We start from the raw sequence: 117,263 nt of genomic DNA, 5'->3' as shown, positions 1-117,263 counted from the left end.
GCATACACACTAACCCTAACTGCACATCCTTATACTCTAACCACACTGAAGTTTTTAACTGTCCCTCAGTCATAAGCTCTGTCATTCTATTATGTTAATTTGTTATACTTACCAGGTAGCATGAGCATTTTAAAGCAAGATGTCTGTAATCTAACGATAAAACTAATGGTGAAAATTCCTAAGGAAATTTGGAAAGGTCAGAATTTTAAGGCCATCCTTCCAATTACACTGATGACCTCCTTAAAGTATTAGCTCAGTGGCCCTCCTCCCCTAGGCCTGGGCCCCCTGCAGCCTCAGGAACACCCATCACTGTTTTGAAACTTAGCAAGCAATACACTTTGGCACTGCCTTCGTTGACTGAAGCAGACAGCTCCCACCACAGACTTGCCCTCAGAAGATTTCAGGGAAGCCAGCCCTTTGAGGACAGTCTTCTTACATGCTTTCTTCAGAGCCTGTAGCTCCCAACACTTCCTTTCCACTGGTTTTATCTTTTTTTTTTTTTTTTTTGGACGTGCTGTGCCACATGAGGAATCTTAGTTCCCCCAACTAGGGATTGAACCCGCACCCCCTGCACTGGGAGCACGGAGTCTTGACCACTGGACCGCCAGGGAAGTCCCCCCTTTCCACTGGTTTTAAACCTAACATTCTCGGTAAGAGGAACCTAGGGGGTCCAAACCCAGACAAATGCCTTTCCTAAGCCTCCCTATGGGTCTCTACTAGTCAGCTCCAGTACTGTCATTAGCCCTGTCCTACACCTCAGAGTTGGCTTGGCAGAGCCTTGTTGGGGAGTAGGATAGCAATGCCATATCCTCATGACAGGTGCACAAGCAAGTGGCAGAAGACCAAGGTCTTAGCACAGTTAGCTTTGGGGCATGGTGGGTGGGTCTCTAAACTCTTGGTAAAGTGGAAGAATGGGGAACAGTATGCCTATTCCCAAATCCTTCAAATAAGCTCTTGTTATCAGGGAGATTCTTGGATAACTTTGGCTCCAATCATCAACCAGAATATTTCCCTGTAAAGGCCTGAACATTATAAAATTAAAATATGATGAAATCTTTGTCCTAGGAATTTTCAAATAGATACAAGACATGACCTCAATATCTTAAACTGCCTTCAAATCTCCTAAATATTTTCCCCTTGGAAAAGTCTACTCAAGGGTCTCTCTAAAATATTCTCCAACCCTGTGATCTTAAGGGTTGATAAAGGGACAATTTGGTTCACCCAATAATCAGATTAAGAAAGGTATCCTAACTCTGAGGCAGGAGAGCAGGTATTTTGAACTGAGGTAATCTGGGGACTAAAACATGTAGCCACACTCTTGTCTCAAGATGGAGAAGAGAGCAGAGGTTCAGAGAAAGGGTCCAGTCTTAGGACCCAAGCTTGTAAGGTGGAAACTGGCATCTATGGGAGGTGCCAGCTTCCAAGCCAGTGATTATACTGACAGGCCGTGTCTTAGATATGCCCTTTAACATGAGACAGAAACAGGCACTCATTTTTCTTCTATGGGGCAATTAGAGCCCCTAGAGAAGCGGGCACAGCTGGGGAAAACGCACACGAGGAGGCAAAACCCGCCAGTGTGACTGACTTGAACACATCCAGCGAGCTCACGCCCACCCACCCCGTCCTCCTCTGCGCGGCCCCGCCTCCTACGCAGCCGCTTCCGGCCCAGAGTGGAGGGCGGGCTGCACGCTCCCGTTGCGCCTGCGCGGGAAGTGGGGAGGGGGGGGTCGGGTTGTCAGCGCGCCGGTGCAGTGCGGCAGTTACAGGGCGGCTGCTGTGGGACTAACCTCACTTCTCTTAGTGTTGGCCCTGGAGAAGGAACGATGGTGCTGGATCTGGATTTGTTTCGGGTGGATAAAGGAGGGGACCCAGCCCTCATCCGAGAGTCGCAGGAGAAGCGCTTCAAGGACCCGGGACTGGTGGACCAGCTGGTGAAGGCAGACAGCGAGTGGCGACGATGTAAGTACCGGGACGCGCGGAGTATCCCCGGATGCCAACCGCAACTTCGTTTTTTGGACCTAGTTACCGCTCCTGAGGCTCCACCCTTCATAAGACCCCCTCCTAGGTTGCGGTGGCTCCGAAGCTGTCCCTGTCCACCCGGGGGGCCGGACCGACCCACTTTTCTCCTCCGCCCGGGCCCTGCGACCTCCCTTCCTGGGTAGCTGGGTGCGGGTCGCTGCTTCTGAGTCTGGGAAAGGAGCATGGCGCGTTCGCATCAAGAGCTGTCAAACCTTCCAGCCGCAAGGATAGCCGGAAGAAAGCCAGGGGGGAGGTTTGGGGGGTTTCCCCTTTCCAGCACTTATCTTTGGTCGCCTCCTGTCTTCTTCTCATCTTCAGCAAGGCCAGAGTGGTCTCCCTTTATCTTGATAGAATCAAAGGTTCCAACCTGACTGAGTCACATCTGCAGCACAGTAGGTTCACTCCGTCCATATTGGAACCATTTTGGGACTGTGGAGACCGCTCCTGGCTAAAAACAGTGATCCCAGAGCTTTTGGGAAGGCCATCCCCCTGAACTGTGGGCAAACTTTTAAGAACCGAGAACAGTCTTACGTAGTAGCTCAGACATGGGCAGAGGGGTGCGGTGAAGCAAGAAAAATCTTGTAATTATTGAGGCTGTTTAAAGTTTTCCGGTGAAGACATTGGCAGAGTTGGGCTAGATCCTGGAACTGGACCGGGCACCTTTCATGAGGCTAAATAAAACCATAGAACCCTCTGCCTATCAATCTCTGCCTAGGCTAGCTGGAGTAGTCACTAACTGGCCGGATGCTGTCAAACACGTGATTTTTTGTCTGATGCAATAGGTCTGCCACCCGCAGAGAGACAGGTTTATGACAGTGCACTGCATAGGCATTCGCTGTCCAAAAGCGTGGATTTCTATTAGGAAAGTTGATTTTCCTAAATATATAAGTATCACCCGTGTAGGGAGAGAGTCGAAGGAAGGGTTGGTAACATGAAGGTATTGGGTACCAGGAGAATATTTGCTTAGCTCAGGTTGTTTGCTGATTCTGCACATCACAGTCAAGCCCAGTGCGGTGGTGATCCCACCACCTGAATCTGAATCTGAAGTTTTGAGTTGCAATGGAATTAAATTAAATCGGAGTGAAAAAACTAGACTGGACACTGTTTTACTGAGTCAGAAGTCAGAAGTATCAGATTTTTGTTTCTCTCCAGCCATTGCCCAGCTGCTAAATGACTTTGAATGTGTTACCTAGTCTCTTGGGTATAATGTACACCTCAGTGGGAAGTTCTGTCTTTTACCTGAGGAGTGGATATGTGCTGAGGGGATGAATTCTTCAGGGACAAGGTTGTGTTTTATTCATCTGTGTGTCAGTACCCAGGGTATACATATAGATACAGGGTATACATATACACATGTGTACATATAATCCCAATACCTAGCACTGCACCTGGTCCTTGTTAAGGGCTTGACAAAGGTTTGTTGAAGTCATGAATATCTTCTGTGTTCAGGGCACTGTGCTCTTCCATATGAAAAGCAGTTGATGTAGTTTATTTTCAACATATTTATTGATTTGATTCTTTTCTACTTGACATCCCTAACCAGTATTCTCTTTGCAGCTAAGGGGAGTTAATGATTTTTCCCATTGCTGCCTGCTGAAGGTGGACATTGACAGATTTTGTTTCAAGATGCTTTTACATCTGAACCTCTGATCAGCGTTTAGGGTTCTTCTATCCTTAGCTGCAACCCAGAGCCACATTAAGAAATCAGACCATGTTCCCTGAATGAGGACACAGCAAGCTTCAAAAGGCCCTCCATTACAACTATACCCATGTGTCTGTCTGTAGACCTTCAAGGTTTAGGGCTCTGTGTAGAACACAGGAATCTGATATGACTTGGAGTCAGAGCACCACATCAGAGTTTACCACAGCTCTTGTAACCTCAAGGATTCGAACTGTGATTTCTTCTTTTAATTCAGAGTAATATAATGAGGACACATTTGGGCATATAATAAGCATTTGTCTCGACTACTTCCAAAGTCAGTAGATTTCCATGTATCTTGAAATCTGCCACTAACTACAGGAATTATCAGTTGAAGTTGTTACTTCCTCTTAACCCTATTGCACACGCCTTAAACCAGGCCCTTATCATTGGAAAAACTTTCTAAGTGCTTCCTTTGACCCCAGTCTCAGCTAGTCCAGGGCCACACCTAGGACATATGATCCATATACTATCATATATTTCTGCTGTGGCATTTATATTATTTTTATATACAGCCTTTTAAAATTTATTGAGATGTAATGTATTCAGTAAGTTCAGTAAAGTGCACAAATCTTAATGTGCAGCTTGATGAATTTTACAAAGCCATACACCCATGTGACCACCATTCAGATCAAGATCTAAGACATTTGCAGTTCTCCGGGGAGGCTCCCTCATGCCCCTTCACTGTCACTTCCCTCCTCCAAAGAAACAGTATTTTGTCCTCTATCACCATAAATGACTTTTGCCTGATTTTGAACTTCATATAAACGGACTTATATAGTATATAATTTTGCATGTGACTTATTTGTCTCAAAATTATGTCTGTAAGATTATTCCATGTTATTATGTGTAGCAGTGGTTGGTTCTTTTTCATTGCTGTGTAGTACTCCATATGTGTAAACATAACCAATTTTATTGATGGACTTTGAGATTGTTACCACTTTAAGGGTACTATGAATAATGTGCTAGGAACATTGTGTCTTCTGGTGGACGTAAGCACTCATTTCTTTTGGGTATGTACCTAAGGGTGGAATTGCTAGGTCACAGAGTAGGCACATGTTTAGGTTTAGTAGATATTACCTAATAGTTTTCCAAAGTGGTTGTAATAATTGATGCTCCCATCAGTAATATATAAGAGCTCCATTTGCTCTACAACCTTGCCCTTGATATTGGCAGTCCTTTTAATTTTAGCCACTTATTCACACTGATTCCAGAGATGGAGAACAGATTAGTGGTTGCCAAGGGTTAGATGGGGCAGGGGAAAGGTAATGGACTACAGAGGGATGATAGCAAAAGGAATCTCTGTGGAGATGGAACAGTTCCATATCTTGAGTATAGCAGTGGTTACACAGATCTGCACATGAGATATCACACAGAACTACAGGCACACGCAAATGAGTACATGTAAAACCACTCATCTGTTCTCCATCTCTGGAATCAGTGTGAATAAGTGAATGAGAAAGTAGTTATATAGTTTGTGCTGAAGTTTAGTTTAAATTTAAAGTTTGGCAAAACTTCAAAGAATAGCCATGTCTAGGCGCTGTCTCCTCTCTAGTCATCATTTTACCTGTCCAAAGCTTAATTTTTACCATATTGTTGCTAAAGCTTAGATTCAGGAGGTCCAACTTTTGCAAATCAAGGTTAGACTGATGAATCACAATACCAAGATGTTAATTTGGGCCGGAATACCTATGCAGGCTGGTGAGAGCACTGTCTTCCCCCAGAGGAACCACAGTGTGAGAAATTGAATTCTTCTCAAGGCTGCCAGATGAGCGTTGTATCAAAGCAAAGGAAATAACATTAACCATTTCTAGCATAGAGAAGTAGCAACCAAGTTCATGGGAATAGAAACTTGACTGACTGCCTTTTTTTAGATCCTGGTGCATACCACATAGTTTCTTTAAGTGAATTTTAAGATAGTTGAACAGGTTATAGTTATATGAGTATTTTCCAGTTTTCTCAGATGTGTTACTCTGTCTACAGTGGTATCGTCCAGGTTATGATACTTTTTAATTTCAGCCCCAGAATGGCCTTTTCATTGTCACCAAATGCTGGGGAATTACACAACTTTGTGAGGCAGATCCTTTAGCTCTGCCTGTATTTTGGCCTTGGGCTGAGATCAGTCCTAAGGAGCCAAGATTAGGAATGAGGTATCTTAATTATGTGCCTATCTTTGGTATATTGGGTTCTTTATTCTTCAGGCAGATTTCAGGCAGACAACTTGAACAAGCTGAAGAACCTATGCAGCAAGACAATTGGAGAGAAAATGAAGGTAAGAGAATGGACTAATACCCTTGAGAGCTTGAGCAGAGGTATTTAATCTTATTCTTAGTTAATTCATAATTTCTAACGTAGTGTTTAATTCCATGAGCTACTGGATTTCTTACCAGAGGGGGAAAGTTATTTTAAAAAGAAAGGGAGGAAGGCAGGGAGGGGACTAAGAGGCATTTTCAAGGATCAGTGAGTCCATCTTCTGTCTGCAGGTATGTTTTAGTCCGTTCTTGCTGCTGTAACAGAATACTGTAGACTGGGTGGCTTATAAACAGCAGAAATTTATTTCTCACAGTTCTGCAAGCTGGGAAGTCCAAGATCAAGGCACCAGCAGATTGGTGAGGGCCTGCTTCCTGGTTAATAGATAGTCTTCTTGCTGTGTCCTCATGGCAGAAGGAGCAGGGAGCTCTCTGGTGTCTCTTTCATAAGGGCACTAATTACATACATGAGGGCTCTGCCCTCCTGACCTAATCACCTCTGAAAGACCCCACCTCCAAATGCTATCACATTGGGGATTAGGTTTCAACATATGAATTTTGGGGGACACAGACGTTCAGTCTGTTATAAGATAAGATTCTTGCCATACAAGTCATTCATTGTCTGTTCTGTTCTTAATAATATGAATTCCACCAGTAATCCTTTCCAGTTATTTCCTGAGCTCAACCTACAGTGCCAGAGAGGTTTTCCTGTTGTAAATTTCAGATTCTTTATCCCAGTGTAGTCGTGCTCTTTATTTAAAAGAGCACAGATACTGAGTCCAAATCCTAGACTCTTGGTTATGTGACTTCAGGCAAGTTAACTTCTGAGCCTCAGTTTTCTTGTCTATGAAATGACAGTTCTAACACTAACCTTTAGAATACAATTGTGAGAACTGAAAATTTCTAATATAGAAAACCTGGCACAGTGCCTGGAACATTGTAGTTATTTAGCAATTGAGAGTAACAGTGAATGGCAAGTAGTACTGGCCTTCATCCAGTGTATCCTTCCTGTCCTTGAAGAATGTTAAGTTTCAGCTCAGCTTTACTTTGGTAACCAGATTAGTTTTTTTTTTGGTGGGGGGGTTTGGTGGGTTTTTTTTTGCAGTACGCAGGCTTCTCACTGTTGTGGTCTCTCCCGTTGCGGAGCACAGGCTCCGGACGTGCAGGCTCAGCGGCCATGGCTCACGGGCCCAGCCACTCCGCGGCATGTGGGATCTTCCCGGACCGGGGCACGAACCCGTGTCCCTTGCATCGGCAGGCGGACTCTCAACCACTGCGCCACCAGGGAAGCCCACCAGATTAGTTTTTAATCTTTCTTCAAAAATACGCTCTTAGCCTCTTAATCATTTTTTTTTAAAAAACATGTTAAAGCACCCTACAGTCTGTCTCATTTTTAAGTTGTAAACCTCTAAAATAAACCAAAAAATTATGAAATTTAGGAACCTGAACTTGGAAAGACCATAACAAAAGGATTCCCTTGGGGCCTTCCCTGGTGGTGCAGTGGTTGAGAGTCCACCTGCCGATGCAGGGGACACGGATTCGTGCCCCGGTCCGGGAGGATCCCACATGCCACGGAGCGGCTGGGCCCGTGAGCCATGGCCGCTGAGCCTGCGCGTCTGGAGCACAGGCTCTGCAGCGGGAGAGGCCACAACGGTGAGAGGCCCGCGTACCACAAAAAAAAAAAAAGATTCCCTTGGACTCTAGCACCTTATCCTTCATGATATTCTGTATCCTTCTCTTTAACACTATTTTGTTACACTTTCAGCATGTGACAGGCTGTAGAAATTGATATTGATGATAATCATACAGTTTTCTTCCTGTGGAACTCTTGACACTAAGTCAGGTACACGTCAGCAACCCCATAATTATGTTAATTTCCATGTATACTTCTGCCTGAGTGTTCTTTGGGGCATATATACGGATAGTGCCAGCCAAGTATTTTTCTTAGCAAGAAGATGGGAGTATTTTCATTTGCGTTAACGTTCTTAGGTTCCCTTGACTGCTGGCCCTGCAAGGAGTGTTCTTTCTTGCTATCCATTGAGATAGTACTAGCAGTGCTTTAATTTGTATAGCACTTGGAAGCATTCAAAACCCTTTCATATGCATCTCATTTTGGTTTTGATCTTTGCTGTAAACATGGAGTGTAGGTAGTACATTTGTTAACCCTATTAAAAGGGTAGGGTAAAGAGGCCTAGGAAATTAAGGGGCTTGCCCAAAATGGTGCCATAAGTTAGTTGCAGAGCCAGAACTTGAACTCAGAACTTGAATTTGCTGCCCTGAGGGATTATCAGAGAGGAAGAGGGCCTCAGCTGTCCTGGCTACCAAATGGAACATCTTGAGATTTAGGCCATTTTTTTCTACCTCAGTAGTCTATGCCTGTTCTTATCAAGACTCATTCTGATATTGTCAGATTTTTCCAGCTTTTAAAGATGATTTTCCTTGAATCACTGTCTTCTCCCTTGCTCTGGAAAACGATTAGAAATGATTTGGCAGAATATCATAAAGAAGGGTGAGGAGAGAAACTGGAATGGGAAAAAATCTAGTCCTGGGTATACCCTTGCTGTTTTGCGAAGTTGCATGGATTGCTCTAAACGTGGCTTTTTTCCTCAAAAATTGTGTTTCTTTGCCTTCCTAATATTCCTCATCCCATCCATTTTTCCTCTTAGCTGCAGGCCTAAGGGCTGGGTTTGTTCTTAGGTAGATGGGGATTCACAAATTGACACACAGGTGTCTGCCCAGCGCTGGCTCCTGACCAGCACTGAGTGTTTTCATACATTCTTGGGGTCATAACATTCTATGTCCATGTCAGACATTTTCCTTCTCAAGTTCCCGATGGTATCAACCCTCTGACCTGGATTGGTTAATCAGTCTGTCCAGGATCAGAAAGCTAGACAGTGTCAGGAAAGGGACTTGGAACATTAACTTCTTGCTTCCAGTTCACTAATTTTTCTCCCATGCATTGCATCTTTTAGAGACTAAGTTATGTAGAAAGTTCTGTAATTAGTTTATATGATATATTAGTTTGGTGTACACTTACAAAACTATGTCAGAAATTTTTCTTTATAATTAGTTATGTTTTTGTTGTTGTTTGTTTGTTTTTCTTTCCCACAGAAAAAAGAGCCAATGGGAAATGATGAGTCCATTCCGGAAGATGTATTAAATCTCGATGACCTCACTGCAGACACTTTAACTGTAAGTTATTGTCCTTTTCCAGGTTAGGATTTCTGTTCTTTTAGCTTTGTTCCTAGACAAGCAAGTCCTGACACTCTGCTCCACACAGCACTGTGGCATCCTTGAATTTCTGCAGCTGGGACATGTCCCCATCCCCTCTTGTTAATCTCAGTACTTGAGTATTAGACAGCAGAGGTGGAGACAGGTGGAATGGAAAAGTCAAGAGTAGGAAGGAGAGGAAAAAAGAACTGAACTATGTTTGGTTTAATAACTCTATTTACACAGTCAGTAATTTTTCAGTTTTTTGTAATTCAGTAAATATTCACTACAATGGGCCTAAAGCAGGAATTTTCAAGTTTTTTAGTCACTGAACCCTTTCTTAAAACCTGCAACACAGGGACTTCCTTGGCGGTCCAGTGGTTAAGACTTTGCCTTCCAGTGCAGGGGGTGAGGGTTCGATCCCTGGTCGGGGAGCTAAGATCCCACATGCCTCACAGGCAAAAAACTGAAAAAGCATAAAACAGAAGGAATATTGTAACAAATTCAATAAAGACTTTAAAAATGGTCCACATCAAAAAAATCTTTAAAAACAAAAAAAGCAAAAAAACCCCCTGCAACAATAGCAAGAGCATAAACCCGAAAAAGCAGAGTTGCTGTGCTTGAAGGGCAAGGTTGGAATGCTATTCCTGCCCTGCCCTACCTGCTAAGGGTCCCCCCAGGAAATCAGAGTACAGTTTGAAACACCTGCAATAAGGAATACAAAATGAGCGTAAGACAAGGTCTCTTGCTCCTAATAAATTTATAATCTTCCTAGAGAACAGTTAAATATAGATATAATAGCACGCTGAATTGGTTTAATCAGGAATATCAGAAAGTGCAAGTTAAGCTATGGTATTAACACTCCTGAGATATACAGGGACAAGAGGAGTGGCCAGAATTGGTCCACCTCTGCCTTAGGCACCCTGAAAGAAAATGCCAACGGATTTGTCGGGCAAAACTGTATATATCCCTGTGTGAAATAAATCTCAGTTCTTTGAAAGCCTCCAGTGTCAATTTTTAAAATGCTATCACAAGAGTTATCATTAGAGCCCAACAAGGTTGGGGCAACAATCTTTTTCCTACTCTGCCCTTGACTCGCTGTGGCCTTGGACGGGCTTGGCCTTGTTCATCTACAGAACCTGAAAGTCTCACAAATCAAAAAAGTCCGACTCCTCATCGACGAAGCCATCCTGAAGTGTGATGCCGAGCGGATAAAGCTGGAAGCAGAGCGATTTGAGAACCTTCGCGAGATTGGTAACCTTCTGCACCCCTCTGTGCCCATCAGCAATGATGAGGTAGGCGTCGGTGCCACAGTGAGCGGCTGCCTTGCGTCACCCCTCTCCTTTGGGAAGGGGGCGGAGTGGGAGGAGGACAGTGAAAGTCTGGCACGCTCTGTATAATAGAAGCAGGCTCTTTGTGTATTCGCTCTGCCCACCAATTGAGAATTGAAAGAGTCAGATCCCTGCCTGATTGGGAAGTAGCAGAGACAGCAGGTAGGTGGAGACTCCTGGCACGGAAATCTCTTCTAAATCAGGCTGCTGTCCTCCATTGCGTGTTGCCCGTGGTAGCAGCTCATCTCATGGGAGGGATCTGCAAGATCAGCCTCACCCCTCACCCACACCCTGCTGAGAAGCTGCAGGTTGAAGGGAAATCTGCATGATAAAAGTTTCCTGCCGAGTGGGAGCTTCCCCAGCACAAAGCTGCTCTGAGCCCAGCCTTTGTTCCCTGACACCCCAGCCGTGGCAGGGCCCATCTGTGCCTCTTTCATTCATTCCCTGGTGAACGGACATTAAACTCACTGAGGGCTGGGGTGGCAGACTCAAGAGGTCAGGGCCCTGAGCCCGCCCTTGTGTGGCCCTGGACCAATGAGAGCCTGGAAAAAAAAAAATCTGCATTCCCCTCCGTACCCCAGGCAGTGCAGATTGTCCAGGGAAGGGTTTTCCCTGTATAGGATTTTCAAGGAGTCATTTAAAAGGGTATAAAAATGAGAGAATACAGATCTTTTGGAAAATCATGATTTCAGTTCCATGGCTAGAATTGCCTCTAGGACTTTATAAATTATTATTTCTCTATTGAGCGCAGATCCTCTAGCAAATTCCCTTCTCTAGTCTCTGTACACAAGGGCCAAAACCTAGTGTTTGAGTTAAGCAGTGACTTCACAAAGCTCTAGGTCGTTCTTGGAATAGGGTTCGGAAAGATGGAGGTTGTAGAATTCAGAGCTCCTGCATCTTTGTCTCCTGGTCTCATTTGCTTAGGACGCCGACAACAAAGTAGAGAGGATTTGGGGTGATTGTACCGTCAGGAAGAAGTACTCTCACGTGGACCTGGTGGTGATGGTAGATGGCTTTGAAGGCGAAAAGGGGGCTGTGGTGGCTGGGAGTCGAGGATACTTCCTGAAGGTAAGAGTCGGCAGCCAGTGAGGTTGGTTATAAAGAAAGAACTGAAAAAAAATTGCAGAAAACATAACCCACTTAAAGAGGCCCACAAATTCGCCTTTCTACTACAAACTTACTGGCAATTAGATGCAATTCTCTTTCTAAGGCAGGAGAGTGCTTATCAGGATTCCCTAGAACAAAAGCCACTGAGTGATCCTCCATAATGAATATGTTTTGCTGACTGAATTAGAACAGTCTGTGCCTTTAAGGAGCTCCGTGTAATTGGACAGTCAGACAAGTAACGAAGAGTCAAAAACCCTCTGTGATAAGTGCTCTGGTGTGAGTAGCCCAGGGTGCTATAGGAACGGGTAGGTGGAGGCAACACACCCAGATTAGCTGGGCAGAGGGCAGATGCGCTCAGGGAAGCCTTCCAGAAGGACGTGGTAAAGTAGTTTTGGAAACACTGTCCATATTGGTATGTTCTACGTATACAAATAAGTCCAGTGTTTTAAGAATTAGCACGGGAAGACTCTCCCATGCACCCTGGGTGAACAGTCCTTTTCCCTTGATTGGTATCTTAAAGGGAATGCTCTTCAGATGATGTGCTGTGCATGGCTGTTAAGAAAGAGTCTCTTGAGTCAGTTGTTGGATCCATGGTCTTTGTGGCCTCCTGTGTGCCCCCAGTTGCCTCTGGGGGTAAATGCTAGCAGATGAACGTGATGGCAGCAGAACCCACTCACACAGTGCTGTGTCTGCTCCTTTAGGGGGTCCTGGTGTTCCTGGAACAGGCACTCATCCAGTATGCTCTTCGCACATTGGGAAGTCGAGGCTACACTCCCATTTATACCCCCTTCTTCATGAGGAAGGAGGTCATGCAGGAAGTGGCACAGCTCAGCCAGTTTGATGAAGAACTTTATAAGGTGAGTAGCCTGAGGCAGTGTGGCAGAATGACTCCTAAAGGTATGAAGTTTAACTTCAAAGACACAGCGATGCTGTCCAGCAGAACTTCCTGCGATGGTGAAATGTTCTACATTGTGGCTATCGAGCCCTTAAAATGCAGCTAGTGCAACTGAGGAAGTAAAATTTTAATCTTTATGAATTTTAATTTAAATGGTCACATGTGGCTGGTGGCTACCATTTGGACAGTGCAGACATAGAGCCTATTTTATCTTTCCCCAGATAGTTTAGGTGATCTATCTAAATTGAGCATGCTTTAGCACCATGAGCTTAGAAAAGAAGCTCATATATTATTATTAAGCTTGGACAAAAGGAAATTGTAGAAGTGGCTGATCTTCCCGTGTCCTCCCACTCCTGACCCCAGACTGGAAGCTTCCACAGGGGGAGACATACTTTCCTTTGGATGGATGTGGCTCCCAGTTTGTGGCTCTCTCTCAATCATGAACCATCTCAGGGAGAGCCAGTGGATTTGAGTTGAGGTGCAGAAGGTGATTCTGAATCAACCAGCTTTAACATCAGCTGTAGCTCCCCCCACCCGAAGTCTACGCCCAGCACTCAGTATTTCTAGTGTCTCTGCTAACGGCTGCCCATCGCAGCTGAGTCCACGTCTCACTGTCCCTCTGCTTCAACCCTGTTCCAGGGCAGGGGGGAACGACTTGGTTCTTATTGGCTGTTTCCTCCCAAAACCCATGTAGCGGGTAGTTAGACAACTGCTCCTGGCCTCATCTGATTTATCTTATGTAGAGAGATGAGTTTAACAGTCAGAACCTTCTTCCCACTAGGTCCTGTTGGTGAGTTCAAAGGTATGTTTTAATTCAAGATGCAGTGGGAAACAAAATGCTCTCTCCAAACCCTGAGCGTTGGTACAACCTTGGGGTCCTCCTCTTCTTCCTTTTAATGAGAGGGACATGTGCATTATCAGATGAGACCTGTTTTTATCTTTTCCCTTTTTTTCTCATCTCAACTCCCAAGATTGGATGGATAATCACTGACAGAACTTTAGAAGGATGCCCTGCAGGTAACACCAGGGAGAAGCTTATATGGAGGATTATGAAAAATATTAGGTAGCAGGTGCTCTGCGTGTTCGCAGCATTCTCCATCTCTTATCCAGATGCTTCTTGGAGCCATAGGCAGGGAGAATCACAGTCCTCCATAGTGAGGAATTTTGGCTGGCACTTTTTGCCTAATAACCTCAGTTTATTAATTCTCTAGAGCAGTGCTGTCCAACTGAACTTTCGGCAATAGTGGAAATGTTTTGTATCTGTCCTATCCAGTGTGGCAGCCACCAGCCACATGTGGCTGTTGAAATGTGGCTCATGCAAGCCAAGGAATTAAATTTTAATTGACTTTGAATAGCCATGTATGGCTAGTGGCTATACCATATTAGACCGCAAGCTCTATTGTTTTTACATTGTATGTGAATAGCCTCACACGGGGCTAAATTCCCACTGTTAGGTAGCAAGGTAGTTTTCCACATTTCCAAACAGTGGCCTAGAGGAAGTTTCCTCCCCTCTTTTTTTTTTTTTTTTTTTTAGTTAAAGTAATACCACATGACAGAAAATTTGGAATTAGTGGGGGGAAATCATCTTCTTTCACATTACCCACTACAATTGTCATTTTTAATATTCTTGTGGGAGCTTTTTTTATACATGTATCATTTTCTCATACTTCTAATCACAATATATGTAGATTGCCTTTTTACTTCACATTATATCAGAAGCATTTTTCAGTGTTACTACATGGTGTTCGTAACCATCATTTATTAGTGGTTACATAATATTACATGGCATGGATATAGACTACCCAGCTCTTCCCCTGTTGAATATTTAGGGGGCTCCCTTTTTTTTGCCATCAGTAAGTAACGTTACAATGAACTTTGTCCTGTCTATAGTTTTTTTTTCTTTTCCATTACTTTCTTCAGCTGAACACCGAAGTGATTCTTAAGGATTACAACCCTAGATCAACCCATAAGCACCAAGAGAGCAGAGACTATCTCCTTTTGCCCCGCATTGGCAAAAAGGACTTGGCTCTTACTAAATGCCTCACAAACATTTGTCAAGTGGATTAATTTATACTGCTACCAGCTCAGGTTTTATTGCACACCTGCCATCACTGGCCACTATACATCATTTATAAGTATTTCATTTATTAGATAAAGTAAAAATAGTATCAGAGGGAATTCCCTGGCGGTCCAGTGGTTAGGGCTTCACGCTTCTACTGCAGGGGGCCTGGGTACTGGTCAGGGAACTGAGATCCCACAAGCTGCATGGTGAAGCCAAGGGAAAAAAAAGTAGTATCAGAATATTTTGTCTTCTTTTTTTGCATTTCTTTGATCTCTAGTAGGGACCCCATTTTGGACTGACCCATTCCCTCCCATGTCTTTTTAGCATCTCCTGCTCACTCCTGGGCAGGGATTGAAGAAAATTTGTCCTCCCATCACTCAGATCTTCTCTGTGTGATTTGTGTGATCTTTGTGATTTCTTGCTTGAGCTGAGGTCCTACTCCCTCACTCTTAACTAGTAAATATTACCCTCCTCTGACAGGTGATTGGCAAAGGCACTGAAAAGTCTGATGACAGCACCTATGAGGAAAAATATCTGATTGCCACCTCCGAACAGCCCATTGCTGCTCTCCACCGGGACGAGTGGCTTCGGCCAGAGGATTTGCCAATCAAGTATGCCGGCCTGTCCACCTGCTTTCGCCAGGAGGTGGGCTCCCACGGCCGTGATACCCGTGGCATCTTTCGAGTCCATCAGTTTGAGAAGGTGAGTAGGCAGATCAGGGTGAGGGATGGGACCCTTCTATCTCTCCAGGGCTGTTATAGAAGAGATAGAATCTGTGTTGCTCAGGCCTACCCCAGCTCCAGTCTTTCCTCGCGTTTCCTCCATCTGGGTTTCTGGGGAAGAGCCTGAGAAGCACATGGTGGAGCGGCTAGAGCATGGACTCTGGAACCAGGCTGCCTGAGTCCTAAGGCCATCTCTACCACTTACTGCTGTGTAACCTTGAACAATTTGCTTAACCTCTCTGTGTTGTTTCCTCCTCTGTCAAAGGAAGATAATAGTAGTACCTACCCCATTAGGCTACTGTGAGGATTAAACCAGTTACCACGTGGAAGGTACTTAGAACGGAACCTAGGGGTAAGACAGGAATAAAGACACAGACCTACTAGAGAACGGACTTGAGGCTATGGGGAGGGGGAAGGGTGAGCTGTGACAAAATGAGAGAGAGGCATGGACATATATACACTACCAAATGTAAGGTAGATAGCTAGTGGGAAGCAGCCGCATAGCACAGGGAGATCAGCTCCGTGCTTTGTGACCGCCTGGAGGGGTGGGATAGGGAGGGTGGGAGGGAGGGAGACGCAAGAGGGAAGAGATATGGGAACATATGTATATGTATAACTGATTCACTTTGTTATAAAGCAGAAACTAACACACCATGGTAAAGCAATTATACCCCAATAAAGATGTTAAAAAAAAAAAAAGAAAGAAAGAAAGTACTTAGAACAGTAGCCGCACGTTATGTGGGACGCTCTCTACACAAGCATTCGTTCTTGCTGCAGCCCCAGCCAGTCCAGTTCAGCCCCGATCTCTCACCAGGGCCCCAGCCCCGCCTGACTCTCAGTGGAATAGGAATAAGTCTTCATTGCTAGGATAATTCCCACTTCAGCCTTCAGTTTATTCACCCCGTCCCCTTGTCACTGTGCCCTTGGGTCCCTCTTTGCAGATTGAACAGTTTGTCTACTCATCGCCACATGACAACAAGTCCTGGGAGATGTTTGAGGAGATGATCACTACCGCTGAGGAGTTCTACCAGTCTCTGGGGATCCCTTACCATATCGTGAATATTGTCTCAGGTTATCGGCCTCCCTCTCCTGCGTCCCACAAACACCACCCTGACCAGTTGAACTGCCACACAAAGAAATAGCTTACAATCCAATTAATTGCCCACATTAATTAAAATATCACACTCTTTTCCCTTGGGAGTTCTTGTTGATAAGAATATCTGGGCGTGATTTCCCTCCTGGGGATAACATGTGAACTAAAGAATTCTTTGGGTTTGCTAAAGGTTAGCCTTCTGAAATACCATCCCTCCTTCATGAATTCTAGGGGTTTTTCCTTACAGGTTCTTTGAATCACGCTGCCAGTAAGAAGCTTGACCTGGAGGCCTGGTTTCCGGGCTCAGGAGCTTTCCGTGAGTTAGTCTCCTGTTCTAACTGCACAGACTATCAGGCTCGCCGGCTCCGAATCCGATACGGGCAAACCAAGAAGATGATGGACAAGGTAGATGGCCCCTGGGGAGGCAGGAAGCAGGGCCTTCAGCTCAGAGTAGGTCCATCTTATTTCTCAGCCCTTGGAGGACATTATTTCCCAGCGTCATGGGAAAATCTGAGCTTCTCAGTCTAGACCAAAAAGGGAATCTGAAAGTGACTTCACTGAATCAGGACTGAGTCCTTTTAGATAGAAACCTGAATCTAGCTCTATTCTACAAGGTAGTTCTAGCTTTTCTCTTCTTGGCTTTGTTTTCCATAACTCCAGAGAAAGAGTAATCCCCATTTGTCTACACAGAACAAGTTGGAGGCAATGTCTCCCCTCTTCTCACCCAAGAAGGTCTGGGTTGTAAGCTTATCTCTTCAAACCCAATTTCCAGGCCCTAATCTTTTCCAGGTCAGGGACTTGAAAGGGGTTAAAAGGAGAAGCCATTGAGTAGTCTCTTCCCTCCCTCAAAGGGCCCAACTCTCCTCAAAATACTGGGACCTACCACTTGTCACTCATGGAGACATGAGGAATCTTCCTGGAGTTATCTAATAAGCCATAAGTTATCTAATAAGCCAAACAGAATTCAAAGGTTTAGAGATCATTAATATGGGTAGAACCTGTTTTTTATTTGATTTTAGATTTGGATTTGGATAGTTGCAGTTGGGGGAGTCTGGCTGAGTGGATGGTTCCTGGTTATCAGTAAGCCCAGCTAGGGGTTGAGTGTAACTGCTCCCTCTGGGGACCCTCTCCTCGCAGGTGGAGTTTGTCCACATGCTCAATGCCACGATGTGCGCCACAACTCGCACCATCTGTGCCATCCTAGAGAACTACCAGACAGAGAAGGGCATCCTCGTGCCTGAGAAATTGAAGGAATTCATGCCACCAGGTGAGGCTCCCAGCCCAGCCCATCTTCCTCCTCTTGTCTGTCTTCCTTCTCTTCTAAATAGTAAGCCCCTTTCAGAATGCACCAAGTTTTCTTGTTCATACGCGGCCCCCAAAACTCTGCCTGTCCTCTGGTGCTGGGCATTGCAAGGGGCAAGGTTGAAAAGTAGCCAGTGCCGGTATGAGCTTCTATTTAAATGCAGCTAAAATTCAGGCTGGGAAAAAAAGGAATAAATGAAAGCAGTGCCTGCCTCTTTGTCTTGTGTAACTTTCCCCAGAGGTCCCTGGGCTTTGACTCTTGAGGAATGATGGGTTGTTTGGTTGGCTGTTTCCTTTCAGGTCTCCAGGAACTGATCCCCTTTGTGAAGCCCGCACCCATTGACCAGGAGCCATCAAAGAAGCAGAAGAAGCAGCATGAGGGCAGCAAAAAGAAAGGGGCAGCGAGAGATGTTGCCCTGGAAAGCCAGCTGCAGAATATGGAGGTCACTGATTCCTGAACATTCCTTTCTCCCACTTTACCAGGCTTCCATTTCAATTAGCTGCAATCTCAGAGCCTGCCCAGAGGCAGGGAAGCCAAGCACGCACCCATCGCCCACCCCGTGTGACTGCATTGCCAAAAGGGGAACCATCTGCCCTGTACAATGCAGTGTTCCTCTTTTCTCACTTGGGCATAGGATCTAATCACCAATGACTGATGAAACCATGTAATAAAGCACCTCTGAGGGAGGCCAGGACTCTTCCTCAGTCTTCTGCCCAGGGCTTGAACCCTGTCTCTGACAGTTCTCCTTGGAACCGTATTCACTTCTGCTTTTCCTGCTATATCAGGCAGGTTGTTCCATTTAGCAGAGAGCCTTTGAGAAGGTAGGTGAGGGCAGGGGTAGATTTAGTAAAGGCTCAAGGGGAAAGTGAAAACTGTGACTTAGACACACAGGCTTGCAGAGCAAGGGCAGGATCCTCCTTTGTAAATTTGCTTCTGCTTTGTTAAAGCAGTTAGGTAGGACCAGCTTAGACACCTGAGTTGATATAAAAAGCTTCATAGCGGGACTTCCCTGGCGGTCCAGTGGTTAAGAGTCTGCATTTCCACTGCAGGGGGCGCAGTTGCGATCCCTGGTAGGGCAACTAAGATCCCACATGCCGCACAGCGTGGCCAAAACAATAAAAGCTTCATAGCACTTCTGTTCCCTAGGAAAGGCTCCATGGAGAGGGAAGGAGGTGGTGAGACATCAGGGTAGATGAGACTACATTTAATCCAGAAAAGCCCCTAGATTCAAGAGCACGGGGCAGGGCCTTACTCACAGCTGCTTCTCTCTTTCCACTCATCCCCAAATGGGAGACCAACTGCCTGGCAGCTTGTGGCTCAACTCCAGAGGATTGATATAGCCCACAGGGCAGGGGGCTAGTGGGAACAAGGTTTTAGTCCTTTCTCTGGAGCTCCACCGTTGCCCCAATAGCCAGTTCACCCTTTCTCTGGGGAGGATGATGTTTAGCCTCTTTATTTACCTGCTGCCTTTCATCTGCAATCTACAAACACTTTAATAACACCAACTGTTAGTTTAGTGCTTCTCCCCTAGGAGTCTAAAATACTTCCTATAGAGGATCTCTTTTATCTTTGTGACAGTCCCAGACAGGAGGGTGGGGACATGATTATACCTCTTCCATCATAAGGAAGAGAGTACAAGGTGGGTAAGGGAGATGAGAAAGCACGGCCGGGTGGAAGCCAGGAGTCCTGACTCCTCAGCAGGGCTTGATGCTCGCTGTGTTTCTTTGGAAGGATGAGAACAGGACTCTGAACTGGCCTGTAACTTAGGAGCTTGATTTTGTCTTCCTTAGTCCCTAAGCAGCAACCTCCCCAGGCCTGCTGGAGCTTGCTTAGCACCCAGGAGAGAGGCCGTGTGCTTGGTTTTCCACTGGGAGCTTGGGCTGAGCCTGTGAATCTTGCTACTGTCAAAACTGGGGCACCTAAAAAGGTGACCACAGTGACCCTTTTGCCCCAGGCAGGCTCACCAGCCTGCCTCTACTCTAGCCAGTGCCCCAGCTCTGGCATAACAAAGCCAGGGCCAAAGAACAAAAGAGCAAGCTGCTCCCATATACTTGGAAGGATGAGATTCACATTCCTGTAGCCTCAACTATTTGGTTTGAAGAAAGGCAGTTTACACAGTGAGCAGGAGGCTGGTTTTGGTCACCACCACACACCGCTCTTTCCTGTTTGAAAAGCTCACTGGGCTCTGGGATTAGAAACTTTCAAGTGGCCCCGCACACCCCCATCTAGCCTTAGGGGTCACTACAGCTGCCTCCTCTGCTCCCCCTTCCTACCCACTTGGCTGCTGGCGCCCATGACCTTCCACCAGGAGGCACTGCTTTTCTCTGGCCCTGAAAGTGCCGCAGGAGGAGGAGCTGGGGCTCTGAGCCCCTGGGGGCCCAGGCCTGGCTCCTGCACTGCACCCCCCGCCCCCTACCCCCACCCCAGGCTGACCCGCCTAGTTTTCTGGACCTGGCTGCACCTGGGACCTGGACTTGGGCTTGTTTATCCAGAGAGCCTCCTGCCCTGTGCTGCCAGCAGCCCAGCTCCCCATGCCAGCCTTCCCTGTGGCTGGCCAGTGTGTGGGCTGGCTTGTAAAAAGGAGTGAGTGGAGGCCCGGAAAACAGCTGCTGTGTGCACCGAGTAGTCTGTTAGCTGAAAGTCTCTACCTCCTTGAAGCCACAAGACAGAAAAATAGTAATGGTGAAGGAAAGGATGATCCCGTGGCTGAGGTCCCTCCCTGTGGGTGGAAAACACACGAGCAGGAGACGCACATAGGCACTTATTTCCTGAGTGCTTGCCCTGCGCTAGGTGTGATTAGGAGCAGGGGTTACAGAAAGAATGGGACACAGTCCTTGCTCTCAAGGAACTCCCGGACATTGGGAAAGGTGTGGCTTGCCTTCCTCCAGGCTCCTTCCCTCCCTGGAGCAGTGGGATGGGGCTGATGTGAACCTTGTTTAGGATAGGCAGGCTGGCCTGGAAGCTGAGTACCAGGAATGGGCCCAGATAACCTTGACTCCACCCTGGCAGTTGCCTCCGCAACCCACGGCTGATGCCCTCATCCCTGGCACCTTGACCTGCCCCATCTCCAACCTCAGCTGCCCAGGTTACCTCAGCAAACAGCCCCCACGGGCACCAGGGAGTGAGTCAGAGTCCTGGGTCTCTTACCAACCCTTGGTTCCCACACCCAGTAATTCAGGGACCAAGATGCAGGTCTGAGTGCTTCAGGCAAGAGAGAGGAGCCACTAGGCCTTTCTAGCAAGAGAGAGACAACTAGAAGGCCGACTTCTAGAGAGAAATATCTAAAGAGCCAGGCAACTGTGGGGACCCATCATGAGACCAAGGGGCCTGCCCGAACTCACAGTCTGCTGGGAAGTTTAGTTATCTGCCGAGTACCACCAATGGGGAAAACCACGCCTGGGAACTGACACCTTCCGTGTTACCCGTCCTGCTTTTCCTTCCCTGAAGCGGTTCCGGTTTACCCAGGGTCCTGAGAACGCCGTCTCTCGCCATACCTCCCTCTGGGGGCCTGGGGCAGCCCTGGCTGCACTCCCAGGAGGAGTCTGACAGGCAGAGCTGGGACGGACCCTGGAGAAATATGCTGCAAGTCAGAGCCTGTGCCAGGACGAGGGGCGTGCTCCACTCCCCCAGCCGCTTCTCAGCAAAGGGTTCCCCCAGAGCTCCTCCCAGATACACACAAAAGGGGGCGCCACCCTGCATCTCCAAGGAGGGAGGTCCTGGTGGTGCTGGCATAGCCGCCTCTGACGTTGCCCTTTTAAGAGACACCCCCCCCGCCCCCCGCAACGGCGGCGGGCGTGCGGCCGGCAGGTTCTCAATGCAGTACCCCAGCAAGTGCGGCGCCCCGTCTGCGGAAAGGAGGAGACAGGACGCCCACCTTGCCAGTCTCGACCTCTGGGTCCCCGGACCTGCGGGCAGAGGGAGGGGGTCCTAGCAACCTCAGATTCTGAGAAAACCCCTTTTTTCTAGAGGGGAAGTTCCTCTCTCGCGCTGTTCTCATTGGTTGGCTGGCGAGCCCTGCATTTTGGAGAGCGGTAGGGTCCTTCCCTTGGACCAGGGCTTCCCTCCCCCTACACAAGCCTGCTGTCAGAAATGGTCTGGAAAATTATTTTTACTGAGGCGTAAATTACTGATAAGATGGTGTGACCCTTTAGGGACACTTCTTTTTCCTTGTTTTTATTAAACCCTAAAGAAAGGGAAGAATTGAGCTCCCATTTAGAATAGCATTCATTCTCTCCTTCCATCTTGTCTCAGGGGGGAAAGAAAATTCTTTTTTTTTACTCTTTCTCCAAAACCAGCCTTGTGTACTTGTGCCCTGGATCTCGCCACCTTTGGGAATTCCTGAGTCCCTGTTCCTCAGCCAGCTCTCTTTTCAACCTCCCTCTTCCTCTCCTATGCCTCCCCTCCCCACCCATTCCCCTCAACTACCAACCTACTTACACTTCCCCATCTTAAAACAGCCTTTCTGCCATCCAGCCTCTGCTGTCAAATTATGATCCCAACTGGCTCCTTTTCCTCAAAGAAAAATAAACCCTGGACACTCGTAGGTTCTGCTACGTCATCAACATTCCGGGTCCTCCTAGTCCCAACCCCTTCAGAGGGAAGGTAGAATGTTCCAGACTGAGGGAATAGCATGAGGGAGCAGGAAGTAAGCCTGAATAGCTGGAGTGCAGAGGGTGAGGGGGATGTTGAGTTGGGGCTAGAGAAGTGGGCAGGATGAGGAGAGAGGGCCTGCCCCGAAATGCTGGATTCCTGGGGCTCTTCCCTTTGGCTGCTCTATCTCTGTATGCTCTCCTGCTCTACATCCCAAATCCATCATCTCTCATTCACATATCTCTGGACCTGGCCCACTCACCCCCAACACACACTGAGCATCTTCACCAGGATCCAAACCTGTAAGTCCAAAGTCTAACTCCCTATCTGATCCTCTGCTCCCACCCTCCTCTGGGTATTCAGCCACCCAAAACAAATACCCGGGAGTCACCCTGGACTACCCCCTCCTCTTCCCCAGCAGCCGATCTCCCACAGTCCCACTGAATCTCTTCATCACCCTGATCTGGCCCCTTGGCAGCCTAGTCCTCAGCTGCAGCACAGACTCCCCTCCTCCTGGACTGTTACAACCGCCTCGCGTCTGCCAGACCCCAGCCCCTCCTTCAGGTGCAGCCTCCCCGCTGTGGCTGAGGGTACAGCCACGTCATGCCCTCACCCCCACCCCCACCGAAACGCTTCAGCTGACTCCCTCAACCTAGGAAGTAAAGTCCAGACTTCTCAGCCAGATCCGGATTCATCAAACTGTGGCCACAGTTCAGATTAGCAGTCTCTTCTGCTCTTCTTTTCCCTACCGTGAGCCCTGCTTCAGCCCCAGGGGACTACTCACCTCTCCCAGCACTGACCATGCAATGCCCCCTCCTTACCTGCTCACGCTGTTCCCTCTACCCCAGTGCCTCTCCTCCTGCCTGTCCCTGGAATTCCTCCTTCCCCTTCAAGGTGATTCGAATGTCGCCTCCTTTACAATGCCTTCTCTAACTTCTCCCACCCTCACACAGAGATATTAATGAATACGGCTCTACCACAGCATTTGTCTCTGTCCACGTTAGACTGGTTGCTCCTTGAGGCCAGAGCTGGAGTCTTGTTCGTTTGTGTCCCTCTCACACCTAGTCCGGTGCCTGGAGCATGGCTAGGGCTGGACAGGGCTCTCTCCTCGGCCTGCTCTGATAAACTAAGTTATTACAGATGTTGCTTTGGGATTTGCTCCTCGCAGCTCAACCTCAGGCTCCATCTCTTCCCCTCTGTGCTCAGGAGCCAAAAATGATCTCAACTGGATCTTAGACGGACTGTGCATCTGTATGGAATGCTTGGGCCTATTGAGCCACCCTCCGCAAACAGTGCCAGCACCGTGGGCTGAAACTATCATGGGTTAAGGTATCCAATGCCACCTTTTGAGTCCCAAAGAAAATCTGTCTAACTTGGCTGGGACATCAGGCTTACAACTCCTGGCTGCAGCTGGCATTGGGAATACAGTTTTGTGATTAATGTGAATGAGCTCAGGGCCGCCCAAAGAGAACCCTACAGACCCAACTGGCCTCCCAGATGGTGGTTCAAGGAATGAAGGGACCACCTGGTCACTCCTCTATGCCATTCATCACTTCATCCATCCATCCATCCACCCATCCATCCACTTGACTAGAATTTACTGAGTGCCTGCTACGTATCAGGTGCCATGCTAGGTACTAACTAGGTATTTAAGGCAAATGTGTTCTCCCTGCTCCTGGAGCTTACAGCTAGTGGGTAAGACAGATGTTAACCAAGTAAATTAACAAATAAATACTTTCTGTAATAACAAACTTCAATATGTGCCATAAAGGAGGGGATATTTAAGACTGCCACATTCAGCAGCTGGAAGGAAGGCAGGGTGCCCAGAACAGAGTGAAGGGGGAGGAGTAAGAAGGGGCTGGGCCACGCCATCCAGGGCTTTGTGGACCCCTATGAAGTTGGCTTTTATTCAAGGCACAATCAGAAAGCCCGGTGCAGGGTTATTAGGAAGAGAGCGATATGCTCAGATTCATACTTCACAGTACTACTCGCCAAAGGACACCAGGAGGAGTCCTTTAATTGGAAAAATCCAGAATGTGGCACATTCAACAAGAGAACTAGCCTGGACTTTTCAAACAGTCAATATCACAGAAAAGAAAGAAGGAAGGAAGGTAGCAAGGAAGGAAGAAAAGAAGGAAGGAAACTAAAGCGACATGTGGCCAAATGTAATGCATAAACTTTTGGTTTAAAAGTACAGCCATCAAAGACCTTTGAGGGACAAGACGGAATTTGTATCAGGCCGGACATAAGATGACACCGGAATCATCACTGGAGTTCCTGGGTGTGGCAGCGGTCCCCTAGGGCTCTGACTCAGGCACGGCACACTGAGGGGGCGAGGGTGGAAGCCCCATGATGTTTGCACCTCGCTTGCACTTTGTTCTCCAAACGCTGAGAGAAAGCATAGTGCTGACGATGATTGAATCTGAGTGGAGAGTTTCCGGGGGATACGTTGTACCATTTTGGCAATTTTTCTGAATGCTAGACATTTTCTAAAATAAAAAATTGGGGGAGCCCCCGCTTGCCACAACTAGAGAAAGCCCTCGTACAGAAACGAAGACCCAACACAGCAAAAATAAATAAATTTTAAAAAAAAATTGGGGGAGTGTGTTTTCAATCTAAAAAATGTTTATTAATTTAAAAAGTTTAAAAGATTACTTAGGCGGCTGAATGGTGACTGGTTTGGAGGGGAAGCAACCTCACGAAGGATCCATGCAACTCTGGTTGAGCACCCCCTCTGTGCCAGGCATGGAGATGGGGGCTGAGAAACACACGCACTGTGAAGAAAAGTGCAGGGCAGCAGATGGGCATGCAGGTGAGTGTGGACAGGAGAACACGCAGGTCCCTGCCCCCTGCGCCCCCACCGGGGCTGCTGGCCTGTGGTCCTTTATCGGCAGCCGGGGCCTCTCCCCACCTCTCTCCTGTCAGAGAAACTGCCCCGCCCACCCACCAAAGGTCACCTCGACCTCTGCCACCAGCAGCCTCCCTCCACACCTCTCCTTCCAAGCAGGCCATTGGTCCCAGAATTTCAGCTCACAAGGATCTACCCATGACAGAGATCACCTGGTTCGTCTGGCCCTGTCTGGCCCTTCAGTGTGCTGGGCCACAACACACCCGCCCCAGTCTTTTTTCATTTTTTTTTTGGCCATGCCATGCGGCTTTCGGGATCTTAGTTCCCCGACCAGGCATTGAACCCGACCCTGGTAGTGAAAGCACCGAGTCCTAACCACTGGATGGCCAGGGAATTCCCATACCCACCCCAATCTTGGCTTCGGTGACACTCACATTTCACTCATTCATAGTTTATCTGGAGCCAGATAATCTGGAGCTTAATCTGGAGCCAGATTGCCTGGGTTCCAATCGCAGGTCTGCCATTTACTAGCTGTGTAACCTTGGAGAAAACCCTTTGCCTGTAGGTTAAAGGAGTTTGCTGATGAATTCATCTGGCCAGGAATGCACTTCCTGATTCTTCAAGAGGCAACCCAAGTCCTACCTCCTCCAAGAGGCAGACTGAGATTTCCTCAACCTTCACTGCTCCCTCCTCTGAATTCCTTTAGCCTTTTCTATCTCAGCTGCTCCTGGAGCACTTCACCCACACTACCTTGTTCACTTGAGAGCCACATCTTATGCATGTGTGTATTTTCCGTAGACCTGGGGGACCCTCAGGAAGCAGTATGGGTGAGGAAGTCCATTGGAACTGGAGGACAGCCTGGGCTCTCCTCACAGGTCACTTTCCCTCCCGAGGTTTGGACTAGAAGAGCAGTAAGTTCCATTTGAACAGACTCCAGGATCTTGCTGCACCTTGGTTTTCTCCCATGTGGGAGGGAGATCTAAAGGTTCCTTAAGTTGGAAAGTTCCATGAACTAGGCAGGCCTTCCCCTAGGGGTCAAGGAGGACACCACCAAGACAAGCCCTAGTTTGAGACACCGTGATGTGTAGAAGACCTGGAAGTTTCTGTCCTGCTTTTGGTAGGGAGAAGCGGCTGAGCAGGGGAGAGTGGACTGGGGAGGCAGTTCTGTCCTGTGCCCCTTGGGGGCAGGGCAGGGAGACCATGAAGGACTATTTGCCAAACGTGCCTGGAGATGAAGGGAGGGGTTCCTTGCATCCCCAGCCTGTCTGTCCTTGGGCAGAAAGGCCCTTCGCAGGGAAAGGGGCTTCCCACAGCCGTGCTGCCTCCGCTCTAGGCTCCAGAATCAAGTTCTCTAGCCAAGGCTGCTGCGCTCTCCCACCCAGCAAGCTTATTTTAGTACAAAGGGAGAGAGATGAATGGAGGGCTGCAGTTTCTGCATGCGTTGGCTTGGGCCTTCAGCAGAAATGAGTCTCATTACCCAACCCCAATTCAAAGGATAATTAACAGATGGTATAATTTCCGAGCATTCTCCGCGCCACATGGCTATTAGGTGAAGAGCAAAATGCCTACGCAGCCCCTAGATCCTCCCAAACCACAGAGTCAAAGGGAGTCCGGAGAGGCAGAGCCCCGTGGAGGGCACTTAAGCCATCCTTCTGTGTCTGGAGCTGCCCTTGGCCTTGTTCATCTTCAGTCAGAGAAGAGGGCACTTCCCTGAGTCGTGGGTCCCCCGCCCACTTCCTTCTCCTCATCCAGTCCACTACCATTGCCAGGAGTCTAGTCTAACCCGAATCCCTCTTGCTGTCGCCAAAGCTCATCTCCTTTCCTTTTCCCTGGGGAGAAAGAAGAAAGCTGATTTCTCATTCTTGGCATCACTCTGTGGTTACACGGAAGTTCCCTGGGCTGGGGCCTCTGAGAGGGGATTCACAGCTCTCCTGCTGTGACCCACTGAGTGTGACACTGCTGTGACCAGAGTGCCGTGTTGGAAGAGCGCATCTGGCCCCATGCTTTTCAAACTGGGTTCCTCCAGACCCTCAAGCTCCACAGGGGGCCCAGAGGTGTGCTCCTTGGGGAGCAGTGGGGATGTGGCAAGACCTGACGCCCACTTCAACCCAGCAGCACTACTTCTATCTGCTTTATATTCTGGGCTTCTACTTTAGATTTCATTGAAAAAAGGATTCCACTGTTAAATTAATTTTTGAAATTATTGAGCTTATTCGATCCCCTCATTTTACAAAAGGAAATTGAGGCACAAGCATTTGACCAAGGTCACACAGCTAGAGGGTGGTGGGCTGGGCCTGGAAAAGCCCTGGCTTCCTCCACAGGCCAGCCCTCAGACCACCAGTCCCAGCCCCTCGCTGCTCACACAGTTGGCTCTGGGCCCCTGGTTGGGGTATGAGAGACGGAAGTCCCTTTGAATCATCCTCCACCTCCCTTGCCTGGCTCTTCTTCAAGGTCCAGCTTCCATGCCTTGACCTCCTCCAGGAGCCCCGGAATCTCCCACACCCCTTCAAGTGGCACGTCCAGTCTGAAGGCCTGCTCTGTGAAGAGGCTCCAGAGCCCCATGCACTGGGCAGGGCTGTTTGCTGTCACAAAGCTGTGGGTAGAAGGAGGGGAGTGGCAGCTGGACGTTGATGGAGAAGGAGGCAGGGGGCAAGAGGTCATGTCTCCAGACAAGAGGCCCTATGGGGCAGTGAGAATCACTGGTCTAGGACCCAGGAAGCCTGAGTTAAAACTTGGCTCCACCCCTATCCAGCCTTGTGACCCTGTACAAGTTTCACCCTCTCTGGACCTCAGCACCTGCTAATATTAGCATGTTTATACCAGCTGGGCCCCAAGGGGGCAGCCTGATTAGATCACAGCTTTGCTGAGGGGTCTGGGGACGTGTGGGCTCAGGACCTCACTGTGTGTTTGCAGGGAAGTGGGGTGTCTCTCTGGCATATGGGGGAGGCTTTATACTATTGAACAGGGCCGTTTTAGCTCAGTCTGACCCAGACCTGTGGAGGGGACAGCAGCAAGGGCTCCTATCAGCAGCCAGCGGCATCCAGCCTTGTTGGGTGGCGTGAGGTGGGCACTTGGCCTCCGAGAGCCTTTCAGAAGGTTTTGAAAACCTCTAAACATACTTAGGGTACTGCCACCATTATTATCATTTGCTGTCTGGCTTTTGATTGTTAATTCCTCTCTAGACTGTTGTAGGAATGTGGCATCGGCCCAGGGTCAGGCCTGGGGTGGGATTGGGGTGGGGGAAGGGGGTCTGGACTGCTTGAATTCTGCAGCACTGGTGCGGAGGACGGCGCTGGGTGGGGCCCACCTCCTTCGGTGCGGCTGGCGTCGCCACTTTAAGGCGGCGGCGGCGCGAGCAGGTCTATGGTAATGAGCCGCCGCTGCTGCCGCCGCCGCCGCCGCCGCCGCCGCTGCCGCCGCTGCTGCTCTGCAGAGCTCGCCCGCCCGCCTGGGAGGCGAGGGAGCGTGGGGCTGGGCCCGGGGCCGCGGCGACAGCAGCAGCAGCAGCGGCGGGGACGCGGGGCACGAGCGGGCGGCACTGGGCCGTCGGGGGCGGCCGGGGCCGGGCCGGGGTCCGGGTGCGCAGCTCCGCGGGAGCAGGTGGGCTATCCCGCGGGAGCGAGGAACACTCCGAGGATCTGGGGGCCGGCAGGGCCAAGGGCGCGCGGGGTCCGCGGGCGCAGGTGGCGAGAGCCGGGTGTGCCAGTGGAGGCGCGGCGCCAGCCCGTGGTGGTCGGTGTGACCGGGGCGCGGGCCCGGCTCAGGGAACGGTGGGAGCCCGGGCTCCGGTGAGGCATCAAGGAGCAGGCCCCCGGGGACTGACGCCCTGGCCTGGGCATGAGGCGCGGCGGGGCGGGCAGGAGCGGGAGGAGGAGCCGCCGCCGCCGCCGTTGACCCGGCCGGCCGGGAAGAGGGAGAGATGCGGAGCCCGGCGGCCCGCGCCCCACTTCCAACACCACTGCCGCTGCTGCTGCTCCTGCTGCCGCCACTACTGGGAGACCAGGTGGGGCCCTGTCGTTCCCTGGGGCCTGGGGGACGCGGTTCCTCGGGGGCCTGCGCTCCCGTGGGCTGGCTCTGTCCAGCCTCATCCTCGAACCTCTGGCTCTACACCAGCCGCTGCAGGGATGCGGGGACGGAACTGACTGGCCATCTGGTGCCCCACCATGATGGTCTGAGGGTCTGGTGTCCAGAATCCGGGGCCCACATCCCCTTGCCGCCAGCGCCCGAAGGCTGCCCCTGGAGCTGTCGTCTTCTGGGCGTTGGAGGCCACCTTTCCCCACAGGGCAAGCTTGCGCTGCCCCATGAGCACCTGTGCTTAAAGGCCCCACGGCTGAGATGCCAGTCCTGTAAGCTGGTGCAGACCCCAGGGTTCAGGGCAGGGGAAAGCTCAGCAGAAGCGTCCATGGGTGGACGTCGGAAGAGGAATGTGAATACAGCCCCCCAGTTTCAGCCCCCCAGCTACCAGGCCACAGTGCCCGAGAACCAGCCAGCAGGTACCCCTGTGGCATCTCTGCGGGCCATCGACCCAGATGAGGGTGAGGCAGGTCGGCTTGAGTACACTATGGATGCCCTCTTCGATAGCCGCTCCAACCATTTCTTCTCCCTGGACCCAATCACCGGTGCAGTAACCACAGCCGAGGAGCTGGATCGTGAGACCAAGAGCACCCATGTCTTCAGAGTCACAGCGCAGGATCACGGCATGCCCCGACGCAGTGCCCTGGCCACGCTCACCATCTTGGTGACTGATACCAATGATCACGACCCTGTTTTTGAGCAGCAGGAGTACAAGGAGAGCCTCAGGGAGAACCTGGAGGTGGGCTATGAGGTGCTCACCGTCAGAGCCACAGATGGTGACGCCCCTCCCAATGCCAATATTCTGTACCGCCTGCTGGAGGGGCCTGGGGGCAGCCCCTCTGAAGTCTTTGAGATTGACCCTCGCTCTGGGGTAATACGAACCCGTGGCCCTGTGGATAGGGAAGAGGTGGAATCCTACCAGTTGACAGTGGAAGCAAGTGATCAGGGTCGGGACCCCGGTCCACGGAGTGCCACAGCTGCTGTTTTCCTGTCTGTGGAGGATGATAATGACAATGCCCCCCAGTTCAGCGAGAAGCGCTATGTGGTCCAGGTGCGGGAGGATGTGACCCCAGGAGCTCCGGTACTCCGGGTCACAGCCTCGGATAGAGACAAGGGCAGCAATGCCCTGGTGCATTACAGCATCATGAGTGGCAACGCGCGGGGACAGTTTTACTTAGATGCCCAGACTGGGGCTCTGGACGTGGTGAGCCCTCTTGACTATGAGACGACCAAGGAATACACCCTACGGGTTCGAGCACAGGATGGCGGCCGCCCCCCTCTCTCCAACGTCTCCGGCTTGGTGACAGTGCAGGTCCTGGATATCAATGACAACGCTCCCATCTTCGTCAGCACCCCCTTCCAGGCTACTGTCCTGGAGAGTGTCCCCTTAGGCTACCTGGTTCTCCATGTCCAGGCCATCGATGCTGATGCTGGTGACAATGCCCGCCTGGAATACCGCCTTGCAGGGGTCGGGCATGACTTCCCCTTCACCATCAACAATGGCACAGGCTGGATCTCCGTGGCTGCTGAGCTGGACCGGGAAGAGGTTGATTTCTACAGCTTTGGAGTAGAAGCCCGCGACCACGGCACCCCAGCACTCACTGCCTCGGCCAGTGTCAGCGTGACCATCCTGGATGTCAATGACAATAACCCGACCTTTACCCAACCAGAGTACACGGTGCGGCTCAACGAGGATGCGGCCGTGGGCACCAGCGTGGTGACGGTGTCGGCCGTGGACCGTGATGCCCACAGTGTCATCACCTACCAGATCACCAGCGGCAACACCCGAAACCGCTTCTCCATCACCAGCCAGAGTGGGGGGGGGCTGGTGTCCCTCGCCCTGCCGCTGGACTACAAACTGGAGCGGCAGTACGTGCTGGCTGTTACTGCCTCCGATGGCACACGACAGGACACAGCACAAGTGGTGGTGAACGTCACCGACGCTAACACCCATCGTCCCGTATTTCAGAGCTCTCACTACACGGTGAATATTAACGAGGACCGGCCAGCAGGCACCACGGTGGTGCTGATCAGTGCCACAGATGAGGACACAGGTGAGAATGCCCGCATCACCTACTTTATGGAGGACAGCATCCCCCAGTTCTGCATTGATGCAGATACAGGTGCTGTCACCACCCAGGCCGAGCTGGATTATGAGGACCAGGTGTCCTACACCCTGGCTATCACTGCCCGGGACAATGGCATTCCCCAGAAGTCTGACACCACCTACCTGGAGATCCTGGTGAATGATGTGAATGACAATGCCCCTCAGTTTCTGCGGGACTCCTACCAGGGCAGTGTCTATGAGGATGTGCCCCCCTTCACCAGCGTCCTGCAGATTTCGGCCACTGACCGTGATTCTGGCCTTAACGGCAGGGTCTTCTACACCTTCCAAGGAGGCGATGATGGAGATGGTGACTTTATTGTAGAGTCCACGTCAGGCATTGTGCGAACACTGCGGAGGCTGGATCGTGAAAATGTGGCCCAGTACGCCTTGCGGGCATATGCAGTGGACAAGGGGATGCCTCCAGCTCGCACGCCCATGGACGTGACGGTCTCTGTGTTGGATGTGAACGACAATCCACCTGTTTTTGAGCAGGATGAGTTTGATGTGTTTGTTGAAGAGAACAGCCCCATTGGGCTGGCTGTGGCCCGCGTCACAGCCACAGACCCTGACGAAGGCACTAATGCCCAGATCATGTACCAGATCGTGGAGGGCAACATCCCTGAGGTCTTCCAGCTGGACATCTTCTCTGGGGAGCTGACCGCTCTGGTGGACTTGGACTACGAGGACCGGCCTGAATACATCCTGGTCATCCAGGCCACGTCGGCTCCCCTGGTGAGCCGGGCTACAGTGCACGTCCGCCTGCTTGACCGCAATGACAACCCACCGGTGCTGGGCAACTTTGAGATCCTTTTCAACAACTATGTCACCAACCGCTCGAGCAGCTTCCCCGGGGGTGCCATCGGCCGGGTGCCTGCCCACGACCCTGACATCTCCGACAGCCTGACTTACAGCTTCGAGCGGGGAAACGAACTCAGCCTGGTCCTGCTCAACGCATCCACGGGTGAGCTGAGGCTGAGTCGGGCACTGGACAACAACCGACCTCTGGAGGCCATCATGAGCGTGCTGGTGTCAGGTAAGGAAGGGCCCAGGTGACATGGGGATGGGGGTGGCCCGTGGGGGAGGGCCTGGAGAGCCATTCAAGGCGGAACTGCTGACCCACCTCTGTCCCCGGTACTGGCCCGGCAGTTGAGGGGTGAGAAGCAGCTTGGGAAGGAGCCCTAGAAATCCTGGCAGCTGTGCTGGCCCTGCCCGCTGCCCCGGGCTGCAAGACCTGGCTGCTTCGGTTGGCCACCCCCTGCCTACCAGCCTGTGACGTGGTGGGGGAAGTGTTGTGAGGCTGCCCTGGTGACGGCTGCCAAGAATTGTGAAAAAAGGCGCGTGGAGGACTGGGGTCCGGGAGAGCTGGGGGAGGGATGGAGAGGACCGTGGCCAGGAGAGGCAAGCCGGCGGTTCAGCGCCCCTTCACGCCCGCCCACCGGGGTCTCCCTGTGATCTCATACAGTCTCTGACAGAGCTGAGGCCGTGGGGCACAGGGTTGCCACTTCGGGGTCAGGACCCTGCAGTCGGGCCCCTTCTGGCTCCCGGCTGAGCCGCAGACCGGCTGAGGGGGACTTTGTCTAGGACATTCTTTTCCCTCCAGGCAGAAAGAGCCTGGCCTGGCTCCCCCTTCAGAGCTCCCACAGGAAGTGAGGCCACAGCTCATTGTCTCTGTCCAAACAGACCCCACTGTCAGAGGTTGTGGTTCGGGGTCCGGCTTGGGGGAGGGGCTGCAAGCCTGGGGCAGGCTGCAGCCTTCTGGGTCCCCTTGCTGCCCCACGGGCTGGCTGTTCTCAGACGCCAGGCCTTCCCTGCAGGCCGTGAGAGCCTGGGCTCAGGGGATGGGGTGTGGGGACCGCAATGAGCCAGGGGACTGGTGGCCTCTGAGGGCACAGCCCCCTGATCCAGTGGCGAGAGAACAGAATCCTGGGGCATGGGAGCCTGGCCGGGACCTAGGCCGGGCATTCCAGCTGCTTGGCCAAGCGCTCAGCCTGCAGACTCCCTGGACAGAAGGGCTGGGGGAGGAGAGTTGGGGTGGGGACGACATCCTGTCTCTTCTGTCAGCTACAGGGAGTGGGCAGCAGCAGCAGCAGCAGCAAGGAGGGGGCCAGCCCCAGGTTGCTGAACCCCTTCCCCAAGCCTGGGAACAACTGGGACCCTCATGAGGGCTCACTGTTAGCTGTGCCCTGGGGATGGGTGGGTCAGGGTACCCTCACTCCAGACACATCAGGGAGGGGAGAAAGAGAAGAGCCTGCCGGGCCTCACTTCCACCCTGGGGAGTCTGGGCCAGGATGGGAGTGAGAGGCGTGCAAGACACAGGGTGTGGCTTCAGCTCCCCACCCCCTCCACTCATGGTCCTTCCGGGGACTCATGACTCCCCTCCCCACTCCGCAGGTGGCCATCAGAGCCAGGGCACATGAGCTTTTAGAGGTCACAGACAAGGTTCTGTGCATCTTGAAGCCTCAGTTCCTCTCCAGGAGGAGTAAGTGGGAGCTGGAGCTCCCCTATCTCGTCCTTCTGTGTGCTGGGAGGCAGGGGGAAGGAGTGGAGAGGAAGGGCCTCTCCCTCCTGTCCATCCCCAGTCCGCCCTAGGTGATGGAGGGATGGGCAGAGGCCCCACCCAGCCTTCGTGCTCCTACCAGAGCAGAGCCCCAGACCTCGGCTCCCCTAGAATAGAGGGGGAGGCCTCGGCTGACCCTCCAGCCCTAGCCCCACCCTCTCCCCTCAGCCCTGACCCTTGGAGGCAGTCACCACGGCAACCCCAAAGTTCAGGGAGGCTGGGGTGAGGGGGATTGACTCCTACTGCCCCTTTGTTTTCCTTCTCTTGTTCTTTGTCTCTTCTTTCTTTCCCGCCTCTGCCCCTGGGGGCCCTTCTGCACGGCCCCCTCCATTGCCCTCTCCCCATCTCCTGTGTGACTCTCTCCTGCTTTCCCACTTTTTCCACTGCTGGCTCTTTTCCTGGGCCTTTGTCTGCCCCTGTTTGGTTTCTGTGTTTATGCCTCTCTGATTTCCCCCTCTCTTGTTCCCTGTGGCTGCAGCTGCCACAGCTTGGGCCGGATGGCTCCCCTGAAGCCTGAATTCTCCTTGCCTCTTCCTTACCCTGCTAGGACACACAGGAGCTCCTGTCCATGGCCTGGTCATTCCCCAGAATGGCAGACCCCCTCCAGGCCTACAACTCCCACTGGCACATCTGCCAGGGGAAGAGGGGCTTGGAGTCTGATTCTGCCAGAGTCTGGGACTTGGCACTTTTCCAGGTGTGGCAGGTTGGGTTCTAGACACAGGTGGGGTTTCCTGGAGTCAGGGCCCATCCCAACCCTTTTCTTCCCAGGAGGATGGCTCAGGTAATGCGCACCCCCCCACCCCTGTTTCCACCGTCACCTTTTGCACCTGAGGGGTGGCACAGGTCAAGGCAGGAGAGAGGAACAAAGAAGACGCAGAGAGCAGTAGGTTGACTGCTGGGCTGGGGGACAATAGCAGAGGGGGCAGGTGGCCACAGATGGTGGACCAGATGGGAAGCAACAGAGACGCACTGGGCAAGGGGCACAGGCGGGGCCTGGGATGACGGAGGGGGGACATAGGGAGGAGTGCTTTTTCCCAGGGCTGAGTGGTGGTGAGGTTTCTCTTGACTGCCCCCTCCCCTCCCTGATTAGTTAGAAGTACTCTGTGTGGATTCTTGGGCTGCATTCTGCCCGGAGGGACTATCCCGCCAAGGAATAATGGCACCAGGTACACAAGAGCCCTGTGCCAGTTCCATAACTAAGTGCAGGGGGGTCTGAAAGAGGGAGAAAAGTAGAGCCTGAGGTCATAAATCTGGGCAGGCTTCCTGGAAAAGGTGAGTTTAGAGCGGGTTAGAAAACCAGGAGGGCCGTGGGCTGGTGTCTGGATAGGCCAGGTAGGAAGGAACAGCTTGTTCAGTAGCAGCAAGTCAAGAGAAGGAGGAGCAAGTGAGTGATGACAAACAGGCTTGCTGGTGAGAGCAGGCGGGCCTTGCATTCTCAAGCAATGCGGCTGGAGGGCAGGTGGGCAGTGGGCCAAGGACATGGCTGAGATGGGTGTCTGGCTTTAGCCTTCCCAGCCGCCAGTGCAGTTAGCCACCTCAAGTCGCTGTGACACAGAAGCAGGATCTGTTCCCAGATCCCTTTCCTACTCCCACCCCACCCCTGAAATACCAACTCCTGTCCCATTCCTGCTAGGGTGTCCTTTTTAATAGCTACCCGGGCCCCTCCTGCTGTGTTTTAAAGACCCTTTCTTCATTATGGAGACCAAATAAATTCTCATGAACATCTTACTGAACACCTACTATGCGTAGGACATTGTAGTAAATAAAAAAGATGAATATCCTTTATAGCCCTGCCAAGCCATTTCCCTCTCCCCTTGGCCTCCAGCTTTCACTTTGAGCTAAATAAAATCCATTGCCATGTATTTGTGCATTCAGGTGTATATGGTATTTCGGGGCTTAGGGTGTGTAGGTGGAGTGAGAAGCCAGAGTGTTAGTGCTTAGCTGTTTATAGGTGAGTGTGTGGCCTGGGGGTGTGGCAGGCACTCGGCTATAGCGGTTAGCCAAGTGGGTGATGAGTAGCCAGAGGCCCTAGGGCTGGAGGAGAGGTCAGCCCACTGGGGCTCTTGTCTGGGGCTCAGGGTGGAGAGCTGCCCAGGCCCTTCCATCTCTGACCCCCAGAACGCCACAGCATCAGGCCAGTGGGTGGTGCTACCACCTGTAAGGTGGCTCAGCTGGATTTCCTGGGGTGGGGCCCCCCAGGCTACCCTCTGCAGCCCAGAGAGTTGGGCGGGAAGAATGCTTTGTGTGGGGCGTTGCCATGGGGATAGCGGGCCTGAGCCCAAGCAGCCGTGGGGCTCAGTGGGAGGGGGACTGGGTGGCCCACTGACCCAGTTCACCCTCCATTCTCTACTGCAGTGGGGGAGGGGGAACATGGCCAGGGTCAGAGTTATGGTAGTGTTGAGAAATAGAGGCTGAGGGGGCAGAAGGATTATATCTGTGGGTCTCTCATGGTGCTCTGGGCCCTGTAGGAAGGTAAGAAAAAGGCGAAATAAGATTCTTGTGCAGGAAGGCACCTGGTCTGGTATAAGGGAGCAGGACCTGTGGCTTGGGCAGGGAAAGGTGCACAAATATTAAAAGATGTGTCCGTGCTTCACAACAGAGGGTTTCTGGGAAGTATGCAATAAGAAGTTCTGAAAATCAATCCCCTTAAGTGCCCATGCAGGCTGAGCCATCATGGAGTGACTCTCCCTCAGGTGAGGTACACATACCTCCTAGGGCACCTTTATGCCAATTAGAAAAGAGGACCCTTTCTTGGCAACTAGGCAATGCAAGAGTGTGCAGGCGGGATTTCAGCCCGCACTCACTCCCTCCTCCGGCTGCTCCTGCCCGGGGCCAGGTCTATGGCTTGGCAACCCTGCCCTCCCCAGGTGCTGACCGTCTCACCTCTCCGCAGATGGCGTGCACAGTGTGACCGCTCAGTGCGCACTGCGCGTCACCATCATTACTGACGAGATGCTCACGCACAGCATCACGCTGCGCCTGGAGGACATGTCGCCTGAGCGCTTCCTGTCGCCCCTACTGGGTCTCTTCATCCAGGCCGTGGCCGCCACGCTGGCCACACCCCCAGACCACGTGGTGGTCTTCAACGTGCAGCGGGACACCGACGCCCCGGGCGGCCACATCCTCAATGTGAGCCTGTCGGTGGGCCAGCCGCCAGGGCCCGGGGGCGGGCCTCCCTTCCTGCCTTCTGAGGACCTGCAGGAGCGCCTGTACCTCAACCGCAGTCTGCTCACGGCCATCTCGGCGCAGCGCGTGCTGCCCTTCGACGACAACATCTGCCTGCGCGAGCCCTGCGAGAACTACATGCGCTGCGTGTCGGTGCTGCGCTTCGACTCCTCCGCGCCCTTCATCGCCTCCTCCTCCGTGCTCTTCCGGCCCATTCACCCAGTCGGGGGGCTGCGCTGCCGCTGCCCGCCTGGCTTCACGGGCGACTACTGCGAGACGGAGGTGGATCTCTGCTACTCGCGGCCCTGCGGCTCCCACGGCCGCTGCCGCAGCCGTGAGGGCGGCTACACCTGCCTCTGCCGCGATGGCTACACCGGTGAGCTCTCACCGAGGGAGGGGGGACCCCTGGGGGCGGCTCTGGGGGCCTAACGCCGTGGTGCCAGCACAATCAGGCTAAGGACAGGGGTGGCCTCGTTCTTTTCCAGAGTAAGGTACAGGGTACACTGGCTATTCACAAGTCCCACTTGCTCTTTCACAACCACCTATTGAGGAAGGCAGAGAGGGGACCCCTTCTTCTCGGCCACCTACCCAGCCCCCACCCCCAGGTGGTGTAACTGAGGTCAGCTCTTGCTCTAGAGCCAAGCGGCTTGCATTTGTATCCCAGCTTTGACAATACTAGCTGGGTGACCTTGGGCAAGTTACTTAACCTCTCTGTGCCTTAGTATTTTTTAAGTGGATGATGAATCTATTCACATGATAAGGTGGTTGTGAGAACTGATTTAATACGGGTAAAGACCTGGCCTGTAGGAAGTGTTGGCTGTGATTTAAGGGAACGCTGAGATCAGGTGACTTGCTCCAGGTCTCATCTGGATTAGAGATGCGGCTGGGCCTAGTACCTGATCTCTCCCCACTGGTGAGTGAGTTACCTTTCTGAGGTGCAGCAAGTGCTTTTTTCCCTAGGTATTGAGGGGAAGGCACAGAAGAGCTGGGGAAACTGGAGGGTTTGGGTATGGGGATAGTGGTTTTCAGATTATCGCACCTGTGTGTGACCCTGAACAGAATAGCCCCACCCTTGCCCAGGTGTGTAAAACAGCATCCTGACCAAGAGGCCTCCCTGTTGGCCTGTTTCCAGGGGTCTTTACACATCCTGTCCCAAGCCTCTCCCTGGGATGCTCACTGCCTCTGCTTTGTGCTCCTGACCCCTCCCTGCAGGCTCCTGTTTTTCCTCAGACATACCCTTCTCTCCTCCATGGGCCCTTCCTTCCCAGATGCCTTAGGGCTTGCTCCCTCTCCTCCAGAGCTATGCCCACTGGCTCTGCCAGCAGTGGTAGGCAAGCCCCACTGCCACCCCTGCTGTGTCTTCCTGCCCAGAACTTGCCAGACTTGACTCCTCTCAGCTGCTACTGTGGGTGGAGGGGCGGGTGGGGAGCAGAGGGGTGGGCTTGGGGGAGGGGAGGGAAGTCTTTGTCCAGGAGGATGGGGTAGGGGGGTGCTTAGAGTAGGCGAACAACAGTTGCCATGGAAACTAGAGCCTGTCACTAGGCACTGGAGCTGAGAACCTATCTCTAGAATCTGGGAATGGGGAGGGAGAGAAAAGGGTGGATTTTTCTATCTGATATTGTTGGAATTTTCATCTCCTCCATTGAATCCTGGTCTGCTCCCAGGGCTCAGTTCCCTACTCTGTCAGCATCTCCCAAGTGCACGGAGGTCCTCAATCTGGACCCCAGGGCTCAGGGTGGGAGTTCCCTGCCCCATTTCTGGAAAGTCCCCAGCTTCCTGCCCACACCATCCCATAACTCCGACAAATCCAAGTGGAAGCCTGGTCTTATCCCCAGGGAGGGAAACTGATCTTGGTGCCTGACAGGGACAAAAGCACCAGTGGGAGGGAGGGAGGAAGCAGGGGTTGGCAGCAGCCCACATGCTGTCCTGCAGGCCCTTCCCTCCATGCGCATTCACCCCTAAAGGGGCCAGAACACCCCTAAGCTTGCTTGGTAGCCCTGACACCAAAGGCCGCTAGGACGTGGCCCTTATAATCAGGGACCTCGTGGGCCTGTGCTCTCGAGGTCCAAACGGGGTATGGAAGGGACTGGGAGCCTCAAGGAACTCGCAGGACAGCCGCATATGGGATTGTGGTGAGAACAGCCCAGTGCGCCACACACAGCACAGAATGGCTGAGTTTGCACATGAGAGGAAGTGGGGATGCCTGGGAGAGTTTGGGGGTATTATGGGGGTCACAGGAGACCACGGAGGGATCACTGGATGCAAAAGAGTCCCAGTTCCCCAGGCATTTGGTGCTCACCTGCCTTACCTCTTGCCCAGGTGAGCACTGTGAGGTGAGTGCCCGCTCAGGCCGTTGCACCCCGGGTGTCTGCAAGAATGGGGGCACCTGTGTCAACCTGCTGGTGGGCGGCTTCAAGTGCGACTGCCCATCCGGAGACTTTGAGAAGCCCTTCTGCCAGGTGACCACGCGCAGCTTCCCCGCCCGCTCCTTCATCACCTTCCGGGGCCTACGCCAGCGCTTCCACTTCACCCTGGCCCTCTCGTGAGTTCCTGGGTGCTGGGGGTAGGGGCCGGGGTGGGGGGAGTCTGGTGCCTCCTGTTCTGTGGACGAGGTGGGAAGTCAGGCAGCAAAAGTGCCCAGAAGAGGTTGTTGGCAGAGCCAGGTCTGCACTTGGAATTGCCTGTGCAGTTGGCCAGCAGGCCTCCTTCACCCACCAGGGCCGTCTACGCTCCTCCCACCCCACTCTCAAGGGTGGGAGCTAGGATGCCAAGGTTCTGCTTCTGGTCCTGGTTTGGGCTCATCTTCCACACTCTAGCCACATGGCCCATAGCCTCGGCCAAGGAGTCAGCCCTCTGGAGAGTCCTGAGTAGGATCAGGGCTGGTTAGGTGGCTGGGGTGCTGGCATCCAGGTGGGTGCCCCATTGCGTGCCCCCATCGTCCACTCCTACTCAGGTTTGCCACCAAGGAGCGTGATGGGCTGCTGTTGTACAATGGGCGCTTCAACGAGAAGCATGACTTTGTGGCCCTCGAGGTGATCCAGGAGCAGGTCCAGCTCACCTTCTCTGCAGGTGATCCCGCTTGCCCCATGTCCTTGCCCATCTCCTAGAGGCCCCGTGTCTCTCGGCCCTTGACCCCAAGTCACACACTCTCCCAGCCAGATCTGGGCCCAGCCCAACCATGAGCATCCCCTCCCCATTCCCAGCCCTCATCTGGTGTCCCAGCTCACCTGGGTCCTTTCCCCAGGGGAGTCGACCACCACTGTGTCCCCGTTCGTGTCCGGAGGGGTCAGTGACGGCCAGTGGCACACAGTGCAGCTGAAGTACTACAATAAGGTGGGTGCGGGAGGCGGTCAAGGAGCTGGAGGGTTCTGTCCTTGGCTCAGGTGCTCACCTAGACCTGGGTGGCACTGCCTGCCCAGGGGCTGGTCATGGCACTTCTGGCTGAAATGGGGGAAGGGAGGGGTGGAACTTACCACCTTGCTGGGCATTCCCATTCCGCTGGCTGGTGTAGACGCTTCCTGTTCTAGTAGGCAGAAACTTGAGTAGACGCTGAGGAAGGTAAAGCGTGTAAGTCCTGTGAGCACACATCAGTGTGCATGTGTGTTTGTGTACACACACACGTATATGTGGGGGTGTGTGTACACACAGGGGGTGAGTTAGTGCCTGGCCCGTGACCTGAGTGGCTCTTGCCCACTCTTTCCCATCTCTGCCCTTCCCTGTCCACAGCCGCTGTTGGGTCAGACAGGGCTCCCACAGGGCCCATCCGAGCAGAAGGTGGCTGTGGTGACCGTGGATGGCTGTGACACAGGGGTGGCCCTGCGCTTCGGAGCTCTGCTGGGCAACTACTCCTGCGCTGCCCAGGGCACCCAGGGTGGCAGCAAGAAGTAAGCAGGGGAGAGGGCTGGGGCTGCGGTGAGGTGTGGGCCAGTCAGGGAGGGAGGGTTGTAGGGGGGCCTTTGGGGGCCCTGAAATGGGGACCAGTTCAGACGGGGGTCATCCCTCACCTTGCTTCTCTCTGCCCCTGCTCAGCCCTCTGCGGGGGCTGGGGTGGGAGGCGGGAGCGGGCAAGATTGGGGGACTAGAGCTGGGCCTCGTGCAGCGGTCTGGGGAGGGGCGGGTATCAGATGAGAGCAGCTCCTGTTGAGGCTCCCCTTCCCCTGGCTGCTCTACAGGGCCCCTTGGGCTCCTGGCCTGGCGGCAGGGCTCAGGGAGGAGGAAGAGCCGGAAGCACCCCACTCTCCCTCATGTCGCAGCCATTTTTGCTCCCCCAGGTCTCTGGACCTGACAGGGCCCCTGCTGCTGGGCGGGGTGCCTGACCTGCCTGAGAGCTTCCCTGTCCGAACCCGGCACTTCGTGGGCTGCATGAGGAACCTGCAGGTGGACAGCCGCCATGTCGACATGGCCGACTTCATTGCCAACAACGGCACCGTGCCCGGTATGGGGGCTGGGGTAGGGGCGAGGCCAGGGGCCCTACGCAGAGAGGAGGGGTGTGCCTGCTGCGGGAACCCCTGCACGTGGCGGGTCTCGGAGCCCCCTCCAGCCACTGCCACAGGTTTTCTGTTGGGAGCCTCCACCTGAGTGCTCTTCTCTCCACTCTAGGCTGCCCTGCCAAGAAGAACGTGTGTGACAGCAACACTTGCCACAATGGGGGCACCTGTGTGAACCAGTGGGATGCCTTCAGCTGCGAGTGTCCTCTGGGCTTCGGGGGCAAGAGCTGTGCCCAGGGTAGGGGGCAGCCCTCAGAGGTCGGGGCCTGGGAGCTGTCAGCACTGCTGGGAACACTGGCAGGGTCCGGGCAGGCACTGGGCAGGGCCCAGCTGAGCTGGGCTGTGGGTAGAAAAGCGTGTCTGGGCAGAGCCTTGAGAGGGTAGCACGGGAGACAAAGGGCCCAGTCAGAGGCAGGCCTGGGCACAGTGTGGTGCGGGCCCAGGGCAGGTGAATGCTCTGGGGGGCGGGGCTGCCGTGGAGAGTGGGCACTAGGAGGGACAGTGCCCTGCCTCCCAGGGAGCCGCCCCTGCTGAGCATCATACCCCCTGGGGCACTTGGGCGCTCCGCCTCTCAGAGTCTGCCTTTATCTGTCTCCCCAGAAATGGCCAACCCGCAGCGCTTCCTGGGCAGCAGCCTGGTGGCCTGGCATGGCCTCTCGCTGCCCATCTCTCAGCCCTGGCACCTCAGCCTCATGTTCCGCACACGCCAGGCCGACGGCGTCCTGCTGCAGGCTGTCACCAGGGGGCGCAGCACCATCACCCTGCAGGTGATGCAGAGAGGGGTGGGGCAGGCGGGCCCTGGCCAGGGTTGGTCAAAGATGGCTGGGCAGGGCCTTTCCCTGGAAAGAAAGGCAGCTAGGTTCGTTTGGTGAATCACTGCTGCCATCTCTTGGGCCCAAGGGAAATAATACCTTTTCCTCTCTGGCCTCAGCTGGGCAGCAGGATGGGTTTGGTGGTCCAGGAAGGAGGACAGTGGGCTGGAAGAAGAGCCCATTAAGGCAGTCTGCTGACCCTTTTTTCTTCTGGTGCCAGCTTCAGGAGGGCCACGTCGTGCTGAGCGTGGAGGGCACCGGACTCCAGGCCTCGTCTCTCCGGCTGGAGCCAGGCCGGGCCAATGATGGCGACTGGCACCATGCACAGCTGGCACTGGGAGCCAGTGGGGGCCCCGGCCACGCCATCCTGTCCTTCGACTATGGGCAGCAGCGGGCAGAGGGCAACCTGGGCCCCCGGCTGCATGGGCTACACCTGAGCAACATTACCGTCGGGGGAGTGCCTGGGCCGGCCAGTGGTGTGGCCCGCGGCTTCCGGGGCTGTTTGCAGGTAAGCCTCCTGCTCTGCCTTCTCATCTCCAATAGCCGGAGGCTGGAGGCCCGCTCCACAAAGGGCCAACACTACCTTGTCCCTCCCAGGGTGTTCGGGTAAGCGAGACGCCCGAGGGTATTAGCAGTCTGGATCCCAGCCGTGGGGAAAGCATCAATGTGGAGCCAGGCTGTAGCCTGCCAGACCCCTGTGACTCGAACCCATGTCCTGCCAACAGCTATTGCAGTGACGACTGGGACAGCTATTCCTGCAGCTGCGATCCAGGTATGCCAGGGATCCAGGGAAATGGGGCAGGTTAGCAAGTGCGGGGCGGCGACAGTTCACTCTGGCTCTGCCGTGTGACCTGGGGCTAGTCACATCACCTCTCTGAGCCTCTCCTCCTGCACTACAAAGCCAGAGCCAGCTGGTATATCTGCTCAGGATAGAAGGGGATGGATGAAGGCAGGTTTGAAGAAAGTGCCAGGGGAAGGTGGGGATTGAGCCTCTCCTGTCCTTCTGGTCCCAGGTTACTATGGTGACAACTGTACTAACGTGTGTGACCTGAACCCATGTGAGCATCAGTCCGTGTGTACCCGAAAGCCCAGTGACCCCCGTGGCTATATCTGCGAGTGTCCCGAAAATTACCTTGGGCCATACTGTGAGACCAGGTAAGTGGACCATTGCAGGCAGCAGCAGGTCCCAGTGGCACTGCCTGTGTCTGCTGTGTCCCTCAGAGCACTGAGAACCTGGCCGAGCCACAGCCAGGCTCAGAAGGGCCACACATGGCTACGCCAGACGGGTGGCAGAGGGAGCCCATGTCTGTCTGGTCCTTCTCCGCAGGATTGACCAGCCTTGCCCCCGAGGCTGGTGGGGACACCCCACATGCGGCCCATGCAACTGTGACGTCAGCAAAGGCTTCGATCCGGATTGCAACAAGACAAGCGGCGAGTGCCACTGCAAGGTGACAGCCCCGGCCTAGGCCTCCATAGCGGCCGCCTTGGCCTCTGTTCTGTACCTCCTGGGCCCTTGGGGGGGACAATGAAGGAAGACTCTGCAGAGAGCTGAGGGCTTATGCGCCTTTGTTTGTCCTCGTGTGTCTGGGGTGTGGGGCGTCCAGGACCTATACTTAACCAGTGAGCTCTGGGTCAGCTATACTGGTTGTTTGCAGCCTGTTCTGATTGGTGTCCAATTGATGGATTAAACTCCAAAACATTACCAGTTGTTACATATCTTGAATGTACCATTCTTGGTGGGGACCTGAGGTCAGGGAGCCTCTCTCCAGAGGGGCTACAGTGAAGGATCCATGAGCATCCAGGGAAGAGAGCCTGAGCCAGTGATCCCATCGTCCCTCTCCCCTCCCAGGAGAACCACTACCGGCCCCCTGGCAGCCCCGCCTGCCTGCTGTGTGACTGCTACCCCACGGGCTCTCTGTCCCGAGTCTGTGACCCTGAGGATGGCCAGTGCCCGTGCAAGCCAGGTGTCATTGGGCGCCAGTGTGATCGCTGTGACAACCCTTTTGCTGAGGTCACCACCAACGGCTGTGAAGGTAGGGCTCTTGCGGTAGATGGGTGGCCCTCCCTGCTGTGTGCCAGGCCCTGGTGTCCCAGGGAGGCCAGGAGCAGGGGCTGGTTGCAGGCCTGAGGCTGCACAGGGAGGGCTGGGGAGCCTGGCCAGAGCTGTAGGGGGACAGTTGCTCCTGAGTGACGGTGTGTGCTTCCCTGCAGTGAATTATGACAGCTGCCCACGGGCCATCGAGGCTGGGATCTGGTGGCCCCGTACCCGCTTCGGGCTGCCTGCTGCTGCCCCCTGCCCCAAAGGCTCCTTTGGTAGGTACTGGAGGCCCAGAATGTGAGACTGAGGACTTGGCCTTTCATCAGTGGGGTGAGGGTGGGGAGCCCCTGGCTACTGATCATAGGACCCCACTTTCCAGCCTCCAGGTCCTGGGGACTCCATATCCCATGCTTCCTTGGCTCACTGTTCCCCTGCTCCCAAGGTTGCCTAAATGAAAGGTGCCTATATCTTGGACTCATAACAAAAGTGCTAAAAAACCCGCATTGTGCATGGCACAGGGCTGGGTGCTAGAGATTCAAAGATGAGTCACACAGGGTTCCCGTCCTCAGCTCACCACCTAGTGCTGGAGTTATGCCACTAAAAAGATGGTCTGGGGAGTAGGGGAGGCGAGGTGCTGTCCCAGGCGACCCAGCCGCAGGATGGGGGCTGGCGCTGGTCCTTGGATTGACGATGACCAGAGTTCAGAAGTAGAGAGTGAGTGGCAGAGAGCTCAAGGTGGTGGCTGGAGAGGGACAGCCACGTCTGGGGGCTCAAAGGGACCACGTGTGCTGCAGGACCACGTGTACTGCAGGACCACGTGTGCTCCTGTAGCCCTTTTTTGGGCTGATCCTACAGAGGTTTTGGCTCTGGTGTTCTCCACACACGTCTCCCTGTTTTCACCTGCAGTACAGGATGGCAGGGCCCTTGTTTGGTTGTCTCCTGCCTCTGGTCCATAAGGGGCTGGCCCCCAGCAGAACTCAGCCAGGTCTCGGCAGCCTCCTGTCTCCCCCCCTGAGGCCTGCCCTCCTGGCTGCCTTCCCCCAGGGACTGCTGTGCGCCACTGTGACGAGCACAGAGGGTGGCTCCCCCCAAACCTCTTCAACTGCACATCAGTCACCTTCTCAGAGCTGAAGGGCTTTGTAAGTGGAACTTGTCATCTCCATCTCCTTACCCCCACCCCCTGCCCTGGCCCAGTATGACCTGCCTGCCTCCCCAGCTTTGAGAAAGGGGACTCTGGAATTCCAGCTCCTGTCTCCCAGGGCCCCCACCTGGAGCCATTTCTCCCCTTTCCTGAGTCCTTTTACTCTAGAGTTCCAGTTCTACTCTCTGGGTACCTCACTCCTGTGCTGACCCCCCAGCCTATCTTGGTCCCAGGCTGAGCGGCTGCAGCGAAACGAGTCAGGCCTGGACTCGGGGCGCTCCCAGCGGCTGGCCCTGCTTCTGCGTAACGCTACCCAACACACGGCTGGCTACTTCGGCAGTGACGTCAAGGTGGCCTACCAGCTGGCCGCTCGGCTATTGGCCCACGAGAGCACCCAGCGAGGCTTCGGGCTGTCCGCCACACAGGATGTGCACTTCACCGAGGTGGGGCTTGGAGTGGGCAGGAATGGCTGGGTGGGTGGAGGTCACGGTGAGTGAGCCTGCTCCTGGCCACCTGGGGGCAAAATGGGGGGCACTCCCCACCCCTGCCTTTGGGGAGCTCTCAGCCGGCATGAGGCCCCCATGAGACCCCCTGAGCCATGGCCCAGCATATGGGTAATTTAGAGCACCTCTTCCTAACCCTTTTCATAGCAAGGCGCCTGTAGAAAATAATGTTTGTACTGGGGCCCGGTCTGATCAGGCTTCTTGGAGGAGAGGCCCTGCCCATCGTGCCAGGACAGGGAGGAACCAGCATCTAATAACATCTGTGTGGGAAACTCTTAGAGACTGAGGAGGAAGGGTTAGAGGAAGGGGCATGGTGGGGGGCGAGCCAGGGCTGGTCTAGGTACAGGCTGGGGCCTGGTGCTGGGGACGAGGAGTGAGGCTGCAGGCACAGCCCACCGAGACCGTGCCCTCCCCCAGAATCTGCTGCAGGTGGGCAGCGCCCTCCTGGATGCAGCCAACAAGCGGCACTGGGAGCTGATCCAGCAGACAGAGGGTGGCACCGCCTGGCTGCTCCAGCACTATGAGGCCTACGCCAGTGCCCTGGCCCAGAACATGCGGCACACCTACCTAAACCCCTTCACCATCGTCACGCCCAACATTGGTGAGGCTGCTGCCAGGGTGGGAGGGTCCAGGGAGAGTCTCTGGTAAGGGCGGCCGTGCCAAGGGCCTGCCCACCTCACCGGGGGTCTGAACTGTGACCTCTCCCTAGTCATCTCTGTAGTTCGCCTGGACAAGGGGAACTTCGCTGGGGCCAAGCTGCCCCGCTACGAGGCGCTGAGAGGGGAGCGGCCCCCGGACCTTGAGACAACGGTCATTCTGCCTGAGTCCGTCTTCAGAGGTCAGTGGGGACCAAGGGGTGGGTCAGGGGCCAGGCCAGGGCATCTGCGCAGGACCCAGCTGAGTGGACAGTGTCCCCATCCCAGAAACACCCCCCATGGTCAGGCCTGCGGGCCTTGGAGAGGCCCAGGAGCCGGAGGAGCTGGCACGGCGCCAGCGGCGGCACCCGGAGCTGAGTCAGGGCGAGGCGGTGGCCAGTGTTATCATCTACCGCACCCTGGCTGGGCTGCTGCCCCATAACTACGACCCAGACAAGCGCAGCCTGAGGTGAGCGGCTGGGCAGGCGGGGAGCGGGGCGGGGGAGCAGGTCGGCTGGGTGGGGCACAGAGAGGGGCCAGGGCCTGGGGGCACCTCAGAGTGATTGGGGCGTCCTCCAGTCACACGACTACCGTGGTGACTGTGTGCCCGCCTGCCCCGCGCCAGAGTTCCCAAACGCCCTGTCATCAACACGCCCGTGGTGAGCATCAGCGTCCATGACGACGAGGAGCTTCTGCCCCGTGCTTTGGACAAGCCAGTCACGGTGCAGTTCCGGCTGCTGGAGACGGAGGAGCGGACGAAGCCCATCTGTGTCTTCTGGAACCATTCGATCCTGTGAGCCTGCACTGCCCTGACCCCAAGGCTTTGGGCGGAGAGTTCAGGCCCCTGGGCACCCCACCCGTCTTGTCTCCTGACCCTGCCTCCCTCACGCAGGGTCAGTGGCACAGGTGGCTGGTCAGCCCGAGGCTGCGAAGTTGTCTTCCGCAACGAGAGCCACGTCAGCTGCCAGTGCAACCACATGACGAGCTTCGCCGTGCTCATGGACGTGTCCAGGCGGGAGGTTGGACCCACCAGGGGTAGCTGCAGAGCTGGGGGTGGGAGCCAAGGGCACTGGACTAGGTGCTCAGGCCCCGCCCTTCCTAATCCCTCTGGCTCTCTGCCACCCACCCTGCAGAATGGGGAGATCCTGCCACTGAAGACGCTGACCTATGTGGCCCTAGGGGTCACCTTGGCTGCCCTACTGCTCACTTTCCTCTTCCTCACTATTCTGCGTGCCCTGCGCTCCAACCAGCACGGCATCCAACGGAACCTGACTGCCGCCCTGGGCCTAGCTCAGCTGGTCTTCCTCCTGGGAATCAACCAGGCTGACCTCCCTGTAAGATGTTCCTCCTCACGCAGAAACCTTCCCCAGTGCCCAGCCCTCTCAGGCTCCCATATGCGTCCTCCCCAGCGGCCCCCTCAATCCCTGCTCCTGCAGTAGTGACTGAGCCAGCCTAGTGCCTGGCCCCCAGTTTCCTCCTTTCTAGCTCCTCCTTACTTCCCCAGCACCCTAGAGGTACCTTCCTCTGGCCCAGACTCCCCCTGAAGCACCTCCCAACACCCAGGCTCTCCTCCCCTGTCTGGTGAGAGCAGGACCCACACTCTGGGTGTGCCTTGGTCACTGACTGGGCGCGGCCTGGGCCCTCAGTTTGCCTGCACAGTCATCGCCATCCTGCTGCACTTCCTGTACCTCTGCACCTTTTCCTGGGCTCTGCTGGAGGCCTTGCACCTGTACCGGGCACTCACTGAGGTGCGCGACGTCAATGCCGGCCCCATGCGCTTCTACTACATGCTAGGCTGGGGTGTGCCCGCCTTCATCACAGGTACCCCCACCCCCGATCCCGGGCCTTGAGGTTCTACATCCCTAGGGCCTACGTCCATCTTCATGCCACCTTCTCCCACTCCCATCCCAGGCCCAGAGGCCCACATCCCTATGCCGGGCCAGGTTCTCCACAAGTATCCCTCTGGTTTAACTCAGCTATTGACACCCCCACTCAGGGACAGGGTCCCCCATCCTGGAGAGGACGGCATGGACAGATGGTGGGCAGAAGCCTTCATCCCCTGCACCTGGCCCTAGGAGCCCACTTGACCACCTGACTGATTTCCAAGTCCCTGATCACCCCTTCCCCACTGCTGTCACCAGGTCTAGCCGTGGGCCTGGACCCGGAGGGCTATGGGAACCCTGACTTCTGCTGGCTCTCCATCTACGATACGCTCATCTGGAGTTTTGCTGGCCCCGTGGCCTTTGCCGTCTCGGTAAGTGCTGGAAAGCGGCTGGGGGCGAGCAGGCTGAGTGTGACCTCAGGATCCCCTTTAGGAACTGCTGAGGCCTCCATAGGGTGGGATGGAAGCTGTCTGTTCCCTGATGGTCCCCCTCACACGTCCCCCTCCCCTGCTAGATGAGTGTCTTCCTGTACATCCTGGCGGCCCGGGCCTCCTGTGCTGCCCAGCGGCAGGGCTTTGAGAAGAAAGGCCCTGTGTGAGTATGGGGTGTGGGTGCCTTGGCAGTGGACGGGCATCGGCATGGGAGGCCTCACGGCCAGACTCACAGCCCACCCCCTCCCCAGCTCGGGCCTGAGGCCCTCCTTCGCTGTCCTCCTGCTGCTGAGCGCCACGTGGCTACTGGCACTGCTGTCTGTCAACAGTGACACCCTCCTCTTCCACTACCTCTTTGCTGCTTCCAATTGCATCCAGGTACCTGGCCCGACCCATGCCCTGTGGGAGGCCGGTGGAATTGTAGGTGGGAAGCTTGGGCACGAGGTGCCTTAATAAGCACTTAGACACTTGCTGCTTCTTGCCTGTCAGGGCCCCTTCATCTTCCTCTCCTATGTGGTGCTTAGCAAGGAGGTCCGGAAAGCACTCAAGTTTGCCTGCAGCCGCAAGCCCAGCCCTGACCCTGCTCTGACCACCAAGTCCACTCTGACCTCGGTGAGGGAGCCGGGGTCAGGGAGGTGAAGGGGTCATGGGGAGTTGAGGGGGAAGAGGCAGGAGGGACAAAGGCTGTGCTTTTGTCCCACTTTTTCTCCATCCTTATATCCTTTCCTGGAAGGAGGAAGGGGTGGTGAAATGGTATGTGTGGCCTGGGAAGAAGGGGCCTGGGGTCGGGGAGGGGGATTTTTGACTTGGGAGGGATGGGAGCGGAGCTTAGAATAGATGAGGGAGTAGCCAAGACAGGTAATCAGGTCATAAATGCCCCACACCTGAGAATCCCTTGTGCCTCTCGGTAAATCTTCTGTGCCTCCCAGAATGCTCTCAGGAGATAATTCCTGGTGCCATCTTTTGCCAGCAGACCCTTATACAGCCGAGTCCGGGGCACTTGGGGTGCGTCGAACTGGCACAGCTATGGCAGAGCTACAACACTACTAGGCCCTGAAATGGGGGCAGCAAAGATGTGGGGCCTCTCTCTTCAGTCCTGGGCATGTGGCGGGGAGAACTTAGGGCAAGCTCCCTCGGCCCCTCCGCTTTCCTGGGGCCACCCCTTCCGGCTCACCCATGTACTGACCTCTCTGTTCCCTGCCTAGTCCTACAACTGCCCCAGCCCCTATGCAGATGGAAGGCTTTACCAGCCCTATGGAGACTCAGCAGGCTCTCTGCACAGCGCCAGCCGCTCGGGCAAGAGTCAGCCCAGCTACATCCCCTTCTTGCTGAGGTGAGCTCTGGTGATGGGACAGTTGGGGAGGGGAGAAGGGCACCGGGCATGCTAGACCCAGGCCAGGCTGCTAGGAGTTGCGTAGCACACACCATGGCCGACACGGTGGCAGCTTGAAGTGGAAGCAGAGAGGAACATGGGGAAGGAACTGGAAAGCCCAGAACAGAGAAGAGAATGGGACACCGGGTGAGGGGCCAGGCTGATGCCTCCAGCATGTCTTGTCTTCTTAGGGAGGAGTCCACACTGAACCCTGGCCAAGGGCCCCCTGGCCTGGGGAACCCTGGTGGCCTATTCCTGGAAGGTCAAGACCAGCAGCATGGTGAGGACGGGACCTCCTGACGGCCAGTGGTGGTGGAGGCGCAGCTGCCTAACTTTTGTTGAGGGTGGGCAGTGGCGGATGGGCTGCCTGTGATCTCTCCCGCACTTCCTAGATCCAGACACAGACTCTGACAGTGACCTGTCCCTGGAAGATGACCAGAGTGGCTCCTATGCCTCTACCCACTCATCAGATAGTGAGGAGGAGGAAGAGGAGGAAGAGGCAGAGGCCACCTTCCCTGGAGAGCCGGGCTGGGACAGCCTGCTGGGGCCTGGGGCGGAGAGACTGCCCCTGCACAGTACCCCCAAGGGTGGGTCAGCGCAGGGTTGTGGCCTTTGGGGGCAGTGGGAGGGCAGAGGGGCTGGGATTCCTGGGAAGCAAGACTAGGGTGGTGACTCTCCTAGCCGTCTGTCTTCTCTGGGCCTCATCTACTTCCTTTCTCCACCAGATGGGGGCCTGGGGCCCGGGAAGGCCCCCTGGCCAGGAGACTTTGGGATCGCAGCAAAGGACAGTGGTGGCAATGGGGCTTCTGAGGAGCGGCCGCGGGAGAATGGAGATGCCCTGCCTCGGGAGGGGTCCCTGGGTCCCCTTCCAGGCCCTTCTGCCCAACCTCACAAAGGTGAGCGGGGTATGCTCAGCTGCATGCTCCCCCATCAGCAACCTCACTCCTCACACTGGCCTGTGGCTGGCAGGGCTCTCGAGGGCAGCCCCATGCTCCTTCCACCTGCTCCTCATGGCACCCGCCCTCCGGCCCACAGGCATCCTCAAGAAGAAGTGTCTGCCCACCATCAGTGAGAAGAGCAGCCTCCTACGGCTACCCCTGGAGCAGGGCACAGGGTCTTCCCGGGGCTCCTCAGCCAGCGAGGGCAGCCGGGGTGGGCCCCCTCCCCGCCCTCCACCCCGGCAGAGCCTCCAGGAGCAGCTGAATGGGGTCATGCCCATCGCCATGAGCATCAAGGCAGGCACGGTGGATGAGGACTCGTCAGGCTCGGAGTGAGTGTGGCTGGGTGGGCGGGACAGGGTGCAGCCCCACAGAGGCCCCACCTCCAGGCCTCCCAGGCCGCTCTGGTGGGCGGCCGAGTGCGGCCCAGGTCCCTTCAGGCCACATGCCCACAAACATGACGCCCTGTGGGGTCAGCCCAGCCCAGCATCGGGCAAAGTGAGGGAGGGTGGGGAGCTGGGGTTGCTTTTCTGTTTCCTCCTTCTGGTGAAAGCTTCTCACTGTCTCCTCTGCTCTGACTAACCCTCTGTCTGCCTTTTCTGTCACTTTCCTTTCCTGCCTCTCCAGATTTCTCTTCTTTAACTTCCTGCATTAACCCTGGGCCGGTGGTTCCTACACCCTGAGGCTCCCTTACGCTCCCCAGCTGCACTCATGCTCCCACTCCTGTCTTGTGCTTTATCCCGCCCCTGCTCCCCCTGCCTGCCTGCCTGCAGCAGCGACGAAACATCCATCTGAGGAGCCTGGGCCTTGCCGGGAGGGGCACCCACCCCACCCAAGGCCATCTAGTGCCAACTCCCTCCCCCACCATCCCCCTCACTGCACTTTGGACCCCTGGGGCCAACATCTCCAAGACAAAGTTTTTCAGAAAAGAGGAAAAAAGAAATTTAAAAAAGGAACTCCACTCTTCATGACTTCAGGGATTAATTTTTTTTATACGCTGGAAATTGACTCCCCTTTCCCTCCCCAAAGAGGATAGGACCTCCCAGGATGCTTTCCCAGCCTCTCCTCAGTTTCCCATCTGCTGTGCCTCTGGGAGGAAAGGGACTCTTGGGGGACCTGCCCCTTGTTTGCCATCACCAAAAGGAAAGGACAAAGCCACATGCACCCAGGGCATCAAGCGCAGGGCCGAGGGCACTCCTCACCCCGCCTGTGCCGCCCCTTCCAGGAACTGAAAAAGCCCTGTCCGGAGAGGGGGCAGAAGGACTCAGCGCCCCCAGACCCCCAAATGCTGCATGAACACATTCTGAAGGGAACCCATGCCCCTGGGTGGCGGCCGGGCCACCCCAGACCCTCTCCTTTCCCTGGACTCTGGCCGTGCACTGCAGCCCGGGTGTTTGCTCAGTTCGCTGACCCAAAAGTGCTTCATTTCCCTGCCTGCCCCATGCTGGGGAAGGCCAGTCATGTGTTAAGTTGAGCTTCTTTGCTATTGTGTGGGTGGGACAGGGAGGAAGAGGACAGATGGGGCTGGCACGGTTGCCCTGTGCTGTCTCCAGCCCAGGTCTGCAGCCCGGGTTCCAGGGTCCACTCGCCCTCCTCTGAGACCAGACAAACCCCACTGACCTGCTGTGGCCTCTGAGACATGTTCTATTTTTATCCCCTTCTTGGAATTGGCTCTCTTCTTCGAAGGACCAGGTCCCTGTTCCTCTTTCTCCCCCCTCACCACCCAGCTCCCTGCGAAGAGAGAGTTAATATATATTTTTTATTTATTTGCTTTTTGTGTTGGGATGGGTCCAGTCCCAGGGGGTCTGATGTGGCCATCAGTCAGGTCGGGTGTGTACCCAGCAGTCCTGGCGAGGGGGCCTCAGGCCCTTCCCCTTGCTCCAGGCTGTCATCTCCCCACCTCTCCCTCCCTCCTCAGTTTTGCCAACTGCTGTTCATCTGAGTCACCATTTATGCTGAGCATGTATTCCAGACTTGTCACCCATTTTCCTCTGGAGCAGGTGGCTAGAAAAAGAGGCTATGAGTAGAAAAAGTGTTCCTATTTCTCATTTGTAAGGCTGGTCTCTGGCTTTTCTGCCATGGATTCTTTCCCTGGCCTCTCCCCTCAGCAATTCCTGCAAAGGGTTAAAAACTTAACTGTTTTTTACTACTGATGACTTGACTTAAAAAAATACAAAGATGCTGGATGCTAACTTGATACTAACCATCTGATTGTACAGTTTGATTGTAACTGTAAATATGGTAGCATTTTGTGCTTTGTTTTTTCATTTCTCCATGCCACTGAATAAAACTAGTTCTCTGCGGGCTGAGCACTGTCATCCTTTCCTCCTGTGTGGGGCCCTCTCCTTCCAGCGCGGGGAGGCCTGGTCGCTGGAAAACACGAGCAGGCAGGGCCCTGGAAGGGCCAGGTCAGGGGACTCAGATATCCTCTCGACACCCCCAGCAGTGTCCCCCAAATAGCCTCAGTACTGAGCCCACGTCCTGGCATTTCCAACGAAGATGTGGCTGTTAGCAGGAAAGTATGCTTCTCACCAGGACAGGAGGGACTTGTACGGCTGGAGAGGCTGCACAGAGCAGGCAGGATTCCAGCCCAGCCCCTTAGGGCTGAGTCCCGTCCTGGGAGCAGAATTCAGGAGGCAGGGAGGGCTGAGAGGCTGGTGGGAATTGAAAGGTGCTCAGTGACTAGGTACATCCTAACTTCATTCCCCTGGGCGGTCCCGTGTTTTTCCCCATCGGAAATGAAGCAACTACTCATACTCTAGCCAGCTGTGTGCTCTGCCACATTACTTCTGTTACCAAGTTTTGTGTTTTTCGAAGGTCTGTTCAACAAACTAGATAGGGAGTTCACATGGGGGCCATAGAGGGGAGTTGTTAAGAACAAAAACCCCGGAACCAGACTGAGCGACTTAATCTCTCTGAGCCTTAGTTTCCCTGCCTGCAAAATGAGGATGATAATGGTTTGTGCCTAACTGAGCTTTCATGAGAATTAAATGAGTTGACATATGTTAGTGCTTAGAACAGTTCACAGTGCATAGTAAGAGACCAAGAAACCCTGGCTTCCTTCCCTGGTGCTACTGGGGAGGCGGGTGAAGATAGAGTGCATAAAGAGAAAAGACAGAAAGCTCGACCCAAACGGAAGGAAGTAAGCAGGTAGTGAGCTAGAAGGGCAGCCGTGGCAGGCAGGCCTCCTCCCCCACAGATGCTGCCTCCTGAACGTTGCTTAAACAGGTCTGCAGTGCGATTGGAGGGGCAGTTAACGAAACCCTAGACTGACTTAGAGGGCGAAAGGAACATGCCTTGCCTTGTCCTTTTCGGCCACCAGGTGGCAATAGCACGCGGGTCTGCTGCTTGTTTTGCCTCTGAGGACCCACCGGGGCCTGGCTCACACGCAGGCCACACGAACATGCCATCTGCTGGCCACACCTAAGCGTGTGTCTGGGCTTGCTTCTGTCAGACACCAGTGCAGGACGCGGTTGGGAGACGCACCCGAGGTCTTCCTGCCCCTGCCAAATGTTCTCCAGAGCCAGACACTCAGTGTCTGTCTCCACACACCCTCCCCCAACTCAATGCTTGGAATCCCAGAGGCTCAGGGAAAGGTGAAAGTGTAGGCAGCTGTCACTGCGATATAGGTGAATGTGTTAAATGAACCTTAAGATCAGCTATAAAAAGAAGAAAGCCACGGGGTGGGGGGGGGGGGCGGGCCTGGCCCAGGAACAGGGGAAGGGCCTTTTAGTGCCCCAGAAGGGGGCCTATGGGCATGTAAACCTGGGGGGGCGGGGCACCAGCTGGAACTCACTCCCTTGGCCCAGTTGCCTGACTTCCTTAAGTCAGGGCCTGGCCTCCAAGGAGGAAAAGTCCTCTCAAAACTCATAAGGAATTGGGCTGGTTCTGGCATTTCCAAGAATCGAAGGCTGTGAGAAAAGGGAGACCCTCAGTTAATCTGTTAAATGAATCTTTTGTCATTCATTTAACAAACACCCCCCCCCCATCTTGCACTCAAATATTTTTTCAATAAATGAATAGAACTCTCCACCACATACAAATCACAACACTAGGCACCGCAGAGGTGTATAAATCCTGGCGCCAGCCCTCAAGTCTAGTAGGGGTAAGAAGAGAACACCAACAATTCTAAAGACGTAAGGCAGAACATAACAAGGTGTTCAGGCATCTTCTGCCTGAGGCAATCAGCAAACCTGAACACCAGGGTACCCACCCGAGGGCCCCCTCATCCCATAAGTACAGCAGACAAGATGCTGAATTCCTAGGAGTATCCATTCTCTTGCCAGGAAAGGACACCCACGTTTAGAATACAAATAATAATTTACCAAGACCCTGGTTTGATAGCCTCACACACTGTGAATTAAACTCTACTTAGGGCTCCCCTGGTGGCGCAGTGGTTGAGAGTCTGCCTGCCGATGCAGGGGACACAGGTTCGTGCCCCGGTCCGGGAAGATCCCACATGCCGTGGAGTGGCTGGGCCCGTGAGCCATGGCCGCTGAGTCTGCGCGTCCATAGCCTGTGCTCCGCAACGGGAGAGGCCACAAGCAGTAAGAGGCCCACATACCGCAAAAAAATAAGTAAATAAACTCTACTTAAGTTGATCTGGACCTTCTAATGACATATGAAGCCTGGAAATGCCTAGAAAAAGGCAGCCTGTTCCCATCGAATGCCAACAAGGGGGCTAGTCATAGCCTGATTAGCTGGAATCTCAAGGGCCTAAGGCCTATTCAGACCCCTGCCTGGGAAGCCCATCCTGGCTCCCTCATTGGAATTACACAGGAGTTTACTCCAAATTTGTTAGAAATTGGAGCAGGATTTACTTCCACATGTATTCAGAATATAAAAATATACTCATTTTATTTTAGAAAAATGCAGACCAATGGAGTAAGCTTATCATAAACTGGCCTGTTAGGAGTCATAGAATCCACAGGAAACAAGTTCTGGAGACCAGATGCCTGCCTCTGCCTCTCCAAACAGGCCTGAGTCCAGTAGAGGATGTTATTCAGGAGGACTGCTCCTTGGAGAGCACGGAGGTTAGCTACAGAGGCCATTCACATGTAAATGTCCATCGAACCAAAGCCTGGGATGAAAATCAAACTCTGTGGAGCTGGACACAAGAATGGGGGTGGATGAGGACAAACCACTCTCGAGCATTTCTTATTTTCTGTTTAACTTCACCACTGGGAGGCAACCTCTTTTTCCTATCTTGTTTCAACTGAGAGTTTGATTCCCCTCCAGCTCAACCCGAATCCATCCTATCTCCCACGGTCTCTACTCCTGGGGCACCAGCCATGGTGGCAGCTCTTCCTTCTATCCCTGGGCCAGAATCTGCTGGAGTCAGGCCTGCCTCCAAGGAGAGAGCTTGGGAAGCTGAATATAGAGGTGAGTCCAGGCAGTGACTATAGTAGTTTGCTACTGAATTCTTGCTTGCTGTCCTGATCTCTTTACCTAAAGAGACAGAAGAAGGAACTGCTTTAAATTGCCCTTCTTTCACAAGCCCATTTGTCACCAGCTGAGTTCAAGTTCAGGAAGAAATGGGACTCCCTGCCCCTCCAGGCTCCCCTTGTCATCCCCATCAAGGGAGAAAGAGACAGCATCTCAACGTGTCTTACCTGGTAGGTCCTGGGACTGCAACTTTCCTGGGGGGCTGCAGATTGCTGCGACCGGCACCAGGGATGGGAAGATTTGGTCGCTGAGAAACAGGAACTTGATGGGTGTTAACAAAAGACATGAGTTAGCAGAAGGTTCAAGTGACCTTCTCAAAAAGAAATACTGGATGAAGGCAGAGTGAGTTTGGGATTAGTGCCTTTCTTCCCACCCAAGATAAAAAACATATGGTATTTGAAAACTGAGGCTCAAACTCTGCCCAGGCCCACATTCTCTCCTTAACTCAGCCTTCCCATCTTCAAACAGAGCTGTAATGAGGGTGGAGAAAGTCACTGCTACCAACTCTGGGAGGGTGCGTTCATGCTGGGCAGGGGTAGGTATTCTTCCTCCTGATTTCTTATCCTTATGGCCACTCTTCTCACCTCTGTGCCCTGTGGCACTTGGTCTTGGAAGTCCTTTCCGAGCTGGCAGGGAATCTGGAGGAAGGGCACCTTTGCTGGATGGTACACTCCGGCTGGTGAGTGGCATCCTGCTGGCAGGCCTGGGAATGGCCGACGGAACAGGCAGTCGACTGGAAGGTTTAGCAGCTGCTCCCTGTGGCCGAGACAGGCGCTGAGAGTTGCTGGTAGAAGGCTGTGGAGCCAAGACTGGTCTGACAGAGGTAGGTGGGCCTGGTGGAGAGGAACAGAGGAATTTTAGGGTCAGCTCCGCATCCTCCCTCCTCCCACTCACCCACAGCTTTGCTGCCCAGGTCTTCTCACTTGCTGTTGCTCTCCCACTGGGCCCGGCTTTCCCCCGGACTGGAGGAGTTGATCGGGCAAGAGGAGAAGATGCTGGGCTTTTGGATGCAGGGAACAGATTGCAAGTGGGCGACTCCTGAAGCACAAAGAGAGGGGAAAAAAAGGACTAGAATGGAAAAAGAATCTGTTCTGCTGGCTGATTAAGGGACAGAGGTGGAGAGCTGCCTAGATCCCAGTAAGGAAGAGCAGAAGTTAGCTACCAACATCATCATCACCACCAATGCCATTTATTGAGAGCTGACTATAAGCATTATAGAGCTCACGCACAGACGCGGCGGTAAGTGCTTTGCTTATGGTACCTCGTTTAATTCCAACAATCCTATGAGGTAGAATTTGACTATCTCTATTTTACCAACAAGGAAACTGCTCTATGCCTGCACTGAGTCAGGCACAGTGTCGGGGGCACACATCTAACCCAAACCCTCTACACTCACCCTCTTCATGCTGGAGGGCCTCTTTCCAGATGTTGCTCGAAGAGCCCTGACTGACACCTTCCTATCGCTGCTCCGGAGTCGGGGTGTCACGCTGCTTGGGGAGGGAGTGCTCCGAGACAAAGAGCTCACGGTGGGCAGCAGGTCTCGGACAGGACTGTCCTTGAGCACAAAGGTCTCCCGCCGAGGGCTGGGCTTCACCCTTCGAGGCCCCGGGCCCTCACCGGTGTTCTCCCGCTCCTGCAGGGCACACTGTTCCAGATGAGCTGCCAGCCGGTTGGCTTCACTGAGGATTTCTTCCAGCTTCTCTGGGCTGAGGGGGCCTAAACTGAGCCTCAGACTCTGGGGGGCGGGGGCCACTGCATTTGGGTCACTTCGATGGGAGAGACCTCGTCGGAGGGGTTTCTCCGGAGTCACCGACACTGCTGTATCTTCTTCCTCTCGACTGAGAAAGAAAACAAATCAGGCACCATGCCCACATGGAAGAGAGCAGGAGACTACAAGGGAGACTGGGCAAAACCCCCACTACAGAGCTAGGAACACAACCCCAAACCCTGATACCCGTGCTGGCTGTGAGATCTAAGTGATGAGACAGCCAGTTCTAGGAGGCCTTCAGCACTTACTGACATTGGGAATTATGCCAGGATGTACATGAAGCAAATCCACTTACCCTTCTTCTTAACACCCTGAAATCTCGTTCCAGCTTATCCCTTCTCCCCTTCCCCAGTAGTGTCATAGGGGGCGAAGTCAACCAGCCACCCAGAAGCCCCAGTGCACCCAACCTTGCTAAATTACCAATCCAGACCTAAGGCCAATAATTCAGCAGTAAGGTGTTAGAGACAACCATTGTTGGAAGAAGGTAAGTAGGATAAAGAGTCTACTACCTGTCAGATGGTGACAGCCCCCCGAAGTCCAAGGTCTCATCTGCTATAAACTTTACATCTGTAGGGGAGGAAAGAAGGAATGCCAGCCTTTGGTCCCTAACACGGCTCTCAATCACAGGGCCTCATTCTTCCCTCCAGCGTTTCCTTACCTTCTTCTAAATCTTCCATGTTCCAGCCAGCAGGAGCAAAAGTCAGCTTAGACCCCGGAGCTGGAGAGAAAATACCTTTCCTCAGGTCTCCATCCTGCCCAAGGCCTCCCAGCTAGACTCGGTGCAAGCCAGGGGCTGGGAGTCACGCTGGAGGTAAAGCAGGCGTTCCAGCAGCGGCACCTGCCCCTGTAACTGAGGTACTCTTACCTCCGGAGCAAGTGCCGACAGATGCCCCCATCCTCCCATCTCCTTCCGCACATTGGCCCCCGCCCCACTGCGACCCGACCTCTTCTCGCTGGGGCGGTCTACGCGCCCCATCCTCCTCCCCGCCACCACCCTCCGGGTTCTTCCTCTCCCCAAGCCACCTTTCCACTCCCCGCGGCACCACGCCCACACCACACCTCCACGCCACCCTCAGTTTTCACTTTCTGACTCGCCTCACCTCCCGCGGAAGGTGTTTTCCTCCCACAACCTAGTCCCGGGAACCCGCTCCGAGGGGGCGGGGTTCCTTTCGAATCTCTCAGGCCCCACCCACTCCTACCACACGCGCTCAATGATTGGTGAAGGCCAGCATCCTCAGCCCTTGTGGGGCGGGGCAGTGGAAGGGTAGCCGGCCGGAAGTCCGCAGGTGGGGGCCGAGTGGAAAGCCGTCCCAAGAAAGGCTTCATTTGGAGGGCTGAGGCGAGGAGGCCGCGAGCGCGTTTGCTTGCCCGGGAGACCTTGTTCGGCTTTCCTCCCGGAGCCGAGCCTGCGAGGGGCGGGACCTCGCGGCGACGCGCGAGGGAACGGGCCAATGAGTGAGAGTTTCGCGACCTGCCGTCCCCCTCTTCTCCGCCCCCTCCTTCTCGTGCGGGGCAGAGCTGAGCTTTGACGCCCCTTTTGACGCCCCTTGCGGCGGTCGGCCCTAGAACTAACGCTCTGCCTGAGGAAATTCGTTTTATTGGGCTCACTCGGCTCACTCCATTCGGAAGCGCAGTGTTAGCCTGATCTCTCAGGTGTATTCACGGAAGCAGCTAAACATTTATATTTTAGGTATATTGAGGTTCTCTAAGACGTACATCTTCCATCGGCTTTTTAGGCGAGAACATTCGGTACCTGAGGCATCCAAGGTGTGAAGAAAACTATGGGCTTTTCAGACAAGGAGATTTGGGTTCAGATTCAACCGTGGCTCCTCTGTTGACAAGTATATTGAGTATCTTTGACCTCTCTGAGCTTATGTTTGACCCCTCGCTTATCTAAGAGGATCGTGACCGTCGCAGTACACGGTTAGGAGGATAGTTATGAACATCAAGTTTTATACCGTGTGCCTTCCTCTAAATTAAACGCTGTGGTGTAAAAAGCTTAAGCCTACTTATTAGGGATTTTCTTTGTTGTTTCCAAGGGTTGCCTGTGAATAGACTGGGCCACCAGTCTTCTCAGAAGTATTCTAAAATTTTTAAGTTAAAAGTCCCGAAAAGAATGGTTGAAGAGCTTTCCCGTAAACAAAGAGCCTAAGCTTTTAGTCTCCAGAGTTTATGACCGTTATTTTGGAGGTTTATAAGGCTTTTTTTTACTTCCTAGTTTTTAGTTGTGAAGTTGAGGTGGTGAGGTTGGCAGGAGTGAGATGATACAGTAATAAATGCCACAGGGGGCAAAGGAGGCTTGGAATTTAGTGGTGTGATAAGGGAGAGGGTGGGGAGACCCGGAACTTGCAAGCTTGTGTGAGGAAAAGCTGAGAGAAGAGGATTGCCTCTTTTTCCGTAGGTTTCCTGGTGACAGTGGAATTTTAGTTGCTTGCAGTTTTCAAATTGTTTGGAGGTAAGAAAACCAGAGCCAGTAGCTTCTCTCTCTTCAGGCAGGTAGTGGAGATCAGAGGGAAAGAAGCTGTTAATTAACTGCATTCCGTCTTCCCCTAGGAGCAGCCTGAGTAGGGAAGTTCTTCACCCGCCTTCAGGTAAGTGGAAGAGGCAGTTTTAGCAAGTTGGAAGTTAGTTTCTTCTAAGGAAACTCATCTCCAATTTTCTGTCACCAAATTATGATTTTGAAAGCTGTTGAAGAAAAAAAGCAATGGATCTGCTTTCTCTTCCATCAGAATGACAACAAAGCCAGAAAATATAGATTTCAGGCACAAGAATTCTTCACTCAGCATAAGGCCACTAATCTGGGAAATAACGTGTCCCCCTCAGCTCAACTCCAAAATGGTATGTATGAATAAGAGTTAAAGATTTTGGGTAAATTATGAAGAAATGAATTAATGAAGAAAGTATACCCCCTCCCAGGCACATGGTAAGCCTTAGTTGAGAAGGTACTTTGAGCATAGTGTTGAGTGCATAAATGATAAACTTAAGGATTCCAGTGCAGTTCTCCTTGAATGCCGGGAAGCCTCTTGGTCACTGTGTACGTGACCGGCTGGCTCGGGACTCTGGCCCCTGCTCCCTGATGGCCCTCTCAACATTCTCAGCCGGGGTTCCGCAAGTGCCTTAGACCCTACAAATGATTTGTGTGACTATTTTCTCAGTTTTCCCAAGGATGCTACATAACTAGTAACATTCTAGATGCATAGGAAGAAGTTAATTTATGACATACAGTGAATGCCTTGGGGCATTGGGACTTTCTCATAGAACTCCAGTTGAGAGAGGCTGGAATAGATACTTGGCCTCAACTGAAAATAGGCCTTTGGTCTGAACAGAAAAGCTCTTCTTCACACTCAGCCAAAACATATCCACTTCCTCCTCGAAACCTTGCCTTATATTTACTGCCTCCTAGAAAGTTTTTCTATCTTAAACCCATGATTCCAACCCAGACCGAAACAGTAGGGGTCCCTGGGTGAAAGAGATAAGAGGAAATAGGGAAGACTTGAATTCAAACAGACGTGATTCAAATCTTAGAACTTCTACTTTCCAGTTACATAACTTGGAGCAATTTATAAGCTTCAACTCAATCATTTGTAAAATGAAGATTAAAAGAGAGAACGCCTGATGCGTAGAAAGCTGTTTCAGTTATGTATTATTGTGCAACAAACCACCCAACATTTAGTGGTTTGAAACAACAGCATCATCTGCTCATGATTTTACAGCTTGGGCAGAGCTGTGCAAGGACAGCCTGTCTCTACGTGAGGAGTAGGTTGGGTTTGACTAGGGTTGAGGGGTCCAAGGTAGCCACACATGTCTAGGGCTGTGATGCTGGCTGTCAGCTGGGATGCTTGGTTGTCCTCCACGTGGCCTCCCATAATTCAGCAATCTATCCTGAGATGCTTTACATGGGAACTGACTTCCAAAAGCAAAAGCAGAGACTAGTAGACTCTCAACTGGCATAGCATCACCTCCACTACATTCTTTTGGTCAAAGCAGGGCACATGGTCAGCCAAATTCAAGGGGGGAGAAAAAGACTCCAACTCTTGGTGGAAAGAGCACCATGACCATTCCAGGATGGGAGGAATTGTTGCTATCTTTTGCAGATTCCATCACAGGATGCCTTCAGTATCTTATTTGTTATAGAAATGAAAACATGTAAGCAAGAGCACATCACTTTTATTCTTTCCCCAGGGCTTAATGAGACTCTGCACTGGTTTCTTCACTATCTCCCAGCCCTCACATCTTAGTGCTCTGTCTTTAATTAGCTATGTGTGTATTTATGTGTCCTGCTGTCTGTGTCTCTGTGATAGATGTGAATCCTGTTTTCCAACTTATACTGGAAAGCATAGAGAGGAAGAGAGCAGGTCATCTTGAGCATCCCCCTTTGAGCACCTAATACTGTATAGAGTTGTCATAGACTGTCTAGAGAAAAGGACAGTGTTAGGAACCTCTGTGGAAGAGAATGTAGTTATGGGAAGAGAAAGAGGAGTCTGGGGGCCTGCAGATTCCATACAGTCTGAATAAAGGATTCCAACTTTTTCAATGGTTTTCTATATAGAAAGGCTCAAACAGATGGACACTTATGCAGCGAGGATCCACACCTTTATTTAGATTAGTCCAAACAGACACTATGCTGGAGCTTCTTAAGAACACAGTCTCTCCACAGGCTTCCTGGAGGCACAGAAAAGAGAGGGTATGTTGTGGCCATAACGGCAAACAGTGAGAGCTCGTCCAGGCTGCTGAGGTGACCTCCTTTCATGGTCCCTGGGTCCTGTGCTCTGAATTCTGTATTTACCCTGCTTCGTTGCTGGCACTGACCAGGAGAAATGGAGAAGGGCACTAAGAGTAACAAGGATAACACCAACACAACATGACATTAACCTTAACCTTAACCTTAATGCAGAGAAGGAATTGAGGGATGGCGAGAGAACTGGCTGTGCAAGCCAGCTGGCAGAGAGAGATCTCCTGAGAAGCTTGTACTATTTTTTTTTTTTTTTTTTTTGTACGCGGGCCTCTCACTGTTGTGGCCTCTCCCGTTGCGAAGCACAGGCTCCGGACGCGCAGGCTCAGGCTCAGCGGCCATAGCTCACAGGCCTGGCCACTCCGCGGCATGTGGGATCTTCCTGGACCGGGGCACGAACCCGTGTCCCCTGCATTGGCAGGCGGACTCTCAACCACTGCGCCACCAGGGAAGCCCAGAAGCTTGTACTTTTAATGCATCCCTCAAGGTTTTCATTTGCTAAAGATCAGTGAGAGGCTTAAATAAATGGCTTCTGGGATGGAATTAATTCTTGGGTTTCATTGACCAGGAGCTGCAAGTGAGAGGAGATGTTGGGAACCACTTCTCTTTAATTCTCTCATGAGCTTCCTTTTCACCCCACTCATCAGTTTGTACACAACATTTCTGCTGTGAGTGATTTAGAGTCTGAAGGAGTTATCAAATTCTAAATGATGGTCTGAGTTGCCCTTTGCCATTAACGTCCTGCTTGGGACCACATTCCCCACATGTTCAATTATTGTTGACATATAATGATAACAGTGGTTTTCTCCTCTTGGAAGGGAAGGAATCCAAAATCTTCAAAGTATAAAGGAAGCAAACTCATCTGGTTTTCACCATGCTTAAGATACTGAGGTAGAAACACTTAATTGATAGGAACACCTTCCTCTCTCTTTTTCTGCCATGTGGTGGTGGTGGTGACCTCGGCCATCCTCCACTCCTGATTGTTTTCCTTGACACCTTTTCTTACAGCACCTGCTCACTCCCTCCCACAAAACCCCCTTACAATTAGGTAGATGCTATCACTCTTCTTCAGAGGGCCACTAGGTTTAATTCCTGTCATCAACTTGAGGAGTACAGATACATAGAGGATGTGACAAAAGTAGACCTCATCTATGGTAAATTCCCTCCACAGGGATGATAGTATTCACTTACAAGAAAAAAAGTGGTTAAAAGAAAAGTGGTTGCCAGTGAGTGTATGGTTGAAGGGCTCAGGAATATATATCTGTCTCAGACTCAGCAACACTAGCCATAAACATGAAATACTCCATTCAGATCCCCTGTACCTCTCCTTACCTTCCTCAGAGTTGCCCATGTCTGCTTAGCGTGCCTCAATTAGGAGCTGCAAAATTCAGACATCTCTCTGTGTTGACATCTCTCCGTTTTAACATCTCAGCAATCTCTGGGAAACCTTTCAGAGCATCGAGAAGGGATATACTTCCAGGTTTGGGGGGAGTCCATGGTGCTAATTAGGAGGCTATGCGGAGGGAAGAATAGGACATGTAATGGCCCATTCATTCCTGAGTCATGCTGCACATGCTCAGAAAGTGCCCACTGTGTACCAGAAACTGGGCTGGACACTGGGGGACAAGGTGAATAAGATGGTCCCTGCCCTCACAGTGCTCACAGTTTATGGGGAAACAGATCAGTAAATAGATAATTATAAAACAATATTCTAAATGCAATGATGGCAATCTGAGCAAGGGGACAGGAATGGATAAATGAATGAATACTTTAAAAGCGGTAGAGAGGATGTGCAATATTCCCATTTAACCAACTAGAGACGAAAGTCCTCTGGTTTGTTTAAAAGCCCAATAAAAAGCTACAGCTTTCCTGGATTGAGTCAGATTGTATAGTTTAATGAAAAATGATCTGGGTAAGGTCCAGCAGACTTGGCCTCTTTTCCACCATAGTGCCAACTCCTCAATTAACCAGCACTGGAAATCGCAGGTAAGCTGATCAATCACCTCCCTGTGCTTTAGGTTTCTCCTTTGCAGAGTGGAAATAGTGATTCTTCCTATATTACAGAATTATGATGGAGAGAAATGAGGAGTGGATGATAAAAATGGCTCCTAAAATACATCCTGATGATGACAGTGATGAGAAGGCCTGAAGGGGAAGCAACCCGAGCCCTTCTCCATCTGGGCTTGTGTCTCTGCCCTCGACTTTCCCACCTGTGGAGAGAGGAGGTGATTGCACCCTAAGGTGCGAGTTCTGCCCTTACCTTTCACATCCACCCGACAGTCTACTGACGCCTCCCCCAGGGGGTTAATGGCCTTGCAGGTGTAGATGCCCCCGTCAAAGGGGCCAGGCTTGTGGATTTCTAGGGAGCAGATTCCCAGGTGAGTGAGGGCCCTGTACTTGGGGTTGCCTTGGATATCCATCTTGTTCTTTAGCCAGGTGATCTTTGGCTGGAAGATAAAGATGAGGGGGGTGAGTTAGGAGCAGCCAACAGGACTCCAGCCCCCCTGACAGAGAGACACAGCTTTGAATCTCATGCCCAATTGCCAGCAGGTCATTAAGTGACATCTTCATATATGAGGAACAAACACTAAAAGCAAAACTGGAAACATTGTCCACACCAGCCTGTCTTGGACACCAGTGCCCTGAGTGTTCCTACGTAATGTGCTGTGGAACAGGCAGATGATGGTGACGGGAGCAAATGTTTTGGTTAGAATGTTCTTCGACACAGCTAAGGTTAGAGCAGAAGCAGAAAGCAGCACAGCCACCCACAGACCTCCTTGCTCACCTTGGGGGAGGCATGGATGCAGCAGAAGAGCTGGGTGTCACAGCCAATGACTGTAGTGCAGTCTGCCAGAGGCTGGGTGAACTTCGGGGCTTCTGAGACATCTCACTGGACAAACCCCTTGGTCTTGTAAACAGTAGCTGAGGGGACCAAGAAGGGCCTTGCTGTAGTGCCTGAGAGCCCCATCCGTCTTCAACTCTTTCTCCTTAACTCTTCCCAGCTCCAAGTCTCAGTGCTTTACCTGCTTTCTGGATGTGGGCCGGGTCGGCAGTGACAGAGGCTGTCTGGCTGAGCCCACACTGGTTCTCAGCAAAGACTCGAAATGCATAGGAGTTGCCGACGATGAGGTCGGAGACTGTGCGGCTGGCGCGGTGATAGCGCTCCAGCACCGTGAGCCACAGCTGTGGGGCCCCGGAAGATGCCCGGAATGAGACCCCTGTTTTGGCAACTCACTCCACCCCAGCCTCCTGCGTGGAACTACCAGAGTCCCATTCCAGAATGTGCTGTTCCTCCCTCCCTCCATCCCAGCTGGGCCTCACCCCAGATTTGGTGTCAGCCTTTTGCACCGCATATCCCAGGAGTGCGTTCCCGTGTCTTGGGGCAGAGTCCACTCCAGGGTAGCACTGGAGCCCCAGACATCCACCAACTTGATACTCTGAGGAGAGCCTGGCCTCTCTGAAAGGGCCAAGCATGGCAGCGGGCATGGCATGCCTCACACGCCAGGACATTACCAGGAGGGGCCCCTCCGCTTCTGCTCAGCCACCCCTCCCTTCACCCACCACTGCGTCCCACAGCCCCGCTTCCCCGGCTCTCTGTGCTGATTCCTCTTCAGGCTGGGGTGGGAGCCCCCAAGGACCACGTCGTCTCCCATTCCCCCCACTGTACCGATCACCAGGGTGTCAGTGGTGGCGGTGGCCTCCAGCCCGCCCAGCTGCACGTGGAGCTGGTAGTGACCCAAGTCAGCACACTGGGCCTCTCGGATGAAGAGGTTGGAGTCCCGCTCCCCATTCCGCATGCTCACATGACTGGCGTCCAAGGCACAGCCGTCATGCGTGCGCATAGCTTGAGGTTGGGGTTTGCCCTGAGAAATGGGGAGAAGGCTGTGAGCTGCCCCGAGAGGCCTTTTGCCCCTCCCGGCTGCAACAGGGGTCAGATCCACCAGGTCCACGTGGTGACTTGACTCGCAGCTGCAAATTCCTTGAGTGAGAGGTTGGTGGACTGTCCCAGGGGACTTCCATCTCTCAGCAACAGCCTCAGGATCATGGGAAAGGGGGATGGCTTTGAGTCTCCCCGCCTCTGAGAGTCTAGGTCATGGACACTCAGGGCAGCTGGGACTAAAATTAGCTGCCCAAACTCCTGAGAGCCCTCCAAACTGAGAGCTCCCAGACCCCTGCTGACTGAAGGGCATGGATTAGCCTTACATCATCACCTGGGCATGCCCAACCTGACCTGACCCCAACACCCCGCAGGAGTGCTGATGGAAGGGCTGTTCGGCCTCACACTTGGTGACATGCCCCTTCCATTCAAGGCTAGGACGACTGTCCCACTGCTAGCAGGACTCTTGTGTTTTGTTTCCAAATCAAAACCCTGGCCTGGCTCCAGTCATGGACCCAACGTGGGGCTGTCATGATCACCTGGAACGGGATTAGTAGATTCAGAGTGTCTCCAACCTCCTGGACGTAGGTCTGCCTCTGGGCCTGAGGTAGCCAGATCTTGGGGTGCTCTGAGGGATGGAAAGATAGAGAACGGGGTGGTGAGCCTCCCTGGGGGGAAGAGGAGAGTTTAGAGGAAGTAGAAGTGGATGCTGCATCTAGCTGTGCTCCATGGCCAGGTGACCCAGGCAACACTCAGCAAATTAAGCCCTCTCTCGGGGAATGGGAAGATAGCTCCCATTGTCTCACTGGGATTTAGGGATAAGCAACCAGCTGTGGGATCCTGTAGAGAGAGTCTCAGCAGAAAGAGCACTGAAGCACGAGCCTGACACCTACTTCTTTTAATTGGTAACTCTCCACCATCGACTTTTCATCAACTGAGATTTCTTTTTTGTTTATGCACAGACCAGTCCAGTCCGAGTGGTCTGTCTTTCCACTCCTTTTCTACATTTGTCCTCAACAACACTCCTTTTTTCAAGGCCACTTTCAATGTCAATCCTGACCCCCAAGTGTCCGCCCCGCTCCCCAGTTTGGTGCCAGACCCCGAGGAGAAAGCTTTATATTCTGCAGGCAGAGTCAACACCCTGGCCCCACCAGGACAGCACTGATGTCACTGCAGAGGGAGCTGGCGCCTGGTCCCTTCTCTGCAGGGCTGCCCTGTTCAGGGGCCTGCACAGTGTCTTCCAGTCTGTGGAGGATCACTTTGTACAGTCAGAATCTGGGAAAGATTAGGTCCACTTCTTACACCCCCTTGATCTTCCAGGCGTGTTCCAGTGAGAAGAGAGATTAGATTATGTTTATTGGCTTCCAGGATGAAGACAGGAGATGCTCAGGAAAGTGCTGAGAGTAAGTTTGGGGAATGACCAGGTGTAAGTTCCTCTCAGGATGCCTCCGGCAGCCTTGGCTGAGGAAGTGCAAACATCCCACCTGGGTTCCTTTCGGCTCCTAGCTGAAATCTACTCCATTTTCCAGACTTCTGGTGCTACTGCTTCCTCCTTTCTCAGGCAGAGACAGTCCCCCGCTGCTGTAGTCTTACAGGGAGTGTGACAGTCTCAGTCCCCACCAACTCCCCAGCCTCCCCGCTCCTTCATTCCTATCAGTTGGAAGAACTCCGCCCCAGCACACAACTGTGGCAAACAGCTTGATAGCAGATCCCAAACTTTTTGATAACACACATTTCCCTGTAAATACATCCCTGAACATTCACCCCAATGTATGTATGTTTACTTACAAATTGAACTGTTTAAAATGTACATTACATAATGCAGAATTTGAATGGTGAAATTGAAAATAAAATAAACGAAGGGTCTACAAAGCTCTTCCTACACCTCAGTTTGTAGATCGTTGTTTAGAGACCAGGAACTTCCGTAGTCCGCCCTGATTAGCATCTTGAGATAACTTGGGCTTTGTGGATGAAGATAGACAGAAATATTCAGTGCATGCTGTCCATTTTATTTGCCTAGTTTCCTGTTTCACCCTGTGGCTTACGTTTTAACCTGGGTTGTGCTGTCTCAGGCTGCGCCTCACCCCTCTACCCTGACAGAAGTGGGAACTGTGTGGTGCAGGGCCTCCAGTGCTCTAAGCGCTGTCCTGCCCGTACAGCCCAGGGCCTGAGGCCTCAGCAAGGACTCAGCTCGGAGCCCAGGCAGCTGAATGACCCTGCTCGGCTGCCCTCTGTTCGACTTTGGCAGTTTGGGTGGAGGCGGGGCATGAAGAACAGAAGAAGTGTTGTGTGATGTGTTCCTTTCCTGTGGCCATCTTGGCAAGCGACCAAGGAGTTGAGAACAGGCGGATATGACTTCAGGGTTTTCTGCAAAAAGAGGGTGGCAATTGAAAAGGAGGGTCAAAACCTCATCTTGTTGGGCTTGGTTCCCCACTGCTGAGTGGGGACCTAACCCTTCACGCTTGCCGGGGAGAGGGCTGGGGAGAAGCCGGCTCTGCTGTCCCTTGCGCTGCCTACAGAACCTCTGAGTTAGGAAGGACCTTGGTGAGCACCCAGAGCAAGGAGAAGACTGGAAGGAAAGGGCTGGGAGAGAGAGACAGCTTTGCTGTTGACCTCACAGCTGGTTGTGAAGTCGTGCTGGCACCATCTAGGAACGTGTGTCTGAAGGACCTGTTCTCTGAGCATGACAGCATATCTGTCCACTTACCTGCCCTTCAGTGTCCACCTGGGACTGGGCACCACAGTCAGGGCTCCTGCAGTGATCTTGCCCCTGGAGGGAAGAGGCCAAGAAGGGAAGGCAGGGGGCCACACTCAAGGATTAAAAAGGCTGATGTGAGGAAAGGAACCCAGGCTGTCACGCCTGGAAGAGGTGCCAGTTGAGCCCTGCTCTGCTTACACCTCAGGTAGGAAGGGGGCTTCCATAGGTAGGTGCATGCTGAGGTATATAGTATTTGTTCCCACTTAGTCTTTCCTAGAAAAGTATCTTGGAAAAGGTTAGCATTGTTTCACTTGAACTAAGGAGGAAAATGAAAGAAATAAATTTATGTGGAACGTAAGCTAAGATGGGGGAATTAGGAGGAGGATGAGCAGAATGGCCCTGAGATCCAGAGGGGATGCCAGCAGGGGGCAGAGACAGAGAAGAAAGGCTGACAGCGAGGATGGTGGATTCTTCCTCCCTGGAGGGCTCCCGGGCCAGTTCTTTGCTTAGAAGTGGGATTCCCTGACAAGATGGTGAATCAGTAGGGGACAAACTTAAGTTACTATTTAGAATGTTCTAAGTCTGAGGACTAGTAGGCGAGGATTCTGCTCTCAGCAGTCTCCCAGCCCCAGTGGGAGGGCAGAGGATGGGCTTAAGGCTAAAGCCGCTGACAAACTATGGGAGGTGACAGTGTGTGACAGCTCCAGGTGCCTGGGCTGCAGCAAGCTCTTCCCCAGCGCACCCCAGGCCTTGAATCTGCCCAGCAAACAAGAGCAATCTGACCCCTTGCTAAGAGTGTTAATAGGAGGGCTCATCTGGGACATCTCTTTTCACACATCCACAGTCAAGCGAGGTGTTAATTGTACTGACCTTGGAGAAACATGGCTTTCCCTGACGCCCAAGGTCTTTCTCCTCCTCATATGCCAGAAGGGATGTGAACCAAAGGCTACAGCCCTAAAGCAGAACCTCGGGTTTCTAAGACCAGGTCTGAGACAGCTGCAGTTTGTCTATGAGATTTTCTCCCTTCATAGAGTCTCAGGTAAAAGACGTTTTGAAAAGTCCTTTGAGAGCCCTCGGCTTCTGAGCTGTGCTGCTCTCAGCACTGAATTTCTCTCAGACAGAACACTGTCTTAAAAAGGAGTGGAGAGGAGACTTCTTAAAGTCCAGAGATCTCGACTTCTCTTGATGAGAAAATCCTTCCTAATTCTACCGAATTTCATCCTGCTGAGGTTTATGCCCATTTCCTTATTCTCTGCTCATGGGAAATAATTGTTCCCATCCTCTCATAACTTGGTTTCGCATGGCTAAAGACTTTCTGCCAGCGATTCCCTAAGGACTGTGTAGTTCAGATTGATGGTATTAATTATGGCCCGGAGAATGAAGGAACAAGATAGACACATTGAAAGAGTGGAGGAGTGTGTGCGTGTGTGAGTGTGCAAGACTGTGAGTTCGTGTGCATGTGTGCACACACATGCACAGGCCTGTGTGAGTGAACGGTTACCAAAAGAGGGCAAATGCACAAGGCAAGCTATGGCTCCCAAAAAACCCCAGAGATTTCCAGGGATCCAAAAAATACCAGCATTTCTTACAGAAACATTAGCAGATGCATAGGGTGTGGACTTGACCTTATCAGAAACTTGTCTGGAGGAGTGTGGTGGGAAAGAAATGTGGTGACTTCAAAAAAATAAACCTAAAAACCTTGTGAAGGACAAGAGTGTCACTTCCTTGAAGGCCATGAAACCGAGATCAGAAAAAATAAAAGGACATAGAAATAGGCAATACTCCTCTGAGGAAAAGACTCCATCACCCTCTCCCCTTGTGGCAGTCTCCCCCTCATGCTGATGACGGTAGCCCTGGCTCAGTGTCACTTTCTCCAACATTTCTCCAGTCATGATTCCTGCTCATTTCAACACCCAGACTTCCAGTCCCTGCAGGGCCGCTCCCAGCCTTGCCTGCCACTCCTCCAATGAGTTTGTCCTCCCCTGCTTCAGCCCATGGTTCCTTTGGTCATTGTCTAGACCAATAACTATAGCCACTATAGAATCTGAATTTCAAGCGTCCCACTCTCTCAGCACCACCTCCATGACAGGGATGGCTAATTGCTCACAACAATTTGTACATATTATCTCTTCCATAGTATAGGGATCTCTGAGAAGGAGCTGCCCCACTTGCTGTATGACAGTGAGACTAGTTCTTGCCAGTGAAATGTGAGTGGAAGTGATGAGAATCACTTCTGAGTCGAGGCTTTTAATGAATGAGTTTTCTGTTTCCCATCTGCTAGCTGCATGCAGGTGATCACGGGGCCCTAAGGCATGGCGGAGCCACAAGATGGAAGAGGCCCGGGTCCCTGAATTAGTGCTGGAGAACTATCTGCTGAGTAGGAACGCTTGCTTTTAGTTGTTTTGCTAGTAAGGAATAAACATCTATTGTATTTGAGCCTTAAATTCTGAGGTCGCATAACCTAATGAACAGTCTCTATCCCTTCAGCTCCCTCCCTCTAAATCTCCACCAGCAGTGATCCTTCAGCCCACTGAGACCTCTGATCCATTATCTTCCCACCCCTTCACTCTCTATCACCCCTCCATGTTATCACTTTCTTTCCCACCCAAATTAGATTCCATGGTCATCGTTAGACTCACTCCCTTGCCTACCCACTCAAAGCCCTAATCCTTTACCACTTCCTAGCAATACCCAGCCCCAGTTAAATACACCCCCTCAGTGTCTGCATCCACACAGCCAAACACGACTGGGGAAAAATATTACAAAACTATGCTGACTTTAAATTGATGGCCATTGCCTCCAAATGGACCCTGGCAGATCTGCCAGACTTCCCTAATTCACTCAATCTCCTGTTCTCCTGGGTGACTGTTGTACACCCTCTTCTAAAACTTCCATACCTTCTCCTGAATCCTTATTCTCAGTTGACAATCTTGCTAGTGTCTAAAGCCTGCCTATAGCCTATTCTTAACTCAGCAGCCAGAAAAGTCTTAAAACCTACACCTCATCATGCCAGATCTCACCTAACACCCTGCGCTGGCTGCCCATCTGTCTCAGGGTTGAACCAGTGTTCACAATGGTCCTGCTACCTCTTTGACCCCAAACCTGCTATCCTCTCCCTCACTCTGCTACAGCCACAGTGGCCCCAATCCATAATGCACACTCCTGCCTCAGGGCCTTTGCACTTACTGTTCTGTCTGTGGAAAACCTTCACTCTCAATATCTGCATGCATTGTTCTCTGGCCTCCTTTAAGTCGCTGCTCAGATGACCTTTTTAACAAGACTTTCACTGAATATCCTGCTTGAAACAGCAAGTACACTTCCCACCCCAGCACTTTATACCCTCCTCTTTCTCTGCTTTACTTTTCAGCATAGCAGTTATCACTTTCTGATATTTTATATATTTTATTTGCCTATTTATTATCTATCTCCTTACATAGAATGTAATCTCCACAAGGGAAGTTATTTTTGCCTATTTTGTGCATTTTTGTAACAGTGCCTGGCACATAATAGACACAAAGTAAATATTTTTAGAAGGAAGAAAGAGGATAAGAAGGGACAGTGGGAGGGTGGGAGGGAGGAAGGAAGGATGGTCACTTCAAGGCTAGGGATTCAGCTTCCCAAGCCTGGAAGACACAGAACAGTCCAGACTGAAAGAGGACACAGGGTCAGTTGGAAGCAATCGAGCTGAGATCAGCAGACGGGCCCTCCTACTGGGTCTCAGAGTCCCGTCTTCTCCGTGTCAGGGTGCAGTCTGTCCCATATCTCTCACTCTTTCGAAAGCTCTCCTCTGGCCCCTGCCCAGCGTTGCCTCCAGGACACAGTGCGTCTGTGCAGTGCTGAGAATGACAGAGGATGGTTTCCCAATGCCAAACACCTACTTCTGCTTCTTTAGCCATGGAGCAGTCTTTCTTGACTAAAAGCTCAGTGTCGGCCAGTTGCAGTTCATTCTAATGTCACAAACATTTTGACGCCTGCTCTATTTCATGTGTACTCACATGCTAGCCACTGTGCCCTTCTATGTCCCATAGAGCTCCCCATAAGGAAGAGGAGGCGTTAAGAGGAAGGAAAAGTCCTTGGTGCTCACAGGGAACTTGGGGGCCATCTAGTCCAGCACCATAGCACCCCCCTGAAGACCTCTGGCTAGGCTTCAGTGATGCTATGAACTCCCTGAACTTTGTTGAGTATTTTTCTTGGAGCAAGAATCCACAGCTTTCATCAGATTTTCCTAGGGATCCATATCCACCAAAGGGTTAAGAACTCTGATTTAGTTCAACCTCTCAATTTACAGATGAGAAAATAGAAGCCCAGAGGGGTGGATTGACTTGCCTTGGGTCACAGGACAGAGCTAGGGTTTGAACTCATGTCTTCTTTTCCCAACCGGATAACAGATGCAAACACTTTGCACAATGTCACAAGGAGTCCTTGCTGCTAGTGACCTCTGGCATGTAGGTGGGTTGAGTCGCTGGGTGCTGGTGGCCCTGAGGCCACACACAAGATCAGGGCCCTTCAGGCCACACTTGGGGGCTGTGGCCAGGGGCCGTCAGGAGGGAGGAGTGTGGGAGGGATGACCACCCTCCCCCAGGGTTTTGTGGAGACCAGGGGTCAGAGAGTCAGCAGTCCTGGCTCTCATTCTCCCTCTGCCTGTGACTTATTCCCTGGGCCTTTTGGGGAAGAAACTGATTTTCTGCCTCAAGACCATTCCAGCCTAGTATGTTCCCAATAACTTCTGCTCTCTTTACCTGTTTTTCAGTGGGGCAAGCTCGGTCGGCTCTCTGCCTCTGACATACAAATAGCTTCTGAAGACCCAGCATCTTCCATCAGGATGATAAGAGGCAGCAAAATTTCCCTCCACAACCCTATTTGCAGGGAGAATTCAGTCTTTATCCCTGACTTGGAAATAATTTATTATCTATTCATATCTTTGTTTGGCCTCTTCCAAGGCACTCTGGATTATCTCAGCAATCCTTTCGACTACCTTACCAGGTCGATACTATTACTCACCATTTTACAGAGAGGAAATTGAAACTGAGCAGTCAGTTGACTTGGCCAAGGTCACGGAGCTGCTGGAGGTGGCCCTGGGAATTGAGTCTAGACGCTGTCTTCTTTTCTTACCTCTCCTTACCCAGGGGTTCCACGGTGTCTCGTTTGTGGTCTTTGCATCCTCTGCACTCAAGACTCCAAGGGGCCAGAAGTGGGAACTTTGCGCAGGGAACTGTCTTAAATGTTCCGTGCAGCCCCTGTAGTTGCTTCCGCCGATTACCTCGCCGGAGAGGGGAAGAGCCAGGCTCCCGTCTTCCACTTCTGTCGGCTGAGCCAGGTGCAGTGGGAGCCCCCCAGGGTAAATGTCACAGAGCTGTTAGCTACAAAGGCCTCAGCCAGGGGCAGTCTGGGGGGTGGGCAGCAGGGCTGCTGGCAGGGAACTCTGGGGCTGGAAGGGGCACCCACCACCTCCTGGTTCAAAAATGCCTTTATGCTGAGAGGCTCACAGAGACCACAGAGAGGGAGCCAAATTCTTCTTCCGGACGGTCTCTGCTTCCGTGGAGCTCAGGCTCAAAGAGGCTAGGGTTTCCCGTGGGAGCCAGTGGAGATGTTGGGGTAGGTGGAGGACCCACGGCTCTACCAAGGGCGAGGCGGAGCGTCACATACTGTTCACCACTTAGCCTCCCGGTGGCTCCAAGCTTTTTGTTTCTTTCTTCTCCAAATCCAGATGGACACCATCTCACCCCTCATTCCCTTCCTGACTGGCGTTGGTATATCAGGTCCCTGTGACAGACATATTTTAAAGGTAAAAATAAAAACCTATCATTATTAGTCACTGTAAATTGCCACAAACATCATTCACTGACTTTTCGGGTAAAAAGCAAAGACCCAGCAGAGACATTTGAGCAGCAAGCTAGAATCCACCAAGGAAGGGGGTGGGGGCTCCAATGGATGCTCCCCCATCCTAAGTACCAATCCCATGAAACCATTTAGATCCGCAAAACCTATGGAGGTGCAGTCAGGGCGGTAGCGCATCCTCCCAACTCCCACCGCTCACTCCCCATCCCCATGGATCACCTTCTGTGGGGGGCAGGAGCTGGGGAATGGGGCTGACGACCCCCCACCGAGGTGAAGCCTGGGCTCCGTCAGCATCGGCTTCTTTCACCTTCGGCGTGGATCCAAGCCCACCTCCAGAGCTGTGGCTGCCTCCATGCTGGGCCACCCTAAGGCTGGGCTCCAGAGGAAGATTTTCACTGTTGGTGGCGAGGGAGAGGCTGAGCACCTGCTCTCCAGCCCGGCCTCCCCAGGCTCCCAGCCACACGGTTATGTAACAGGGCTGGCCCGTTCCCACCCAGCTACTCCCAGACGGCTGAAGCAGGGGCTAGGGGAAGAGCGGGGAGCAGACTGCAGCCCAGAAGAGCTGAAGGAGGAGGACCCGGTAGTCCTGTTATCTTGGGAAAGAGAACCAACACCTCTCTTACAGCACCAGAGAGGGAGGAGAGCGCTTGAGCTTCAAACAGCCCCTCCCCACCCAGACCATCCGAATGGGGCCTCTGGCTTCTGGCAGGGGGATTGGGTGACATCTCGGCTCCTGACCTCCAGCTCATCCAAGGGTGTCCAGGTCCAAGGAAGGGGCCCTAGGATTAGCTGATTCACAGGCACACCTTTAGGTGGTCTCTCCCTCTCTGCTCCCACATTCGCTGAGTTGTAAAGTCTCGCCAGCTCGGCCTTTATGGGGGCGGCCCCATCCTCTCCACTCCCCCTGTGGCAGTGCAGGGCAGGGTCTGCACCCTGGAGCCACACCCCCCCCCCCCCCCCCCCCCCCCTCCCGGGGCCCCCCCCCCCCCCCCCCCCCCCCCTGGGGCGGGGGCGGGCGGGCGCCCCCCCCCGGGCCCCCCCCCCCCCCCCCCCCCCCCGGCTCACTTTGGCTCCATCACCGATTGGCTGTGTGACTTGTAACCACACATCACGGTCTCTCTCAGGTCTGTTTCCTCATCTGTGAAGTGGAGATAACAGCCATAGGGTTGCTGTGAGGATTCAAAGGGGTAATCTGGGTAAAGTGCTTAGCAGAGTGTAGCCGACTAAGTGCTCGATAGATGTAAGCTATTTTTAGGTTGGGTCAGCACTTGTCCCTTTCAAAGCTCCCTTGCCTATGAGATAAAGTACAAATTAAGTGAGAGGCAGCAGTGATGGAGGGGAGAGCCAGGAGCATAAGGTTAGAGGACTTGAGTGTGACTCTGGGCTCTACTACTCACTCATTTGCTAGGTGACCCTGGGAAAATCACTTACTCTGAACCTCAGGTCCCTGGTCCATGAAACAAGGGATGATGATGCCACAATTGTGTTGAAGATAAAATGGTAAAAGTATATGAAAGTGGCCAGAGCACAGTAGGTGTTACATACTAACGGTCCTATGTGATTTCTAGGCTCACCAGACCATCATTTATATGTTCCATGCACTCCATCCAATCAATCTGGTTTCCTATTATACTCTACTTTCTCATCTCCAGAAGCTGGCATCCCCTCTGTGAATATATATATATACATATATATATATATATATATTTTTTTTTTTTTTCTTTAAGTAGACTTAAAGAGCAGTTTTAGGTTCACAGCAAAGTTGAGTGGAAAGTAGAGTTCCCACATTCCCCCCTTCCCCTCCTCTATTTTTTATGGAAACAAATGAGTATGGTTGAATGAATGAGCACCTTACTCATTTCTCCCCTTTAGCCCTCAAACTGGGGGCAGTCATTAGGATCCTGGGAGCCTGTTACTATCTTGGAGTGTGGGACAGAAGCCCATCTTTGCAACCTGTATAGGGACTGAGGGCTAGGACAACCTGTAGACACAGCTGGTGCCCAGGAAGCTGTTTATCAGGAGCTTGGATGACTGAAGAGGGTGATCGTGGAGCTTGACCTCGGGCTGGTGGTGAGAGGCTGCGCCGCGTCATGTCAGGATTTGTGTAAAGGCCTCTTTGACCTATTTCTCTCGTCTGACCCAGCCAAAGCCCTTACGAGTCCAGACAGTACACCAGGGGACTCCAAACACCCCCTCTTATACCCCACTTAATTCATGCTTTGATGAGGAGATTGGCCCAGGCTTTTGGTCTTAGCTCCCTGTTGCAACTGAAGAATCAAATAAAAAAGGCAGACTCCTAGGGTCTTATCCATTGGAAAGGCTAATTTAATAGGTCTAGGTGGGATATGCATTTTAAAAAAACAACCTACTGATTCTGTTGCAGGAAGTCTTAGAACACTATGTTCGATAGAATTCCAGAAAATAAACCACCTTGGATAACCTCTTGAGGGAGGGCTCTTCCAGCAGACATGGGCTCCTCAAGAGCAAGGTCTCTGCCTGGTCATCTTTAGACCACGACGCCAGAGTAAGCATTAAATGGAAATACCCGCCAGGACGGAAGGCTGAGCAGTCGTCAGCCTTGGCTAAAGGCTCAGTGGGGGTGGGCAGGAACCTCCCCTAAAAGAAATATTTTGGAGGAGGAAAGTTGCAACTCTTTGAAGGTGCTTAAATGAAATGGGTCAGGAAGGACTATGAGTAACAGCAGCAGGAGAAACGTTAAGAGGGGCAGATGGAAAGGTGCGGAAGGTAAACTCCTTGGTGTTACTTGTCAACCTGCTAGAAGAACATGGAATTCAAGAGAGTAATGACATGCTGCCGTGTGCAGAAGGAAGAGTGTTAGCCGTTGAAACTGAGAAGCTGTACGGGGTGGCTCAGCTAGACTCTCGCGGAGTAAGAACAATGCTTTTACAAATACCCATGGAGGTAGATCTTTGTGAGCATAAAGCAGAAACAGGTGAGTAGTTTTTCCTATAAATTACCTAATACCTTACATGCTATAAATGAATAGTCCTGGCTCTTTAACTGACTTATTCTCTGGTTGCTGGAGTTTGATTTTTGAAGCTAGAAAACTGGAAAAGCTTTCATATTAACAAATTGTAGCTTAGTCATTTTAGTAGGTCAGGTAACAAAGTCCAGTCTGTTTTATTTCTAACCCAAATATTGCAAATATACAGAAAATTACCAGTACAAAGTTAAACACACCCAGATTTATTTACATAATGCTAAAGAAATTTGAGTTTTATTTCCATTTTGTGGAATTTTATTCTAGGGTCTGGCTTTTTTGTGTAACCGACATTGGTCATTGAAACTTGATTATCCCACCTCACATGCAATTTTCTGTCCCAAGGGAACAGAAAACTTGGGTTTTTAGCATACATGCAGTAACGATCTTAATACTGCTTTACACTTTTGTACCGACAGCTTGGGGTGGAGGCAGAGAAGTTACAGAGCAAGGAGGGACCACATGCTGATAGGGAACAAGAGACAAGACAGGGTTGGACAACAGGCACACGGGGACCCTGAGCATTTCTGTGCACGAGGATAAGGAGGGTGCCATCAAACCCCTCCTCCCTAGACGTCCAAACACAGGAGGTGGGCAGCATCATCAGGAACATTTAAGTCACCCGACCACAAACTGAGGGCATGCGGAGGATGAGAACTGCATTAAAGACTTGGGACATATCAATAAATCATTAACATGTACACTATACAGTTTATACATGTATATATGTACACACACACATATATATATAGAAAGGTACAGATTAGTTTAAGTTATCCTATATAAACAAGGACGCTTAAAAATGTACCAGTGTGAAAAAATGCGTACAGTTAAGTTGTTGAAGACAATTTCTAATTAATGTTCTGATTCTTATTGTTATAATGCAAAGTAGCCAAGAAATCAACATGTTCCTGCTATTTTAATCATCCTCCATGAGGGTGAGGCCTGGGCTCTGCTAGGGCAGGACAGCACTGCCAGAGCTGCCTGAGCTGGGCGCATCAGTGGCAGACGGAACAGAAAGTCTGGCACCTGCTGAGTGCCAGTGCTGAAAGTCTGGCCCTCCCTATCACTCCATCATGTGGCAGATCTTAAACTTTGGTTTTTGTTCAAAGGACATGTAAGTCCATGTTAATCTTCCTGCTTGAGGGAAGGTAGTAGCAAAGTTGAAAAGCTGAATCTCTTCCTATTTTAGCAGTTCCAAGTATCTGGGCTTCATGTGAGGCAAGGGGGCGGTACCAAAAATGAGCAGGGCGAGCTCTAAGCCATTGCATACAGGAGCGGGGCTCTTTAAAGCTCTCCGAAAAGGAAAGAGAGAATCTCTCTACCTGAATCATATGCCTAGAAAATAAAGAAATGACTCAAGTCAGGACAGTCCTGCCACCTGGGGTGGATGTGAACTGCCCTGCACTCCTCTCTCTATCCTTGTACCGTGATGAAGGCCATGGGAGAACCAGCAATGGTTTACAGAGGCAGCGGTGGCCAGTTCATTACTTATCTGTCAGGGATGAAAGGCCAGCTTGGGCATGTAGAGGCCCAGAGGCAAACCTAAGAATTACAGAGACGCACACTGGAAAGCCTATTCAGAGGCAGACGGCAAATTCTAAGTTTTAGTTACAGCTAATCTGTTGAATCTCTTAAGCCCAGCCTAGAACTGCCACAATCCTCCAAACGCTTTCATCCTTCTAAGGGGCATTCCCATTCAATGAACAGCCTAGGTGTATGCATCCCTGGTCTCTGGTCTCACTAAAAACCAAGAGCCCCCTTACGTCCAAGACACCTGTCCACAGAGCACGAAGGATGATGAGTTCTCCGCCTGGATTTTAGAGCTCAGGTCACTTTGGACGGTCTAATATGTCCAACCTACCTTACAGTGCTAACTTCTATTGTTGAAATAATCTTTTGCTATCAAGCCTGAGACTTTACACAACTTTACTTTCAAAGATAATTCTCCTAACCTAACATCGATAGGACAAATTGTAAATCTTCTTTTCTTAGAAGCTGTCATGGATTTAGGCCGTTTTCCTCTCTGGCTGAGGGCATACACTTGTGTGAGTGCAGGCTGACCCAGAAGGCTAACTAGCCAGGCTTGTTAGCAGTCCTCAAACCAACTGAGCTTGCTAGCCAGCCAGTGGTGGGAGGACAAGAAGAATGAAGAGGGTGACTCATCAATGGAGATTCCATTCCTGCACTCTTGAACAGTGACCCTCAACAAGGTGAGGGGCGGTTTCTAAACACATATTCAAAATTACCATTACTTTTGTTTTCAGCCATGAAAAACAGGAGAATAAACTCTTCTGTTTACCAAGGTGGCAAAAAAGAGCTAAATACTGCTCTGAAAGAAATGTCACTGATCCGCATCCTAAAGCATAGCAAGTCATCTATAAGAAAGCAGCCCAGCTCCAGGTGCTCAGCACTGGCGCGCATCAAAATGTATACGAGATCTGAAGACAACCACTGGCGGTGCTCGTAACACACAGGGACCCTGGCGACTTGCTCCGTTTTTGTACCTCAGCTCCATCTCTAACGGGGATTACAACCCCCGCCTTTTTTTTTTTTTTAAATCTCACGAGAATGTTGTAAGGTTCAAATTACATAATGCAAGAGAAGAAGTGCTGTGAAAACTGCCAAGTTCTATAGAAATATCATTATAGGCAAAGAGCCCTAATCTTATACGGTTAGAGAAGAATATTAACTTTCCTATCTTAAAACTAATCAGAGAATTACCATATATCAGCACACCTACCCGAGCGGGTATATGTGGGGAGAAGAGGTGTATGGTGTAAGCAGGTCTTTTCTGGACATCAAATTCATTTTGGGCAGGAGGTGAGGGCGACCGGGGACAAAAGCCGATACTTAATCATTTGTGAGCCGGTATATCTTTGGAATTACTTTTAATTTAAAAACCTTGTAAAAAGAATGAGCTTTTCCTAAAAGACTAGTGTTCTCTGGCTCTAACAAGTATTAACTCTCTTTACAAAAACTGCCCTAACTTTATAGCTCCCTGACTCATTTAAGTTTACTGCAGTTTCAAAGTCTCTAGAATTCTCCATCCATTCCCTCCCCCACTTTCCCTGCGGCTGTGAATCCATTCTGGTGAGGAGAGAACTCAGCCATCTGCTCACGCATTCTGACAACAGTTAATTTGGCACATTTACTTTTTCCTGACTTTCTAGCCATAAAGTGAACTAGCAACAAAACAGCAGTTTATCAAAGAATGTCCCAATCATAATTATTGGGAGAAACTGTGACCGGCACAGTAGGTATGCTAAGACTGAAAACGTGCTACTATATTCCTGTATAGCAAATAGTCAAGCTGTATTAAAACTAACGATTGCAGCTTTCCATCACTATATGGCCACCCCAAAATCCATCTTGCTACATTTTCTAATTTATTTCATTTTTAAAAATGTCAAAAGGAAAATTTTTTTAAATTTAAAATACGAACTTAATGTATCACACGAAACATCATCTACACTAGAAGTGTGTTTTTCAGTTGGTTCAGCCAAAAGTTTCATGCCAACAAATTACTTGGCAAAGCTGGGAAAAAGGGCAGAGGAGGAGAGTCTGGTAATAAAATTCTGATTTTTTTAAAAAAGCCTAAATCTGAAAACATGTCTAGTCATGGCTCCATGCAGAGCAGCAACCTAAGAGGGAGCAAATAAGCAGCCATTCTAATGATTCACCAAGGAGCCAGCACAGCAGGCAGGAGGGGACGCAGAAGACTGTGACGTGCCATCCTCAGGGGCTGCACGGCCCATGCCACCAGCCACTCCAGCGAAGAGCTCGCTCAGCCTGGGCACACAGCCCGGGCAAGCCTGAACCCAGACCTTGAGCAAGTCCACTGGCACACACACAAAGCATGGCTTGAAAGATCTCGGAAGCAGCAAGAGTTTCTCCTTTAATAGGTGCTAAATCTAGTCAATTCTCTGCTGCTCCCTTTTTCCTGCCCCAAGTTAAAAATATTACCCTTTAAGTTTTCCTGATTTAGTGTCTTGGAAGCACATGTAAGTTAGTTGCCAAAGGGCAATTAATGAGGGTATTGCTTAATTAAACAGGGGAAAAGAAAAATCACTGTGGCCTATGGTCCCTGGAAAAACAACAACAACAAAAAGCAGGGATCTGTGTGAGGAGCTGGTGTGCAGTGTTCTTGGAGCGGGGCTGTCCCCAGATGGAGAAAGGCTGCCCAGGCTGTGCCAGTCATCGCAGCCTCTGTGCTCATCTCTGCGGCTGCTTCGTGTTGCCAGCACAGCCCAGGGACAGCACCAAGTGCTTTGTGAGAGTTGATGCTGAAGCTGGCAGGTGCCCTGGGGCAGGCGCCATGCAAAACATGCAACAGTGGGGTTAGTGAAAAGTTCCCTTCAATTCCATTTCATTTCCCTTAAAAAACAAAAACAAAACCGAAAAGGGCCCGTACCTTGCAGAAAGATAGAACTTGAAATGAAAAGTTAAAGAATTAAAAATTTTCCCTCTCTTCTCAGGGCCAATTGTAAGAGTGTTTAGGGTCCCCACCCCCCATTTCTTTAGTGTGGGTCCTTTTGGCTTTGATGGAAGCAGCAGAAACAGAGCTGGGTCCCTCGCAACGGGAAATTTATTTCCCCAAGTCGGAGCCACAGGGAGTGTAAGAGGTACTGCGGTTCCATCATCTGTGCTCAGTCCCAGCTCCCTTGAGGAGCTATTCCAGGAGGTCCTGAAAAGAAAGACATAGGCCGTATTATTTACAGACCAAAAAAATCCCTATTTTGAAAGCCATTACCTAGTTTCTGGGTTGGCCAAGTCTTACAGTCATTAAATTGCTGCTTCTAGCTTATACCCTCCTTTGCTTCAATCATTATCTTGATCATGAGTAAGAAAAGATCACCCTTTCTTTTTTTTTTTTTTTTTTGCGGTACGCGGGCGTCTCACTGTTGTGGCCTCTCCCGTTGCGGAGCACAGGCTCTGGACGTGCAGGCTCAGCGGCCATGGCTCACGGGCCCAGCCGCTCCGTGGCATGTGGGATCCTCCCGGACCAGGGCACGAACCGGTGTCCCCTGCATCGGCAGGCGGACTCCCAACCACTGCGCCATCAGGGAAGCCCAAAGATCACCCTTTTTAAAAATTTCTGGACCACCCCTCAAGAAGAAATAGTCTCACCTCATCTGAGTCATCATGATAACCACTTTTATGAGTGTGGGAGGTCGTGTCCAAAGCATCCACACCATCCACACCATTGGCCTCCGCATGTTGCTGGAGCACAGAGTATCGATGCACCAGGAACCTGTGGGTGGAAACCACTGTCAGCTCTCACATGGTGAGGAGGGGTGCATTTCTTATAGGACGGTGGATTTTCCAAGTTTTACACACTTGCAGAATGAGTCACACATATAGGAAGCACAGCCCGTAGCTGGCATATGGAAAATGTAAGGAAAGATTTGGGCCTGATGTTTCAGTAACATCACTTCAACTAGTTAGTTTTTGCCAGGGGCTGACTCAACCGTCTGCCCTCGGTGGACTTTCTGGTTTGATTGATTTCCGTTCCTTACCTTCCCCCACAGACGTACTTCTTCACAATAAGCACTCCTGCTACGACTGTGACCAGCATCAATCCCACAGTAGCCAGGATAATCGGAACAGAATTTGACTTGGAATTCTTGATAAATTAAAACACAAACACAAACAATTTTGGGTGTGCATACTCTTGGACTGAATTCAAAGAGGCTGCTCATTCCCCCATTTCTCTGTTGAATGATCTGCAGTCTCTAGGCACCTAATGATGATACTTTCCCAAACCCCCGCCCCCAAGATGAACCATCTCAGTGCTACCAGGAGAATATCACAGCTGGCAGAGGGTAACCAGAACTTCAACTGCCTTAAAGCTGTCAGAATGGTGCAAACTCAGTGGCTTCCACTTCAAAGTTACACTGGAAGTCGTAGCAACTACCTAGATCAAATGGTAATTGTGACTGTTCCCCACTACCACTGTTTATAAGTCTTGGGAGCTTTTAAGGGTGAAGCAGGAAAGGGAGACTATGATAATAAGTGGGCTGAATGAATCTAAAACAGGGCCATTACCTGGAAAGGAGCTGTGCCAATGTTACGTTAGGCAAGCCATCCTATGACACCGAGATTTATTTTTTACTTAAGTTGTTGTATGTTTTTACAAATAAGCTTTCCGTATCATTGTTTGAGTGTGACCTACCTGCTTTTGGGTGGGAGATAGGGTGTGTGTGTTTTCAATGTATCCAAGAGGAGGCGGAGCTGGATTCTGGGACAAGTTGTGTCCCTGTGGGCGGGAGTCCTGTGCAATCACACACACAAACACTCTGAGGACAGCCACCAGGAGTGCAGGGCGGGGATGCAGAGGAGGAACTTGCCCCCGACAAGTACACACACCCACACATTTTTCTCCCACTGCCTTCTTAATCCCACCCCTTGTCAGGCCCTCATCCCTTAGAAGGTTAGGTAGGAGGGAACTGCAGATTGTCCACCTCTCAATTTCCAGATTAGGAACCTGGGGCCCACAGTTTACTGCCCCAAGTCTCACTGCTGGGCCAGTGCTTCTTTATCAAGAGGTTTCCTCTTTACCATATCCCCATATTCCAGCCAGAGAGTTCAGTGCTACAGAACTGTAATCAACCCTAAAACTTGCTTCTAAATCAGAACCAGCCCCTTATTACCATAGTTCAGTTTTTCATTCTGAACACACTTGACATGACTCGGCAAACAGACCCACCCTACCTATGGTCCAGTGCCCTCCCTTCCACATGTGTAAATCTCCAGCCCTTTACAGCCGAACTTCTTGAGTCTTTTTCCTAAATGACTCTGAGCCTCAGAAATTTCCTCAACCGTATGCACCTAAGACTTGGAAAAACTTTACTGAGTACCATTTTTTTTTCCCCAACAAAAACGTTTTCGGTAGATGAGCTTAGCGTTGGGTTATGTGACCATCCCTCATCCTGACAGTTTCCTGTACGAAGGGAAGCCTGACAGAAGTAGTCTGGCCACTTGTACTCTGTAACAGAGCTCTTGACACTGTAACTTTGACTATTCCTGGCAGAACTTGAAACCCCACTTGTATCTAAACCAGATCTACTTTAACATACCTGCTTTTCTGGACTCAGAAAGTTGCTTGTGCACTTCTTTTTCAAGTCTTTCACTTCTCGAGCAGGATTCACTCCGCCCTCGCATCTGTCTCCTGGAATTTTCCGGTACCTGAGAGGCAGAGAAAATTTGTTAACAGAATACAAGGATGTACTTCTGGATTCTTGCTTACTTCCTGGAAACAAGATTTTAGAAGTGGCAGAAAAACTTCTGGTCATTACACCATCTTTCAGGCCTTGGGGGAGATCTGAAGGGATGTTTTGGGGATATTCTGTGTAGTTTCAGTCCTTGGACAGACCACACATCCCTTGCCTTGCTGCAGGGACATGCCACCTTTCTGCCTTAAGAGACTGTGTCAAAGAACTGTGACCAGGGAAAGCACGTCAACACGCGGTACATAAACCACAGGGGAGGGGAGTGTTTATCAGGGAAGGAGGCAGTGAGCCTCCTCTAGAGCAGCGCTCTCTACTGTGGTGGCAATTTACACTTAAATTAATTAAAATTACTTCAGTCCCGCACTCACACTAGTGTCAACAGCCACACAGGGCTAGTGGCGACCGCATCAGACACAGCAGATTACAGAACATTTCCCCCATCACAGAAAGTTTTAGTAGACAGTATTTTTCTAGAGTGCTCTCAACTACTGCTCAGAACTATGCGGAGAGACGCAGCTTTCACTCTGCACAGTGGAGACTCAGTCCCGATACGGGAGAAGCAGCCATCTCACCCATTTGTCGTCAGGTGCTCTTCTCTCCCGTACAGACAGAACTCTAGGTCGTGGCCCTTGAGTTCTGGCTGTTCCACACACTTGGAGTCATTTTCTGGACGGAAGTAGCCAAAATCACTGTAAGAATCAGCAAATAAGGTGTCTTTCAAAGTTGCTGAGAGACAGGGAGCGACTAGCAATGAAGGCTTTGTAGGGGGCAGTGGATGGTCAATATTCCAGTCTTGGGTTGCCAGAGAGAAGCTAAGGAAGCCTGTGACATATAAAGAGGTTTAGGGAAAAAAAGCACATGGGGAGGGCTGAACTGAGGGAAAAGAGCTTATGGATTGGGCTTCAGACTCAGTAGCTATGAGTCCCACACGGACAGCTCAGGCTCCGGCAAGGGAAGGAGGGCAGCCTGCAGGGGGTGGGGACTCACGTGACTAAGACACAGAGAAATAGTACATCAGCAACAGATCTAAGCTCTGGGACACTCAGCAACTCTTTTATTTCTCTCCAAATAACTCATTTACCCATGTTCTACCCATGGCGGGTATGTTAAACCTTTCCTGCCTTCCCCACTTCCGTGTCCCTCTTAGTTTCTTCGATGGTCCCTGCCGCCAATGTGAATGCCTGTTCTTGCCCTCCATTCTATCCCATCTCTCCATAGCGCCACCCATCTGCTCTTTCTCTGCTTTCCCCAAAGAAAGGACACGAGCGGCCTCGGCCCCATCCTTCCTACTGCCCCTGGGCGGGGGCTCGTTCCATGGGCAGTGTGGCAGTGACCACTAGTCCCACTCACCTGGAGGCTTCTCCTTAGCCTGAACCTGTCCCCTTCCTTCACCATCCTCTCCTTTACTGGCCAGATTTCTTAAAAAATATTTTTTCCTTGTTCTGTTGTACTCATGTACTTTTTATTCTATGCATTTGGGCTTCGACCCCCTTCTGCAACCTTGAAAATGAATGTCTGTGGCCCCCCAGGGCTCACCAGTCATCCAACCTAGGGGGCTCTCTCTGTCTCGTTCACTCTGACCACCTATTGTGGGGCACTTGCCACAATGCTGTGCCCCACCCACTGAGGCCCTGAGAGCGGCACTCGTCTGTTTCTTTGGTCACTGCTTGCTCTGCTCTCTTCCTAACCCATAAGTGCAGATGTTTTCCAAGATCCTATAATTCATTCTCTTAACTCCCCCTTCATGAGCTTAACTATTTGTTGCAACTAAAACTTCTAGGTTTTACCTCTCTTGGGCTCTAATCCTACATTTCCAAGTATCTGCTGGACACTGCCATCTAAATCTGCTGACAGAACCTCAAATAAACAAAACATTCAAAATACATCACACTTTCTCCTTCATGCCAGTCCCTCCGGTCATTTCCTCCGTTTGTCCAGGACACTACCTTCCTTCCCACCATCTAAGTCGGAAACAGCCTGAGCACCCCCATCTGGACCCACTCACTTCATCGTGACTACTGTAACTTCCCCTCGTGGTCTATCTCCCAGCACACCCTTCCTGATCACGCTGTTGGGGTGGTCTAAGCCCACATCAGTCCGCGTGCTTTAACGACCTGCTTCTTCCCAGATATGCATGGTCAAATCCTACGGCTCGTCAGGGCTCAGCCCAAATGCCACCTCCTCTACAAAGCCTTCTTTGACCCACCTACCTCCTTTCAGCTCTGGATGGAATAGTCTCTCCCTTTTCTAAATCCCCAAGGATCCCACCTTCTGTTTCAAACAAAATTATGTGCATCTTACCAGGAGAGTCTATAATAAACTTCCTGTTATCACTTTGCACTGCCCTGTGCATAGAAAATATTCAATGATTATTTGGTGAATATATAGATGCTGCTTGTACTTCAAGGCTTTCTGACAAATATTTAAGGGAGAGGGTAGAGAGAACAAAAGATACAGAAGACACCACACCTCCAATAGCAAGGAGAAATTTCTGGCAAAAATTTTATGTGTTCAATCCAAAATTTCAGGGACCATACCCTTCCCACTCACAAAGTACACATTTCTCAAGCACGTGGGGTACAGTGGGCAGGCTCTGGAGCTGAATGGCCAGGTTCACATCGCAGCTCTGCCACATGATGGCAAATTAGTCATAACCTCTCTGTACCTTCATTTCTCCCTTTGTGAAATGGAAATAACCAGAGTACCTCTCTCACAGGGCTGCTGAGGGCAAGTGTAAACGGACGTCCTGCTAGAAAACGTCAGCGGCTGTCATTATGACTATGTGATTATCCAATACAATATGCACTCAAAGAGTCTGGAGTTTAATGGTGGAAGCAAATCTATACCCAATAATTAAAATACGGGAAGTGCTGTATTAGGAGCCTAGATGAGGAAAATCTGGGGAAGGCTTTAAGAAGACGGTATCTGAGCTAAGTATTAAAGGCCAAGTAGGAATTCACCAGGCTTGGGGGTCAAGCAGGGAAAGACTTCCAGGAAGCAGCAGCAGCATGCACAGTGGCATGGAGCTCTGAAAAAGCACCACATGTTTGGAAAACAGCAGACGCTCAGGTGACCGGGAGCCACCCTGTGTGCAGTTAAGGATGGGAGACAGCCCTTCAGAGTTTGACAGTATGAATAAGCTCTAGCCCTATTACAACATCAAAGTGACCCGAGTGATATTTTCCCCTGCGGAAATAGAGAAGGGAGGACCCCTGGCCATTCCACAGATATGAGCCACGCAGGAGGAAACACACTGGGTCAGGCTGCAGTTTGCTCAGTCCTGCATTCTCTGTCACCTGCAGTTCAGGAGAACACATTGTGGGAGGACAGGACTGCTATCTATCTGCCTGCCTTCTTTTCCAAATCCACTTCTACCTCCTGTCAGTATCTTTTGCAGGTAACAAGTTCCATAAGATTAGTACCTGTGATGTGAAGCAGTTCCTCTTATTTGCCCTAAGTTACCTCGCTTAGGCTACCTAGGGACTCCCTCGCCCTTGTATAATCAGCTAACCCTGTGCCAGCCAAGAAACTAACCCTTAAGCCTGGATGGTCCTGAACTCCAGGGAGTCCACCTTGATGGCTTCTAAGCCTTGGTGGGACATACAGACCATACATACTGATGTCACCTCCTGTCTCAGGACAGATCCACACTCTTTCTGCCTTCAGTCCTGCAGACGGCCCCAAACCTAGTACCCTACCTGCCTCACCCAGGCTGTCAGGCTGCTTGCTAAACTCGTTTCCTCTGAGCTCCTGTACCACTTTTCTTGGTGTTTCTGCCCTATCATCTTCTCTCTCTCTCCTTTTTAATCCTCATCCTCCTTATGTACCTCTCTCCTTCCCGCCACTGCCAAGTCAGGATGTCCAGGGGTTGTTGCTGGTTCTGGCCAATAAGTAACTGACACAATGTTATCTGTCCAATTATTAACAACTCTTGTCCCCTTTCTCTGTGCCTCAATTTCCTTAATAAGAAGCAACAGTACTCCACTCTTGAGGAAGAAGGGAAAGAAAAGGATTTAAATATTTTTGAACTGTCTTTTGCCTCCTCCAGCACGGGAAATGGCTGATAGGGATCTGAGGGATGCTGATACCAGAGGAAGTCCTCCAGGGAGCAGGGACAGACGGACGGCTGCTTGGTCACAACATAGTCCCGACCATTCTGACAGACGGATGACTTGCGTAGCCGTAGGTACTGTTCTTTATAGCCTAAAATGCAGCCATCTCCATAATCTCCAGGGTCTGTGGAGTGAGCCAGCCATATGGTATAGTCCTTCTCTTCACCTAAAAGAAAGACAGGCTGTTCAGGAAACTGCATGGGACAGAACCCACCCATGTGAGGCAGCTGCCAGGCAATAGGAAGAACGAGGAGAGGAAAAGTAGGGATGTCTGACTCAACCTATTGCTTCACTTTGGAATTGCAAATGAAAGTTAACATTAGTGGGAGCCTACCAGCAATGGGCTTTTCTTCATACCAAGGGAGGAGTCTTTGCATCTCACGACCCATTTGAGTTCTAGGAAAAACCTTATTTTTGAAGTGGGGAGCTGGATGGAGAACCTCTAAGGTGCCTTCCAGACTGAGAAGTTTCTGTCTTTAAGTCTTGCACACCTGTGCCCTTGGTCAGCAGGAGCTGTCAGGTAAGCAACCAGATGCTTGCCTTTAGGACAAGACACCAATTAGCCAAAAGCATAGGTTTAATTTCACTATGGGTTAGTCTGCTTCAAACAGAAGGGGAAACCTACTTTCTAGACTTTTAACTCTTGCTGACTGGCTTTCAAATGAAGACCGTGATGACAGTCAACCTGGCTTAGTGTGTCATATCATCCACTCCTGGAAAAATGACTCAAAGGCTGTGGCCTAAAGACTGTGGATTAGGTTTTTATCTTTTGGGATGTGAAGACCAGAACAGGGCCTGTTAAAGAGCAGGGGCTGGGGCTTCCCTGGTGGCGCAGTGGTTAAGAATCTGCCTGCCAATGCAGAGGACACGGGTTCGTGTCCCGGTCCGGGAAGATCCCACATGCTGCGGAGCGGCTAGGCCCGTGAGCCACAACCACTGAGCCTGCGCGTCTGGAGCCTGTGCTCCGCAACGGGAGAGGCCGCGACAGTGAGAGGCCCGCGCACCGCGATGAAGAGTGGCCCCCGCTCGCTGCAACTGGTGAAAGCCCTCGCACAGAAACGAAGACCCAACACAGCCAAAAGTGAATATAAAATAAATAAATTTTTTAAAAAAAGGGCAGGGGTTAACAAATCTTTTAATGATGTTAAACTTCAGGGATAACTGCAGAGCTGCCTGCTGAGGGGAAAACTCATAAGCCAGCTCCTTTACAGACTATTTAGTGAATTTAGATGATAATGACTCTCCGATTTTAAATCATTGAAACATCTTGTAGAAAAGTAAGGTCCAAACTGAGTGCTTCTGCTTCTTGCAGGACTCACTAAAGTAACATGCTGAGGAAACGGGCCCCCAACACAGCCTAATAACAGTCAGGACCAAATTTAACCAGAGCTTCTCGAAACTTAAGTCTTCTATCATATTATGCCAGAACGCAACTACGGGTCACAGGGAGTCATCACTTTTTCTCCAGTTTTTTTTTTAATCCTCCATGTTTTCAGTACAATGTCAGCATCTTTGGTACTGGGGGCCTGGGTTTGCTTGTGATTCTTTAGGAACACCTTGCAATGAGTACTTTAACTTCTCTGAAGCCATTTTCTGGGTCTTTAACATGCCTTCCAGTTTGAAGTCACAGCACTCTGAAATGGTCAAGCCAAACTCTGCATGAAAACTTCCTCACTTCAACATTTTGATAAGTGACACAGTCAGTTAGATGGTCTTTGTAACACACTTTCCTCTAGAGTTTCCTCTACAGTTCTGCTGTAATCAAGTGTGAAAAACCCTGAAGTGTTATGAAATAATTTTAGACAAACAAAAACATGCATTATCCTTACAAGCAGAAAACACTCTCAGAAAATGCTACAGAGTTCTAAAGTACAAAATATACTCTCCTAGATGTCCACATGTGGCTAGTCTGAATTGAGATTTACCATAAGGGTGAGTGTAGAATATGCACTGGATTTTGAGGCCCTAGTTAGAAGAAAAAGAACGTAACAGATGGCCAAAAAGCACATGAAAAGATGCTCAACATCACAAATTATCAGAGAAATGCACATCAAAACTACAATGAGGTATCGCCTCACACCGGTCAGACTGGCCATCGCCAAAAAGTCTACAAATAATAAATGCTGGAGAGGGTGTGGAGAAAAGGGAACCCTCCTACACTGTTGGTGGGAATGTAAATTGGTACAGCCACTATGGAGAACAGCATGAAGGTTCCTTAAAAAACTAAAAATAGAACTACCATATGATCCAGCAATCCCACTCCTGGGCATATATCCAGAGAAAACCATAATCCAAAAAGATACATGCACCCCAGTGTTCATTGCAGCAGTGTTTACAATAGCCAAGACATGGAAGCAACCTAAATGTCCACTGACATTTAGGAATGCGTAAAGAAGATGTGGTATATATATACAATGGAATATTATTCAGCCATAAAAAGAATGAAATAATGCCATTTGCAGCAACATGGATGGACCTAGAGATTGTCGTACTGAGTGAAGTAAGTCAGACAGAGAAAGACAAATATCATATGATATTGCTTGTATGTGGAATCTAAAAAAAAGGTACAAGTGAACTTATCTACAAAACAGAAATAGAGTCACAGATGTAGAAAACAAACTTATGGTTACCAGGGCAGAAAGCGGGGAGAGGGATAAACTGGGAGATTGGGATTGACATATACACACTACACACTACTATATATACAATAGATAACTAATAAGGACCTACGGTATAGCACAGGGAACTCTACTCAATACTCTGTATTGACCTACATGGGAAAAGAATCTAGAAAAGAGTGGACATATGTATATGTATAACTGATTCACTTCGCTGTACAGCAGAAACTAACACAACATTGTAAATCAACTGTACTCCAATAAAAAAATTAAAATACCTTAAAAAAAGAATGTTTCATTAATAATTTAAAAACATTGCTTACATGTTAAAATGATAATATTTTGGACTTACTGAAATAACCATATTATTAAAATAAATTTTGCCTCTTTTACTTTTATAATGTAGCTAGTTGATAGAATAATTTAAATTATATACGTGGCTCTCATTTTATTTCTCTTGGACAGTGCTAATCCAAAGAGGGAAGTGCTTTTCTGGTACCATCCCTTTGCCTGCTAACCCACATGGAACATCCTTCAGTCCTCTTTCACACACATGATTTTCTTATTCCAGCTAGAAGAAATTAAACTGAATCGGTTATTTAGGAAAATGGGCTCACAAGTTTCTGGTAGAAAAGTTCAAAGGAGACACTCACAGTTCCTTTCAAGGATATCTTTAAAATCGATGGTGTAGGAGACCCACTGGCGAGTCAGGAAAGATTCTGTGAAACCCCAGATGCTGATGTTCATGGACCTAGCTCCAGGTTCTGAAGCCAGGCCAGTAAAGTAGATAGGCTCCCTGGTAAACATGTAGGTTTGCCAGCACTGACCCTCGTCTGTGGAGAACCTGAAACCACAATTAGAGAAAGATCATGAGAGAGGATCAACATTTACGGGAATATCAGGAAACCACCGGCTGTTTGGTAACAAATCAGAGAAAAACTCTCGTATTTAGGTGATGGCTTACTATTATATTAATTTTTAACACCTATAGTTAACGGGGAAAAGGGATTCACTCAAATATTATGGAAGAAAATGCCTTTATAAAAATTCTTCCAGGGCTTCCCCGGTGGCGCAGTGGTTGAGAGTCCGCCTGCCGATGCAGGGGATGTGGGTTCGTGCCCCGGTCCGGGAAGACCCCACATGCCGCGGAGCAGCTGGGCCCGTGAGCCACGGCCGCTGAGCCTGTGCGTCAGGAGCCTGCGCCCCTCAACGGGAGAGGCCACAACAGTGAGAGGCCCGCGTACCGCAAAATGGAAAAAAAAAAAAAAAAAAAATTCTTCCAAAGGGAAAAAGGATAGTGACTCATGTAAGAATGGGCTTCCAAGTCAACAAACAGAAATTATATAATAAGAACTTGTACTTAAGGAGTCATTTCCCCTCCAGAGTGCTTAAATGCTCCCATAATATTCTTGTTGGGAGGGAGAAGAGTATTTTTTAAAAGTGACGAAAAGTGTTAGCTAGAGGGAGTCAGAGGAAAAAACAAAGCCATTTAACTTGAGTTGCTTTAAATGCAATCCTTTCAAGCACCTTCCCTACAGCTCTGTAGAATGCACTAATCTGAATCAGGGACTGTAACTTCCCCCCAACAAACTGACGAACATCCCACAGTTGCTCTCTATGCAGATAGCGTGGGTGGAGCTGAGCTCACGCATACTTAATCACATTGATAGGACGGCTGCTGTGCTCGATGGCTACAATGATGCCTCCGGAATCCAGGATGGTGTAATAGTGAGGTCCTTCCAGCATCTTCAGCCAGGAGTAACCCCCATCATCTGAGATGTACACATCTGGGATCATCACTGAGATGGCATCCCCCACGCTACCTACAACACAATCCACCATCTCATCAGCACATATCAGCAATGAAACAGGGAGGATTTACTGTCAAGAGAATAATTCTGAATGAGTTTATTCTGATTATTTCCCATCATGCCTCTTGTAATTGAAAAAAAGGCCACTGACAATTTGGTAAAGGGAGAAGTCATGTTGCTCTCTGATGAGAGTCTATGAAAAACCCACAGTATCATTATCTTGCAAGAAATTCCGCAAAGGATGGTGAAAGCCACGTATGGTGGTTTTCTCACAGGGCTCGACACTGTGACTGAGTTTCAGTGTGCTCAGCCACTTCTTCCTGCGGAAGTGAGGGTGGGCTGCTTACCATGGGCGATGACTATGCCGACAGCGTTAGGCTCTGAGAGTGGGGCCATTGGAACGTTGAGTTTCTGGGAGATGCTGTAGGAAGCGTGAATATGAAGGCTGCACTGTGGAAAGAAAGCAAAGCTTAGATTAAAACCAGAGGTGCAATTTTCTTTCTCATCTCAGAGAGTCTTCTAATAAGGCTTTGAATGTATTAACCCAGACTTCCGTGGGATACTCTTGTTAAAAAAAATTGTGGTAAAAATCACATACCATAAAATTTATCATCTTAATCATTTTTAAGTGTGCAGTTCAGCAGTGTTAAGTACACTCACACTGTTGCGCAGCCATCACCACCGTCCATCTCTGGAACTTCTGTGTCCTGCAAAACTGAAACTCTGTGCCTGTGAAACGGTAACTCCCCATCCCCGCCTCCCCCGACGCTGGCAACTACTATGCTACTTTCTGTCTCTGTAAGTTTGACTAGTCTAGGTACTTCATAGAAGTGAAACCATACGGTGTTTGTCCTTCTGCGACTGGCTTATTTCACTTGGCATAATGTCCTTCCAGTCCACCCATGGTGCAGCACGTGCCAGAACACCCTGCCTTTATAAGACCGAATATTATTCCATTGTGTTTATACACCACATTTTGCTTATTCATTCGTCTGTCAATGGACACTTAGACTGCTTCCATCTTTCAGCTATTGTGAATAATGCTGCTTACAAACATGCATGTTCAAGTAACTCTTGAGACACTGCTTTCAATTCTTTGGGATATATACCCAGAAGTGGAGCTGCTGGATCATATGGTAGTTCTACACTTAACTTTTTGAAGAACCCTCATATTGTTTTCCATAGCAGCTACACAATTTTCATTCCCACCAGCAGTGCACAAGGGTTCCAATTTCTCCACATCCAAGTCAACACTTGTTATTTTTTATTTTTTGGATAGTAGCCATTCTAATGGATCTGAGGTTGATCTCTTGCAAATCAAAAATTTTGATTTGCATTTCCCTAATAATTTCGCTAATAATTGGTGGTATTGAGCATCTTTTCATGTGCTTACTGGCCATTTGTATATTTTCTTTAGAGAAATGTTTATTCAAGTCCTTTGCCCATTTTTAATGTGGGTTGTTTTTTTGTTATTGAGTTATAGGCTCAGTGGGATATTCTTGATTCTGAAATGCATTAGTATATTTGGGAAAAAACTATGCAGTTATTTTCGCATGTGTAATCTGTCTTAGTTTACTGTATTCCTGCACTACACCAAAGCCTCTGATCAATATTTAAAGTATGATTCCACACAAATAAACTTGATGAACGCCTGACATACTTCAGATGCTGTACAAGATGTGGTGGTGATTTGAATAAGCCCCAGTCCTGTCTTTAAGAAATATTTCTCAGAAACTAGTTCAGGTATAAAGCAGGATGAAAATTAGTACTTTACAAGAGGTTCAAATTGGTTAAAATGTTATTATTATGCCATGTATATTTTACTGCAATTAAAAAAAAGCTTCAAGCAAACTGCTAATGAAACGAAGAGCAATGATTAGTTCTAACTGAAGATGGGCACTAAGGATGGTTAGGATTTCCACTAACCCTAATGAACTGGGGGTAGGGGAACAACCTCCCCAGGGGGTAGGGGAACATTCCTCCCCAGGAATAACGTGGGCAAGAGGCAGCTACATGCAGGGTGTTCCGGGAGCAGCAGCAATTACAAGGGGTGTGCCAGTGATAAAATGGGCAATGACAATGAAAAGGCAGAAGATAGCCTGACAGGGGAGGAGGGGACCTTCATTCGCCAGATCACAGGCAAAGGGGAACCACAAAGAGTGTTGGGGAGGGAGAGACACAGCAGCGTGAGGGTTTCAAGGTAAGTAAAGAGGCCACTGTACCTGCCCAGGCTTAAGGTGAGAAGGGCAGGTGCAGGGCAAGGCCAGGGCGGAGGGATGGAAAAAGGGGAGCAGGATAGGGAGAGACACTCCACAGCACTCATGAATACAGAGAAGAGAGAGGGTGTGACAGGGGTGGTGTACCAGAAAGCCCAGCTGGGAGAGCAGAGTGCATATCAGCCACAGGTACTCTGAGGAGAGCTTGGAATTACCAACACTGTCACTTTTGAAGAAAACTCCCAGGGTTCCACTAAGCTCCTCTCAAATTCTGTAAAAGTCAGACATAAAGCTTGTTTTTTGTTTGTTTGTTTGTTTTTCCTTTTTTTCTTGGCTGTCAAGACCTGTCAATCATGAAACCTGGGATCTCCTGGAGCAATGCGTTTGTATTTCTAGCTCTTGGTCTCTCCTCAGAGGGCTCATCTCCTGCTTCCACATGCCACACCGGGTCACCACCCATACCCACCGGCCACGTGGAGCTTTGGCAGAGGGGAAGAGAGACCAAGTTCTCCTTCATTTGTTTCTGGCCAGTACAGCTTTGCACTGCTCATGAATGGCTGGTCTGTGGCTTTCTGTAGAACTCCTGAAGTTTCATAGCTGCCATCATGACTCCTAACTAACCACCGGCCCGTCTGTCCACTATGTTTTCATTCAGCAGTTTAGTACAACACAAATTGTTAGCCTTCAATTTTGTTTTTCGTTAAAGACAAATAAGCCATAATATTTCGGTCTTTCTTCGCCGTTCCTATTTCCTACATCCTAGTTAATTTCAACCCCTCATTTCCAAATTTTCCACCTTTATCTGTAGACCCTCATCAAGTACAAAACTTCATTATTCAAAAGCCTGGCACTAATAAGAGCGGAACAGAATGGCTGCTTTGCTCCAAATACATATGACAGTTGCAGTAAAACAAACCTCGTTCTTATTTTTTGCAGTAGCATCGCATTCACTGTTCTCAGGTTTCCTCAGGTGCTTCCACCTTCCTCCTTGGTCAAAAGTGATCATAGTCTGGATAGAATTATCTGAATAGGAAAAGGATGATATTAAGCCTGATACACTGGAAGCACCCTATTAACTTCAGTTTATCATTGCATAACTCTCTCCTAACAGAGACTATATAACACCGTTAGAACTCTGGAGTCCCACAAGCTTGTTACATCCAGTGAAATGGCTCAGTGCTGGTGAGTATGATATTTGAAAGAGGCTTCCCACCTGATCAGGATCCAACTGATCCCAGAAATCATCTACACTGATGCTCTTATAAAAAGATACCTTTATCTCCTTACCAGCACTAACAGGCTGACATCTATTCTTCCTCCTTGTTTGCTTGCCTTGGAAGTAAAATCTACAGTGGGAAGGCATTCTAATCGTGACTCAGACAAGGCTATGATACGGGGCTTGTTTTAGTGAATCTCAAGATTTGAATGTATCTGCGTAAGTCTCAGTTAATAATTCCTAATTTTGTCTCTCTGCCACTCCATATCCTATCCCTCTTTTACCTTTTCCTTTTTTTTCTTCATGTGTCTTCTCCATTCTCTATTCTTAATGATATAAACTGCTGCAGGTTTAAATTCAAAGATATTATGCTTTGAGTTTCTCAAGGAGAATCAAAAAAGAAAGCAAATAAGGTAAATTTCATTTATTCAATAGATGTTTTACTGCCTGTCCACTATGTGAAAATTGCTGTAAGGCTTTGGGAATATATCAGTGAACAAATCAGGAAAAAAAACTCTGTGAAATATATATTCAAGTAGGGTGAGGCAGACAAACACTAGACATAGTACATAGGTAAATTAGATAGGATGTTAGAAAATAAGTGCTATGGAAAAGACTTGCACAGCTAGAGGGGGACTGAGAGTGTGCGTGTGTAGGGGCAGGCAGACTGACATTTAAAATAGGATAGTCAGGGCAGGTCTCATCAGAAAGTAACACGACCAAAGGCTGGCAGGAGGAAAGCGTCAGCCTTGCAGAGATCTGGGGAAAGAGAGAGAACAGTCAGTGCAAATCTCTCAGCCACGAGTGTGCGATTCTGGTGTGTTTAAGGACTGGCAGAGGGCTGGAGTGACTACAGGAGAGTGAGCAAAGCAGAGAGGAGCTAGAAGTGAGGTCAGGGAGGAACTAGGGTGTCAAAATCACTTGGACTTTGCAGGGTCTTCACAAAGTGAAAACAAACATCCCCCACCTCCTTCCAAAAAGTGAATACATAAATAAACAAAACCTAAACAAATCTTTGTACTTTAGAGTAATGTGTTTACTTGTGCAACTGGGCCACAGTAAAGGTAAGGTCTGAGAACCAGTGAAGAGAAAGAATGCCAAGAGGAATCTCGGCTGGCTATCACTCCACCCTACACAAGGCGAAAAGCCTAAGTGGTCTAAACTCCTTCCTGTAGGCCTGAACCTCCCAACACAGAAGACTCATTTTATAAACAATGTAGAACCCCCCAAATCTTTCTTTCTGCCTGCTGCTGTTTTGTTCTTTCTTAGTTCTATTTACCATAACTTATTTAAAATAGAGAGCCAGAATTTACATGGATAGCCTTGTTGACTAGGCAAGCAACATTACTGGGGAGGACAGGATCCTCAGTTTCCCCAAAAGCCTCCACTCCCAACATGTTCAGCTGAAGGAGAGCTGTGCCGAGACCCACCTTCTGAGAGCACACTTGTCATGTAGACCCCACGGAGGGAGGTCACGTTGGTAAAGTCTGTCTCGCCACCTGTGGTTGTGTAGAGATGTCGGTCCAAGGACTTGGAATAGACAATGCCTCGATCGTCCGAGGTAAATATAGTGCCAAATCCGGTATCTGGAATAGGCAAACAAAGAAAAACACTAAGTCTTGGGAGGGAACAGAGAGAAAACAATAGTCTAGTCATACAGATGACACATGACTGACTGACTGCACACATCAGCCAACTCTCTCCCTTCACGATGTACACGCAGGCCTGAGAGTCAATGAAGGATTGAAACTCAAGGTCTTCGTGGCCATCTTTAATTCTAGTGCCCAGCTTAGTGCCTGAAACATAGCAGATGCTGGGTTTGTGGAACAAATTAATCAGGTGTTCCAGAAGAGCTCTTCTCAGTTACACTCTGGTGGCAGAGGCACTGTATTTAGCTTCATATTTTACACATCTTTAAATCTTTACACGCTAAAATAATGCTTCTCAAACTGTGGTGAAGGATCAATTTTAAGATTTCAATTATGTCACAAACTGATGCTTTTGTAAATATAACAAAAATTTATCACTAGAAAAATGAAATACAAAAGAAAGAAAAAATACAATCCTTAAAATTTTTTTTTATTATTAGAGTCAACAGACACAAAATTTCTTTGTCAAAGGGCTGTAAGAGTTTCTAAATGCTCGCTCTTGCTTTCCATACATATTTGGTAATAAAGAATTTGCAAATCAGTACCAGTCCTCCGACCATTCTTTAAGCAGCACTGCTCTAGAACACCTGGACATACTGTACAAGCCGCCTTAGAGGGTCAAAGCAAGTGGCCTTTTTAACAGAGGCTACGTATCATCTCTAAGACAGAGTATTCAGTAGGCCAGTAATAAATTCCTAGGGGTAAAAGGAAGAATTGACACGTAAGAAGGAAAGCTACTAAAGTAGGGTTCGGAGCTTAAATCTCTGTGCTTCAAGGGTGAGCCGCTGCACAGCTCTTACCTCCAGGTTCGTCTACATGCATGAACACCACGTCATCATTAGCTGTTAGAATAGAATAGAACTGTTCCTGCCCCACAGAGGGGAGCTGGGCCATGCTCCACGTGTCCCCTTGATCTGTTGACACATGAATCCTTCTTGTTGTATCCTGGAACAAATGCCAATATTTATCTTTTAAATTCTCTACCAAGATGCCACGTGCAGTGACACGAGTAGGTACATTATTAATTATATGAATCTTATCCATTTCCTCACTGGGTACAACTGTTAAAAATGAAAGGTCCTAGTACCAATTACCAAAGCTATTTCTAACCTCTTGCAAGATCCAGGCACTGGAACAATCCATCCTATTGTAAGTAAGGTTAGCCTGGTTTGCTCTTTGGCTTCTTCATTCTGGTGTGACCCCCTAAGATATTAACCTCCCAAGTTCTGACATGCCAATTTCCTTCAATAGAGATTAGGGTTTGTCGGGACCATCATTAGTTTGGCTCTATAGCCATTCGCATATGCTTGCTCAGATAATTCTTTTTATTTTCTAATTGATTAATTAATTAATTAATTAATTAATTTTTGGCTGCATTGGGTCCTCGTTGCTGCACGCGGGCTTCCTTTAGTTACGGTGAGCGGGGGCTACTCTTCGTTGTGGTGTGCAGGCTTCTCATTGCAGTGGCTTCTCTTGTTGTGGAGCACAGGCTCCAGGCGCGTGGATTTCAGTAGTTGTGGCACGCAGGCTCAGTAGTTGTGGCTCGCAGGCTCTAGAGCGCAGGCTCAGTAGTTGTGGCTCACGGGCTTAGTTGCTCCGCGGCATGTGGGATCTTCCTGGACAAGGGCTGGAACCCGTGTCCCCTGCATTGGCAGGCGGATTCTTAACCACTGCACCAGCAGGGGAGCCCTCAGATAATTCTTAAAATGATGACTGCTGCATAGAAGTTTGGTGCCTTTGAGACAGTCCTGGCATAATCCAAGAATTAGATAATTAAGGGTCTAGAAAATGGAGATGAAACGCAGGCTTGGGAGATCATGAGGAAAGTCAAAATGTGACATGTCTCCTTTTTTTTTTTTTTTTTAACATCTTTATTGGAGTATAATTGCTTTACAATGGTGTGTTCGTCTCTGCTGTAGTGAATCAGCTATACATGACATGTCTCCTCTTTTAAGGAAGGCTCTCAGAACAGCCATGATGGAGGGAACATGCCAGGCTGGGAAGAGGCCAAGGAGAGTCAGAAATTAATATAATGAAGCTGATCAGGGAGTATTTAGCTGTTAAAAGGAGTCTGTTGAGGAGGCAATTAACACGTACTGTCTGATAAATAGTTTAAAATAGCTTCTAGACACAGTTTAGGCAGGGCACAAGAATTAGTCCCAGGGCCTCCTTATGTTAAATACTCTTCAGTGACAAGTACATTTAACTTATTTTTCTAACTCACATCTTAGATGTTTACTGTGAATCTTACTGTCACTGTTATAGGTAGAAACTAGAGTTCAAAAGCACACAGCAGAATTTTAATTTTGTAACAGCACAGTGTATAGGCGACTACCTCTGGAATTAGACAGTCTGGTTTCCACCAGGGTTCCACCTCTGGGTGACCCTAGACAAGTTACTCAATTTCCTCAAATAAAAACCGAGATAACAGTATGAACTTATAGGGTTGTTGGGAGGATTATTATGAAAGTGCTCCAGGGCGTGATCTGTAGTTACTATGTCTACTTCCCCATCTCCAGTTCTCTCTGAACCCACTCCAATCAGCCTTTTAACTTCAGTACTCCAAGGAAACTGCTTTCATCGAGGTCACCAACAACCTATACTTTTCCAACTCCAGTGGATAATTCTCAGAACTCATCTAACGACACATTTCAGCTGAGTTTAACACAGCTGACCACTTCTTCCTCCTTGAAACATTTCTTTCACTTGGCTTTCATGACATCACCTGTCTTACTTCCCCCACCTCACTGGTCCCTCCCTTGAAGTCCTCTTTGCTGACTTGAACGGTCTCTTTCCAACCTTTCCCCGCTGGGGTGATTCAGGGCACCAGGTGCTCAGCCCTCCCGCCTCTTCTCGACTGACTCATTCCTCCACAAGATACCATCTAGTCACGTGGCCAGATGAGATTATGCCATATGATTACACCATACAATTTTGGAAGATTCATACACCCAAGTGTTTACTTGACATTTCCACCTAGATACCTAATAGGCATCTCGCATCCAAAGCTGAATTCTTGATTTTCTTCCCACAAACTTGCTTCTCCTGCAGTCTTTGCCGTCTCAGTAAATCGCACCACCATTCACCCAGTTGCTCAAGCCAAAGACTCTGAAGTTACCCTTGGTTCATCTTATTCTCTCACAATCCGCATCTAATCCATCAGCAAACACTATTGGCGATACATTTAAAACTATATCCACAACCTTACCGTGTCTCCCCTCATCCACTGTTAACAGCCTGGTCCAACGTACCATCTCTCTCACTGCTGCTCCTGCTGCTTCCATTCCTGCCCCATGAGGCTACCCTACGCACACCTATTCTGTCAGAAGAGAAGGCCAGTTACGCCATTCCCCTGCTTGCAACCTTTTCACAGCTTCGCAACACGTGAAGAATGGAAGCCAAGGTCTTAATCACAACCTACAAAGGCCCTGTGCGATCTGGCCACTGGCTGCCCATCTCTGGACCACCCTTCCCTATGCTCCAGCCATGCTGCTCTTCTCACTTTTCTTCAGTATTCCAAGCATACTCCAGCCTGAGGGTCTTTGCACTCACTGCTTCCTCAGCCTAGATGTCCATGCGGCTGTGCTCTCACTTCAGTCAGGTCTCAGAGAGCCTATCCAAACCACCCTATCTAAAACAGTGCTGCTCCGGGACTTCCCTGGTGGTCCAGTGGTTAAGAATCCACCTTCCAATGCAGGGGATGCGGGTTTGATCCCTGGTCGGGGAACAAAGATCCCACAGGCCGCGGGTCAACTAAGCCTGTGCACCGCAACTACTGAGCCTGTGTGCTGCAAACTACAGAGCCCACATGCACTAGAGCCCACGCGCCACAACTAGAGAGAAGCCTGTGCACCACAGTGTAGATCCCACACAGCGAAATAAATAAACAAACAAACAAATAAGTAAAACAGCGCTGCTCCAATTCCCGCCTCTTTCTACGTATTCACTCTGCTTTAGGTTTCTTCACAGCTTTAATCATTACCTGATATTATATCATATTGATCAGTTTAGTATCTATCTCCCTACTTGAATAGAAACTCTGAGAGCAGGACATTTATCTGTTTTGTTCACTGCTATATTCCCAGAACCTATATACCTAGTATATAGCAGGTACTCAATTAATGTTACATATTTCCATTATCTTTATTGAATAATAAAGGCAAGTAGATTGCTTTTTTCAGAATCCATGTCTGAGTAAAGCCCAAACACTGGGTCTACATATCCCAAAACAGATACCAGAATTCAGTTGGTGACATAGGCCAAAGTACAGAGGAGCCCAGAAGAGTCAATCAGCCTCTATAAAAAGAATCACCTCCAAATCTTAGTGATATTAAATATGCAAAGGGCAAGTAACTCCATCAGTACATGTAGTAAAAGCTATCTATTTGAGGCATATTTACAGAAATATCAGAACCCATAGAGAAGAGGCAAACACCCACCTTATCAGCCATCACAGAGGCAAAAAGGAAACGTCCCCCAAGACCAAATGAGTAGATTTTCACACCAATGGTTTTGAAGCTTTTTCCCAAGTCTGAAGTTCTCCGTAATTGCAGTGCCCCAAGGTCAGCTTCTTAAACAAGACAAAATATTAATTAAAATTTCACTTACTTGTGAGCCTCTAGTTCAAAACAATTGTTTTAGAATTGTTCTTAGTTTTATAGCAAAAGAATTTTTAATCTTATGCATGTTAATCAGGTAACAATATAAAAGGATATAGAATTAGACACAGGAAATTCACAGTTGGGTTTTATCTTTATACATGTCAGGTTTTATATTGGACAGAAAGACAGTTTACTTAATTCCAGTACAGTGTTGCATAAAAACACCACAGCATCCTGCTTTACTTTCTTCACGACACAGTTTGCAATTATCTTATTGTATTTGAAGTTGTCTTGTTTGAGTTTCGGTTTTCCTGTTGATCATCCAACATCCCTACTTGAACTGAGGCTCCATAAGAGCAGGCCTTGGGTGTCTCGTTCTCGCCGTCCTGAGAATGGTGTTTAGCAAACTACTGCAGGTGCTCAAATGAATGGATAAATGAAATGAGTCTGCTGAATGAATAAATGAAAGATTATGCTTTCAGCTTTGAAACTGTGCCGCTGATTGGAAAGCCAGCGGCTTCCACCTACACAAACACAATCCATGTTCTTTGGCAGAAATCACTATGCATTTCAATTTGTTATTGTTTGCAGCTTCATATTTACTTTATGTAAATACACTGCTAAAATTAAGTATACTGTCTCTGTGTATAGCCTTCATTTTTTATTTGATCGAGGCAGAGTACAGACTTGGTTGTTTGTACTTTCAAGATTTTAAAAATCACTAACAGCTAGCTATCTTTAGCTATTAAAATAACAAGAGAATGGAAACATCTTTGATGCTTCTACCTCTTACAACCCTCTTACAGAATATTCTACCATGAATGGACACCAGGACACTCTTTTCTGGGACTAAAATATACTTACTGCAGGAGCCATTCACATAGGTGGTAAAGAAGATGGTGTTTTCTGATCCCCTACAGTGAGGCAAAGACAGAGAAAAGACACGGTTCAAGACTGCTAACAGACTGCATCAACCTTAGTCACTTAGTTCCAAGCAGGTCTAATAAGGGTCACCTATGGGTACCAGCCAAAACAGCCTTCTTGGATGCTGTACACCGATTCTTTCACAGCCTCACATCAAGGTTCCCACAGTCTGGCCCCCAGGCATTTTCCACACGCCACTACTTCTTTATGTGAACTCTTCCAGCCGGTCAAACTGGTCTCCTTACACTCTCCAAACCTGCCTCTTGCATTTGCTCATATTATTTCCTTCTTAAAACACTTTTCTCTCGTGTGACCAAATCTTACCCTCCCAATCTTCAGGCTCCAGGTTAAAATCTAACTCTTCCATGAAGCGTTCCCTGTCACTCTAACGGGAAGCCTTCTTTGGTGCAAACTTCTAGAGCAGTGGTTCTCGACCAGGGGCGATTTTGCTCCCAAGGGACATTCTTGGTTGTCACAACTGGGGGAGGGGGACTGTTACAACTGTTTAGTGGGGAAAGGCCAGGGATGCTGCTAAACATCCTGCAATGCTCAGGCTTTCCCCCCTGCAACAAAGAACTGTCCAGTCCAAACATCATTAGTGCTGTGGTTGAGAAACCCTGTGCAAGAGCCCTGTGCTACTCTGTGTCAGCCACTTGGCACTCCTTCGTCTCCTGTTTGGCTATTTTAATTGCATAGTGTTTGTCTTAGCTCTCCTACTACACTACTGAGTTCTTCAGGGCAGGTACTAAGTTTTATGCTTTGTTGTTTCCCCTTAGAACCTAGTTCAATGCTTTGCATGAACTAAATAATTTAGTTCTTTCACCTCAAATAGACAACTAGGTCAGAGGTTGAATTATTTAAATTCTAACTTGGAAAGGGAGTTTCCAGGGAACTAGATTCAGGCCTTGATAGTACTTATAGATTAGCACCAGCAAAAGGTGCTGGGTCTCAGACACAGAGGACAAACTAGTGGTTACCAACGGGGAGAGAGAGGAGGGGAGGGGCAAGATAGGGGTGGGAGATTAAGAGGCACAAACTACTATGTATGAAATAAATAAGCTACAAGGATACGTTGTACAGCACAGAGAATACAGCCAATGTTTTTTTAACTATGAATGGAATATAATCTATAAAAGTTTGAATCACTATGTTATACACCTGAAACTAATATAATATTGTAAATCAACTGTAACTCAATTAAAAAAGGGTGCTGGGTCTGAGCATGTTCTTTCAGAACTTTAGATTGTAACTTCCTAGAAACCAAAGATCTAAAAGGTGAGTAAATAGTTACCAGCAGCCCAGATCTTATATTTAGACACCATGCAGAGAAACAAGTTACAAAAGTAAAAAATCTTGTATAGGATACAAAATAAAATACCATTTAAAAATAACTTTTTAGTTTTAAAGATGAGTTTTCTATTTATTTCTTTTAGCTTTACTGAGGTATAACTGACAAATAAAATTGTAAGATATTTAAAGCATACACTGTGCTGATTTGATATACAGATGTAAAGGTGAGTTTTAATGATCAAAATTATTATAGTCTTATTTGAACACACCTTACATATTTTAGGTCTATCAGGAGCAAAATAATTTGTTAACTTTGTTAGTTTAAAAATTCCTTCCTGATAAGACCATATAAGATATAAACACAATTAATTAAAATACATAAAATTAAGCAGATGTGGCACGTGTACCACAGTGGTGCTGTAGAAACCTAATTTAACCAGCATTTTCTAAAAAAGGACGCTTTACTTAAGCACCATTTTTAATAGTTTATTTTGGTAGATATACTTGGCAATGTCTATATTACACATTTCCCTATCTCCCTAAGTAGAGGACATTAAATAGTGAACTCTTCCTTGGGATTACGGACCATGGTTGTCAACGTCAACCGTATGAAACGGTAACAGTGTTCCTATTGGAAGTTACTGAGGCCTGTGTGCTCTCTTGACACAGCACTAAATCCTTTCATCCCGCTGCGTTCTCTGTCTGCCTACTCTGAGCGTTCTGCCTCCATGTGGCTCCCAGGCAGTGGACTCTCAGGCTGGCCTGTGCTTGCTGTTCACACTCACATGCCCCACCTCTGGCAGCAACCTGCTATCAACTGGGAAACCAGATCAACAAACTTGCTGAAATTAGTCAAAGAGAAAGAAGAAAGAGGCTCTAAACAAGGGTCTGAGCCTAATCAGAGTTTTGGAGGTATGAAGGCTCAGAATTCTTGCTCAACCGTCCCCCAAATCCCCCAAACAAATCTCCTTTCACAGAAGGAACAAACTAAAGCCCAGAGAGGTTAAGCCTCGACTAGCAGCTGATCCAGGTTAGAACAAAGGTGACAGGACTCCCAAGTAGGAGTCTCCTCCCTCCCTCCATCGTCTGTAAGCCGGGGTTCGGGAGGGGCACTGAGAGAAGTGAATGGATTTTGGTGCACGGACCGTGTGACTCTGGCAGTCGGGAAGCTCTTTGAGCTTTCTTCCTGATGCCTCACTACATTCCACATAACTGAAATGGATCTCTAGAGGAGACCTCTGTGTGCAGAGAAGTATGTAAGTCCCCAGATCAACGCTGTACTTCATGCTCTTGCAACCGATGTCACCATTTACATAAAATCAACCATTTGCAGGCAGCAGCTATTCACTAATGTGCCTTGTTTTATACTTTACGTTCTAAAACTTAGTGAGACTAAGTCTTCTTTCCCAGAAGAATCAGAAGCTCCTCCAGGTCAAGGTCTGCGGCGTACCCCTCTCTCGCATCCCTTATGGCACCCTGAAGAGTACTCGGCACATAGTAAGCGCTCAATATTTATTCCTGTGACTTCTGGCAGCACCGTCAGGAAAGGTTTAGGGCCCTGCACAGATGGAATGTTCTGTTACTCACCATTTGGCCAAACATACTGCTCTGTGGATTTCTTCCCATTTTCCCCCAAAATTCTTGGACACCCACAGGCCATTCTGAAAGATTATAAATGACTTATCAAAATTCCAGCTTTATCCTGTGCAGCTGCTTGTATGACCTTTAATAACTCATATCCAATCATTCAGGACAGTAAAAACACACACTGAAGTTCCATCCAAGCTTCCTGAGCTCCACAGACACACACACGGTTTATGGGGGCCCTTTGGGGTCTTGTAAGTTCAGGATAACAAATGCTTATGAAGTGACTACTGTGTGCCAGGCACCATACCAGACGTTGCACTGCGGATACAAAGATGAATACGACACACTCCCCGTTCTCAAGGAGCTCACAGTTTAACAAGGGGTGCACATAAGGAAGTTCAATACATGTGGTAAGTGTTACGGAAATATGGTCTCTGGGGTAAGAGCAGGGAAAGGAGGGACACTACATCAGAGATGGTTTGTGAAGAAGACAGCTGAGTCTTAAATGATGAGCAGTGTAACCAAAAGAAGGCAAATGGGAGATGAGATATCACTGCACAAAGATAGACTAGTACAAGCAAAGGCAGAGAGGTGATGAAACGTCTCAGTGTATGCAGGGAGCTAAAGCCTTCAGACACAGGTGGAGCACACATTCCAAGGTGAAGACAGGAGGAGCCAGTGCTGGGTTGGGGGTGCACTCCTTCTATGCCATGCTGAGGAATCTGGTCTTTCTTTTATATGAGGTACTTGAAGTAGGTGAATGACACAACTAGTTTTACTTTTTTAAGAGGAATACTTGGGCGACAGTGGGAAAGATGGATTTCAGAGGGTTCAAACTAGAAGCAGGAAAAGCAGTGACTAATTGCCACATCAGTTCATTAAGAGTTAGTGAGCCCTGACACCACGGCTGGGAGGAGGAGGCTCAGGAAGAATTTAGATGCTGGAGGCCGTAGAACTGGACGGCTTTTCCTGTAGGGCAGGACGGAGTGTGTGTGTGTATGTGTGTGTGTGTGTGTGTGTGTGTGTGTGTGTGTGTGTGTGTGTGAGAGAGAGAGAGAGAGAGAGAGAGAGAGAGAGAGAGAGAGAAAGCTGAACACTCTGGGATTCTGGGTGAGGGGAAAGCAGCACTGTGGAATCTTTAGCCAGCATAAGGATGAAGGGAAGAACATGTCTGAGACACAGCAAGGAAGACGTCAGCTTTAGATTGAGTTTGAGGGACCCATGGGACATCTAGCTAGAGATACCCAGGGGACAGCAAGATAGGCATTTGCAGCCCTAGGAAGAAGCCAGGACCAGAGACAGGGGTTTGAGACTCTTACGCATTACAGTGGTAGTAAAATGGTAAGAGTGGAAGAGACTGTTCAGAGTAAAATGAGCAGGGATTTAAGGGGAGGTTGAAAGGAGTTTAAAAAAGAGACCAAGAAGCAACCATTAGAAGGTAGGAGAAAAACAAAGGGAATGATGTCACAGAAGCCAAGCAAGTGGAAGGATTGGTCAATACTGTCAAGTGCAGCAGAGACTGACAATTTCAGTGACGTTGGCAACACGAGCCTAGCGGGCCCAGATTCAGTGGAGGTGGGACAGAGGTGTCCCAGTACAGCTGAAATTAAATGGTGCAGACCTAGGCAGAATTACCTTCAGTGCTCCTCCACTCTCACCCACCATTCTTCTTTCTTTAACTTTTCCTCCTCTGGTAATGTTCACCTCCCAGCATTTCTAATCTACCTAATTCTACTCAGAAACAGGAAAGGGTCTGGTATCACCTATTTGCACTTCAGTACAAATTGGCCCATCTTCTCCACCCTGATTACTTGTACTTCAGACTTACCCTTAATGGGAAGCAATTTCAGGTATAAAGGCAGACTGTGCCTGCCTCTTCCTGAGGATAGCCTGCTTTGATAAGCGTAAGATACTTGATAATCGTGATGGGGTGGCCAAAGGCAGATCAATGGTTCTGTCCATTCCTATGGGGGTCTCTCTGTTCCCTTGAAGGGCCTTCAGCTCAAGCTGCTGAAAGCCAATTCCCAGGAATTGTTGCGTTAAGATCTAAAGCCTACCCAGAAGGCGAGTTTCCTTCCTCTGGCCTCCTTTGGCTAAGCTTAACTCTGACCTTCCTTGAGTCCTCCAGCCTCACCTCAACTCAAAGATCTGCCCAAAGAAGGCCCAGAACCCAGGCCTCTCTTCCAAGTGCCCTTCTCCTCCTCTCCATGCCATCTGTTTGTTCAGCCCAACTTGTCTATATTTGATAATCCTATTTCTGTCCCCACAATGGTCATTACGGCAACAGCTCTCAAATTTTAGTGTGCAGGCTCAGCTGGGGAGCTTGTTAAAAACACGAGCAACCTCACAACCAGAAGTCACCAACATACTATATCTGGATCGGGGCCGAGGAGTTTGTATCTTAAACCAGCGTCCCAAGGGTTTCTATCTGATGTTTGCTGGTCATTAGACCACACTCTAAGCAATAAGATGAGAGACAGCCACATAAATATAGAGGGCAATTATGACTACCATAGTCTAGCAACTCAGCCACTCTGGGCCCTTAACATTCATGATACAGGAGACTGATCCTCCAGGAAAGGAAAAGCTGAGCTGCTCCTCAGGGAACTTTCAGAAGAGAGGCAGGAGGGACAGGGAGGGACACTGGTTTCTGGGGAGAGTACAGGAATGTGGTAGCGGGCACAGGGGTTTAAGACTCTGGGTATTTAATACATGGGTGTCAAAGACAGAAATCAACAGGCTTTTATACCAGGGACCTAAACAAAAAAATTATAAAGATGTGGTTTGGTCATAGGAAAGGAACAATAACATCATTAGGAGTTTGACAATTTATGCTTGTCCCCTGTAGAACAAGAAGGATTACATTAAACTGTTTTCTAGTTCATTACTCCAACAGCACATATCTGTTCAAGTTTTAAAAATTGTAATGACAACTAGACATCATACTTATCTGGAATAGATAGCACATGAAAATTGTGCCCTTTACCATATAGGAAAAAATGCAAAAAATACATACTTCATACCATTAAGAAGTCACTAGAAAACAGTCCAACATAAAAAGCATTACCTACAGGGTCGTTTTAAGACAGTATATTTTGAGACTATAAAAGTGCAAAAGGCAAGACAAGCGCTTCACCTAACTTACTTCAGTGCTGAGAGCTAAAAGGTAATCAGAATTCTGAGGACTATACATCATCTGAGTCAGAGGATGAAAAGGGAGATTGGTCTGAACAAAGTTCTTTGCAAAATCGGATGACCTGAAGATTCTTCCTCCGTGACTTCCTCCCGACACTTCTGCTGTTAAAATCACCTGATCAGGGAGAAGGAAGTTCGGCATCAGGGTATAATACTATGAAACTACAGCAAGTTCTTGCACCATTTTCACCAGACATTTGTTAAGAACATTTCAGTTCCAAAAGTAAGAAGAGTTAAAAAAACAGATTAATTGGTACACTCTACTCCTTCAAGTATTAGTCTGATCAAAAAATACTGTCCTGAATTGAGCCAGTACCTTTTATCTATGAAGTTGAGGCTGGTCAGTTTGAGATTAGCCAGTTTCCCCAAAGACTAAAATGTTGCCTTAAGATGTATACCTTATAATGCTAAATAACCACCACATAATTATGAAGAGTTTTGGTGCCTCTTGGACAGGGTCCAAAAAAAGAATCTGTGTGCTAAATTCCATTCTTTTGTGATCAGTATTAAATCATGTTTAATTTTTAAAACACAGTAAGAGTAAACTAAATATATTGCTGTGTACCACTGGATCATTCAAATATCAACATCTGACAGCCCTGTATATGGTATCATGCACAGCTTTGTATATGTGTGAACGAGTCTCACCTTCCCAGAGTTCTCAGGACCAATAGCCATGCCAAATTCAGTCCGAATGAAGGTGTTATTGATGAGGTTTGTAATATCCTTAAAGTTCTTTCCATAGTCCTCACTGAGAGGAAGAAAGAAAAGACAAATTTAGAATGCAGAGGTCACGGACACTGTTGGGTTCCCACCCAGCTTCCATCACTCTCGCCGACTTTACTGAAGCACTCACCCTCCTCAAGAGGTCACAGCTTCAGGGAAGTTGATTCTACCCGTACCTCCAGTGGTGGGCCTGATTAGTGGAAAGAAGTTCCAACCCCTCATGGGTGATGGGGTCAGGAGTGAGGGGGTGATCCAGGCTGAGCCAGTAAGGCAAAAGGGGGGAATTGGGGTCTATTAGGAAACACATTTAAGACAACCACCTAATGAAATGATCTGTCTTCCTTTAGATCAGTGGTTCTTAACCAGGATATTTTTGCCCCATCCCCCAACCTCACCAAGTAAACATTTGGTAATGTCTGGAGACATTTTTCATTATCATAACTCAGGGTTGAGGTGCTACTGGCATCTAGTAAGTAGAGGCCAGGGGTGTTGCTAAACATCTTACAATGCACAGGAGTCCCATAAACAAAGAATTATCTGGCCCCAAATGTCAACAGCACAAGGTTGAGAAACCCCCATGTTGTAGCATGTGAATGCAAAACAAAAAAGTGCTATAAGCATTCTGATACAATGAGAACACAACTTGAAGATGAAGCCAACATAAGTGGACAGCACTGCTGAGGCAATTCTGGAATTCCAGAGAAGCAGAACCTACGACCCTGGATTGAATTGACCCTGAAACCCATCCTTCCTCTGTATTTAGTTATGAGCCATGAATTCCCTTATTATTTAAGCTAGTTTGAGTTGGGATCTCTGGTAAATGTAGCCAAAGGCTTTCTAACTAATCTACCAATGCACAGTACTCACAATAAAGCTGTAAGTTAAGTCCCCCACCAAAGTTACCATCCCTAAGCACAAGTCTCTTAATGCGTGCAGCACTCAGCTAGGGAAGACAAAGAAACTTAATCTCAACTCTTGGGTTGGTAAAGCTTTTCCCAAAAGTTCATTCCAACAATATCTTTGAGAGGTATTAAATTCCATGTTTAGATTTCAAAAAATAAAACAAAGTCAGTAGCTGTTTAATTTTGACAGGTTTAATACTATACACAGTTCTGTTACGATATATAATGCTAAAATCTTAATATTCATTAAGTTTCAATGTCCACGAGTGATGACCACTATGTACGGCAAGTTAGTTGCCCAGTGATAAACGCAGTGTACAGTGGTCTTCAATGATAGTATATATGACTTAAAAGATGGTACAATTTTGGTAGCAGCCTCAACAAAGAAAGAATCACAGAACCACAGAACATGAGAGACACAAGGGACTGAAGAGCTCACCTTGTCCAAATCCCTCATTTCACACATGAGGAGGTTCAAGGGGAAGCAATTCATCAGAAGTCAACCAGTTAATTAAGGGCAAAATTGAAACTGCAGTCCAGTTCTCTTAACTCTCAGCCCCAAACTTGAGACAACTTTTAATTATGTGTTAGGAATTCTTCCTTTGCAACCTGCGGTCTTTCTCTTCCTTGCCAGGGATTGTGGCCTGGCAGGAAAGATCAGCTTATAGGGAGGTGGAGAGACACAGGAGGGAAGAATCTCTCAGTGTCTGTACACGTCCCCGACAGAATGCTAAAGCAAACTACATGGGACTTTAAGGTGTCTTCCCATCTCTCAGAACATACCCAGAGAAGAGTCCTAGTTAAATAAAACAGGGATTAGGTACCACCCAATTGATTCCCGTACTACTCTTTCTTGGCTTTGGAGTACAAGAGTTCTTATCTTCCCAACAGCAGGCCAGGAGATATGCATAGGGACTTCCCTGGTGGTGGCGCAGTGGTTAAGAATCCACCTGCCAGCGCAGGGGACATGGGTTCGAGCCCTGGTCCAGGAAGATCCCACATGCCGCGGAGCAACTAAGCCCGTGCGCCACAACTACTGAGCCTGTGCTCTAGAGCCCGCGAGCCACAGCTACTGAGCCTGCGCTCTAGAGCCCGCAAGCCACAACTACTGAAGCCTGCGCGCCTAGAGCCCGTGCTCCGCAACAAGAGAAGCCACCGCAATAAGAAGCCCGTGCATCACAACGAAGAGTAGCCCCCGCTCACCGCAACTAGAGAAAGCCCACGTGCAGCAATGAAGACCCAATGCAGCCAAAAATAAATAAATAAATACATTTATTTTAAAAAAAAAGAGAGAGATGCATAAACATGTCCTAGTTCTACAGTGCCTGTATCATCAATAGCTCAGACAACGTCTTAAGTGGTCTGCAGTGGCTCGATTATCACCCGCTTACACGTTGCCGCTCCTTCACGACATCCCGGGGACCCTCCACAACCCTGCTGACAAGTCTGCTTGCTTTTCAAGAACTTGGCACAACAAACACATCCCTGCCCTTCAGAAAAGGGAAGCGACATGAGCGAAACAAAAATGATCTGCTGCAACACTCTGACACTTTAGCCAGTTAAACAAACGGAACACAGTGGACTAGTTTCAACCTGGTAGGATTTAAAGCAGGGTTTTGTGGAGGCCGCATTGGGCTCAGGGATATATTTTAATATAGCACTTTATTTTAAAGTAGTTTTATTTTTTATCAGCATTATATCAGCATACATGATGTATCAGGAAGAGGAAATCAATGAAACACCCTGAAAAATAAATCACTTTTCAAATTCCATATGATAATAATAGAGATATGAACAGTAGTCAAACATTAACAAAGCCCTATAAAACCATCTGTTTTAGAAATAAGTCTTTTTAATAACAATTCTATACCTCAATCCTAATATCTGCTCTTTCTGGTTACTAAAAATAAATGATCACTTTTGCTTAAATCTGTGGTATAAACACACATAAGAATATGTACATTTATAACAAAAAATAGTGCTGGAATACAAATATTTTTGGAATAGGGCCTAATACCCCTAAAGAACATGAAAAATCTAGACATTTAAATAAATGGGAAAAAAAAAGGTAATCACCACATGGAGTCCTGGTAAGATATAGCATCAAAATTCCTAGTAAGTAGAGAATGGACTTGAGGACACGGAGAGGGGGAGGTGTAAGCTGGGACGAAGTGAGAGAGTGGCACGGACGTATATACACTACCAAATATAAAATAGATAGCTAGTGGGAAGCAGCTGCATAGCACAGGGAGATCAGCTCGGTGCTTTGTGACCACCTAGAGGGGCGGGATAGGGAGGGTGGGAGGGAGATGCAAGAGGGAGGAGATATGGAGATATATGTATACATATAGCTGATTCACTTTGTTATACAGCAGAAACTAACACACCATTGTAAAGCAATTATACTCCAAAAAAGATGTTAAAGAAAAAAAATGTGTTGAATGGATAAACCAATGAATAAATGAACGGATGCAAAAAAAAATTCCTAGTAAGATGAAAGATTCAGGAGGGCATTTTTCCAGAAGATTCACATGCTGACTGACACTCAACCCAAATGTCAATAGCCAAGGATTACATCTTTGTTTTTGAGAACTTTTCATTTACAATAGAGAGGAACTTGTGACACCTGGCATCTGACCTGCAGACATTTAACGAGAAGTAACAGTAAAAGAATCCTGGGGCTTCCCTGGTGGCGCAGTGGTTGAGTCTGCCTGCCGATGCAGGGGACACGGGTTCATGCCCCGGTCGGGGAAGATCCCACATGCCGCGGAGCGGCTGGGCCCGTGAGCCATGGCCGCTGAGCCTGCGCGTCCAGAGCCTGTTGCTCTGCAATGGGAGAGGCCACAACAGTGAGGGGCCCACATACCGAAAAAAAAAAAAAAGAATCTTATAATATCTCAGAGAATCTTATATTTTACTTTTCTCAACAATCAAAAAACCACAAATATCCCCATTTGGTTCGCTTTCAGGACTAACCATTTCTCTACTCCTTTAGTTCATTTTTGCCATGATTAAGTCACTATACATTATTACATAAAAGCAACAAGGATGACAACTAAAAAAATGATAGTTTTATAGTTTTCACTAATGGGGAAAGCTTATACAGTTAATCTTCATGATTCACAAATTCCATACCTGCAAATCTGCCTACTCACTAAGATTTGTAACCCCATACTCTTGGCACTTTCCTAGTCATTTGCAGACATGCACAGGGCAGAGAAAAAAATTTGAGTCAAAAATGTTCCCACCTGAGGTCCAACAAGGGGCCACTCTGCCTTCTTGTTTCAGCTCTTATACTATGCCTGAGTATCGTCCTCACGGTCTATATAGTACCATGCATTTTGCATTTTTGTGCCTTTTGTTGGTGCTTTGCTGTTTAAATAGCCCCCAAGCATAGTGTTGAAGTGCTGTTTACTGTTTCTGGAGAAAACACGTGAGTCAGATAAGCTTCTTTCTGGCATGAGTTGGCTGTGAGCTCAATGTTAATGAATCAATAATACACATAAGGTATCTTTAAACAGAAATACACACAAAACAAGATTATGTACTGATCAACTGATGAAAATGAATGTTGTGGTCAGAGGTTTGCAGGAACCTAATTCTGTATTTCCCCCAGGAGCAATGGTTCAGTATTCACTAATTCAGTATTCACGAAGACTGTAGAACATAACTATCGTGAATAATGACAATTAACTGGATTGAGATTTCCAGTTAAAAGATCAGTAAGGAGAATGTAGGTTATTAAAATGTGCCAAAAGAATCACAGACCTGAAATCACTGCCAGGTAAAATTGGCAGAACTTGAATTTACATTAAACTAAACTCCTAATACTTCAGTCTCTTTTTTTACCCCAACTGTCTGATGCTACCTTATGTGCTTTTATTTAATATTTCATTGTGTGTTATCCTTATTGGAAAAGGATGCATGTTTTCTATAGCTATTTTGAAAATATAAGAGGGAAAATAAAGAGGGTAAAATATTGTAAGTAAAATCACAAAACTTTTTTTATCAGAAGGAATATGAGTATGTAACTGAGGTCCTTATTTTGCTTTGATAAACAAGACAACCCTAAGAATAGGTATTTTCATGGGAATATTTCTTAAGTGACGAAAACCACCTCGTTTCATGATTTTTATATGCCCTAGGTTTGTAAAAGTGAAGCTATAGTAAAATGCCATCATCATACATTTCAATAAACTTTTTCTTTAAGAAATAAAAAGCAGGAAAATATATTTTGTAGATGGAATTTATGCTAACCTTGTAACTAAAATATGCAGTCATTGTTAATGATCTACTGCAGTGAAAACTGAACCAAGCATATCATTAAAAATGTTGTCATAGGGGCTTCCCTGGTGGCGCAGTGGTTGAGAGTCCGCCTGCCGATGCAGGGGACACGGGTTCGTGCCTCGGTCCGGGAGGATCCCACGTGCCGCGGAGCGGCTGGGCCCGTGGGCCATGGCCGCTGAGCCTGCGCGTCCGGAGCCTGTGCTCCTCAACGGGAGAGGCCACAACAGTGAGAGGCCCGCGTACCGCAAAAAAAAAAAAAAAAAAAGG

The 117,263-nt window shown here is 49.8% G+C and overlaps 5 protein-coding genes across 12 annotated transcripts in view; 2 read left to right on the top strand and 3 right to left on the bottom strand.

Moving 5' to 3' along the window:
• Positions 1-1,702: 1,702 nt before the first annotated feature.
• SARS (seryl-tRNA synthetase) lies at positions 1,703-18,418 on the top strand. The gene is made up of 11 exons (XM_029229915.1): positions 1,703-1,959; positions 5,920-5,990; positions 9,079-9,159; positions 10,314-10,472; positions 11,433-11,576; positions 12,317-12,472; positions 15,053-15,274; positions 16,236-16,365; positions 16,635-16,792; positions 17,525-17,654; positions 17,990-18,418. The coding sequence occupies exons 1-11, from the start codon at positions 1,824-1,826 to the stop codon at positions 18,145-18,147; spliced, it is 1,545 nt and encodes a 514-aa protein (XP_029085748.1). The 5' UTR covers positions 1,703-1,823; the 3' UTR covers positions 18,148-18,418.
• Positions 18,419-28,734: 10,316 nt separating this feature from the next.
• Positions 28,735-53,571, top strand: CELSR2 (cadherin EGF LAG seven-pass G-type receptor 2). Of its 3 annotated transcripts, none has more exons than XM_029229952.1 (34): positions 28,735-32,342; positions 36,760-37,407; positions 39,351-39,573; positions 39,985-40,100; positions 40,276-40,364; positions 40,758-40,915; positions 41,303-41,466; positions 41,631-41,756; positions 42,119-42,285; positions 42,551-42,838; positions 42,928-43,102; positions 43,344-43,485; positions 43,658-43,778; positions 44,180-44,363; positions 44,542-44,643; positions 45,413-45,507; positions 45,743-45,952; positions 46,430-46,613; positions 46,722-46,850; positions 46,936-47,116; positions 47,273-47,440; positions 47,540-47,666; positions 47,781-47,981; positions 48,294-48,468; positions 48,789-48,901; positions 49,045-49,124; positions 49,213-49,339; positions 49,451-49,573; positions 50,167-50,294; positions 50,525-50,613; positions 50,726-50,920; positions 51,059-51,229; positions 51,369-51,603; positions 52,497-53,571. In XM_029229952.1, exons 1-34 carry the CDS (start codon positions 29,048-29,050, stop codon positions 52,501-52,503), a joined length of 8,736 nt encoding a protein of 2,911 aa, XP_029085785.1. In that variant the 5' UTR covers positions 28,735-29,047; the 3' UTR covers positions 52,504-53,571. The 3 variants fall into 3 exon arrangements, with proteins under 3 accessions (XP_029085785.1, XP_029085784.1, XP_029085783.1); XM_029229951.1 differs by having other exon boundaries at positions 52,301-53,571; XM_029229950.1 differs by having other exon boundaries at positions 52,045-53,571.
• A 2,493-nt stretch (positions 53,572-56,064) lies between these two features.
• Positions 56,065-59,810, bottom strand: PSRC1 (proline and serine rich coiled-coil 1). Of its 3 annotated transcripts, XM_029229953.1 has the most exons (8): positions 59,585-59,810; positions 59,143-59,202; positions 58,994-59,051; positions 58,113-58,554; positions 57,640-57,754; positions 57,301-57,549; positions 56,884-56,977; positions 56,065-56,719 (listed from the first exon to the last, which is right to left on the bottom strand). In XM_029229953.1, the coding sequence occupies exons 1-8, from the start codon at positions 59,808-59,810 to the stop codon at positions 56,716-56,718; spliced, it is 1,248 nt and encodes a 415-aa protein (XP_029085786.1). In that variant the 3' UTR covers positions 56,065-56,715. The 3 variants fall into 3 exon arrangements, with proteins under 3 accessions (XP_029085786.1, XP_029085788.1, XP_029085787.1); XM_029229955.1 differs by having other exon boundaries at positions 56,128-56,719; positions 57,301-57,754; positions 59,684-59,756; XM_029229954.1 differs by lacking the exon at positions 59,585-59,810 and adding an exon at positions 59,508-59,548 and having other exon boundaries at positions 56,128-56,719; positions 57,301-57,754.
• Positions 59,811-64,766: 4,956 nt separating this feature from the next.
• Positions 64,767-76,148, bottom strand: MYBPHL (myosin binding protein H like). The gene is given in 11 exon segments (XM_029226975.1): positions 64,767-64,832; positions 65,145-65,269; positions 65,477-65,663; positions 66,002-66,138; positions 66,240-66,399; positions 66,538-66,584; positions 66,587-66,673; positions 66,884-67,079; positions 67,633-67,721; positions 75,849-75,953; positions 75,956-76,148. Coding segments are annotated over 11 exon segments (1,227 nt in total). The 5' UTR covers positions 75,984-76,148.
• Positions 76,149-81,578: 5,430 nt separating this feature from the next.
• Positions 81,579-117,263, bottom strand: part of SORT1 (sortilin 1) — a 71,372-nt gene continuing 35,687 nt past the window's right edge. Inside the window, exons 4-21 of one of the 4 annotated variants that reach the window (XM_029228977.1) lie at positions 111,730-111,832; positions 111,032-111,196; positions 107,887-107,960; positions 104,950-104,999; positions 103,924-104,051; positions 100,285-100,429; positions 99,266-99,421; positions 97,536-97,642; positions 94,751-94,853; positions 94,247-94,415; positions 93,246-93,436; positions 89,951-90,140; positions 86,435-86,551; positions 85,710-85,818; positions 84,806-84,904; positions 84,150-84,256; positions 83,761-83,884; positions 81,579-83,317 (exon numbers count right to left, since the gene is read on the bottom strand). In XM_029228977.1, the coding sequence (XP_029084810.1) occupies positions 83,303-83,317; positions 83,761-83,884; positions 84,150-84,256; positions 84,806-84,904; positions 85,710-85,818; positions 86,435-86,551; positions 89,951-90,140; positions 93,246-93,436; positions 94,247-94,415; positions 94,751-94,853; positions 97,536-97,642; positions 99,266-99,421; positions 100,285-100,429; positions 103,924-104,051; positions 104,950-104,999; positions 107,887-107,960; positions 111,032-111,196; positions 111,730-111,832 (2,152 nt within the window). In that variant the 3' untranslated portion in view covers positions 81,579-83,302. Of the gene's footprint in view, positions 83,318-83,760; positions 83,885-84,149; positions 84,257-84,805; positions 84,905-85,709; positions 85,819-86,434; positions 86,552-89,950; positions 90,141-93,245; positions 93,437-94,246; positions 94,416-94,750; positions 94,854-97,535; positions 97,643-99,265; positions 99,422-100,284; positions 100,430-103,923; positions 104,055-104,949; positions 105,000-107,886; positions 107,961-111,031; positions 111,197-111,729; positions 111,833-117,263 lie in introns of all 4 variants that reach the window. The other 3 variants (XM_029228976.1, XM_029228979.1, XM_029228980.1) reach the window with 3 other exon arrangements.

The sequence above is a fragment of the Monodon monoceros genome, unplaced genomic scaffold, assembly GCF_005190385.1.
Source record: "Monodon monoceros isolate NGI ecotype Baffin Bay Population unplaced genomic scaffold, NGI_Narwhal_1 Super_Scaffold_18, whole genome shotgun sequence".
Taxonomy (NCBI): domain Eukaryota; kingdom Metazoa; phylum Chordata; class Mammalia; order Artiodactyla; family Monodontidae; genus Monodon; species Monodon monoceros.
The sequence above is the reverse complement of the archived record's forward strand: the minus strand, read 5'-3'. Positions and strand labels throughout refer to the sequence as shown.

Excerpts from the sequence above, each read along its gene's own strand:
- SARS (XM_029229915.1), top strand. The coding sequence starts at position 1,824 with ATGGTGCTGGATCTGGATTTGTTTCGGGTGGATAAAGGAGGGGACCCA. Across the intron at positions 9,160-10,313 it reads TCACTGCAGACACTTTAACT|AACCTGAAAGTCTCACAAAT; the intron begins GTAAGTTATTGT and ends GTTCATCTACAG. Across the intron at positions 17,655-17,989 it reads GAAGGAATTCATGCCACCAG|GTCTCCAGGAACTGATCCCC; the intron begins GTGAGGCTCCCA and ends GTTTCCTTTCAG.
- CELSR2 (XM_029229950.1), top strand. The coding sequence starts at position 29,048 with ATGCGGAGCCCGGCGGCCCGCGCCCCACTTCCAACACCACTGCCGCTG. Across the intron at positions 39,574-39,984 it reads CACTTCACCCTGGCCCTCTC|GTTTGCCACCAAGGAGCGTG; the intron begins GTGAGTTCCTGG and ends ACTCCTACTCAG. Across the intron at positions 50,614-50,725 it reads AGGTCAAGACCAGCAGCATG|ATCCAGACACAGACTCTGAC; the intron begins GTGAGGACGGGA and ends CGCACTTCCTAG.
- PSRC1 (XM_029229953.1), bottom strand. The coding sequence starts at position 59,810 with ATGAAGCCTTTCTTGGGACGGCTTTCCACTCGGCCCCCACCTGCGGAC. Across the intron at positions 59,052-59,142 it reads CATGGAAGATTTAGAAGAAG|ATGTAAAGTTTATAGCAGAT; the intron begins GTAAGGAAACGC and ends CCTCCCCTACAG. Across the intron at positions 56,978-57,300 it reads AAGTGCCACAGGGCACAGAG|TTCCTGTTTCTCAGCGACCA; the intron begins GTGAGAAGAGTG and ends ACACCCATCAAG.